Below are 130,734 nucleotides of genomic sequence, written 5' to 3' on the forward strand. Positions count from 1 at the left end.
GTAGCATCGCTGGCCACAAGCACTTGTCCATATGTCGGTAATTAAGTAGACCTTCACAGTAACTGCTTTAGTCAGGGCACAGGTGATGTTATGTGACACGTGCTGATGTAAGGCAGAGATGGCACACCGGGAAAAATAGTGGCAGCTGGGGACAGAGTACTGAGGGACTACCCCTGCCATGAGGTTAGGAAAGCCTGTGTTCACAAGCTTAAAAGGCAATATTCCTAGGGCAAGCTGTCTGTGCCCGTTTAGTGTTTGGGCCTGTGGGTGGATGGATGGGTATTTCCATTTGCATTCCAAGGCTTGGGTTAGGGACAGCTGAACTCTGTGCTGGGACAAAGAATTGGACGTGGTTGCTGATGGTGCTTGCGAATGTGCAATGACAAGGGCAGGAGGCATCTGCACCTGCATCCTGGACAGGGGATTGGCAAGCACGGAGGAAGAGATAGTGGTGTCACCTGTCAACACAGATTGTGGACCCAGGTGGTTGCCCCACTTAGTAAGGTGATTTGATGACATGTGCCTGATCATGCTGGTGATCAGGCCCCTGCGGATCTTGGTACGGCAAGGGTTGCAAATGACCTTTCTTTAAAAAAGTGCCAGACTGAGGGTCATCCTCATCTTTATTTTTGCCTCATCCATAAGACAGCATGATACCAATCTTTATTACGACAACGGTATTGTATCAATGGAGTTTATTTGTGTTCGATGCTTTTTTTTTTACTATTTTAATACTATGCCTTCATCTCTGGGCAGTTATTTTGCACAATCATTTAAAGGAAGTATTGAGCATAAATTCACCCCGGTCATTGGTATTTTGTATTGTGTTATATTACCTCCTTTTACCTGGCTTACACCGGTGATTAGGTTTTTTTTGCCAACCATTATTGCATCTTTCAGATTTATTAAATAAGTTTTGATATTAATAACATTTAGAATTTGAAATTCTAGGTCAAATATGGAATTCTATTATGTTTACAGATGCTTTCTGCGGTCGGGTGAATTTATTGATAGGCAGATGAGGCTAGGCAATTGCTTTATTTAGCATGCCTAGTCGTCCACCATCCTTAACCTCCCTTTGCATCTGCATGCCGTAGCACGTGTGTCCAAATTTAATGGAATAAAGGACCTTTAGCCCTCTAAGGATTTGGTGAGTGCTACTTCTCTGCTTTCTTCAATACTGATCTTGCAAGTCTCACATGTTTGCACCACCCACAAATATCCTAAAGAATTTGTCATTTTTTGATACTACTGAAGTAATTGGTGCCTGATCACTTCCTCTCTACGTGGTCTAGGGATTATGTTATGTCTGCCCAAAAGGGGTCAGAGCAAAAAACCCTTTAATACCATTGGCCGACAGAAAAGGCCATCTAGTGTACAACTGACTTATTATATAGGGCGGGTGAAATAAGTTTTGAACACATCACCAATTTTCTAAATAAATATATTTTTAAAAGGTGTTATTGACATAAAATTCTCACCACATGTTGGTAACAACCCAACCAATCCACACATGCAAATAAATCAAACCATAGATGTTTATAAATTATGTGTAAAAATGAGAAACGACACAGGGAAAAAGTATTGAACACGTTTAATAAAACGTATTTAATACTTCGTACAAAAGCCTTTCTGGGTGATGACCTCTTCAAGACGCCTCCTGTGTAGAGAAACTAGTCGCATGCATTGCCCAGGTGTGATTTTGGTCCATTTTTCCACACAAACACTTTACAAATCCTGAAGGTTCCGTGGACTACTATGAACTCTGATCTTTAGTTCCTTCCATAAATTTTCTATCGTATTCAGGTCAGGTGATTGACTAGGGCATTCTAGCAGCTTTATTTTCTTTCTATGAAACCAGTTGAGAGTTTCCTTGGTTCTGTGTTTGGGATCATTATCTTGCTGAAATATCCACCCGTGTTTCTTCTTCAGCATTCTGGTAGATGACAGATTTTAAATCAATAATGTCTCGGTACATTCGTCAATTCATCCTTCCTGCAATCATATGAAGTTTGCGAGTGCCTTATGCATAAAACAGCCCTACACCACCTGCAAACTTCCCTGTTGGTATGGTGTTTTTGTGTAGATATGCAGTGCCTTTTGGCCTTCAAACATGGTGTGTATTATGGCATCCAAACAGTTAAACTTAGTCTCATCTGATCAGGCTATATTTTCCCAGTATTTCACAGGCTTGTCCAAATGTTGTTGATCAAGCTTTAAACATGCTTGAACACACTTTTTATTTAGCAATGGATTCTTGCATGGTGAGCATGTATACAGGCCAAGGAGTTGGAGTGTATTATTTATAGTGTTCTTAGAAACAATTGTACCTGCTGATTCTAGGTCTTTCTTTAGCTTTCCACCGGTGATCCTTGGCTCTTTGACAACCCTTCTGATAATGCTTTTCACTCCTCTGTCTGAAATTTTGCAGGAAGCCACTGGTTGTGACTGGTTTATGGTGAAATGATGTTCTTTCCACTTCCGGATTATGGCCCCAATAGTGCTCAGTGGAACCTTCAGTAGTTTAGAAATTCTTCCGTAATCAATATTTTGCACAATAAGGTTGCGAAGGTCTGGAGATAGCTCATGAGATGTTTCTTGTGTGGCACCTTGGTAATGAAACATCTTTTTATAGGCCATCAGTTGAGCCAACTGATATTATTTTTCACTAAGTGGCAGGATTGCTTTCAGCTGGTATTATGACTTCTCATGGCTTTTTGCATGTCTCTTTCATTCATGTGTACAATACTTTTTCCCTGTGTCATTTTTCTCATTATTACACAACTTAATTTATGGACATCTATGGTTTGATTCCTTTGCCTGTGTGGACTGAATGGGTTGATACCGACATCTGGTGAAAATTTCATGTCAATAGCACCTTTAGAAATACATTCTCTTAGAAAACTGGTGACGTGTTCAATACTTATTTCACCCGCTGTATATGTATTATAACCTGGTACTTGTATTGTTATTTATGCAATTTATGGATACACCAAAGCTGATAATCAGCGTTCCCCAAAACTTATTGTGAAGGCGCTCTGTCTGCTGAATCACTCTATGCAGTATGTGCAGCAAAGGATCTGGTGCCAAAGCACTATTCGCTACTATTGGCATTGGACATGGGGTAGGAGGACCTACTTTGGCTGCTGGATTGCTCGCTATGCTGTGAATAGCAATGTCTCGACATGTACTACGGGGATAGTTTAATCAACAGATAGCTTATTTGTGCTATGCTTATAAATTCACCGAAGATTGGGCAACCGCTAATGTGGGATAGTCATCTACTCAGCATGTCATCAATGCTGTAGCGTACCACATGTGGTGTCTCCTAATCTATGTGGAATGCAGATCGCAGGAACTAGTGCTTCGCTCCTCAGCTGTATTCAAAATCACCATTTCCCTCTCGTCATGGTCAATGTCTTTCTCAGTACTGTACACATGTGGATTAATAAGAATATGGGAATTTGGAGATATTAGTGGGTGATGTAGGATGTACCATCATGTTCTATGTTGGGAGGGATAAAGTACAATGTGATCTTTAAACCACCTAATTGACATCCCTATCTTCTGTTGAATAGTTCTACTTTATCTTGTCAACGCCTTAGTTCTAGAGCTCCATACTTCTTGATGGGTCATCAATATCTTGCAACTGAACAGCACAAGGCGCAAGTTGGAAGCGGGTATATGGAGCAGACTTATGGGGTGAGCCCACCCCACATCCAGAAGGTGATAGCTATGTGTTACAGCCAGGACTTGCCTCTAAGAATCACAGATATAGCGGAGTAGATTGTTAGCCAGTTAAATGCCCCTGTCAATCTCTGACAGCAGCATGTGACACGTGCTATCATAAGGGTTCTTCATTCCATGCACCCATTGGCGCATCCTTGAAGTGATTCCAGGTCGCTGATGGGTTGCTATGACAGCTAGGGGTCTATTGAATACATCCGTGCTAGTCAGTACGGAGCTCCTTTGAAACCCAGCCTGTGACCGGGCTTCACATTAGACCATAATTTCTGCTATATACAGCGATGCTGCAGCATCGCTGTATGTAGCACAAGCAATTAGACGATAGCAGGTTAAATTCCCCTAATGGGACGATTAAGAACAGTGAAAAATAAACAAAAAATGTTTTAATAAGATGAAAAAAAACAAAAACAAAAAAAAAACAATGTACAAATCATCCTCTTTTTCCTCTCCATTAGAAAATAAATAAAAAAAACACACATTTGGTATCGTCATGTTCAAAAAAGTCAGATCTATCAAAGAATAAAAATAATTAACCCGATTGGTAAACACAATAAATGAAAAAAATTAGAGAATGCCAAAATTAATTTTTTTTTGGTCACCGCAATGTCACAAAAAATGCTGGAACAAACTATCAAAATGTCATCTCTCTCCTAAAATGGTATCACTAAAAACGTTGTCTCGCCCCACAAAAGATAAGTCATTACAAAGCTTCATCAACTGAATAATAAAAATGTTACGGGTCTCGGAAAATGACAAGACCCCCACCCCAAAATTTTTTTTTGCATACTTCAGGTTTTTTTTTTTATTATTATTATTTTAGTGGTGAAAAAAAGCACGTTTGGAATTGTCGCAATTGTACTGATGAACAGAATAATATTGCAAGGTCATTTTTACCATAAAATGTATACTGTAAAAACAATCCCCAAGAGAATGGCAGAATTGCCTTTTTTCCACAAGCACTCACATGTCCACGTGGATAGAAAGACAAGACTTATGGCTCCGGAAGAAAAAAACTAAAACAAAGTGAAGCTGACCCCAGGATGAAGGATTTAAAAATACCTATGAAAGGCATTATGACATTTGCAGAAAACTGGCGTAAAAGACTTTGAAAAGTTGCACAATTTTTGTGCAACGCAAAGTTGCACAAAAATGTTGTAATTTGTAATTTTCACTCCAGTTTGATACCGCTCTGCTAAAAAGGAGGAACCCGGGTGAAGCTGGAGTGAAACTGGGGCTTGGTTGTGCCTGCCTGTCAAATTCAACAAAAGTATTAGCGCTTCTTATACAAGAAATGCTACTCCAGGCCCTGACTGGCATAGCATTTCTAGCAAGATTCATACTACTGAGAAGATGTGTCAAATTCGTTTAGTGGGAGGCGCTGCCTAAAGGGAATCTGTCAGTGACTTTTTGCTATGCAATCTGAAGACAGCATGAGGTAGGGTTAAAGCACAAATCAATGATGTGTCACTTATCACACTGTCTACTTAACCCCTTTCTGGCCTGGGGTGTATTAGTACGCCCCAGGCCATCACCCCCGGTTCAGTGAGGGCTCCGGCGCTGAGCCCGCACTGAACCGGGCACATGTCAGCTGATCTGTACAGCTGACATGTGCCCGCAACAGCCGCGGGTGGAATCCAGTTAACCAGTTAAATGCCGCTGTCAATCTCTGACCGGCATTTAACAGCGCCGAAAGCTCGTCACTTACCCCGCCATTGGTGACCCCGTCACGTGATCGCGGGTCATTGATGGGTGGGCATGACAATTCTGAGTCTGCAGCAGACCCCAGTGGTTGTCATGTAAAGATCGCTATGAGCGCCACCTAGTGGTCGGCGCTCATAGCACAGGAGCATTTCTGCTACATAGAGGTGATCTGCTCATCGCCTCTATGTAGCAGAGGCGATCAGACAGTTGCTGCTTCTAGTCTCCTATGGAGACTATTGAAGCATGCAAAAAGTGTAAAAAACAAGTTTTTAAAAATATTAAAGTTTAAATCACCCCCCTTTTGCCCCATTCAAAATAAAATAATAAAAAGTAAACCCCACATACACATATTTGGTATCGCCGCGTTCAGAATCGCCCGATCTGTCAAAATAAAAAAAGAATTAATCCGATCGGTAAACGGCGTAACGAGAAAAAAATTCCAAACGCCAGAATTAAGTTTTTTTGGTCGACGCAACATTGCAATAAAATGCAATAACGGGCGATCAAAACATCGTATCTACCCCAAAATGGTATCAATAAAAAAGTCAGCCCGGCGCGCAAAAAATAAGCCCTCACTCGGCCCCAGATGCCTAAAAATGGAGACACTACGGGTTTCGGAAAATGGCACCTTTTTTTTTTTTTTAAAGCAAACTTTGGATTTTTTTTCACCACTTAAATAAAAAAGAACCTATACATGTTTGGTGTGTACGAACTCTTAATGACCTGGAGAATAATAATGGCAGGTCAGTTTTAGCATCCAGTGAACGTGGAAAGAAAAAAAAAACAAAACAAAAAAAACAACAACTGGAATTGCACTTTTTTTTGCAATTTCACCACACTTGGAATTTTTTTCCCGTTTTCCAGTACACGATATGGTAAAACTACTAATGGCGTTTAAAAGTACAACTCGTCCCGCAAAAAATAAGACCTCACATTGCCATACTGCCCCTAAAATAAAAACGCTATGGCTCTGGGAACAAGGGGAGCAAAAAACAAAAAAGGAAAATCCCAAAAGTCGCGAAGGGGTTAAAAAGAAAGGTTTCATCACTAAGATATCATTGCTGTGACTAGCTGGCATGTGCCAAGGCCTCTGACTCCGCCCCCTCCTGTGAAAAGCAGTTCACTGTCTATAGACTATGTACACTGAGAGCCTGGTGTGGGCGGGGTTAGCTTTCTCAGCTCTGCTAAGAACGCTGATTGTGTCGGAACTGCTGCACCCAGTACCCTAAGTGATACATCGTTGGATTCAGGGTCTCTTTTCCTATATTATGCTGCTCTTTGATTAAGTACCAAAAACTTACTGACAGATTCCTTTTAATGAATCATACTACAGCAAGCTAGTCATTAAGACTGGTGTGCGCAACACTAGTCTTAGTGAATAGGCCCCAAAGTGTTGCCCTATAAAAATTAATAAAAAGAGGTATTCCAGGGTCAGGCATACCATACAGGCATCAGTACAGGAGCTCAGTAGATAAGGGCCACTATACTGTCTAGCAGTTTGCTTGTAAAGATCTGAGATAATCCACTGTTAACTGCGAACCAGAAAAATATTTGTTAGAGACATATAAAGAGGGGTCCTCTGTGATAAGCGGCTACTGGGAAAGAATTGAGACAAAAGAAACAGGGTTTCGTTAATGTAGTAGTCACAATAACTTTTATCCATCAGCAGGTCGTTGACTGAGTGATCGTTCGCCTGATGCCATCCTTACAGAATCCCCCACTACCACAACTGTTCTATTCAACGTAATTGTTCAGCTTGTGAGCTATGTGCTAAAAGTCAGGGCTGCGCTGTAGAGTCGGGGTGCAGAGGAAGAGAGGGAACAGTCTGAGACCATGTTGATTTCCTTATCGTCCTAAAGGCAGCCCATACAAATGGTTAATATTTAGGCCCTCCTGTCTAGAAAACAGAGCAAATCAATTAAACAGGCAGACCCTATAAAATGGCATCAAGTAGAGACATGTTTTTTTTTTTTTCTTCTAGGACAGTAGCAACTACCATCATTGTTTACTATCCAATCTACATTAGAAGTGTCTCTGAAGTTATGCAGCATTCTGGAGTCTTTCCTTGAGGGGCTAGTTCATGGACGGTATCCCAGGAGTGTTTCCTTGAGGGGCAAGTTAATGGACGGTATCCCAGGAGCGTTTCCTTGCGGGGTCAGTTTATGGACAGTATCCCAGGAGTGTTTCCTTGAGGGGCTAGTTCATGGACGGTATCCCAGGAGTGTTTCCTTGAGGGGCTAGTTAACGGACGGTATCCCAGGCGCGTTTCCTTGCGGGGTCAGTTCATGGACAGTATCTCAGGACTGTTTCCTTGAGGGGCTAGTTCATGGACGGTATCCCAGGAGTGTTTCCTTGAGGGGCTAGTTCATGGACGGTATCCCAGGAGTGTTTCCTTGAGGGGCTAGTTCATGGACGGTATCCCAGGAGTGTTTCCTTGAGGGGCTAGTTCATGGACGGTATCCCAGGAGTGTTTCCTAGTGCAGCTGGTATTTTTAGAAGGCATCCCAGGAGTGTTCCTGGCACAACCTGAGCTTGCAGCACATCCCAGAAGTGTTCCTGGCATGGCTGGACTGTTTAGATTGATTACCTTGCGATGTGGCTCGGTATACAGCTCTGGCATATAAATAATGGACACAGGCGCCATCTTGGTGCAGCCGGACTGTATACTGTGTGCATGCCCACAGCTCATCTTCTGTAGCCAGGTTGCATGCAGTGCGCAGGCCTTCGGCACCATCTTGATGTACGCCCGGTTAGATTGTCCTCGGTGCACAGTATTTCCTGGTTGTTTTCTCATTGATAATTATCTTTATTTATAGATGCTTCTTCTGGTAGTTCTGAAAGAAAATGTAAATCCAGGCACAGATTATACTTACACTGCTCACATCTTTTATCTGAGGATACTGAAGGGGATATGTGTCTTCTATGTAATTCTGCTGAAGAAAGTCTTTTGCAGTCTGAAGCTAGACAGTTCTTCAATCGGTTAAAAAGTCAATTACCGTATCTGAAACACTAGATGAATTTTCTTAGTCTTCAAAGAAATCTAAATCTCACAGGTATAGTGCTGTACCATTGTCTCAGAATTCAATAGTGAAGGTTCAGTCGGTTTCTAAGAGTGGCTTTTTTCAAATCCATCTAATGAAAATAATTCTAAATGATCTTTTTCTGTTCTATAAGGACAAGTTACCTTCTCTCCTTAAAAAATTGAAATGTACGAGACTTTATTTTCCTAAGAAAAATGGGAAAGTTTTTCCAGACCACCCAATGCTGGCTGAGCTCTTATAGGCAGATTGGAAACATAGAAAATAAACTTGATGTAGGTGCAAAAGTACATCTGTATCTATTAGATCCTGTTTTTTCCATAGAGTGGGAGCACCCTCTCAATGTTGATTTGGCAGTGGCACATTTGGTAAAAAGATCTATTTTTCCTGCTGAAGAATCTACTTTTTTTAACAATTCAATGGATACGAAGGTAGACTTACTGATTGAACGAAGCTTTTACTCTTCTGCTATAAATAAATCTGCGATAGACTCCGTTCCAGTAGCCCGGGCGCTGAGGATTTGGCTGAGCCAGCTTTCCAGAGATATCGAAGATGGGAGTCCACAGGAAAGATCTCTTAAGCTCCTTGGATGGGATGGAATCTGCTTCAGATTTTCTCTGTGATTTCCCCTTAGATACCATTGAACTCTCCTCTAAGAACCTTGCTCTCATAATCCAGCCATGAGGGTGTTGAGGCTAAAACATTGGTCAGGAGATATGATGATCAGAAGAAGAAATTCAGAAATAGAAGAATCTCATCCCCCTACTTTTAAAAATATGAACTTCGGAAAGAATAAGCCAACTGAAGTAATGACACCATACCTCCCTTGGGAGCGAGACTATTAAAATGCTCCTCAATTTGGGAAAAGACTACCTCCGATTGCTGGGTCAGGTCTTGCAGTCATGGAAGTCACTCCCTGGAACTAAAGAAATTGCCCCCAAACAGATTCCTACTGAATTCAGAAGCAAAGCCTCATATTTCCCTAATAGAAGATTTAATAAAGAATGGACCTTTAGAACGAGTTTCTCCAGCTCAGAGGTACAAAGGGGTCTATTCAAGAAGCTAGACAGTACCAAAACCTCAGAACAAGTGGCGACTAATAATTGATCTAACTTTTCTCAACAAATTCCTTTGGGAAAAAAAAAACAAAAAAACCCCCCTACAAAATGGATACCATTAGATCTGTGATTAAAAGGGGTGGTCCCCATCCCTATCTATTTATACCATAATCTAAGCGCTTTTCTAATACAGTGGGGAAAAAAGTATTTAGTTAGCCACCAATTGTGCAAGTTCTCCCACTTAAAAAGATGTGAGAGGCCTGTAATTGACATCATAGGTAGACCTCAACTATGAGAGACAAAATGAAAAAACAAATCCTGAAAATCACATTGTCTGATTTGGAAAGAAATGTTTTTTAAATTTTGGTGGAAAATAAGTATTTGGTCACCAACAAAAGTTCAAACGTTTTCTGTAAGTCTTCACAAGGTTGGCACACACTGTTGCTGGTATGTTGGCCCATTCCTCCATGCAGATCTCTAGAGTAGTGATATTTTGGGGCTGTCGCTGGGCAACACGAACGTTCAACTCCCTCCAAAGATTTTCTATAGGGTTTAGATCTGGAGACTGGCTAGGCCACTCCAGGACCTTGAAATACTTCTTACAAAGCCACTCCTTTGTTGCCCTGGCGGTGTGCTTGGGATCATTGTCATGTCTGAAAGACCCAGCCACGTTTTATCTTCAATGGCCTTGCTGATGGAAGGAGGTTTTCACTCAAAATCTCACGATACACGGCCCCATTCATTTTTTCATGTACACAGATCAGTCTTCATGGTCCCTTGGCAGAGAAACAGCCCCAAAGCATGATGTTGCCACCCCCATGCTTCACAGTAGGAATGGTGTTATTTGGATGCAACTCCGCATTCTTTCTCCTCCAAACACTCCGAGTTGTCTTTCTACCAAACAGTTCTACTTTGGTTTCATCTGACCATATAACATTCTCCCAATACTCTTCTGGATCATCCAAATGCTCTCTAGCAAACTTCAAAACGGACCCGGACATGTAATGGCTTAAGCAGGGGGGCACGTCTGCCACTGCAGGATCTGAGTCCCTGGAGGCGTAGTGTGTTACTGATGGTAGCCTGTGTAACGTTGGTCCAAGCTCTCTGCAGGTCATTCACTAGGCCACCCCGTGTGGTTCTGGGATATTTGCTCACTGTTCTTGAGATCATTTTGACCCCACGGGGTGAAATCTTGTGTGGAGCCCCAGATCGAGGGAGATTATCAGTGGTCTTGTATGTCTTCCATTTTCTAATTATTGCTCCCACAGTTGATTTCTTCACACCAAGCTGCTTCCCTATTGCAGATTCTGTCTTCTCAGCCTGGTGCAGGGCTACAATTTTGTTTCTGGTGTCCTTCGACAGCTCTTTGGTCTTCACCATAGTGGAGTTTGGAGTGTGACTGTTTGAGGTTTCGGACAGGTGTCTTTTATACTGATAAGTTCAAACATGTGCCAATACTACAGGTAATGAGTGGAGGACAGAGGAGCCTCTTAAGAAGTTACAGGTCTGTGAGAACCAGAAATCTTGCTTGTTTGTAATTGACCAAATACTTATTTTCCACCAAAATTTGAAAAAAATTTCTTTCAAAATCAGACAATGTGATTTTCAGGATTTGTTTTCTCATTTTGTCTCTCATAGTTGAGGTCTACCTATGATGTCAGTTACAGGCCTCTCTCATCTTTTTAAGTGGGAGAACTTGCACAATTGGTGACTGACTAAATACTTTTTTCCCCACTGTATACTTGCTTTAAAAATTCCATACTAGCAGCACACACATCCAACCCTAATAAATCCATTGCTATATTCAAAACTCATTGTCTCTACTGACGGCATTTTATCAGGTCTGTCTGTTTGATAAGTTGATTAATTTTCTCTAACCGTTTTCATTGGTTCTAGATGGGAGGACCTAAATATTAACCCTTTGTGTGTGCTGCCTTTGAACGCAAAGAAAGAAAAATTCCGGTTAAGCAAATTTTCACCTTCTGACTCCCATAGACCTCAAAATAGAGTGCAGGCAATATTGAGTCACGGACCATGGTGACTGTTCAAACAAAACTCAACATAGAAGCAGCTAATACTGAAGAATTTGTCTAAAATTATGTAAAGGTAATTAAAAATAAATTAGCCTTGGCTTCTACACTTGTAGTAGTGTGTTTGCCTACTTACATTAAATTGCCTACTTACATTAAATGCTCATACATAACGTTAATATTTGGGATTTATTCAAATGGAGGTCAGAAAATATTCATTGTAATTTTGAACAGCCCATAATTTCGTACATTTTCTATTGAGAATCCAGTTTAAACTATTACATATGCAGGCAGAGTACATGAAAAATCAGCAGCCATGGCATTCTGAACACACAATACTGCAGGGACAGGGATCATCTGCATATAGTCTTCTAACTGAATGCGCAATCCATTATATGCATGATTAGCACAACATCCATAGCCATAAATTATACAGATAAATCTACTTTCAACACATGAAATATGGATTGACAGATACATAAAATAAACAAGCAAAATTGGTAATGTTAAATAAAAAGACATAAAATAAGAAAAGAACACTGAGGTGGCAAATACCGCAAGTTAAAGATTAGGAACTGCCCCTTTAATGAGAGGAAAGAACGCATAGGTGTCCATGAACTGGCTTAATGCACATTACGTTTCTGCTAAATATTGGATTAATATGTATATAAAAAAAAAAAAAAAAAGTGCTCGTGGCCAGGTTTTGACATAAACAAACTTATCTCCATTAAATACTAGCTAATGTAAGATGTTAACCAGCTCTGTGCTTTTGCAAAAATGTTACAAATCCATTAGACTTCCTGCTGATGGCTCTCTGCTCCTCTTACCATCTCTAAGTGTTAGAGAAGCAACAGGGAGGGGAAGAGGTTACACGTAGATCAGCACAGTATGGAGAAGAAGGTATCGGCACTCTCGGGGAGAGCAGGGAAAACAGGCAATAGAAAAGAAGGAAAGCACTTAAGAGCAATTTAATGCAGGACTTGAGTTGTGCTGAAGTAAGAGCTACTGAAGATCGCAGCACTGAGGATACACGCAGACCTCACATCCAGCCTATATTACTTCAAGGGACACTCCCACAAGAGAGAAATCTAAAGCATATGTGAAAATTATTTTTTCCACATAAAAGGGGACCATGTCCATTAAGGAAAAGCAGGTAAGGTTCTCAAAGTGGGTTAAAGTATAATGTTGTCCTTTACTGATGTACGGGTAGTATAACTGCATTTTCATGAAATAAAACCTTTTTTTTTTAAATGAAAATGCTTTGTGTAAACCCAGCCTACTCAAGCTATGTTTTGTCACCCCTCCTTTAATACAGATTATATATCCAAATCCAGGACATCCATGTCAAAGCATATATGAAAAGGAGAACTGTGTCTTTGTTGCTGTATTCCAATGAACATTTTTTTAATGTAGTTGTGAGTGTAAAACCACAACACAAGTCAGGATGTATCATGCTTTGTCGCAATGGCAATTTAATAACCTCAAAACGTTTAAATAAAAATGGGATACATGAATGAAAATGTGATATACTGCTATAAATGTACATGTTTGAAAGTTATATATATATATATAAAAAAAAAATCCCCTTCATTCCATTAATGTTGTGTAGAGAAACAAGTCCTGAGCACACAGATCAGGAGAATATAAGATTCACATTTGTAGCCGACACCAACAATACGCAGTCCCTGTGGTATGACCGTGTATCAGCTTTTGTGCAGAATTATAAGGTAACAGGAGTAAACATTAACCGGAATGGCTACAATGGACTGCTTACTCTCCTGCGTGGAACTCAACCCTATGGTCAGCACTCGTAGACCTTAGCACGTCGCCACGTAGTATTGCTATTGAGGGGATGACGGGGGAAATATTGTAAACCATTCTGATCAGACACACAAAGGCTATAGCTGGTTTAAACAGGTTTAGACTTTTACTATATTTGATATTATGTGTATTGTATAGCAGGCCAAAATTGCAACACAAGCAATGCCAGTCTAACATAAGGATAACTGTACAAGCTTTTAACATTGGCATGATTCCTAAACTGTAGCGCCCCCCATCTCTTTAAATAAAAGCACAAAAACATTGGGAAAGATATGCTAGATGTGACTCCAGCTCCTATTTAGAGAGGGATGGAAGAAAAAAAGAGCAATGCATCTGGCATGATCGTCCGTCTGACCACGCATGGTGGACTAATGAGGCAGCGGTTGGTAAGGGCTTGTGCATGATGATGAGCGGCCATGTTTGGAGCGGTATACAGTACGTAATGGTGGCTCTGTTAGCACGTGTAATAGTCATGATATCAGTAGGGACATCAGCATCAGGTCATTCTCTCCATACAGAGAAAAATAAAACACGATTTAGTGAACTATGGTAGTGAATGGAGGAAAAGCTGCCGGCCCCAGTAAAGTCTGTAGAGCAAATGTAATAAATAAAGGTGTCCAAGATTGACCACAGTCATCTCCTGAAATGTGGGCTAAACTGTCCCTCCAGGTGCATCCCTTGTGGAGAAGGAAGAATACTGCTTTGTTACATGTTGAACCCATAGCCAGGAGAAACAGATGGGGGAGGCTGAGTGAACGTTGGTGGCGCTGTATATCCGTAAGCGAAGCCGGGCTGAGGTGGCACCACACCATTAGGGCCTGCAGTAAGCATCAGTTGTTGACCTGCAAAAAAAGATGGATACAGTAAGATCCAGCCGATGTCATCATTAGAGACAAGTCTCCTCACCTTGACATGCTTAACATGTCACTCTCCGCAAGGAGAAAACTTACCCCTTAGATACTGATCTGACGCCTCTCACCCAGCCAAACCAGAACTCACACTTTGCACTGACGAGGGGCAGTACCCCGAAACAGTGTCTGCAAATGGAGTTTCTGGTTCTGGCTTTTATCCTAAGTCATGTGACAAGGCTCGTTAAAGGGTCAGTATTGACTTTTAGGATTGCTACTTCCTGTAGGTGGCACTAGAGTTCTAGTTCTCTTCCTCTCTGAAGAGACAATTTGCATTAGAGACAATGCACAGGATAAGCTGTTTCTAAAGGAATCTAATGTAAAAAATGAGAAGTAATGGGTCAGTAGTTCTTCCAATACAAAGCACAGGGGCAGCATTTTACATCTAGAATTAATATTAGTGAAAAGTACAGTAGAGTACATTTTTTGTAGCTTGAGCGCTAAAATCTTTTAATCATCTTTGCTGGCCTAACAGGATTGTCTCGATAAGATGACACCCCCTGTAACTTTCAGTCCTAAAGGACAGCGTACAGGGTTCTTGTGTCAGGACAACTCCTTTTCAATGGGTGCTACAAGGGTGGAGACCTGCTGAGAAAAATAGGCATCTTCTCTGGCAGTCTTAGATCATCTATGTATGAGACCTGACCTAGAAGGAGAGGGGATTCAAAAGCTGGACACATGGCGATCAGTTGTTCACCAGAGCTGCTATATTTTTTGCGTTCTGGGAAGTAGGCGACTTAGAACAGTATAGGAAAAAAAATCTCACTGCATTATTAGCTATTGTAAGTGGATGCTTAGCTACAAGTCACTATCAAAAATAGGATTGCAGGGGAGTAAGAAAGAACCCCAGGTATTAGGGTTGGCCAAACCAAACCAATCCATGTAAACTTCTCAAGTTCATATAATAATAATAATAAATAAAATATTAATAGAAATAATAGCAGCAGGGGAAAAAAAGAAATACAAGTTGAAATGAACTGTGAAAATTGACTTCACTTAAGAAGTTAACTTGTGATCTTAGGTTTATTCACATTATAATAATTGCAATTTCAATACCTAAATATCAGGTCAGCGCAGCATTGTCAATAGACATCAGGAGAATTTAAAACCGCATGCGTGATCACACACAAAGCAAATATTTGTCATGTTCAAAGGTATATTCACATCTCGTACATCCACAGGATAAGTCAAATGTATGTTACATGGGAATCCCAAAAATAGGACCTGAATCTGTATTGAAAACGGGGTCCTGTGGCGGACTGCTGTCAGTGGGGAGAATTCCCATTTATGTTTATTCAAATTTCGGCCACTTCTTCACTGAAAGCAGCGCACGACAAGTCCCCGATCTTGAGCACTATGCAGGGCCCATTGGTCCCGTGAATGTACCATAAATACACAAGATAGGAGTACCCCTGTAAGATGCTTGTATGTATTCCTAGCTATATCACGAGTGCGCTAATTAGACATTTCCTGTCTAGGTTTGGTAATGATATTTAAATCAATCCAAAGTATCTTATTCCTAATTAAAACTGAATAATTCTGTAACGCTCACCAAATACTATTGGTGTTGGCTCGGTTACTTGTTCCTCTTCCTTCCTCAAACTTTCTGCAGCATGAAGCTTATCCACCTGTTAAAAGAATATAACAAAAATAGTGATTAAACATGACATTTTGTTGTGGATTTGGTGAAACCACTTGTTATGTTAGTTATTCTGAGCCATTTAAATTGTCCTTGTTTGTACATTTTGCTAATGGGAGTTAAATAATTTTGATTAAGACTCTGTGTCACTTCAAAAAAAGCAGTCCTTCCGAACTGGAAATGTCAGGAGTAAATATCCCAAAAGGTCATTTTTCTTTTTTCCTCCCCTTCTTCTAAGAGCCATAACTTTTTTTTTACTTTTACGTTAATATGGCCGTTTGAGGGCTTGTTTTTTGTGGGACGAGTTGTACTTTTGAACGACACCATTGATTTTACCATATCATGTACTGGAAAACGAGAAAAAATTCCAAGTTAAGTGAAATTGCAAAAAAAAAAAAAGTGCAATTCCACAATGTTTTTTTAGTTACCATGTCCACTATATGGTAAAATTGACCTGGCAATATGATTCTCCAGGTCAGTACGAGTACGTAGATACCAAACATGTATAGTTTAGTTTTAATTTAAGTAGTGAAAAAAAATTCTGAAATTTGTATGAAAAGTTTTTGCGTTGGTCACCATTTTCTAAACCTGTAGCGTTTCTATTTTTTGGGATCTGAGGCTGGGTGATGGTTATTTGTTGTGTCTTGAGCTGACGTTTTTATTGATACCATGTTGGGGTAGATACAATGTTTTGATCGGCATTTATTGCATTTTATTAGAATGTTGCGGCTGCCCAAAAAAATTAATTCTGGCATTTTGATAGATCGAGCATGTATGAATGCAGCAATACCAAATATTTTTTTTTTTGTTTTATTTTCAATGGGGCAAAAGGACAGTGATATGAACTTTGTTTTTATTTTTTAACACTTTATTTAGGAGTCCCTTAGGAGATTTGAATCTGCGATCGTCTGTGCTATACATAGCAGGGCTTCAGCAATGACAATTTCTTATGAACGTTGGCCACAAGCCGGCATTTGCAGGAGTATCAGAATGACAGGCACCGGGGTCTTCTGCAGATCCCCGGCTCTCATGACAACCAATTGGTGCCCCCCGATCATTTGACGCGTTTCCGGCTGGCGCGTGTTAATTCCAGCTGTCAGATTTGGGCTCAGCCCAGGAACCCGCATTAAAGTCAGAGATACAGCATATGACGCAAGCATACGTCATATGTCGTCAAGGGGTGAAGATCTGTGTCAGAATTCTATTTCTTCCAGGTGCAGATGCAGATAGGCATGGTCACGGATCTGGATAAGGATTAGTCTTATTCAGGCTAACTCAGTCTTCACCGCCTCCAGTCCTGGCCAGATCCATCAAAATGAGAAAAGCATTTTCAGGAGAAGGGGCATGGGAAAACTAACCAAATTCTTCAAAAGTTACGCCACTTTATGTATCTTATCACTAAAGTACTCCAATCCCTGACTGGAGTAACATTTCTGGAGAGAAGCATGGAGGCACACACCAGTGATAAGATGTGGATAATTCATTGAGTGGCATGTATCGCTCAATGATGATAGGTGCGTCTTTTTCCTGCACACCCATCATTAGGACTGGCATACAAAATGACCATCTTAATGAATCCGGCTCGTAGCCTTTTCTACAAGTATAACTGTTCAACCAAAGAAAAAAGTATTTAAAAGAAATAAAACCACTCACTTTGGTTAAGTACTCTCTCATAACTTGGATGAAATAAGGCATGGCAAAGTCCATGATATTGTGTCTCCAGGCCAACTCTAAGACAATGTCTGAATGCAGCAGGTCATAGCAGGTGAAGAGTGTAGCGGCAAAGCACTCATGTTTTCCCTCCTCAAGAAACCACTGAAGCAGCATCTCCGCCAATTCTGTATCTTTCGACTCTGCAGCGTATAGCATTGCATCCTGCAGAAATACACACACGCATGAAAGAGGAGCTCAGCTCACTTATTCAGTTTAGAGAATAGAGGCAAAGACGCCACAAAGAAATACATATAAGAGATGCCTTAACAGATACCATGAGGATACAGCTGGTGTCACAAATGCTTTTTATATGGCCTTTAGAGCATTCCCATCAATAAAAACAGGCATGTGCCTATGAAGATTGAATACAATAGAGAGGCCCATAAATAAAGAGCTGATCAATGAAGTAGCCCATTATAAACCAATAGAATGGCCATTGCTTAGCTATTTACTAGTCATATAATGCGTAGGAATGATCTTTCTCCTATAATTGCCCACAGCCATGTTACATTTAAAGTGATAAAACATCACATGGTCGTGTTCTAATGGCTGTGGTGAGACGTTAGGTCAATGATGCCATTATTTTACATTATATTCATCATAACTGTAAACTAAATTATCAACCCATCACACAAATAGGGAAGAGCAGGCGGTTTAGTCTATACAAAAACTTCAGTAAAGAGCGGAGAGGTTAGAGGCATGAAGGAAAGGGAGGAGAGGTTAGAGGCATGAAGGAAAGGGAGGAGAGGTTAGAGGCATGAAGGAAAGGGAGGAGAGGTTAGAGGCATGAAGGAAAGGGAGGAGAGGTTAGAGGCATAAAGTAAAGGGAGGAGAGGTTAGAGGCATAAAGGAAAGGGAGGAGAGGTTAGAGGCATGAAGGAAAGGGAGGAGAGGTTAGAGGCATGAAGGAAAGGGAGGAGAGGTTAGAGGCATAAAGGAAAGGGAGGAGAGGTTAGAGGCATGAAGGAAAGGGAGGAGAGGTTAGAGGCATGAAGGAAAGGGAGGAGAGGTTAGAGGCATAAAGGAAAGGGAGGAGAGGTTAGAGGCATAAAGGAAAGGGAGGAGAGGTTAGAGGCATAAAGGAAAGGGAGGAGAGGTTAGAGGCATAAAGGAAAGGGAGGAGAGGTTAGAGGCATGAAGGAAAGGGAGGAGAGGTTAGAGGCATAAAGGAAAGGGAGGAGAGGTTAGAGGCATGAAGGAAAGGGAGGAGAGGTTAGAGGCATAAAGGAAAGGGAGGAGAGGTTAGAGGCATAAAGGAAAGGGAGGAGAGGTTAGAGGCATGAAGGAAAGGGAGGAGAGGTTAGAGGCATGAAGGAAAGGGAGGAGAGGTTAGAGGCATGAAGGAAAGGGAGGAGAGGTTAGAGGCATGAAGGAAAGGGAGGAGAGGTTAGAGGCATGAAGGAAAGGGAGGAGAGGTTAGAGGCATGAAGGAAAGGGAGGAGAGGTTAGAGGCATGAAGGAAAGGGAGGAGAGGTTAGAGGCATGAAGGAAAGGGAGGAGAGGTTAGAGGCATGAAGGAAAGGGAGGAGAGGTTAGAGGCATGAAGGAAAGGGAGGAGAGGTTAGAAACAAAAGAAAGGGAGGAGAGGTTAGAGGCATGAAGGAAAGGGAGGAGAGGTTAGAGGCATGAAGGAAAGGGAGGAGAGGTTAGAGGCATGAAGGAAAGGGAGGAGAGGTTAGAGGCATGAAGGAAAGGGAGGAGAGGTTAGAGGCATGAAGGAAAGGGAGGAGAAGTTAGAGGCATAAAGGAAAGGGAGGAGAGGTTAGAGGCATAAAGGAAAGGGAGGAGAGGTTAGAGGCATGAAGGGAGGAGAGGTTAGAGGCATGAAGGAAAGGGAGGAGAGGTTAGAGGCATGAAGGAAAGGGAGGAGAGGTTAGAGGCATGAAGGAAAGGGAGGAGAGGTTAGAAACATAAAGGAAAGGGAGGAGAGGTTAGAGGCATGAAGGAAAGGGAGGAGAGGCTAGAGGAATGAAGGAAAGGGAGGAGAGGTTAGAGGCATGAAGGAAAGGGAGGAGAGGTTAGAGGCATGAAGGAAAGGGAGGAGAGGTTAGAAATATAAAGGAAAGGGAGGAGAGGTTAGAGGCTTGAAGGAAAGGGAGGAGAGGCTAGAGGAATGAAGGAAAGGGAGGAGTGGTTAGAGGCATAAAAGAAAGGGAGGAGAGGCTAGAGGAATGAAGGAAAGGGACCATCTACTTTGATAAAGTTGTGAGCTGAAAAAAACTAAACCGACTGCCAATCTCAACCTAGGACATCTTCTGTGTACTCAAAGTTTCTGGTCCTCTTCCTCTCTGAAGAGACAATTTGCATACCAGTTGAAAATAAATAGCTGGAAATGAGCATGAGGCACAGTGTTTATGCAGAGTTCAATACCAATGTCCACGAGTCAAATCAGCAAAGTCAATAAAACAGTATACTTCAGATAAGTCATATTTTGGGTTTGGTGGCATTACAAACACCACCCTGCTCTACCTTATACAAGCGGTCCTTCTTACACAGCTCCACACTCTGCTTCCAACGGTTATTCCCCTTGTACAGATAGGCAGCAATCCTGCGAAACTCAATCAGCTCATGCTTCTCCAAGCGTTGTGCTAGGCTGATATTATCAAAGTTATCATACGCATCAATGGATGCCCTTAGGCCCTGTGAATAAACATGGACATGAGTTACAGAAACAGAGCATCTAGAAGAGTAAAAACCCACTCACACAGCCCAATAATCGGGAACGCGTGTTCATGACAATCTTTGCTTCCCGATAATCGGCCTGTCTCTTCTCGGCAGCACAGCATCCTGCCTATTATCTATCTTTTTTTTTACATAAAATGAATCACAAACGTAAAGAAAAACTATGTTACATAATTCCTTATATCACTAGTCACTTCAACTCCCAACCTCATGTTCAGCAGTGATCATTCATTGATAAAAACTTGCTAAAAAAGAATATAAAAACAAAAAAAACCCACTGTGCACCCACAGACACTGATGGCCACAGGCAACCAATCATTGAGCTCAGCCAATGTATGGCACGGGCCGATGAATTCAGCGATCGGCTGCTTTCGAGGCGACTTCACCGCTGCAGCCAAAACACAGACAACCGATCAGCGGCAGTTTTTTTTTTTTTTACTACGATCTGATCAATTTTATAGATGTTTGTATACATTGCATTTATACCAACCATATAATGGATATGCATATATGAAGTACTGAACAGGCTAAAAGACACCATGTGTCTCATTAATTGATTAATCAATTATTGTACAAAAATATCCCCTTATTCCCCGTTATTTTTGCTTTTAATAACATTTTTAAACATTCAATAAAGATATATATTTGATTTTGAATAGTTTTGTCTATGTATCTCTTTGTAGGCTGTTATACTATCTGATCAACACTTTATAGGTTCAGTGTTCTGATTAATTTCATTTTTTTTCTCCAGAAACTGCATCAACCCTCTAGAAACATATTTAAACGGGTTGTACAGAGCCTTTTATATGGACACCCGCTATGTCTCCTAACTCTCAGATAGACATGAACGCTCGGCTTGTGAATAGTGGAGAAAGTGGATGCCAGACAGTTAAGGAGGTAAATAATCATGGAAGAACAAAAGGCTCGGGTGTGAATATTGAAACAGCCCAAACATCATCTCGGAAGGCTCCATACACATTAGATGGTTGATGTATGGCCACCTTTTTTCTATAGTGTATTGGGGCCATAAAGGGGGTTTTCCAGTTTCAGAAAACCTCTATCCTCCAGTTGCAGTTTGTTATAAAAAAGAACAAACAGTGCTTTACTTACCCTTCACAGGTCCAGAGTCGAGTCTCTGCTGCTGCTCCCGTTGTCTTTTATGGTCTGCAGCATTGAAGTCAGTTGACAGCGCTGCAGCCTATAATTGAGCACAGTGACTCTTGCCATCTACATGGGCAGAAACGCTGAGGTCATTTAATAACTGCAGAGGTGACGACGTGATGTCAGCGCTGCAGACAATAGCAGAGCAGCGGCAGAGACCCGGAAAAAGGGAATAAAGTACAGTTTCTCTCTTGTTTTAAAAGGAAACTTCTGGGAATAGGGGTTTTATTATTATTAATTATTTATTTATATAGTTTTATGAAACTCAAAACTCCTTTAAAACTTTTTACAGTATTCTGCATACTGTTTAGATTGGGATAACATGAATAAACTGATTTACCTGGTAATCCTCCTCCTCTGTCAGCAAGTTGTTAAGCGCCTCATTGACAGACTTGTTGTTGTGATTTTGAACAGAGCGCAAGTATGGTTTAACAAGAGGCAACTGGCTCATCTAACAGAAAAAACGTACAAAAAAAACACCGATCAGAGAAGACTCTGAAACACAATGACATTCAACTTGTTTTTACAGAAAAAACATTTCCAAAGCCAAGAAGTAATGAAAAAAGTACATGTAGATGTTAATACATGTCTATATGTAGAATGAAGAACCTATATAAGCAGATTACAAAATATGAAGGAAGGTCTGAGAAAGCCAAGTTGTTAAAATTGATGAACAAGATTCTCAGGTTTTAGTAGTCACCTTAGAAAAGTAGTTGACTGTTCGTGTGTGATCCAAGCGAGGAGACAGGACGAGGAGCAGGTCATTCATTAGAAGAGGTTTGTACTCCACGTAGAACTGGAGCGCTTTGTAATACAATTCCACATTGGCAACCTGCAAGCGTCAAATATAATCATTAAAGACTGCCGTAAAGTAAAGCGAAAATATATCACATTGCACATCATTGATATACCTTGGTGACAATGTCTTTAAATTGTCCTTCTTTCCAAGCAGTGGTCGGATGGCTCATCATGGTAATAATTGCATTATCATACTCTTCATACTTATCATATAGGAAGACTAATTCACCCCAAAGATGGGCCTGTTCTGCTGCACGCAAGACCTGGAAGCATCACAACAAAGGGTAAATATAATAGTAGTATCAGGTAGAACACATAAACCAGTATACCAGGACCAGACCAAGAACGGATTGATTACTGACCTTGGGGATGTTGACTCTGGACCAGAATAATTCTAAATGTTCACGCATCTTCTGAGGTTTAAACTTGGAGTAAAGAATGGCAAGCTCTGTGAACATGCCCATATGAGCACGCTCCAAACCCAGGGCGGCTTCAAGGAGGGCAATGAGCTCTTCAAAATACCCCCGATCCTAGGTGTAAGAAAGGCAGACGACGAAAGTCATTTAGCACTGAGAATGGAAATCTGATCAATAGGCCTACACAGGCCATTAAAATGTGGATGATTGGCAAGCATGCTAGTACATTTAGGCTTTAAATGTTTTTTTTTTTTTTCAATTTTAACCATAAATTGTACAATTTACGTATTCAATACTGTACAACGGCATAGTGTATTGTTTATATTTGATAGGTAAATAATATTAAAGGGTTTGTCCACTACTAGTACAACACCTTCTTGATCTAAATGTTTGGTCCCTGATAAAATAAAATAAAAAAGCTTATACTCCCTTCCCGTGCCGGCGCTTTTCCGGGTCACCCGTGCGGTTGTTGTGACACGTGAGCCAGGTGCCTAATCAACGCTGGCATCAATGTCCCTGCCTCCTGTCAAAGTGAACATGAAGAGGAAGTCTGAGCTGCAGCTGATCTCTGACTTTCTCTTCATGTTCAATTCGTCCGAAGGAGGGGCCAGTGATACCAGTACTGATTGGGCGCCGGGCTCACTTGTCACAACAACCGCACAGAAGCCCCGGGACCACGAGTGCCGACACCACTGGGAAGCGCCGGCACAGGGAGTATAAGCTTATTTTATTAGGGCCAAGCGTAGGGTATGACAAAGAGTTGGCCAAGTAGTGGGCAACTTCTTTAAGTTTTAACTTTTCCCATATTAGATCAAAATGCTTGTTATACAAGAAGGATTTTAATTTTTTACTACTGGTTTATCAAACTACTAAAGCTATGTGGACATATACTGCCACCCCCATCCCCCATATATGGCAAACAGATCAGTTGGAAAAATTAGATGGAATTTTAAAATTGCTCAGAATTCTCCTTCTGGTCTTGTTGAATTCCATATCACCCTGAAGTCCTGTGGCAGATTGTCAAAGCATCTGTATGATCAAATTACATTTTACCCGTCTAGCAGATGAAAAACCATCCTGAAATTTGTTCCAGCAGTCATTTTTTTAACATATTTTTGTTCTTCTGTTTAGATGTCTGAGATTTTGTATTTTTCAGGAGGAGTTTAGTTTTTATATGAATATTTAAAATTTTTAGGGCGTAGTTGAATGGGAAAAAGAAAAGCAATTGTGCCATTAATTTGGGGGAATTTACTGCTGAATTTTCTTGTGTCTGACTGATGACAGTTTTCCCTATGGTCTAAAAAATGATCCACAGCGAATCCTAGAGGAGTCCGTTCTAAGCGTTACTCACCTGGTAGTAAGTGATGAGTTCCTCCAGTTCATCAGCGTGGATCACAATATGCAGGCCACACATTTGTGCAAGGCGAAACTCTGTGCCATCCACGCACGCAAAGCAAACCTAGTAAAGATACCCATGAAACAAATGAAAATTTAACATATACTTTGTAAAACCTGCATAGTAGAGAATAGTGTGGAGTCCATCTTTTCACAAAAGGCAACACAAAGTCCTTACTTCTTTCCATGTGCGGGTGCTATTGGCCTTCCGTGCACTATCCACAGCAGCCTGATACTCCCCAAGATGCACTAAAGTGGATGCCAACCGGGCAAAATTTGACACATTGTTATAAAGAAGCTTGGCAGCATCATACATGCCCTCGTCATAACAGCGATCTCCAACCTAAAAGTCATAGGAAAAGAAATGGTGATGTAAAATATGCATCACTTGGGAGCAATGCGGAGATTACAACCATCACTGGGGTACCTGCTGGATGTGCGCATTATTAGGACCACTGACAAATTCTTCCAGCTCTGATAAGCGATTTGTTTTAGCCAAAGCAAATATAAGTTCAGTCTCAACATAGGACTCTCGAGCCTTTTTTCGTGCCATCTGTAAGAATTTTACTAGGTCCTCCCAGTTACCTGTAAAAACAGAGAAGTCCTCATGTACAGTCAGCCCATGTATCCATGACTAGATAGGGTCATTAGGAATAAAACCGTCCACTTAAATGCAAGTATGTGACGGAGTAAAGCACTCACTGTTCTTGCTTGCCGCCTGCACCACTTCCATGTAAGCAGAGGGGTCATCAGCTTTAATGTAGGAGTCAATTGCTTCCTTTACTAAGTCTTTCTGTAGCTGAGCTCTGCCCAGTTGACTCCACACAGCAGGTTCATTACATTTCTCTGCAAATTCATAAGCACGATCCAGATTTCCGATGTGCTCAATTAAGACCTTTAAAAAAAAGGCGTAGAGAGCCGGTGTATAAAGACATACATCCAAAATTGGCACAATCTCACCCACTTATAAAGCCACTTTAAATTTATGCAACCAAGTATATTCCCTTACATAGTGAACCTGCCCATTAAAGCACTGACAGCAATGCCTTCATCAATGTATACCTAGGAGTCATGTATGTTCCTTACCTGGATGGCAGAGGTATTTACATCAAATTTCCTAAATATAGCAAAGGCCTCCTCAAAGAGTTGGTTGCTGATGGCAATGTTAGCGATGTCCGGTGCATCGTAGTTATCCAAACGGTTGATGTACTCCATTACGCGCGTGCGGTCCGCTTTAATAGCTGTCAGTATAAGCAGGTTTTGCAGATTTCTGAAATAAAATATGAAATTTATAACAGTCTGGCTGTTTAACCCCTTCCCACCTAAGCCAGTTTTCTCCTTCCTGATCAAACTAAATTACACAAATCTGACACACATCTTAACTCTGGTTTTCCGAGACATATTGGCCCTGGTTAATCAACATCGGCAATTTTCTCATCGGTCTTGATGAGGGGCCACGGTGGAGTCAAATGCACCGGACTCATGAAGAGGTGCAATCCTCTTCATGTATTCTTGTGCAAAGTGGCTTCGGAGATAAGCGTCAGTTATTTCAGAGGCAGTTAGTCAGGGCAGGAGTCAGGTAACCAACACTTTGATCACTTACACTCTTTTAACTATGTTTCTGTTAGCTCTCACTTTTTCCTCTATAGTCCTCCACTTTCTAGTAACCCCTCAAATCCCTACACCTAGTAAGAAACTCTTCATCTCTCCCTCCATCCTCCCCATTCATCTCACCTCCTCCTCCAAATTATTCATCAACATTCAATCCTGGATCTCCAAACACAGACAGCCACCTCATGCTCTCTTCTTCCTCCCACCTGCTAACACTTTCTCTGCTCCTCCTCACTGCTGGAGATATCTCTCCAAATCCTGGTCCTCCTCGCCATATCCCCACAGTTACTTCTACCTCCTATCCACGACCTTCCACAAACTGTCGCAACCCTTCTAACCTCATACCCATCCAACTAATCCCCACTTCCTCAGTTGCTCTAACAGGAGCTCTATGGAACGCTAGCTCCGTCTGCAACAAACTTTCCTACATCCACGACCTTTTCATTATTAACAAACTTTCCTTCCTCGCCATCACCGAAACCTGGCTCACCCCCTCTGACACAGCCTCCCCAGCTGCACTTTCATATGGCGGATTCCACCTTTCCCACACCCCCCGCCCCAACGGAAAACATGGCGGAGGCGTAGGTTTTCTCCTGTCAGATACCTGCGCTTTCACCCAAATATCACTGCCACCCTCTGTTACACTCCCCTCTTTTGAGGTGCACTGTGTGCGCATCTATTCCCCCTCTGACCTCCAACTGGCAGTCATTTACCGACCCCCAGGGCTAGCCACCACTTTCTTCGACCACTTCACCACCTGGCTGCTTCACTTCCTTTCCACTGACATCCCCACTATCATAATGGGCGACTTCAACATCCCCATTGACACTTCCCACTCGTCTGTCTCTAAGCTCCTATCCCTCACTTCCTCCTTCGGCCTTGCTCAATGGTCTTCGGCAGCTACTCATAAAGATGGCCACACACTGGACCTCATCTTCACCCGCCTCTGTTCCCTATCTAACCTCTCTAACTCACCCCTCCTTCTCTCTGACCATAACCTCCTCACATTCTCTACCCTCTCCTCTCCAAGTGCACAATCCCCACTCCACAAACTTATACACGCTCGCAGAAACCTCAAACACCTTGACCTACACTCACTCTCTGAATCCCTCCTCCCTCTTACAGACATAAATTCCTTACACAATGCAGATGTTGCTGCCATTTTATATAACACCACAATAGCTGCAGCTCTCGACTCGATCGCCCCTCCCACACATACCAAACCTCGCACAATCAACAGGCAACCCTGGCACACCAAACTTACTAAAGAACAGCGACAGGCCTCCAGGGTTGCGGAGAGGAGATGGAAAAGGTCTCACTCCATCGAGCACTTCATCGCATTCAAACAATCCCTCACTATCTTCAAGTCCGCACTCACTACAGCAAAACAAACCTACTTCTCATCTCTCATATCCTCCCTGTCTCACAACCCTAAACAGCTATTTAACACTTTCAATTCTCTCCTTCGTCCCCCAGCACCTCCTCCCTCTTCTCTCATCTCAGCCGAAGACTTTGCCTCATTCTTCAAGCAGAAGATTGATACCATCAGACAAAGCTTTTGCCTAAAGCCCGCACAACCCCTCCTCATATCTACTCAACCTTCCTCCTCCAAACCCCACTTCTCCACCATTACAGAAGGTCAAGTCTCCTCTTTACTCTCCAAATCACACCTCACCACCTGCGAACTTGACCCAATCCCATCCCACCTCATCCCTAACCTTACCAAAGTCTTCATCCCAACCCTAACCCACCTCTTCAACCTGTCACTAACAACCGGTGTCTTCCCCTCATGTTTCAAACATGCCTCAATCACACCCATCCTCAAAAAGCCCTCCCTTGACCCATCCTCTCCGACTAGCTACTGCCCCATCACTTCTCCCCTTTGCCTCAAAACTACTAGAACAACATGTCCACCTTGAGCTGTCCTCCCACCTCTCCTCCTGTTCCCTCTTCGACCGCCTGCAATCTGGCTTCCGACCGCATCACTCGACTGAAACTGCCCTGACCAAAGTCACCAACGACCTACTAACTGCCAAATCCAAGCGACACTACTCCATCCTCCTCCTTCTGGACCTGTCATCTGCCTTCGACACAGTAGACCATTCCCTCTTACTACAGATTCTCTCATCTCTTGGCATCACGGACTTGGCCCTATCTTGGATCTCCTCATACTTAACAGACAGGACATTCAGCATCTCCCACTCATGCACCACCTCCTCATCTCGTCCCCTATCTGTCGGTGTCCCCCAAGGTTCAGTTCTAGGACCTCTGCTCTTCTCCATCTACACCTTTGGCCTGGGACAGCTCATAGAGTCTCACGGCTTTCAGTATCACCTCTATGCTGATGACACACAGATCTACCTCTCTGGACCCGATATCTCTTCCCTACTAACCAAAATCCCACAATGTCTGTCCGCCATCTCATCCTTCTTCTCTGCCAGATTTCTAAAACTCAGCATGGATAAAACAGAGTTCATCATCTTTCCACCATCTCATTCATATCCCCCATCTGACCTATCCATCAACGTCAATGGCTGTTCACTCTCCCCAGTCCCACAAGCTCGCTGCCTTGGGGTAACCCTGGACTCTGATCTCTCCTTCAAACCACATATCCAAGCCCTTTCCACTTCCTGCCGACTCCAACTCAAAAATATCTCCAGAGTCCGTTCATTCCTCAGCAAAAACACTAGTGCATGCCCTCATCATCTCCCGCCTCGACTACTGCAACCTCCTGCTCTGTGGCCTCCCTTCCAACACTCTTGCGCCCCTCCAATCTATCCTAAACTCTGCTGCTTGACTAATCCACCTGTCCCCCCGCTATTCCCCAGCCTCCCCCCTCTGTCAATCCCTTCACTGGTTCCCCATTGCCCAGAGAATCCAGTTCAAAACCCTAACCACAGCATACAAAGCCATCCACAACCTGTCTCCTCCCTACATCTGTGACCTAGTCTCCCGGTATTTACCTGCACACAACCTCCGATCCTCACAAGATCTCCTTCTCTACTCCCCTCTTATCGCCTCTTCCCACAATCGCATACAAGATTTCTCCCGTGCATCCCCCCTACTCTGGAACTCTCCACCCCAATACATCAGACTCTCGCCTACCATGGAAGCCTTCAAAAGAAACCTGAAGACCTACCTCTTCCGACAAGCCTACAACCTGCAGTAACCACTGCTCCACCACATTACTGCATGACCTCCTCTACCCTCACCTACTGTATCCTCACCCATCCCTTCTAGAATGTGAGCCCTCGCGGGCAGGGTCCTCGCTCCTCCTGTACCAGTCGCTGACTCGTTTTGTTAAGATTATGTAAATGTTTTTGCTATGTATATCCCTATCACATGTAAAGCGCCATGGAATAAATGGCGCTATAATAATAAATAATAATAATAATGTATCAGGATCATCTAATGAGCATCGTGTGCCTCTGTGCGCCACACCAGAAATCTTACACCAGTCATTGACTGGTGTAAGTAATGTCACAGCTCACCATGAATTAGACGAGCCGTGGCGTCATGCACCTGCATTGCCCATTTTGGCATGGCTGGGAGACACCAAAAGTTGCAACATTTTTGTGCAACACAGAGTTGCGCCAAATTTTTGCGACTTTTCAATGCAATTTACACCAGAATTCTTATGAAATTACTTTGATGAGTTGGAGCCATTGTACGTCATGATGTCGGAAAATTTAGGTCAATTTGCTTAGGAAAATGTCTCACACTTGAAAAAAGGTGCAATATTCGAGAAAAAAGGAAAGTGTCATCAGAATTTGGTCAGAGTTTCATCAGATTTTTTTCACTGATGAGAAGGAGAAACTTTTTTTCTTCCAATCTCCGTGGACTTCACACGGTTGGCATCCGAATGCTGACAGATTTTTTTCACTGTATCTGCGACTTTGTAGACCACTGGTCCGAAGAAAAAAATCAGACATATGAACAGCCCAATAGATTATCATAGATATGCGTGCTATCCATGAATAATACAGATAGCACTCGGACGTGAAAACCTGACGTGTGATTGAGCCCAAAGAGGCATAAAACAGGCAATGAGTGCACTTTCAATGATCCTTTCAGCAGACATTAATATGTTGATCTAATGACACATATATGCTAGCCTTGGTCTAAGAACGAGGGCTGTGGAGTCGGTAAGCCAAACCTCCGACTCCATGACTCCGACTCCCTCATACATGGCTCATGTTTAAGTGATAAATTTTCTGTAGCACTGATTCATCTCAGCTAAAAGTCTAGACCCTGAGATCAGGAATAGGACAGACATTTATAGGACATTTCATAACTTTCCAAAATTCTTATGAAAAAATATTCCCCACAAACTGCATTGAATTACTGTACCCAATTTATTATATAGTTTAGTAGTCGGAGTCGGTCCATTTTATACCGACTCAGACTCCACAGCCCTGCTAAGAACAGTTCATTCATCCATCCCTTATTAGCCTTCAAAACACTTGCACCCCCTCTGCCGGCATTGGTTTGTCCTAAATCAATTCTGATTCCAATTGAAACAGACAAGGCTTTCTACAGCCTTTTGGCACACTTTGGCTTCTGTACAAGTGCGGCTGCCAAACAACAGGGACACTATTTTATAAGTTCATTCATGTCAGTGGCATTATAGGACATAATATCCATGCTTGTAAAGTGTTTTATTGTGAATCATTTTGTAGAACTTTTACATGTTTTTTATGCTCTATGTGAAAAAAAAAATCCCATAGCAGAAATGCCAACCGGAAAGACATTCTTCTAATTTCTAATTGCACCATATCATTAGGATAAAATTATTTAGGGCATTATCTTATTATGGTGGTATTGGTGAAACATTGTAATTGATGCAAATTTTAACTGCTTATATGTCCACTTGCTTGCGTTGCGTCACTCCATTGCAGAAATATTCTTATTTGTTTCTTCTGGAGTACAGTACGTGAAATATCTGCTTGTAGTTCAACTGGGCATTTATTCATTTTTCTCTGGGGTGTTTGCTTTAACCCCTCCTAGATGGTATCAAACACTGCTCAGCAGCATCTGAGACTGCTGGATCATCTGCCTAGCTACGATTGACAGCATCTGGGAGGAGTGAAAGTGCACAGAGAAGACTAAAGAAATGCTCACAAAATTTACATTTTTATTTTTTTATTACAGGGCCATATGGCTTTTTTATGGCAGAGGTTAACAGGCCAATGTACCTAGCAGAGCCAAAGATCATTGTTTGATGACCATTAGCACTCCGCGTTCATGGGGTGGGGTGCCAATAAGGTTAAAGAGGAAGCCCATTTCCTTTCAAAATCGTTTAAATGCCTCGGTCGCAACTGATCCCAGTATCTAGAGGGGATTTTTGCAGCCAGGATGTTTGCTGCAACCGTTCCTGGCTGTTGCTGCAGAAGCTCAGGTGTCAGTTAAGCTAAGCTCCCACAATTATCGTGCCGGCACAGCTCCTGAGCCAGCACAATCTCCTGGATGTACTGGTACTTCCATTTGCAAGAACACCTAGGCAAATAGGAAGTACCTGTACATACTATGTTAAGACGGGATTAAATAACACCACACCCGATATCACTCTCTGCTTCTTTAAACACAATTTGGACAGTTGCCTGCAATCATTATTGCAAACAAATCTGGGTTATTCCAACTACAACAGAACAGGGCAGCAGCCTGCAGGTACTCTGTCATGGTCTCTAGCCATAGCATATTAAAAGACTGCTGTGGTACAGTGCTAAAATTAATCACCTGTATTTGGTTTTATACTCAAGTGCCAGTTGAGCAATCTATAATATAACGCTGCAAGGGTGTCTCTGTCTGAAGCCTCAATAGACTGCGCATGCGCGACGCGCAGTCTGGCTCCAGACAGACGCACGCATTCAGCCGTTACAGGTAAGAGGAGTGTGTATGGCGCCGGAGGTCGCAGTATGCGTAGGCACTGAACGCATACCGCGATCTCCGGCGCCATACTTACTTTACCGGAAGGAGCATTGTCGCGGCGCCTCTCTTCGCCGGAGACCGGGGCAGGAGTGAGGCGTCGGATCGGCGCATGCTCATAGCGCTATCCGGCGCCATTTTACTGAAGACACATTTGCAGTGTGTCTTCAGCAAAATGGCGCCGGACAGCGCGGTGCTCCGGCGCCGCATTCCTCCCCCGGCCTCCAGCAGAACAGGACGCAGCAGCGCTGGAGCACAGAGAGGAAAGGTGAGTATAACTGTTTATTTTTTTGTATGTGTGTACAGTGTGAAAGGGATGAGGGGGCCACACATACCAGGATTGTGGGGTGAGGGGGCCACACATACCAGGATTGGGGGTGAGGGGGTAACACGCATACCAGGATTGGGGGGTGAGGGGTAACACACATACCAGGATTGGGGGGAGTGAGGGGTACCACGCATACCAGGATTGGGGGGGTGAGGGGTACCACGCATACCAGGATTGCGGGGTGAGGGGACCACACATACCAAGATTGTGGGGTGAGGGGTACCACGCATACCAGGATTGGGGGGTGAGGGGTACCACGCATACCAGGATTGGGGGGTGAGGGGTACCACGCATACCAGGATTGGGGGGTGAGGGGTACCACGCATACCAGGATTGGGGGGTGAGGGGTACCACGCATACCAGGATTGGGGGGTGAGGGGTACCACGCATACCAGGATTGGGGGGTGAGGGGTACCACGCATACCAGGATTGGGGGGTGAGGGGTACCACGCATACCAGGATTGGGGGGTGAGGGGTACCACGCATACCAGGATTGGGGGGTGAGGGGTACCACGCATACCAGGATTGGGGGGGTGAGGGGTACCACGCATACCAGGATTGGGGGGTGAGGGGTACCACGCATACCAGGATTGGGGGGTGAGGGGTACCACGCATACCAGGATTGGGGGGTGAGGGGTACCACGCATACCAGGATTGGGGGGTGAGGGGTACCACGCATACCAGGATTGGGGGGTGAGGGGTACCACGCATACCAGGATTGGGGGGTGAGGGGTACCACGCATACCAGGATTGGGGGGTGAGGGGTACCACGCATACCAGGATTGGGGGGTGAGGGGTACCACGCATACCAGGATTGGGGGGTGAGGGTACCACGCATACCAGGATGAGGGGTACCACAAATACCAGAATTGGGGGGTGAGGGGTACCACGCATACCAGGATTGGGGGATGAGGGGACCATGTATACCAGGATTGTGCGGTGAGGGGTACCACACCTACCAGGATTGCAGGGTGAGGGGACCATGCATACCAGGATTGGGGGGTGAGGGGACCATGCATACCAGGATTGGGGGGTGAGGGGACCATGCATACCAGGATGAGGGGTATCACACATACCATTATTGGTGGGTGAGGGGACTATGCATACCAGGATTGGGGGGTGAGGGGATCATGCATACCAGGATGAGGGGTACCACAAATACCATTATTGGTGGGTGAGGGGACCATGCATACCAGGATTGGGGGGTGAGGGGATCATGCATACCAGGATGAGGGGTACCACAAATACCAGAATTGGGGGGGTGAGGGGTACCACGCATACCAGGATTGGGGGATGAGGGGACCATGCATACCAGGATTGTGGGGTGAGGGGTACCACACCTGCCAGGATTGCGGGGTGAGGGGACCATGCATACCAGGATTGGGGGGTGAGGGGTGCCATGCATACCAGAATAGGGATGTGAGGGGTGCCATAGATACCAGGATAGGAATGCGGAGTGCCATACATACCAGGATTGGGGATGAGGGGTACCATGCATACCAGGATTGGGGATGAGGGGTACCATGCATACCAGGATTGGGGATGAGGGGTACCATGCATACCAGGATTGGGGATGAGGGGTACCATGTATACCAGGATTGGGGATGAGGGGTACCATGTATACCAGGATAGGGATGAGGGGCCCATGCATACCAGGATAGGGATGAGGGGCATCATGCATACCAGGATAGGGAAGAGGAGTGCCATGCATACCAGGATGTGGGTGAGGGGCCCATGCATACCAGGATAGGGAAGAGGAGTGTCATGCATACCAGGATAGGGAAGAGGAGTGCCATGCATACCAGGATGAGGGATACCATACATACGAGGATAGGGATGAGGGATGGGGTACCACACATACCAGGATTGGGGATGAGGGGTGCCACGCATACCAGGATTGGGGGTGAGGGGTGCCATGCATACCAGGATAGGATGGTGGGTACAGGATCGGGGCAGCACATACCAGCATGGGAGACCATATACCAATAAAAATGCTCGCCACCCGGGCGTAGAACGGGTTCAATAGCTAGTAGTCTATATCAGGGGTCTCAAACTCAGTTAAGTACATGGGCCGCACATAGAAAAAATGTGAATTTGCTGGGCTGCATTCTTTGCAGGATGATATGAAATTTTTAATGATACCATATTGTTTTTTCTATACACCTTTTGGATAATTTTTTTAACATTTTTGGGCTTTTTTACTTTATTCTGTTAAATGGCATTCATTTTATGGGCTATGGTACAGTTTTATAGTTTTTCCAAGTTTACAGTCTTTACAATTTTTATTTCCTTTTTGTGTCCCCTAATTGGCCACATACAATGATTTTTTTAATTTTTTTTTTTTTTTTATATAATTAGCACCATATAATAATTCTGACTAACTTCTTATAGTAATGTGCCCATCCTGGTCCCCTTCTTGTAGTAATGTGCCCATCCCGGTCTCCTCCTTGTAGTAATGGCCCATGCTGGTCCCCATCTTGTAGTAATGGCCCATGCTGGTCCCCATCTTGTAGTAATGGCCCATGCTGGTTCCCACATTGTAGTAATGGCCCATGCTGGTCCCTAATTTGTAGAACATTCAAATGAAAAGAATCACTGACTTCGGCGGCCCTCAGGACCAGGCTGCAATCATTACGGGAGCTCCGGTGCCTTCGGGCCGCACTAAGCAGCCTCAGGGGCTGCGTGTTTGAGACCCCAGGTCTATATCATATTCTAGTTTATCTTCTCCAAACTGACCTGTGCTCACTAAACACAGAGTTGTCCAGTACAATCTTCTCCAGAAGTTCAATGAGCTCATTAGGGAGATCAGCAGTCATGAAAGCCTTCACAGTCACAGACACTTCTTCTGGATCCTGGGTTTCTGATAAAGCAGTCTGGACCACCTTAGAGAGTGGAAATAAGCAAAATAAACACAACCCAAGCACTAATATTCCTGAGAAATAAGAAAAGCGGCCTCATTTAAACTCCTTTAATCCCCCATGATTTCGGTTTACTTCCCTGCAGCTCATCATCTGTTATCTACTGTTGTGAACGCTGCAGCTAATCACCAGACGCAGCAGTGAACTAGACAGGCAGCAGGTGATACTATGCAAGAAAGTAAAAAGACTGTCAAGAGAATTAAATGGGTGAGTAACGGTTATTTTTTTCTTTTGAAAAGCATTCCCTGCCTTTACAAAACAATTGAAAAACTGGAAATCTGACATCGGAACTAAAAATGGTGATTCAAATCAGTGGCAGAGTAATAGCATATTTAGATCTGTAATATTCTCAGTAACCAATCTGACAAGTACAAAGGAGTCTTAATTGGAACGGCTGACTAATGTGTATGGAGTCTTGCCGACAGATGTCAGGGAAGAGAAGGACCCACATGTTCAAAGTCCAATAGTCGACCCTTTTGTTCTATTGAAACAGCTCTTATAGAAAACACGAACGAGCTCAGCTACGCCAAATATTTCTGTGGATGGGGGGACGAGGAGCAATAACTGTTGGCTGAAAGATCATTTGACTGACAACTATGTAATGTGTATGGGGGTCTTAAGTGTTCCTCAAAGCGCTGTACTCTGGAAATCACTGCTAATGTCACAAACTTCACCAAACTGTATGTGCACATGTTAAGTTTTTGCAGCTGAAATTTCTGCACCATTTATGCATCTCTTGGCAGGAAAAATGCTTGTGTTTTTTCTTCTTTTTTTATTTTTACATACGTTTTTGTTGCAGATTTTTCTCCACTCACTAGTATGGGGGAAATCTGCAGCAAAATAGCTGAAAGAATTGACATGCTGCAGATTTAAATCTACTACAAATCTGCAAGGAAAAAATAAGTGACGTGTGCATGAGACTTCAGGAATCTCATTCACTTTACTGTTACTAGGAAATCCTTCAGGTTTTCTGATAAAACGGAGCAGAAAAAACTCGACAAAAGCCAACGTGTGCAGACCCTTAGTATTTTTGACTTTAAAAGGTGGCCATTATAGGATTCCTCCTTAAACCTGTCATGTGCGGCACTGAAGAATTTTCATACAGTAGTTACAAAACCTTATCAGATGATAATAAAGATTCATTAACCTCAACTTCGAGAACTATGTAGCCAAAAGACTACCTTTACACAATTGCATCTTACTTGATCGATCAGCTGTCGCCGGAATGGGTTGTTTTCCTCTAGCACATTGGCCCAGAGATCTGCATCCTTCCTTCGTACTAGGTAACGTGCTTCACTCTTAAAAAGGGAGTTTTCATTGCACACCTACACAAAATAAAACAAATAAAATTATACATTTAGTTTTTGAAAAGGTCTCCTAAATTAATGAGGATCGAAATCTCCTTTTTAGGCAGACCCCAAGCACCCACCTTAATTAGCTCCAAGTCACAAAGGCCCCTCTCATAGGCTACACAAGCAAGGTGAGGGTCCCTCTTTTCACAGTACTTGCCCACCACACAGCTGTCATAGAAAGGGTTTTCCCGCAGGAAACGTTCAGGGTTGTTGTTGCTGTCAATATAGATCTTTGCCAGAGCGTTGTGGGTAGCAGGCTCTTCACATCCTTCATGGATTCTGGATTCCAGCCATGGTAAAAGCAACTTTAACCTGATATGAAGGAGAGGAGGAGATGTGTAAATTACTGCCCAATGCACTGAAAGCGGATTAATAAAATATAGTCCTACTGGAATGGATGCAATTGGAAATTTTTACCAAGAAAGAAGAAATATGAATAGGTTATTTAATAATAACATAATTCTAAAAGTTATTGCTCATATTAATACACAAGTGATAATGAGACAATGTTAAATTGTCTTTCTACTAGACAGAAGACTTTTCAACATCCTGTACCTGTTTCGTTTCTCTACTTCAGCTACAAGCTCATCGGTGGAAAATTGCCCATGTACAATCATGATGAGATTCTTAATTACATCTTCTGAGCAGTCCACATCTAACAAGCCTCCCACAACTGCTGGGATGCGACTGGGATTAACCTGCCCATAGAAAATAACTTACAGTATTAAAGTTGTAATTAAGATACTAGCAGTATTATTGAAGGAGGATGGAAATAAAAGAAAAAAATATATGTGAAGAAAATGTGTAAATAATATGAGTATTACAGAAATGGGAAATATATAATTGCTGAAACACAGGAAACATTGTCCTGTATCGAGCACAAGACAAGAAGCCAAGCTGCTGGCATAATAGAATTAACCATAAGTGATAACTTACTAGTAACAGCTAATTTGTGTTCATTTTTCCCTTGTGAAAACCCCTTTAACTCGGAAAAGCACCATACACTTGCAGTCAAAAGCAAAGGAAACCCAACCCAAAAGAGACTGCAATCTACAACTGAGTGGTTTAAGAATATCCAGAGTCCTGCCTTACCCCAGTAAGATGTATGGGATACAACTCACCTTTTGTACATAGATTTCAATGTACTTCTGGAGGTTGTTTCGGTACAGATATAACACCAGGTCATGGACAAAGTCAAACCGGTCACAGACAATTATCAGGGGAAGCTGGTCTGTAAGTTTGGCCTCCTGGTGAGGAAAATAAATTTTGAAGAAAAAAAAAAAGGTTCAAAGAAGAATATCCTTTTTTCTAGCCAGCATGCAGCATAGGAACCAATATGTGTGAACACAGAACGAGTAGAGGTTTTATCAGCATTCATGCCATCCGTAGTATTACTGTGTTGCAAATGGTTTATCAAATCCTATCCAATTTTAGGTATGTGCAGTAGTAAATGTGAGTGCATATAATGCAAGCCATGAAAAATTGGAGTGAAAATGGGTTAAATCTGCGCTGCCGTCGTTAGAGTGATGAGGAGTCAGGAATCCAGGAATGCGGTTATTTGGGCAACGCATTTCGAAGTGTCACACTTCATGAACACTTTGAAACATGTTGACCAATAAACCGCATTCCTGACTCCTCATCGCTCTTCCGCCGGCAGCGCAGATTTAACCCATTTTCACTCCGATCCAGCTGTGGTTCTGCAGAAGCCTAAGCTTTTTTAGCAGTTGTGATCACACAACCCGACCAGGTGAGCACCATTGCCCACATTCTATTCATTTTAATCCGGATAAGACCCCACTGCGCTCCGAACAATAGTATCTATGACTCTATCCTCAGATTTGCAGATTTGTACAGATGGTCCTCAGCTCTCGTGGGAGATTTCAATATTAACAAACTTAATAAAAACTTTAGATTAAAGAAAATAACAATTCTAATTAAATAAGTTAAAACTAAATTCTAAAACACTGAAAACATGCCACTTGACCTTTCTATTGAAAATGACATTAAAATGCTACATGCTTGACAAAACATAGAAGACCAAGCAGAAAATGTTACTACTGTTACCTCTCAACAAGCTGCAAAATGTGACAAAATCTGTGTTGCTTTAAAACAAACAGCCTTTGCACTTGCCTTGAGAAAGTTCTTGACACGTTCTGGGTTGTAACAATTGCTTTCCCTACATATACGCTCAACCTCTTTTATCTGTCCAGTCTTACAAGCTGCCTGGATATATTTGAAGTGCACATCAGGGTCTTGGCTGAAATTGACAATAGATCCCAGAAAGTAGAAAAGTCCTATATAAAAAAAAAAGAAAAAAAAAAAAGAAAAGAAAACAACACATTGATATCGGTCCCCAGAAGTCAATTAAATGCAGTCACATGATACTGTGATTTCTAACCTGAAAATTCATCATAGTGTAACACCGATACATCACAAAACTATAATTTCATCACCATAGTACAGAGGTCCATGCTGACATAGCAGATAATAAGGAGTCTACTGAAAATAAAGTAGATGAAGGAGAAAGCAGCACTGTCCTTTTAAGTATAGTGTGCTCAAGGAAGGGACTCGTGGGTCCAGACTCCTCGAAGTAGAAACATCAGAACCACAAAAAAGAAAATGGGACTGTAGGTCTTGCTGCAGTGTTAATTATTTTGATCCGGTGAGGAGTCAAAACAGTTATGGTCCAAAGTTTAGACAGAGAGCAGTCTTTGTCAAGGTTCCCGGCTCTTGCTACACACAGATGTCCTTGACAAAGACCGCTCTCTGTCTAAACGCTGGACCAGATCTGTTCTGACTCCTCACTGGATCAAAATAATTGACGCTGCAGCAAGACCTACACAGTCCCATTTTCTTTTTTGTGGAGCTGAGGTTTCTACTTCTGACTACTGAAAAGAAAGGTCTTAAGATTGAAGTGTTGAGTGAATGTGTGTAAAAGGTATGTCACATGAGTTATTGTATGGTTTTGATGCTCAGCAAGTTAGGTTCACATCTGTGCTGGAGGATGTGTGGGGTGTGTCTGTTGCAGAATCCACCAAATATACCGGACATACGGTAATTGTACAGCATGCTGTGCTATTTGTCCAAGAAAACATTGAACAACATGATGGAAACCGGACAAACCCAATTTTGGCCAATGGCGTCCACCAAGTGCAACTGGTTTCCGTGACGTGTACAGATGTTAATTGTATTGCTCTTATGATGGAGCAGAACTGAGAAATGTAAGTGTAAACTGACTTTTTTTTCCTATCTGATGCAAAGACCTAAAAAAAATATTTAAAAATGAGACATTCAATTTGTAGTATCTTTTGAAATTGGAGGTCAAAGAATGCCTGTCGATGTCTCCAAAGATGAGCTGCCACTTATATATGGAAGGAGAAAAGGAGTGGTGACAGAGGAAAAATGGGCAATCAGTATGGAAAACAGGTTTGATATTTATCATTATATGAAACTCTACCTTCATAACTCTTGAAAGACTCAAAAAGTTCAACTAATGACTGAGTGCCCAACTGTTCATGGTACTTGGATGCCACCTGGACACAGAGTTGCAGGTTTTGTCGGATGTTGGCAGACAGCATAGCTCGCAAGCATTCCACCGAATCCTCCACTGACAAGGAGCCAAAGAAATTCACCAGCCACTAAATATAAAGACGGGGTGAAAAAACAACATATATTGTAGGCTGGTAAAGACTTAACTAATGTAATGAGTTATTAATATGCAATTAAAGTACGATGGATTGAAGGGAGAGAAAAAAAAAAAAGACAAAATTAAAAAGTTCACCTCTGGGTTTAGAAGGTGAGTGTGTACTACAGCCCGCTTGATATCGTATAAGTCCGTATAATGCTCCAGAGCTCTCTGCAGCAGTCCGGCTTTCTCACACAGTTGGGCAATGTGGGCCCGGTCATAATGAGTAAACATTTGGTTACCAAGTATTGCATCTGCAACCTATTGGAGGAGGGAAACGGAAAGTTGGAGAAATTGGAGGAGAACACCGAGCGGTTGTAATTTTAGGCGTTCACAACAATCCAAGTGTTATTTATCTCAAAACAACAAAAGAACGCAAAGAATTAATTACCTGCGGAGCATGAATCAGATTCATCTCCAGGAGGCGAGTCTGCAGATGGCCCTCTGCAGGCCTATTGTTTTTCAAAGCATCGAGCAGGAATGAAGTACATTGCTGTACAAGGCTGTTTTCCATAAAGACGTCCACAATCTGAGATTTAGAGAACATCAAATAAAACATTAATGGATGCTGTTCCACAACGCATGTCTTCATAAGCATCAATGGCAGCATGTAAAATACCATAGTAAATGAGAATATTGCATATTTATGCCAATAAAATGTTGCATCCATTGATTTAGCAATAGTAACAACTTTCTCTAGATGGGTACAGTGCATTGCAATTGGTGTAGATGACGGACAGTCAGAAAAAAAAAATCACCACATCAGATCTTCCGCAGCGGTCTCTTGGTATGTTATTAAATGACCAGGTCATGATATATTTTCTACATCCATACATACATCTTTACTTTATGAACTAACTCCAGGTCCATTCCGAACACGGATACGAAACAATGACTCATAATTGGATTGTGTGGGCTTCATGACCTATGTAATTAGTTTATACAGTCCTCTGCAACAATAACGTAATTACAGGTTAATTATTGATAAGTAGGAGTATAATTGGTCAATTAAATGTAAAAATAGGAAAAAAAGAATTAACAAGGGATGCAGCTGGATCACCAGGCCATCCTTCTTCAGCCATGTTTACTTTCGGAAGCGGTAAGGCACAGTTATATATCATAGAAATGAGTTACACGATGGATAACTATGACTAGAATGCACACACTATAGCCGCTGTCCACTTTTACCTGGTTAATATTGGCCAAGGGCTCCTCATCTTGAACAAGCATCTGTGAGAACTGCAGACCCTGATCTGGGCTAATCCTCATAACACTCCGAAGCAAAAAGATCCAATCGGGTGTATAACCAACCTATAGAAAACATACATAATAATATGACTTTCTAAGTATCCTTTAAGTAAATTATAATTCAGCAATGGTTAAAAAAATAAACTTAAAACCTTACTTTTTTGGCATAAAGAACGATCTTCTGGAACTGGCCAGTTTCTGCAAAGCACTGAATAACTTTGTTTGGCACGCTGGCACGCAGGTAAACACTAAGTGCAAGTGTTGGGTCCACAGCCTTAACCAAATCTCCCAGCTCTTCAGAGCACTCCAGCTAAACAGAGAAACATTCAAATCTGATTTTACATTTTTTGACACATACAGTATACTGAAACATCTTGTTTAATCTGGTTCTATTTTCTGATTACCAAATTATTATTATTATTTTTTTACTACTATTGTCTGTACAGTGCCTTGGAAAAGTGTTCATCACCCGTGAACTTTTCCTATATTTTCACGTTAGACCTACAGACTTACATATATTTTATTAGGATTTTATGTGATGTACCAACGCAAAGTATTTGTGAAGTGTAAAGGAAATGATGCATGGTTTTCTAATTATGTAAAAAACATAAATCTGAAAATTGTGATGTGCATTTGTATTCAGCCCCCTCGAGTCTGATACCCCTAAATAAAATCCTGAGTGATCAGTTGCTTCCAGAAGACACATAATTAGCAAATTGAGTCCAACTGTGTGCAATTTGTTCTCAGTAGAACAACAGCAATTCTGTGAAGGCCTCAGAGGTTTGTTTGAGAACATTAGGGATCAAAAGCATCAGGAAAACCACGGAACACAAAAGTCAGGTCAAGGATAAAGTTGTGTAGAAGAGTAGGTTATAAAAAATTATAGCCCAAGCTCTGAACATCTCATGGAGAACTGTTCAACACATCATCGAAAAATGCAAGAGTTATGGCACAACTGCAAACCTACCAAGACATGGCTGTCCACCTAAACTGACATCACAAGCAAGAAGAGCACTAATTAGAGAACCAGCCAAGAGGCCCATGGCCACTCTGGAAAAGCTGCAGAGATCCACAGCTCAGGTGGGAGAATCTGTCCACAGGACAAGTATTGGTCATATATTCAATTTTTGAAAGCAAACCATAAGAAGCCCTGTTTGCAATTTCAGAGGAGACAAAAGAAGAACTTTTTGAGCTAAATGAAAAACCCTATGTGCGGTGGGAAACTAACACAGCACATCACCCCGAAAAAAACATCCCCACAGTCAAACGTAATGGCAGCATCATGCTGTGGGGAGGCTTTTCTTCAGCAGGGACATGGAAGTTAGTCCGAGTTGATGGGAAGATGGATGGAGCTAAATATAGGGCAATCCTGGAGGAAAATCTGTTAGAGGCTGCAAAAGACTTGAGACTGGGCTTAGGTTCAACTTCCAGCAGGACCATGACACTAATCATATTGCCAGAGATACAATCGAATTGTTTCGATTAAAGCATATTCATGTATTTGAATGGCCCAATGTCCAGACCTAAGTCCCATTGAGAATCTCTGGCAAGACTTGAAAATTGCTGTTCACAGACGCCTCGAGCCAATCTTACTAGCTAGAGCTAGTTTGCAAAGAAGAATGGGTAAACATTTCAGCCTCAAGATGTGCAAAACTGGTAGAGACATACCCCAAAAGACACAGCAGTAATTGCAGCAAAAGGTGGTCCTACAAAATATTGAGTGGGGGTGGGGGGTGGGGGGGCTGAATACAAATGCACGTCACAATTTTCAGATTTATGTTTTTAAAATATTTAGAAAACCATGCATCATTTCCTTTACACTACTTGCTACTTTGTGTTGGTAGATCACAAAAAATCCCCAAAAAATAAATTTAAGTTTGTGGGAATAAGAAACGTGGAAAAGTTCACGGGGTATGAATACCTTTTTAAGGCAATGCACATTATGGAGCAATAAATTTTGTTAAGCTTTCAAAGATTTGCTTTACTGCAGCCACCTGGACATGCAGAATGGAAATGTTCATCGACTTCTATGGGAGAGTTCTCTGGGCATGTGCTATGACCTGTGCAGAGGATATTGTGCAGGAAGAGGAAGAAAGTGAGCCATGACCGCAATCTATTGTCAATTTTATACTACTGTAAGATATATATATATATAAAATAATTTCTATTACCTGACCTGTAATCCTGACAGTGATGAGAAATACTGAAAAATGATCTCTAAAGAATATAAAGTGTCAGTCCATCAGCTTATTGTTAGTCTCAGTGGCCAGAGTGAAAACAGCAAGTTGTTTGTTTTTTTTTTTTACATACCAATCATGATATTGAAAAATAAAATTCATTCTTAAAAATATGAAAATTTGATCTAAATGATATATCATTTTTTGATTATACATCATTCTCTTTAGAAGCCAAAATTAGATATTGTATAATGCTACCTTATCTTCTTTCAACCACTTCTCCAAGAGCTGCTTGCGCCCTTGCTGCAAGACCGGCCTGCAGAGTTCTAGAGACTCCATCTTGTTCAGCTGACCCTGATCTAGCAGAATCCCAAAATACTGAAGCAAAGGGGACGCTTGTCCAGGTTGAGCTGGAACACTCTGGAACTTCCTGATGGTGTCTGCAGTACGAAGGATTCCCTGGATGGATATTTAAGATGTTGTGTTAAAAAGTAAAAGGCATATTTTGGAATTTTGTTAGAAAAAATTCTGTTGGAAAATAATTTGCTATGGTACCTTTGGAGCAGATGCAGCCACCTTAGCAGATTCAGAGTAATTTCCTTGAGCAAATAAAGTGTTAAATTTCCGTGCAAAAAGTTCTTCAGCACCAGCTAGGTTGCTTCTGACAGCCATACGAAGTCCCAGGTCTGGGTTCTGTAGGACATTTGTAGCATAGTTCACAATGTTGTCTTCTTCCACACAAACTGATAGTACCTGAACAAAAAGGGGGGGGGGAACACATTAGCCGGCACTGTAGGGCAATACAGGGTCTTGAGATCCCATCCTAACTGCTCAAATGAAGGGGCAGAAACTCTTCGATCATGAGCAGAGGGAAATAGAAACTCTACGAGTCTGTGATCCAGGAGCAGGACACAGATATCCACTGATAAGACCTTCTAACATGTGCCTATAACATGTCCAAAGTTTAGTTAGTCTCTGGGAGTTACATTTTCAGTCTTCAGTGGAGATACCTTTCCGCTTAAAGAGGTTGTCCAACATTTTAACAACATTTTTTTGTAGGCATGAATGGTTTAAAAATAATAAATGGAGGCACATTCTCCGTCAGCACCCCCACGGATCCAGGAGTCTGCACTGACTCCAGAAGTGATGTTTGCTCCAACTAGAAGTTATCAGCCTGTGATTGGTTGCAGCGGTCAGGTGACTTGCACAGGGCATTATGGAACATTTCTCTGATGACGTGTTCATCTAGCCACCTGGCCATAGCAGCCAGTCACAGACTGCAGTGGTCCTGGTAACTTTGGAACGGAGCAAACATTGATTCCAGAAACGGCACAGACCTACAGAGCCACCAGCCCTGAATTTACCGTGCCTCGAATTAGCATCTTAAAACCATTCACCATTACAAAAAAATATGTATTCAAGTGTTGGACAACCCCTTTAAACTTGACTTGCAGTCTTGATGGGGGAAATACTACATCTTTTCAGTTTGCAACATCCTTACCTGTCCTTTCTTATTCACGCCAATGATGCCAGAGGTAGGTTCATGCGGGGCAGTAACAAAGATGGTGTCAGCACTGATACGGTTCATGTATATGCAGGCACCGGACTCAAGATCATACAAGTGGATGTAGCCATATTTTGTGATTAGATAGATCACACCGTGTTTTGCTCCAATCTATACACAAACAAAATGTAAGCACAAAACTGATCAATACATACATTTTATGAGTACTTGGTTCTATAAGACCAATACACAGGGTCGGCGCTGTTCATGCTCGTCTTGATAAAGAAACATGCTGGAGTCAGGCAGTGCCGATGAATCAGGAGTGCCAGATGAGTGGCATGCACCTGTGTGTACCTCACTACAGATCCTACTCCAGTCCCTGCTGGAGTAAGATTTGTGGCTGACGCTCGTCATGAATTTAACGAGTGGTGGTCGCCACAATCCCGTGCCAGCTCCACATACTTTGTTGGCACTGGGCAAAAATGTTGTGAAGACGCCAAGTCACATAATTTTACCGCAGTCACCAGTTGCGCCAAAATAATGCGACTTTTTACTGGAGTAAGAGCTTTGGTGTATCAGGCCAATAATTCTTATATTAAGTGGACTATAAAGGGTAAGCTTTATCAATGTAGAAAAAAATTAATGGCATAAAAAGGCTTGTCCCATCCAAGACATTATTGGTATTTTCTAGCTATATGCGATAAATGTCCCATATCGGAACAATCCTATTATTATTATATTATTATTTTATAATAATATAACATGTAAAAATAAAGTAAGGAACATTGAAAAGATTAGGATTTATTTAATAAGTGTGACAGATTTTAGGCTGTTTATTACTTGTGACAAATATAAACCTGTAATTCCCTTATACCTGCATAGCCACAGGGAAGTCTGTCTGAGCTTCAGGAGGAAAGAAGACGTCTACAGCTTTCTTTGTAAAAGGCTGGTTTCCATTAGCAGGCTGTCCAACCTCTATAATGTGAAGCTGCATGGAAGGAGAGAAAGCCATGTTATATGCACCATTACAATATTTACATTTAGACTGTGAGAAGTTATACGGATATTTCCACGTTAAAAGTTCACACTATAACACTTTCGGATGGGTGTTCTGTTCAATAGGCCCCATCCTGGACAGCACGCCGGCTCAGAGGTTAGCACTGTAGCTTGGCAGCGCTGGGGTCCTGGAATGGACAACATCTGCAAGGAGTTTGTATGTTCTCCCCGTGTTTGCGTGGGTTTCCTCCAGGTTCTCCGGTTTCCTCCCACACGCCAAAGACATACTGACAGGGAATGTAGATTGTAAGCCCCAATGGGGACAGTGATGATGTAGTCTGTAAAGCGCTGTGGAATATTATGATGCTATATAAGCAAAGCATAATCGGTAAAAAAAATAATCCTGTCACGTGACTGTCAATGAAGCGCATTGTGCCCCATGTGATGTTTTGGGGCCATATTGAACGGAAGACTAGACTGGAAGTGACCAAGGAATGAACATAGAAAAGAAGATTGAGGACCAGTAATGACAGGACAGGTATGCAAAGACTCAAGGAAAGGTGCTTTTTTTGTTGTTTTTTTTGCCAGAGCTCCTTGGAAGATTAAATTCTTGTCGAATTTGATTCAAATTGAATTTCAGCCGTCAACTGAAGAAATCTGCCTGAATCAAATTTTGGGAGATTCACTCAGCTCTTGTTATTATCTGTCCATAAGAACTGATAACTAGCACATTGGTGGGGATCTGAGTACTCCCACTGATGCTAAAGATATGGCTGTGAAATGCCCCCTCGCGAATGGAGTGGTGGCTATGCCTCCATGCTACTGCTCACTTATCCTCTATGAGACTGCAGGGGAGAGAGTACAGCGCTCGCCTTTTAAATGACAGTTTAAGAATGAATGGAGCAGTGGCATACACAACAATGTTGGTCCCAGGAGCTGGACCCCCATCAATCAGCAGCTTATCACCTATACTCTAGATACGATGTAACTTTTAAGGTTGGGAATAACCCTTTAAAGGCAAAAAAAAAATTGAATCTAAAGCAGATCCGTCACCTGTCAAAATTAACAATACAAACGACATGCACTGTGGAAAAGATCTAGTAGACATGATGAGAGTGGAGTATTTACTGTGATAATCCATGTCAGAATAGCTGAACAATTCAGATATTAAAATCAGCACTCGCACATCAGGCTGAAAAATGTTCAATATTTTATGCAGCTATTTTGGCATGTATTCTCAAAGAAATTACACCAGGTTCATCAGGTCTAAGATTTATTGAATAATGTAGGTTTAATAAAGTAAGTTTTTATTGTAAAATTTGGTGAGAGACCCCCTTTAAAGGGAAAAAGGAAAAAAAAAACAACAACTTGATAGTTCATCATGCATCACAAATAGTGATGAGCGAGTATGTTCTGTTAACCCTTTCGGTCAGAATGCTCGGGTGCTCGCCGAGTATCTTCAGCATGCTTGGTGTTATGTTTTCGTCACTCAGTGCTCATGATTTGCGACTGCTTGACAGCTTTAATACATGTGAGCATGCTCGTAAATATCGAGTAACGAGCATGCTCGCTCATTACTAATCACAAGAAATTTGATCACTAGCGATCTATACAAAGTGAATCTATTTGGCATAATTCACCAGGCCCGATAGACACCAGTTTACCTTATTTTGTTTCTTGGCAGATTTCATGTTCTCCAGTAATTTGACCAAAAAGTATTGTGTATGCAAATTAATGTACAGCCTATAAAAATGCCTGTGGTGAGACAACCCCTTGGAAGATTATTATTTCAGACACTTACCTTGCCTCCTGCCTGACCACGGACAGCAAAGCAGAAAAGGGTTGAGGGCTTGGAATTTCTTTCAACTTTAAATTCAGCAAAAGCTGCGGCGTGGCCCTCTATCGGCTGCGAGACCTTCCTGTCCACAGAATACAGCTGCATTGCACCCACCACACGGTTTTGCTAGGATAAAGTACAATGCTGAGATTAAAAAGTGAACATACTTAAGAAAACTGTCTATAATCCTCAGGACAAAGTGAATTCTATAAACACGTCAACGTGAGCAGATACCAGAGCGCGCTACAGAAATCAGTGCAAAACATCTCAAAACTGGACGGAAACTGATTTTAAAGGGATTGTTCGGTCTCAGAAGAAAAGTCTGCAGTAGGACACTAACTGCAGACTGTCAAATGATGATAATGTGCAATGCACACACTGTCACGATTCCCCTGTACACAAATCACTTAAATGCATGTATGTGATTTGGGCAGTATCAACACGACTAGTCTCATTTGGTTTCTCTCAGAAGAGGATGGAGACAAAAGCAGGAGTTTAGTCGGCACGTGACCGCAAGCATGAAAATCGCGTAAATGCGGTCACATGGCCACCAGACCAAACGGGAAATAGAGGTGAGTCGTGACTATGTGCACATCACTGTCTTACAGTGACTGCAGACTTTTCTTCTGAGACAGGACAATAACTTTATTGTCTACATAAAAAAAATCTGATCAAAGACAAAGAGGTCTGACTGCTGTTTAATTTGATGAAAGTTTTACATTGGCCAATGATTGGCTATGAACATTCATCTGCCTGATCCGCAGCAAGCGTAAAAGGGCAACAATGTATTTACGTCATAATGAATATTTACTGATTGAAGCCATTTTTGAAGATTTTTTTTAAAAAAAAAAATAGCATAAAAATATAAAGTATAGGGAAGGGTAGTTTAAAGGAATGAAACTAGAAACCTAAACTTACACACAATGTCATCCACAATTACATTGGAGAATAACGATGATCATAGCAGTGGCATGTAAAAGTTTGTGCACCCCTGGTCAAAATTACTTTTATTATGCACAGTTGAAATAATTTCTAAAAGGCCTAAAGTTAAAGATGACACATTTCCTTTTTATTTTAGGCAAAAAATAAATAAATATGATTTTCATCTTTTACATTTTAAAAATTACAAAAAAGGAAAAAATGTGTTGATGCAAAAGTTTGGGCACCTTTGGAGATTTGTGTGCTCAGATAACTGTGATCAAGGTTTCAGACCTTAATTAGCCTGTTAGGGTTAAGGCTTGTTCACCATCATCGTTAGGAAAGGCCAGGTGATGGCTCTTTCCTCAGTTCAAAAAGTAACTAAGAAATGGCAGTTAACAAGAACAGAAGAGGTCAAAATAAGGTCTGGAAGACCAAGCAAAATTTCAATTAGAGCTGCTAGAAGGATTGCTAGAGAGGCAAATCAGAACCCCCGCTTGACTGCAAAAGACATTCAGAAAGATGCATCAGACTCTGGAGTTGTGGTACATTGTTCTACTCTTATGAGACACCTGCACAAATATGGCCTTCATGGTAGTCATCTAAACAAGCCAGATGCATTTTAGAAACTAGTCCTGTGGACTGATGTGGTTAAAACAGAACTCTTTGGCCACAATCATCAAAGGTATGTGTGAAGAAAAAGGGCACAGAATTTCAGAAAAAGAACAATCTCGCCAACCATTAACCCCTTAAGGACCCTGGGAATTTCCGTTTTTTGCTCCCCTTGTTCCCAGAGCCATAGCGTTTTTATTTTTTGGTTAATATGGCCGTGTGAGGGCTTATTTTTTGCGGGACGAGTTGTACTTTTGAACAACATTACTGGTTTTACCATATCGTGCACGGGAAAACGGGAAAAAAATTCCAAGTGCGGTGAAATTGCAAAAAAAAAGTGTAATATCACAAATTTTTTTTTTTTTGCTTTTTTTTTTACCACGTTCACTGAATGCTAAAACTGACTTGCCATTATTATTCTCCAGGTCATTACGAGTTAGTAGACACCAAACATGTATAGGTTCTTTTTTATTTAAGTGGTGGAAAAAAAATCCAAAATGTGGTAAAAAAAAAAAATGCCGCCATTTTCCAAGACCCGTAGCGTCTCTAAAGTGGGGGCTTATTTTTTGCGAGCCGAGCTGAAGTTTTTATTGATACCATGTTGGGGTAGATCCTATGTTTTGATCGCCCGTTATTGCATTTTATTGCAATGTTGCACCGACCAAAAAACGTAATTCTGGCATTTAGAATTTTTTTTCTTGTTACACCGTTTACCGATCAGATTAATTTTTTTTTTTATATTGATAGATCGGGCGATTCTGAACGCATACCAAATATGTGTATGTGTTTTTTTAATTATTATTTTATTCTGAATGGAGCGAAAGGGGGGTGATTTAAACTTTTATATTTTTTTCATTTTTTTTAAAAACTTTTTTTTCACTTTTTGCTTGCTTCTATAGTCTCCATAGGAGACTAGAAGCAGCACTTGTCTGATCGTCTCTACTACATAGAGGTGATCAGTAGATCACCTCTATGTAGTAGAAATGCTCCTGTGCTATGAGCGCCGACCACTTTAGGTGGCGCTCATAGCAAGCAGTACATGACAACCACTGGAGTCTGCTGCAGACCCAGGGTTGTCATGCCCACCCATCGGTGACCCGCGATCACATGACGGGGTCACCGATGGGCAGGGTAAGTGACGCGCTTCCGGCGCGGCGCTGTCAGAGATTGACAGCGGCATTTAACATGTTAACAGCTGCGGGTGGATTGCGATTCCACCTGCGGCTGTTGCGGGCACATGTCAGCTGTAATAATCAGCTGACATGTGCCCGGTTCAGTGCGGGCTCACCGCCGGTGCCCTCACTGAAACGGGGGTTACAGCCTGGTGCGTACTAATACGTCCCAGGTTGTAAAGGGGTTAAGCATGGGGGTGGCTCAATTATGCTTTGTGATTGTGTTGCAGCCAATGGCACGAGGAACATTTCACAGGTAGTGGGAAGAATTGATTCAATGAAATTTCAACAGATTCTTGATGCAAATGTGGCGCTCCTGCGGGTCAAGTCGCCACAGAGGTACTGCATCTCAGCCAGAGGTGTGGTACCCCACTCTCGGGTAAGGAGGGAGCACTACCCGGGACTCATACACCCACATCCAACACCACATCACTCCAGTAGGGAAGGGCGAGATTGCTCCTGAGGGAGAGCACAGTCCCTGTCCCTGTCTGGAGGGGTGAACAAGGTAGAGGAGGTGGGTGGAGGAAGTAGTTTAGGGTAGTACTTAAGGAAGGACTGAAGGTAGAGGGGACCACGTAGAGTGACAGTTGGTGACGTGGGTCACATGACAGGTAGTATAAAAGGAAAGGTAGAAAGATCTAGAAAGGCAGTTAGTCAGTCAGAGCAGTTGGTGACAGGAGTCTGTCACAGGGAGTGAAGAGAGAAGGCCAGAGCAGTGAGAGGCTCCAGAGGCAGAGAAAGGATCTTAGGGGCATGGGAAGTGCGGAGTCCACCAGTGCGCCCGAGTTCACGCCGACTATGAAGGGATCAGGTCACAGTAGGGGACCGGCCCCATACTAGTGGAGGACTGCAAGACTCAGCTAGCAAACCGGAGGTTGCGGTATCTCTAAGTGCCGTAGCCAAAACCACACACATTCGCTGAAAAGGTGGTCATATAGGACCAAGGGGACAGAAAGGACGTCGCCCGACACGGCCTGCGGCCACTGGCTCGGGACACTGTGTGTGAGGCGCAGGGCAGGAGAGCGAGAGCCAGCGCAGAGAGACGACCCGGGAAGATACACAAGAAGGGGGTCCCGATCAAGTGCACCCAAGTTATCTGAGAGTTGGCTGGATCACTTCCCCGGAGGACACAAGACACGGTGGGCTGCTATAACATGGCTACCAGTTGTAACCTGGAGCACCGTAAAAACGGAGTAAAAAAACTTGAAGACTGCACCCCACTGTGTCCTTGACTTAACTGCCGCGTCACCTGCCTTGCACTACACCACCAACATCTAGAAAAAAATTACCTATTTAACTGTCCTGGGGCTTAGCTCTACCCGTGGAGAGCTGAACCATCTCTGCTGCGTCACCAACGGCCCCAGTGGATCTGAACAGCAGCGGCGGCCACCTATTGCCACATACCATTGGGTGGCGTCAAGAAACCTTATCCCCAAAACTTTATTCCCCCTCTTTTCTTTATTTATTGACCGCCCTGGGCCACGGACCGGGTCACTGCCACCGTGACTACCCCAATAGAACCGACTGGCCCGGCTTCCGAGTACCCCACCACCCCAGGGGGCGCGTCACAAACATAACACCATCTGTAAAATAGCTGAATTGAAGAGGTTGGCTTCTACAAATGGATAACGATCCTAAACACACGTCAAAATCCACAATAGACTACCTCAAAAGGCACAAGCTGAAGGTTTTACAATGGCCCTCACAGTCCCCTGATCTGATCATTGAAAATCTGTGGCTAGACCTCAAAATAGCCGTGCATGCAAGACGATCCAGGAATCTCACGGAACTGGAAGAATTTTCCAAGGGAGAATGGATAAAAATACTTCAAACAAGAATTGAAAGACTCTTGGCTGGCTACAAAAAACATTTACAAGCTGTGATACTTGCAAAAGGGGGTGCTATTAGGTACTAACCATGCAGGGTGCTTAAACTTTTGCATTGGACCATTTTCATTTTCTTAATTTTTAAAATGCAATGTGTCATCTTTAACTTTACACCTTTTAGAGATAATTTCATCTTAACGATTCACAATAACAGTAATTTTTACCAGGGGTGCACAAACTTTTACATGCCGCTATATCTCCCTCAGTTGAGTGTGCATGTTTATAGTGAAGTTGGGAGAAATTACTTTCAGCCAAACAAGCATTCAGCTGGCAGTGAACTCATGTGTAGTCTAAAACTATTTTATTGTGAAACATCGCACGTAGATATGCCAGTGTTATACAAGGATAATTCCCTGTGACAATCAGTATGTACATTTCGACCCACCAAAGCCTTTGTCAATAATGTCGCTGTAAATAGATAACAAAAAGGAACTCTATGAGCATGATAACAATAAAATACAATAAAAATAAAATCTGTATAGGTTAAAGGGTATATCATGAAAGATATTACTAGTATGGCGGTCTACCAATCAAAGAGTATATTGTCAGCAAGGTAGATAGTAGTATTATTAAAATATAACTTAATTCAAATCTCTAAAAAAGGCTCAAAAGAACATATACAGACAACTGGTCTAAAAAAGCTTGGTGACCTAAATGGTCTTACAAGTGATCTACTTATCAACAGATATAAGCAATATGGAACAATCTCACCAAGTGGTTGTCCTATACAGGTAAATCCAGATCAGTTCCAGGTAAAGTAGCCATCAGATGCCAGGTCTGGGAGAAAGAAGAGGGGCATTGTCACCAATATACCACAATTTCCCCAAATGATCCCACAAAGAAACTGGAATATAGATGCCACTATAGACTCCCAACGCGTTTCGTCATATGCTTATCAGGGGAGATGGGGTAAATGTCATAGCCACCATTAGGGCTGGGGCTCCAAAATCACCACTCCAAAATAGGAGAAAATACCTGTTGGAGTGGCGATTTTGAAGCCCCAGCCCTAATGGTGGCTATGACATTTACCCCATCTCCCCTGATGAGCATATGACGAAATGCGTCGGGAGTCTATAGTGGCATCTATATACCAATTTCTTTGTGGGATCGTTTGGGGAAATATGTGGTATATTGGTGACAATGCCTCCCACCTCTTTCTCCCAGACCGGGCATCTGATGGCTACTTTACCCAGAACTGATTTGGACTTACCTGTATAGGACAACCACTTGGTGAGATTGTTCCATATTGCTTATATCTATTGATAAGTATATCACCATTTAGGTCACCAAGCATTTTTAGACCGTTTGTCTGTATATGTTCTTATGAGCCTTTTTTAGAGATTTGAATTAAAAGTAATACTTTAATAATATCACTATCTACATTGCTGACAACATATATGATGAAAGAGCCAAAATTCCTATCCAGAGGGCAACTATGTATTTCCAAGTTTATACTATAGTTTAGCAACTTATGCATGGTATCATACGGAAGGTTTAAAGAACCTGTAATGTTCCCAAATGCTATTAATCTGCAGGTTAAAATAATAACACTTTTACTCACCTATGGTGCTGACGCCGTCCCAGCAGTGTCGGTACTAGTTCTCCCGAGGATTGCGTGACATTATGTCACGCAATCCCCGGGAGCACTGCTACCGGGAGATAATGAACTTTATTTCTCCTAGGCACTGCCAGCTTTCAGTCATACAGGCGTGCCAGAAGAAACTGCAGTCACCACTCCGTACACAGTGAGAGGCAGCTGTAAGCTCAACCTGGAACTTATTGACAACTCACTCTGCACGGCGAGCTGTCTAAGTGCAGGGATGTGCTTACACCACTCAAAATGGTGTGAGCAGTGACTTGAAGACGCTTCGAACACGTGTCTATGACTGAAAACCAGCGGCTCCTGGGGTAATAAGGTTAATTAACCATATATCAGCAGGTTATTGCGTTTGGGGACGGACAGGTACAGTTTAAGCATTAAAGGGGATAGCCCCTTCTCAACTGCTATATTCCACCTTATAAAATAAAAGCCTATACTCACCTCTGGTGATGACAGCATGTGAACCCTGCAGCCAGTCAGCGGCTGCTTCATTCTCGTTTCCTTCTAAACAAAACTGACGCCTGGAAGAAGTGAGAGCTTCTGCTGCTCTGCGACTTCCCTCAAATGTCAGTTACATTCTAAGGAAGAGAGCGAAGCAACATTAAAAGGGTTACGCGAGTCCCGGGACAGCCCGTATAGACATCGTTAGAACAGCATCGGCACTGGAGGGGAGTTTAGGCTGTTATTTTATAAAGGGGAATATAGCAATTGAGAAGGGGTGTCCAAGTAGTGGACAATCCCTTTAATAGATCCAATATAGAATCAGTATAACTATACTCGTACAACCATTGGCATATCTATGTGCTGCATTTCACAATAAAATACTTTGTCACTTTGCAATAAACAAGGAGTGTGCAGTGATTCTCTTCCATTATACATGTGGGGCGACACAGCCCACTATGCTGACGACTCCTTATCAATTCAATTGAGGGTAATCCAATTATTCATATCGCTAAAAACTAGTTAAAATCTATCACTAGTAGCCATCAGCAACATATACATGCCCGTTTGGCAAGCTTTAGGAGCAAGAATGAGATAAGTGACTGCTGTTGTCTATTTAATGGAAAGCATTCAGATTAAAAAGTTGAACGCTAACCTACCCGCTCTGAGAATTCCTCATAATATCCATCGATTAGTCACTTTAAAGCATGAGATTATTGACAAAGTAACATGTATAGCCAGCTTATGTCACACTGCTAGAATTTCCCAGGATGAAAGTAAGCAGTTTACATGATGACTATACCTGAGCAGAGATGCCGATCAGGAGAAGCCACTTCTGTTGTTCGTCTGTCCTGTAGTTAATGATCTGACAGCCAGCAAGACTTGCATGGCGATCAAACATTTTCTGGGGCTGAGAGTCTCCTTCCATGCTCCAATGGTAGACAGCCGTCTCAGTCACCAGAGCCACTGTGTTGACAGATATCCACTTCCAAAAGATAACCTCTTCAGACATGGTGTGAGCTTTCATCTTACTCTTCATCTCAATATTAAAGATCTGAAGCGTTTTTCCAGCTAGATTATGGAAAAGCAATAGAAACAATATGATGTAGATTTCATTTCTCCTTTCCCTTTAAAGAAAACAAATTGCTGAGCCATTTAATAACATGAAATGAATAGTAACCATTTGTGCTCATCCACACAGTAAATGAGAACGTCAGTGATAAATGACAATGAGTTATCTTAGAAGGCCAGCACAAGCCAACTGAAAGCGCAGAAAAGCATTTCAATTCCAGACAGTCAGAAGGTCAACTAGACTAATCTTTAAAATATTTCTATGGCGGAAAAGTGCAATGAAACTGTATTACAGCTACAAGTCAAAGACTTATAAATCATATCACAAGCCCAACAATAGAGAATGCGGGGATTGGAAAGTCTACAGTGAAACCTCGCCAAAAGGCCACCTACATCATAAAGGCCCATCTACACTAGAATATTTTGTCACAGACTAGTTCTCCTGTCCTCTATGCATATTTAACATGAAATAAGGAATAAAAATATTGAGCCTTGGGCACCTCTGGTTGGGGAAGTCCAGATAGAATACGAAGTGGATCCAGGAGGATGTCATCTTAACTGAGGCCCAGACATCAAAATGTTCCTGGTTCCTCATTCACTTATACCTATACCATACACTGTCCCCCATTCAGCCCCATTGATGCACAAGGTGAGCCTCTCTGCGGTGAGTTGGTACTAGCCTGGGAATATAAACTCATTTTGAAGTTAATTGCAACAGAAGGTGCCTTCTTTTCTCCCTAGCCCCCAATTGGTATCTGTTCTGAGAAGGCCACCCACCATCCGTCACCAGACAATTTTACTTAAAATTTGGGTGGTATATTTCTGTAGAGAGGCTGCAGACCATACCATCTTGTCTTGTATTTGTTAAAATGTGCTACCCCAAACTAAATGATGATAAGATAGAAGTATTGAAATATATATCCTTTGAGAAATTTGGCCATTTGAAATTATTATTTAATTTTTTTTTTTTTTTTTGAGAATTTCAGTTTCACCAGTGAGTTAATTCCGTCTAATTTACATACAGAAATTTTGGGAAATGCAAACTGTGCAGCCATTGATTGTCTCCTTTTAATCATCTTCCCAGATACTGTAAAACAATGTTCTCGAGAAGCTGGAAAGCTGCCATTCTTAGGCCTTATTCAGATGTCTGTAATTTTTCTGGTATTCAAAAAAATGATTTAAGTTTCAGCAGTGATATTGATCCAATATTCATCAGTGTTTGGTCAGTGTCAGTTTTTACTATCAGTGTTTCATCAGGGATATTAAAAAAATAGAAATAAAATTGTGATTACATTGCAATGTTAATCACGGACAGCACACAGATTGTACACTGATGCCATCCATGTGCTGTATGTGATTTTCACAGACCTACATACTTGTATTGGTAATTTTGATCCGTGACTTAAAACTGGACATGTCACCGTGATTTTTATTTTGCCGTCACATGGTTCCCAAAAAAACATGGACAGGTGTACAGCTCCATAGGTTATAATGGATTCTATCCATGAAAAACAAGTAAAAAGTTAACTCAAAATAAGTGTGAATTATGAAAACGAGTGAAGAGGACATGTAGATCTTTCTACTTAACCACCACATGACAATTTACACTTGCATAAGAATGGTAAAAGTTGGAATCTGATTTGCCACTATGAGCAAATGTGTGAGAACTAGTGTTGAGCGAGTATGTTCTGTCCGAGTATGCTCGGGCCGAGCTTCGAGTATTTACAGCTGCTCGATGATATGGTTGAATCGCTCCCGTGTGCATGATTTGCAACTGTTTGACAGCTTTATTACATGTGAGGAATGTGTAAGAAATAGACATTCCTCTCATGTAGTAAAACTGTCAAACAGTTGCAAATCATGCACACGGGAGCGATTTAACCATATCACCGAGCAGCTATAAATACTCGGAGCTCGGCCCGAGCATACTCGCCGAAAGGGTTAATAGAACATACTCGCTCAACACTAGTGAGAACCTTTATCTGCAGGATCTTGTGGTCCTGGTTTTAGAATAGCAGATTTCTAGTAATTGTGGTTTGTGCTAGAAGAAATCTTTTAGCCCATGTTATATCAGAGATGCATAAAAGTGTTCAAACAAGCCTGGCCAATGCATTTGATCTATTAAGTAATGCAATGAAAATATATTTGGGTTCTAGTAAGAAGACCTTTGGGTTGATTAGATTTAGGCATGCCGCAGCTATTAATGCTTAGTACATATTTCCACCTCACTATATGTTCAGCATATTTAGTCCTTAAGCTACAGCACGTGAAGCTTTATTAGGTCTCATAAGAGAAAAAAATGTGAATAATTCCACTGGCACCTCCCTGCAGGTCTTCTAAACATGAAAGGGCTTTATACTAAGAGCATTCAAAGGAATTTGGCTCCATCCCAGAGAACGGCAGGCTGAAGAGGGATCCCGTAATGGAAGTAATGCAGCAGCATGACCCAGGCCAAACCTCACCTGCTGAGTGACTGCATACAAAAAAATATCACGCATCCCCCACAAAGCGGGACAAAATCATTAACATGGCCAAAGTTAGTGATATATTATTCAGTTATTACAATTTACAGAAACTATATCCAGGGTGTTCTTGTTTCATTTGATCAATGTCCACAGCTCTAGCAAGTCCCCAGAAACGCTTTCTTTAGGTATCTGCAACTAAGACATAACCTAAATACCCAGTTCTCAGACTTTGGCAATTCTTTCATATCCTCATACCCCCCCGACTGGGATTCTAAGGAGTCAGGGACCCAAGGATTGATCTTAATACTCCCATTACTAAGCAGATGCTCCTCATCGCCATTGTTGGTTGAGGCCAAATGGAGGACAGTAATACCCTCCCTATCGGTGAGGCCTTGACCTCCCTGCAATGTTTCACCAGCAATTAACAAGCTAATCCAAATGTATATAGTCCATCAATGCTACCTGGCACCTAACAGGTTATACAACATGGGTAGATCCACAACTGCAGATTGTCATAGGTGTGGGGAAGAGGTGGCAGGTTTTATGCACCCGATGTGGTATTGCCCTCATATTGCAGACTTTTGGAAAGAGGTCATAGCCATCATCAAGGTCATACAATCCCCAGTACTACTCTGCCCTAAGTTGTGTTTCATAGGTATCCTTGATAAGGAGACCTGGCCTCACTACCCTCGCACTCTTCTCAGGGAAAACATTGTTTTTAGCTCTCAAGGATATCACCATGATATGGATGGATAGAAGACCCCAACGAATTTCACACTTGGTAAATACTTTACCTTCCCATGAGAAGGTGGTATATACAAAAAGACTTTGTCCTCAAAAAATTGACAAGGTATGGAAGCCTTGGTTTGATTCGCCTTTGACTCACATTAGGCCCCAGGCGATGAGGAGTATTCTCTCATGGTGAAGTATGTGATATTTGGTGCCTGACACGAGTGTCTTATGTTTTTGGTTATTAGACTCAAGGGCAAGGTTAAATTTGCCAGACAGTATTTATGAGCAATGAGAATTGTTTCTTCTATGATGCAACCTTGTTAAAGTTAAATAATCTTCAATAAAACTAGTTTTAAAAAAAATAAATCTACGGTTACTAAGCAGACACTGGTGAGAATAATTCTCACAAGGGAAATTAATTGAAAATCAGCAATAAATTAGGCATCCGCAACATACATGTAACAAGCTCAGATGGCAGCATTTACACGTGCATTTTTTCTCATCTGTGTGCTGTCCGTTTTATACACTGACCCATAACGTTTAATGGACCAATTAACATTTTTTTATTTTTTTTTTAATAGGTCAGTGAGTTCTTTCCGTTAAACTCAGCGCCTGTCTTACTCTAATCAGTTTTTAAGGTCAGAAGGTGCCTTTCAAGTCTATGAAAACTCCAATATGGATGAAAATCAGAAGACCTCTAGTAAGCAATGGTTTTCCATCCATTTTGTTCTATTTTAAACATATCCATAGCTAAGTGTCAATGGGAAAAAATTACAGACAGCTTACCTTTTTCAGTTTTTAAAACTGGATAAGAAAAAAATACACAGGTAAAAAAACAGATGCAAAACGGATGACACTTAGATGACAGATGGTCCATTTTTGACAGATGTAAAAAAAAATACTACTGTATATCTATTCTATTGTGACGGGTCACACTGATTTTACTGTACTCGGCTGATGAGATGTCGGGTTGTCTATAACGTGTGCGTAAAAATCGGACGGCACACGAATGATCAGTGTACCATGCGTTTTTTTTCCTTGCACCCATTAACTTGCATTGGCGATTCTACTCCAATATACTCAGACAATTACAGCATGCTGCGATTTTTTTCTCAATCCAATCAGAAGGGAAAAAAATGCCAGTCTGTGCATTGCAGTACTCTCGGACGGATTTGTATGGACGTCTAAATGCGACCTAACAGATCCCTGCACTGCCATGATGTCTAGAATTGAACAGCTGCAGGGAGAATATAACTTCATTTTCCCCCTGCAGCCTCTGCTCCAGTAAGCTGTCTACACAGGTTTTAAACAGTGTTTATCTTAAAATTACCTCAGTATTGACAGGTAAACAGCATTTCTCAAGGTGGTAGGTTCCCTTTAACAACCTTATACAAATTTTGAATACTATGTAGCCTATAAAATTTACACACATCATTTTCTCAATAGGATGAAAAGAACACATTCCATTAAGTATATTAGAGCTATCCACCCATACCCAGAGGAGCTCCTCCTTTTCATACCAGCCAGGGATCAGGAAAAAAAACCTAAATGTACTTTCTGGCAAGGTAGAACTAGAAGTTAAAAAGGTCAATCAAATTTTTTTTATTTATTTTTTTTTTAAAAAAAAAGCCATGGATACCTAAGCTATTGCAATGCCCTGCACATGGGTTACGCGATATAGTGAATCAGAAGAACTATACTACATTCTAATTGGAGGTGTTTGCTAATATTATTACACCTACTACATATTGGGATAGGATCTTAGAGATGGGAATACCCCCCTTTAACACTCTCTTGAAGGCTTCTTATAGGCAGATGCTGAAGGATCATATCTCAGGATATTGTACTGAAAGGGATTGTCCGCTATTACACTGATGATATATCCTTTGGCTAAGTCATCAATATCAGATAGATGGGGGTCAGACACCCTGCACCTCCACTGAACAGCTGTTATCAGCACTGGTGGTGACCAGATATAAAAAGTGAAAAAAACGGAACAGTACAACTTAGTCAGTGATAATTGGCCAAATATCACATTCACTGTAGAGATCAGTAAAAATGAACACTTTGCAATTCTCAGGCTGTTAAAGAAAATGATCAATTGAAGAGTTGATATTTTCTTACATAGAATAGTGCCACCTGGTGTTCAGTATGTAGGTCGACCTAATGAGCTGAGCGACTAGTCACACATGTCCAGCCCCTCTCTGCATTGTGATCCTCTGGTCACTGGAGAGCAGCCAATAGAAATAGAAGGCAGGGCAGAAAGCTATTTCTATTGGCTGCAGTGAACAGAGGATCACAAAGCAAAGAATGGACAGAGAGTGGCTGAGCACATGTGAGCAGTATCTTTCAGAACTGGATCAATGGACCATTTTTATTTATTTTTTTATTTTTAAATGGAAAGCTTTATTCATTTAAATACTACTTTTTATGATTCATGCCATAAAATGTGATATGTCATGGCGAGCCAACCCCTTTACACCACTGACTAAATACAGGAAAATGAGAAATATGATCACCTGTGTTGTAAACTATGGCAAGCAGCTCCTGCATTACCCTGTGCATGCTATCTTCTATTAGAGCTCATTCAGACATCCGTACAAATCAGTCCGAGATTGGACCACAATGCACAGACTGACTGCGGCTCTCCCAACCAGAATGCACCAGCCTCATAGAAATATATGAAGCTATCACGCTCAGGTCAGAAGAGCCGCGGTCAGTCTGTGCATTGTGGTCTGATCTCGGACTGATTTGTACGGATGTCTGAATGAGTCCTTAGAAGATCTTTACTTATAAGGAGAGTTTCAGCTGATATGTATGCATTAGGAAATTGCAATAAATGCAACTCTGAAAGAAAAAGGTCTTGTGCACATCCTGACCATGAACAGCCGGTCAGGCTTTATTATAGCAGTAATGAAATAATATAAAACAACGACAGATTTATGAAGTGGTTTAAAAGAAAAATATTCTGTTACACATAGCAACTAATAACCGTGCTGCTTTCATTTCTTGTAGTGCTCTTGAACAGTGAACGAAGCTCTTTAAAGGGAACCTGTCACGTCCTAGCTACTATCTACACTGCCCCTATAGCATTGTTAGTGATGCAGTGTGCTTTTTTTCATTAAAATTGGTGCAGCTATAATGATTTTATAACCTTTAATATACTTAGATCCTACCTGCTCGTTCAGTCATAGCGTGATTCTCATATTCAGTGATGGGCGGGCGCAGCATTCACTGCTAGCGCCACCCATGTATTTGAATATTGCTTCCGGCGAGTGCTATTATTGTGGGGCGCATGCGCATTTCTACATGTCAGGCCGCTGGTCCCGCGTCTGCGCAGTGAGGCTGTGTGATTACCAGCTTCACTATGCACGTGCAGGGAACAAAGCGCGTGCGCAGTGAAGCTGGTAATCATGAAGCCTCACTGCTCAGCGCACTGCGCAGGCTTAGCACTTGCAATACAAGTCAATGGGAAAGTTCAAAAGACAACAGGATGTCTTTTAGAGAGTTTTGCCATCGTTTGTACTTAAAAAAACAAACAAAAAAAAAAACACATTAGCAGTTTCAACAACAACCAAAAAAACTAATGGAAAACCATAGCAAAAAAGACATCACAAAAAAATCAAGGAAATAACCCACAAAGAACCACAAGTAGCTAAGACAGTAGGGAAAAATGCTCAGGAAGCTACAGAAAAAAAAAGGACACAAAAAGGGAAAAAAAATATGCCCGAGTTTCCTGAAGCATTTTCTGCTTGAAGAACTCAGCGGGTTTGTCAAAGTTTAGAATCGGTCGTGTGCAGATACTCTTAAGGCTCTTTCACACGTCTGTGTGTCCGGTATGTGTGGTGACAGTTTCCACAAGTACCGGAGACACTGACATGTAGACCCATTCAAATCTATGGGTCTGCGCACATGTCAGTGTGTTTCCATGGACCGTGTGGTTCACATGCTGACATGTCCGTTTTTTTTGCAGATACACGGTCCGCAAAATATCTCACTCTGAACACACATGGATGACACGCATCGGCACCTGGGAATCAGCGGTACAGTTAGCGCTGTTCCCATGCGCCGGGTGATGAACGCTGCCCTCATCATGGTTCCTGCCAGCGCTGCAATCAGCACCAGCAGGGGACAATGATGAGGATAGTAGTAGTCTTCTCCCACTGTGTCCCGGTGTAAAAATAAGATTAAAATAATAAAATCCATATACTCACCTGTCTGGAGATAGAGGATTACAGCGGGGGATATCTCCAGACAGGTGAGTATATGGATTTTATTATTTTAATATTTTTACACAGGGACACTGTGGGAGCAGACACTGTTACCCTCATCATTGTCCCTGCTGGTGAGGATCGCAGCGCTGGCAGGAACGATGAGGAGGGCAGCGTTCAGCACTCGGCGATTGGGAACAGCGCTAACTGTAGAGATGATTCCCAGGCACCGGTCCGTGTGATCCTGATGCAGCACACGGGTGACACACATGGATATCTCCAGTACCGGAAATATACAGACGTGTGAAACTGGCTTTAGGGTCAGGACTAGTGCAACCATAGGGAAGTGGATAAAGTGAGTTTTTAGTTTAGATGCTTTAATAGTGCTCTACAAAGTCAGTGACTGATACGGCCAATTTTGGAAGCATAGAACCGAGCTCCAGAATAAAAATGTGTCAAGATCCAAGGAGGAAGGGCACAGGGTATGTTGTCAGTTTTAACTAAAAGGTCTCTTTAAGCCCTTTAGTACCAGACTATATAACTTTTTTATTGTTCTGTCGATATAGCTGTATGAGGGCTTTTTTTATATATTTTTTTAAAACCACCCCATATCATGCTCTGAGAACTGGAGAATAAATTTGAATTGAAGTATTATCTATACATACATACATACATACTAATATATATATAAATGTTCGTTTATTCAAAATCTTCAATCTCCAAAAAGTTCTTCACCGATCGCTTTGAAATTTTGACACAACGTTGCATTCGAATACACGCATGTGTTATATACCTACTATGTCTTTGTATACCAGCTGTTGGACGTAAAAGCAACAGCGAGAGGGGGGCGTTAAGAGCTCAGTCCCAGGTTGACTCTCCCCGGCCGCCCGGCATTCTCCCCCCCTTAGTGACATCTCATTCATAAACCCTTCTCCCTCTCCTTCATTCGCCCCAGCCACTACCTGTGCTCTGCTCCTTTTGTGTCCCCCGTGGGTGTTGGGGGGAGGGAGGGGTGGTAGGGTGAATGACGAGACCGTCTGTTTGAGGCCGAAAGACGCTGCTGCTCATCACCACCACCGCCTGAGAGGTGTGTACACGTATGTGTATAATAATGACCTGGCAACATGATTCTGCAAATCAGTGCAATTATGACGATACCAATATCTTATATTATAGTTTTTTTGTTTTACATTTAGCGATTGAAAATATTCTGAAGTTTGTGGGAAATCATTATTATTATTATTTTTTTTTTTGTCGCCATTTTCTGGAGAGCCTTAACTTTTTGTATTGAGCAAGGCTGAGCACGTTTTGTCAGAATGTGTCCGGAAGTATGCAAATTACGTACTTCCGGTCATGTGACTGCAGAGAATAACAGAGAATCCTGACAGTGTGGGGTGTGCATGCTGTAAGGATTCAGAAGTCTGTATACATAGTGTGACTAAGTTTATCAGAAAACCCCTTTAAGCCTCTCTTAGGGAACTTGAACCTGAGATTGTTTGATTGCTAGTATATACTGCAATACCACAGACTGTGGCTGAGCTTCAGTGGAGTATCAAGATGCTAGCAACAGGGACCTTCAGAAGATTCCTGGCTGCCATGGCAATCCACGGCACCCTGTAAATGCGGCTGTCAGTTATTGACAGCGTCATTTAAATAGTTAACCATCAGCAATTGAGTATAGCTGTGATCCCTGCTGTTACAGGCAGATGCTTGCTGTGTATTACAGCTGGCATCTGCCTGTTTGGTGCACGTTCAGCTACTAAACCAGTTCCATACATCTGCACGCTGAATGTGACGTACACATTAACATTATCAGGAAAAATATGCATAGATTGAGGGAACATTTTACATAATACTGATAAGCCAAAACTCACTTCTTCAAGGCCTCTGTATTTCTGGGTGTCAATTTGTGGATGTAAATGCAGACCCCTTTGCAACAATGAACTCAGCTTTCTTATGTCTCATAGATGTTGAAATCTAGAGAAAAGTTGTTCTGAAAGCAAATACACACACACACACACACACACACACACACACACACACAGAGTTTCAACCAAAATGTTCAGCCCTCATTGCAAATTAGATTAGCAAAATTTACAAACTTACTAAAATTTGCAAAAAAAACAACTAAGAATAATTTATATTGCTAAATACAACTGACGTAACACATGGTTTATCCAAATTAAGCACAAAATTTCACATCTATGGACTACTGCAGTTAGGCTATGTGCTCACGTAGCAGATTTGATGCAGAGTGTTTTTGCCTCTCTCTGGCAGAAAAAAAATGCATGCAGATTTACATGCGTTTTTTCTGCCAGAGAGAAGCGTTTTTCCAAGTACTTTTCCAAGCGATTTTGAGCATCACTTGGAAAAGTGCTTGACAAGTTGGTCACACAATATAAATCCATGCAACTGGCATGTATTTATATTGTGTGACCAACTTAGATGCTTTAAAAGCTGCATCTATAGTATAAAAAAAAATTAAAAATAAAAAAAAACCCTGCATACTCACCTCTCCGGGTCTCCTCCCGGCGGCGATCCTCTCTCTTCGGCGTCCCGCGGTGTACTGGCAGCACCTGCGGTGACGTCATTTAGTCAGCTGATGGTCACGCGACCATCACCTGACCACTGACGTCAGCAGTCGCGTGACCATCAGTTGACTAAATGACATCGACACAGGTCCTGCCAGTACACCGCGGGACGACAAGGAGAGAGGACGCCAGCGGGAGCAGACCGGAGAGGGGAGTATACAGGTTTTGTTTATTTTTAACTTTTTTATTTCTTTTTTTCACCGCGTGGTAGCCAGGATGAAGAGGAGTTGTAGTCCTGCATATTCGCGGCCATTGAATTTAATTGAAACGCAGCAAATCCACATATACCTGCGGGTTTGCTGAGTTTCAATGTTCCTCAATGGCCGTGAATTTGCAGCGTAATCGCGGTAGAAATGGTCATGCTGCATTTTGCAACGCAAAGTGAATTCAGCGCGCTAATTAGCGCATCATGTGCACAGCACATCCAAATTCACGTTGCTTTACATGGCAGACGGTTTTACAAGCGTTTTCGCGGCAGCAAAAACGCTACGTGGGCACGTGGCCTTAGGCTACGGTCACACCATCCGTATTTATCAGTATTTGTAAGCCAAAAACCAGGTCAGGAACAATCAGAGGAAAAGTAGAATAGAAACAAAAGCACCAATTCGGCATTTTTCACCCACTCCTGATTTTGACTTACAAATACTAATGTGAAATACTAACCAAATACTGATAGTGTGACCATAGCCTTACTTAGAATAGCACATTTGGCTCTTGTGACCTGCTGAAAACATGATGCATAGCCAGACACCAGCTTCTGGTAGCGTTCCTGAGGAATATTAGCAGATTTCTCATGGACGATGGCATCAAGTTCGCTCTGGGGTTTCCGTGCAGCAAATGCCTTCTTCAAATCCATCAAAAATTTTTTTTTATGGGGTTGAAGTCAGCTGACTATGCTGACCACCCCAAAATTTTCCAGGACTTCTTCTGAAACCAAGCCTTTGTGAACTGTGAGATATGATCATTGTCCTGTTAGAAGGTCCACTCACACCAAAACTTCAATTTCCTCAAAGAGGGAATGATTATTTCACCTAGAATTTCCTGATACTTGATTGAATCCATCTCGCCTTTCACATGCTGCAGGTCTCAGGTACTAGCGCAAAGCAGCCCCAGAGCATTTCAGAGACACCATCATGTTTCACTGTAAGCAGGTTGTTCTTTTCAGCATACACTTCATTTTTCTTCCTCCAGACATACTGCTGATCCATAGGCAGGAAAAGGTCCAGTTTTGTTTCAATGCACCACAACACAGAATCCTAAAACTTATTTATATGGTTCTGAGAATATCATATTCAACTTTTTTGTGCTTGTGGGTCAGTAGGGAAGTACATCTCAAAGTTGAATCATGAAGACCCTTCAGTGTTTTGTGTACCCATTATAGTGCAAACTGAAATCTCAATCCTAGTTACCACCAAATCTTGATGGATGTCTTATGCAGCCACTCAAGGATTTTGGTCCCTGTCCCTCCTCAGGAATGGTGTCAGCAGGTGAAAGTTTCCATTTCTGCCACGTCCAGATAGCAAAGCCATTATTCCTTTAACTTTGAACTTGTGAACTGCATCTCTAGAAACATTTATCACCTTGTTAAATTTGTGTTTCCTTTTCTGTAGAAGGCAATGATCTCTTCTCTTAACCTTTTGGTCTACTGTCTTGACAGTCCAAGAATATTAGTGAACTGGAGGCCATTCTCCATAAGGAATGGGTTAAGATTCCTCAGAAATGCTGCCAGAAGCTGATTGTAGCGCTGGCGTCCCTGCCCTCTGCTAGGCAGGGACGCTGCTCCCCTCACCGCTCTGCTCCGTGCCCGGCGTCCTCTCCCCGCTCTGCTGTCAGCGCGCGCTCCTTCCCGGCGTCCTCCTCCCGCTCTGCTCTCAGCGCGCGCTCCTTCCCGGCCCCTGTGCTTAGGGCGCGCGCGCTCCCCTCCTCTTAAAGGGGCCGCGCGCGCCGTCCTAAGGAGTCCCCGGCCAATGGCCGGAGGACTTCATCATATATAAGGCACCTCCTCCAAAATGGAGGTGCCCGAGCAATGTTGTTTGCACCTGTGTCTCACCTGTGCTTCAGCCCTCAGGTCCCGCTGCCAGTTACCTGCCAGTTTCCTGCCAGTTACCTGCCTGATTCCTGCCTGAATACTTGTTACCTGTCTGCCAGTCTGAGGTCCGACGGTCTGCCTTACTACTCCTGTCAGTCTGTCTAAAGGACCAGCCTGCCCGCTCACCTGGGAGCGCACATCAGCTACCTGCCTGCTTTCCTGAGGTCCGACGGTCTGCCTTACAACTCCGGTCAGTCTGTCTATGGACCAGCTTGCCCGCTCACCTGGGAGCGCTTCTCCGTTACCTGCCTGCTTGCCAGCCCGGAGGCTCCGTTGTCACGTGCTGTGGCCACCAGCTATTCCAGACTCTTGCCCGCTCACCTGGGAGCGCTTCTCCGTTACCTGCCTGCTTGCCTGCCCGGAGGCTCCGTTGTCACGTGCTGTGACCATCAGCTACTTCAGACTCTTGTCCGCTCACCTGGGAGCGCTTCTCCGTTACCTGCCTGCTTGCCAGCCCGGAGGTTCCGCCGTCACGTGCCGTGACCACCTGCTATTCCAGAGACTCTCGCTTGCTCACCTGGGAGCACACATCTACCATCTGCCTGCTAGCCTACCCGGAGGCTCTGCCATCACAGGTCGTACCTACCCTTTACCCAGAGACTGCCCTGATCACTTGCCGTATCTCCCTGTCCGTTCATCCAGAGACTGCCACCCGCTCCCTTACAAGGGCCGCCCCCTTGTATAGTAGCTCAGAGGTTCCGCCTCCCAGACCCGTTACACTGATGTCTGGCTTTGCGTCACATTTGTAGCCGGTTATAACAGCCAAAGGACAAACCACTCATTAGATTAGTTGTTTGTGTAAAATGTATACACATCCATAAAATGCACCAGATGAACCAATGAATGATTCAACAAAACCAAAACTATAAAATAATGTAGCTATCACAGGCAGATTACATAAATGTTGGGTGTAAGTATGTGAATAAACCTTCTGGCAGGAAATCTGGAAAAATTTAAATAATTTAAAAAAAAAAACCACAGGCGTAGACACATGCTCAGATAGTATTGTATGTTTACACATGTCTGTAAATCTCATATGTTCTACATTTGTCATGACAGGAGACTGTGAAACTGATCTCACTACACAAATCATATCTTTTCCAAAATTTGATGCCCTGCCAAGGATATTACTGGGCTCAATTAGATCAACAGCAGGTTGTGGGTTAAGTATCAAGGGAGTAAGCCTGGAAATATTAATAGGGTGGAGCTGGTACAGTCAGAAGAAATGCATGTAGCACTTGGCTGTTTGTGGGAGAAGATTCCAGGAATTCAGCGAGCAATCTGGGATACCTCAGCAGGATAATGTGCCGCATATTTAACTGGCTTTTGGTGTGACTGAAGAACTCGTGATGATACACCGGCTTCACTACTACAATCCAGTCCTTCTAGCACTTACCGCTGTACTTAAAACATGTTGTCTTCTCCAATAATGAAGTTTTATTTAGCATGTGATTTTTTTTTTATGGCAAAATTTTCAGATATTTTCTTTTGAATCCTCTGCCTTGCAGGTGCAAAACATACAATCTGGATATAGCAGACTATCAGGATGAAGATGGGGAAAACAACATACCAACTACCCAAAAAATGAAAATGGTAAAGCTTGAAAAATATATATATAAAAAAAATCAACACATAAAATTAATGTGTAAGGGCTGCGTAAGTTGTAACAGATCCACAATTAGGAACATACAGTGGGGAAAATAAGTATTTGATACACTGTCGATTTTGCAAGTTTTCCCACCTACAAAGAATGGAGAGGTCTGTAATTTTTATCGTAGGTACACTTCACCTGTGAGATCTAAAAATCTAAAAAAGAAAAAACACATTGTATGATTCTTAAATAATTAACTTGCCAGTGACAGACCGATCTCTCCATACATACGCACGCAGGGAGCAGGGGCACTCGAGGGCAGCAGGTGGGGAGAAACCGCTGGGGACTTCACCTGTCTGACTAGTCTCCCATATGGCTCGGTCCCTGCCGCAGTGTTTAAAAGTTAAACATACAGATGCATCTCACTAAATTAGAATATCATCAAAAAGTTACATTTATTTCAGTTCTTCAATACAAAAAATGAAACTCGTATATTATATAGAGTCATTACAAACAAAGTGATCTATTTCAAGTGTTTATTTCTGTTAATGTTGATGATTATGGCTTACAGCCAATGAAAACACAAGTTATCTCAGTAAATTAAAATAATTAACAAAAAACACCTGCAAAGGTTTCCGATACATTTAAAAAGGACCCTTAGTCTGTTTCAGTAGGCTCCACAATCATGGGGAAGATTGCTGACTTGACGGATGTCCAGAAGGCAGTCATTGACACACTCCACAAAGTCCCAGAGTTCCAATTTTCATTTGGAAATCAAGGTCCCAGAGTCTGGAGGAGGACTGGAGAGGCACACAATCCAAGCTGCTTGAGGTCTAGTGTGAAGTCTCCACAATCAGTGATGGTTTGGGGAGCCATGTCATCTGCTGGTGTAGGTCCAATGTGTTTTATCAAGACCAAAGTCAGCGCAACCATCTACCAGGAAATTTTAGAGCACTTCATGCTTCCCTCTGCCGACAAGCTTTTTGGAGATGGAAATTTCATTCTCCAGCAGGACTTGACACCTGCCCACACTGCCAAAAGTGCCAATACCTGGTTTTCATTGGCTGTAAGCAATAATCATCAAGACTAACAGAAATAAACACTTGAAATAGATCACCCTGTTTGTAATGACTCTATATAATATATGAGTTTCACTTTTTGTATTGAAGAACTGAAATTAACTTTTTGATGATATTCTAATTTAGTGAGATGCACCTGTATATGGCTGAAATGATACAACCAGTGTCTTATACATGATGCTTGTGGGTTGCACAGCATGTATCAACTTTCAGGTTCACTTTAAATAAATAGCTGGTGTAAGAACATTTTTATTCCATGAACGTCATGTTACCAATCAGACAACATTTTATGTTATGTAACTTGGGGAGTACAAATGAGAGTACTTTTTTTTAATGTCTTATATGGTACGACAAATAAAAATAAATAAAAAAAAAATTGCCTTCCTTACCATATGTAACTTCATAGATACCCTCTTTGTATGGAGAATTTTTATTTGTAGATTTATTGCCTTATTTAAATTCCTGAAAGCACTTGGATGCACATCTTGCCACATTGTGTAAAACTAGATTTAGTGATTTAATTTCTGGGAATGGAATAAAGCATTGCTGCTCAAAAATTAAGTGCATCACCAAGTGCTGCTACAGTGGATATAAAAATAATCTACACACCCTGTTAAAATGCCAGGTCTTTGTCACCGAAAAAAACATATATAGAAGAATCATTTTTTAACCTTTTCCACTTTTAAAGACACCTATAATTGCCATAAATCCACTAAGCAACTTGGCTCCGCCAAAGGATCAAAGTTTTGGAATGGCCCAACCAGGGCCCAGACCTGAATACAATTGATATTATGAGGGTTGATCTGATGATTACTGTACACAGGAGATTCCCCCGCAATATGACAGATTTGGAGCGCTACTGCAAGGAAGAGTGGGCAAAGACTGACAATCTTAAACATGCCATAATGATCGACTCCTACCCAAAAAAACCTGAATGCGGTCATAAATTCAAAGGGTACTTCAAGCAAAGTATTTTAGTTCATTTTTCGTTTTGCACTTGAAAAGTTTTCAGTTAATTTGTTAACTGGCTTGTACAGATTAGGTGACATTAAGGGTGGAAAAAGTTCTGAAATTATTCTTCTTGATGTTTGTTTTTTTTACATGACAAAAACCTGGCATTTTAACTGGGGAGTACAGTTCTAATATCCACTGTATATAGGAGCTCAACTTAGCCGATGTTCATACCTGATTTTGGACATTGTTTTCCTGTTTCCATTTTAGGAACAGACTAATAGAATTAATATCCAAAACGAATCCGTTCCATAACTAATGCAACTAAAAAAAGTGGGGCACCACTGATTAAGGGGTCTGATTGGATTCCGCTATGTGTTTGTTGTTCAGAAATCACTTTTTCTTTTGTTGTAAAAACTGATAAGAGTCATCTGTGCTCTAATCTCACAGCAATTTCTAATCATGCAGGAGGTTAAGGCCCCGTCACACTTAGCGACGCTGCAGCGATCCCGACAATGATACGACCTGTCAGGGATCGTTGCTGCGTCGCTATGTGGTCGCTGGTGAGCTGCCAAACAGGCAGGCTCACCAACATCGTGGAAAGAATCTTTCCACGATGTCCTGCTCCTGGTTACCAGCCTGCTGAAGCAGGAGCAGGCTGGTAACCATGCTAAACATCGGGTTACTAGGGGCACACGCGCACCTAGTAACCAACTGTTTATCATGCTTACCACTCTGCTACGGTGAGCGGGAGGTTACCGCTCACTTTAGCAGGCTCGTAACCATGATAAACAGCGGGTTACTAGGTGCGCGTGTGCCCCTAGTAACCCGATGTTTAGCATGGTTACCAGCCTGAACGCTGCTCCCGCTGGTCACACACAGCGATGTGTGCTGACCAGCGGGAGGGCAACGACCAAAAAAAGGTCCAGGACATTCTGCAGCGATCAGCGACCTCACAGCAGGGCCCTGATCGCTGCAAAGTGTCACACATAGCGACATTGCTGGTGAGGTCGCTGTTGCGTCACCAAAACCGTGACTCAGCAGCGATCTCGCTATGTGAGACGGGGGCTTTAGACCATGAGATCAGAGTGGTGTCATTACATCTCACACACTGAGAAATATAAGCTATTGTGGGGGCGTGCTCTTTTTCTGCTGTGCTGCTGCTTGCATATGATTGGTGAGCATCATACAGGGAGAAGTAGACGCCTCAAGTGAAAAATATCTAATAACTTTCAACTTTTCAGTGGGTGATAACTCATTAGATGCCAAATACTTTAATTGCTAATATCTCCACATTGGAAAAGCAAAATAAAAAAAGGTTTTCTATTCCAATCTGCAGTTATTAGCACATTCTGTGTCCAGTTCAACATGAAAAATGTTGGTTAAAAGTCCAGCTGCACTTGTTAGTCCAACATTCTCCCTAAGTATCCCTGGTCTGACCTTCCCTGGGTGTGTATTCTGTACTTTCCACCTCTGTGATGCCTCATACTTAGGATTGGCCAGAGTCACAAAGATAAAAATAGTGTCATCCCTCCCACCAAGACGACTCTGTTACCGCCCTTGTGGCGGAGTGGTTGAAGGAAAAAGAAGCGAACGAAGAAATGTATTACAAAATGAAAAAAAACAAACAAAAACAATGGTTGCTCAGCGATTTAGCCTCTAAGGATGTAGCCAGTTAAAAACGTAAAAACTAAGGAAAAGTGGTCTTTTTTTTTTTTTTTTTAAAGTTCTATGGTTTTTAAAACAGTATAACTTTAGTATAGATGAAATTGTACTGACCTGTAGCATCAATTTGTTAACTCATTTTTACAACACAGTGAGCACCATTACAAATGAAACCCAAGGCAGAACTTAAATGTTTTTTTTGGTCAATATATCCCAGACAAGACATGACTTCGGATAAGGCCATGGCTGAGCTCCTAAAACAAAGATTTTTTTTTTTACGTCCCACATCTAAAGGGAATATGTCCGCAGGTTTTTGCTATGTAATCTGAGGACAGTATGAGGTAGGCATTAAAACACTGAACTCAACAATGTGTCACATGTCCAGCTGTGTGCTGTAGTTTGCTTAGACTGAAGGATTAATCACCTGGTGATCATCATTGCTTTGACAATCAGGCATGCAGGAAATTGTCCAAGTCCGCCCCCTTCTGGGATGAGCACCTCACTGTCTATAGCTATGTACACAGGGAGCCTAGTGTGGGCGGGGTTAGCTTTCTCAGCTCTGCTGCATTGCTAAATGTAAAAGCTCTGATTGTGTCAGAACCGCTACACCCAGTAAACTAAGTGATACATCGTTGGATTAAAGCTCTCTTTGCCTACATCAGGCTGGTCTCAGATGAGGTAGCAAAAACCTGCTGGCAGATTTCCTTTAACTGTAAAATGAAACAATAGGTCATCAAAGGAAAAGAAGAGATGTGCAATTTCTGTATTTAGCATTCCTTTTAGAAGTTGTTACCAACAGGTAGCACTTAAAGAGCCATATTATATGTGAATGTAAGATCTATATGCTCCCCAAATGATGGCGGCGTCTATAAGCAAATATAAGAGGTATATAGGTGTGTTTTTCTTTTGTTTTATTCAAAGATTACATGTTTCGTGGGAGCCATTAGGCTTTATGAGTTCATCTTCTATACTTGTGTTCCCCATGAAGCAACATCTTTTAATCCGAGTTGGGATGTTCCTTTGTTTTTCCTCCTAGACATGTATTGACACCTGGGCATTACTCTTCCCCTGTTCAACATGGTGTGTCACTTAATCGGTTGATACACTTAGAACTTACTGGATAATGTTAGCATCTTTAGCAACACCCCCTTTAAAAATGGAAATGGTAACACCCAGTTGTCAACTCTAACAAGATAATTGCAAGTTGTTAGTTTATGAGTAATGCAAGCATATTACTATAATATATATAAGACTTGAGAGCAGATACAGTACGTCCTCCTTAGAAGGAACCTGTCAAATTGAAAATGGAGTCCAATCTGCAAAAAGCATAATCTAGAACAGAAGGAACAGAGCAGATTGATGTATAAATTTGCGGATAAAAAAATTATAAATTTTTGCTTATTGTAGAGTTAGAGGAGCCTAGAGGGCAGTCCCACTTTTAATCCAGGACTAGCCACTGTACTCCAAAGCCCAGAATGAGCAGAAATTAAACTAAAATTAATTACCATTCATACATATTTTTTTGTGGGAAAAGATTCAGTATATCAACCTACTGTAAAACATTACACTGGTATACAGTGATTTTGGTGCCAACGATGTCTGAACGACTTTATATTACGTTTATGGTGCTGATTAAGAATAGGACTTTGGTTTTGCCAGATCGGCTCTGGTTTCTGAGATATTTAATAATTAATTAGTTACAGTAGAATTCTACAGTCATGGCCAAAAGTATTGAGAATGAGACAAATAGTAATTTTTCCAAAGTTTACTGCTTCATTTTTTGTAATGGCAATTTGCATATACTCTTGAATGTCAAAGAGTGATCAGCTTAACAGCAATTACTGTACTTGCAAAGTCAATATTTGCCCAGAAAATGAACTTTAACCCCCAAAACACATTTCAACATCATTGCAGTCCTGCCTTAAAAGGAGCAGCTAACATCGCTTTAGTGATTGATCCATTAACACAGGTGTGGGTGTTGATGAGGACAGGGCTGGCGATCAATCAGTCATGATTAAGTAAGAATGACATCACTGGATTGCACCTCAGTCAACAATCTATCGCATCATCAAGAACTTCAAGGAGAGAGCTTCCATTGTTGTCAAAAAGGCTCCAGGGCACCCAAGAAAGACCAGCAAGCGCCAGGACCGTATCTTAAAACTGTTTCAGCTGCGGGATCGGACTAAAAGCAGTGCCGAGCTTGCTCAGGAATGGCAGCAGGCTGGTGTGAGTGCTTCTGCACGCACTGTGAGGCGGAGACTCTTTGAGCAAGGGCTGGTTTCAAGGAGGGCAGCAAAGAAGCCACTTCTCTCCAGAAAAAACATCAGGGACCAACTGATATTCTGCAAAAGGTACAGGGAGTGGACTGCTGAGGACTGGGGCAAAGTCATTTTCTCTGATGAATCCCCTTTTCGATTGTTTGGGACATCTGGAAAACAGCTTATTCGGAGAAGAAGAGGTGAGCGCTACCACCAGTCTTGTCTCATGCCAACTGTAAAGCATCCTGAAACCATTCATGTGTGGGGTTGCTTCTCAGCCAAGGGAATCGGCTCACTCACAGTCTTGCCTAAAAACACAGCCATGAATAAAGAATGGTACCAGAATGTCCTCCAAGAGCAACTTCTCCCAACCGTCCAAGAGCAGTTTGGCGCCCAACAATGCCTTTTCCAGCATGATGGAGCACCTTGCCATAAAGCAAAGGTGATAACTAAATGGCTCATGGAACAAAACATAGAGATTTTGGGTCCATGGCCTGGAAACTCCCCAGATCTTAATCCCATTGAGAACTTGTGGTCAATCATCAAGAGACGGGTGGACAAACAAAAACCAACAAATTCTGGCAAAATGCAAGCATTGATTATGCAAGAATGGACTGCTATCAGTCAGGATTTGGTCCAAAAGTTGATTGAGAGCATGCCAGGGAGAATTACAGAGGTCTTGAAGAAGAAGGGGCAACGGTGCAAATATTGACTCGCTGCATTAACTCATTCTAACTGTCAATATAACCTATTGGTACTCATAATATGATTGCAATTATATTTCTGTATGTGATATAAACATCAGACAAACACTAATAAAAACCAGAGGCCAGCAGATCATGTGAAAATATAATTTTGGTGTCATTCTCAAAACTTTTGGCCATGACTGTAGCTTCAAAAAGTCGCTTTTATAGCATTGTAAGCCTACAAACTGAAATACAAAATAATTATATGGGATATTTCAGTACACGGTTAAAAAGTCAAAAAGACCCAAATCTATTGCATTTTTGAATTCAGCCACCTCAAAATACCCTAAATCCATTAGAAAAAAAAAAATTGGCATCTGAAATATTTTTTTTTTTTTGTAGACCTGTGTTATTAACTGCAGACTAGGCAGCATTCTTAACAAGACAGTCTCTCTTATAAGGCGTATGATATGGATTAGTGCATGGCCTAGTAAAAGGAAGTGCATTAATGTGGAGTTGCTAAATCAATTTCCTATCAGAACCGATTCAAACATTTGGATCAAAATTTATTATTAACTGAATGCTCTTGCTGCTGATACAAACAACTGAATATCTGACCCATACAACACCCAAGAAGTCTTGTGCAGTTGCCAAAGTAAATGTATGATGCCCAAAGAGTCTCATGCATGGGTCCTGATAATTAAAGGGGTTTGTCCACTACTTTTACATTGATGATCTATCCTTAGGATAGATCTTCAATGTCTCTGCTCGGCCAAGGTCCGACACCCGGTACCCCCGCCGATCCGCTGTTATCGGTGTCGGGGGTCACCGGCTGGAAGTACTCAGTTGCCGAGCTGCTCCATCTACTTGTAGTAGCCGTCGCAGAGTACGACACATCCACCTCCTATTGATTTGAATAGGAGGCTGATGTGCAGTACCCAAGTAGATGGAGCAGCTCGGCAAGCGAGTACTATTGGGCAACGGCGGCCGCCACCGATGCCAGCTGATTGGCGTACCGTGGCCGATCAAACATTGATGACCTATCCTAAGGATAGATTATCAATGTAAAAGTAGCGGACAACCTCTTTAAAAGAAAACCCATTCACTAGACTACTAAAGTGTTGTAATTATGCCTTGGCAACTGCACTGCCCGGCCTGTCACAGATGTCTCGCCATGACCAATATAAGCATTCATGGCACGGCTTGTTGAATATAGCATTAATCGAACATGATGTTATGATCTAATACAATGGAATATTGAATAATGAAATGAGAAAATGTAGTCACATACACCCACAAAGTGCTGGCCAAACCAGATATAAACTAAAGTAAAACAGTGTTCCAGTATACATTGTATCAACGTTACCATACACAAAGACAAAGCCATGAGAGGACAAAGTAAAAACTCACCGTCTGTTTGAGAAGAGCAAGCAGGAGGAAATAAAAAAAACAAAAAACAGAAAGCATAATTAAAAAATGGAAAAGAAAGGGAAGTGAAAAGCAGATTAAGAAGCTAAATTATATAAAGGATACGAGACAACACAATAAAATATGCAATAGAGGAATAAAGCGTAACCAGCAGAACAGTCTGATATCTAGGCATTCACATAGAACATGAAGACCCATAGTGTTTAGTGAAAATATCTATACCTTGCGAGAAAACAAAATGGTTTCGGCTATGGTCACATTAAATAAGCGCTCCCATCTATATTCCTTTTATTAAATGTGTGTATATATGCATGTATTGTAGTGTGAGTATTAATATACTCACCTACCGCTGTTCTCTCCGGGATCCACCGCCGTTCTCGGTGACGTCACCACTCTGCAGACTCTCTGGGTCACACAGAGTTTACAGAACAAGGCTCACAGGGCTTCAATTCTAAAAGAGACTTCCAGCTCGCACCGAGCACAGTGTGAGTCTCAATGGCGGTGAGGTCACTGAGAAGCAGAGCAGAACGAAGCTGGATCGCGGAGAGAGCAGAGATAGGCGAGTATATTAATACACTCACTACATTACATGCATATATCTACACACATCTAATAAAAAAAAATACATAGATGGAGTGCTTCTTTAATATAATACTCTAGACTGAGCACTACGTTGAGATTTCTGTTGGAATCCCCAAAAAAATTTTCGACAAGCACCCCAAAATACGCATTCACTTGAACGGTGCCGACAGTCGCTCTGTACATAGTATGGCCTCCGTCCTGGGGGGATTTGTATTTTCTGGCGGAGAAAGACGAATACCGCCAGGATGAAGACCCTACTGTGCACACCATGACTGTTAGCTCATTTTAGGCAAACGGCTACATAGGGATTCTGTCTGGGTTTGGGTTGTAATATAGTCTTTTGGGGATCCTGACTGAAACCCCGATTAAGTTCTCGGCATAGAGCACTGTATTAATGTGAAACTAGCCTAACTAAACACTGAAAAGGAAAATCTTAGGAAATAAGCAAATTAACACATAAAAACAAGTCTTAGCAAGAAAGGTGTAAATTACCCTGCTTGTCAGGGAAATGCTCACATTGATGTCTGCCATAGCAGACCATTGTACACTAGTAAGAAAACAGCAAGGGCTGACTGACATGTCTGACAGAGGAGCCATCAATGAATAATGGTCTATTCAGTCAATGAAAAGCAAAGTCCCTTCCCTGAAGTAACATTAAAAGCAAGTACTTTCCCCGGACTAAAAACATGGAGATTTGTCAAAATTAGAAAAGAAAAAGCGATCTGTTGCTCATAGCAACCAATCACAGTACAGCTTTCATTTTTCCAGAGCCGCTTATAAAATTAAACTTGTGCTCTGATTGGTTGCTACAAGCAACAAAGACAGTTTACATTTTAGACAGCGCTGAGGCCAATTATCCTCACACAAAAAAAGGACAAAGATGGATAAGAAAATGGAGCATGTCAGCTTGTGGGATTAGACCGATTTCTTATAGAGGCTATGCAGGAATAGAAGAATGTGGTTGCTTTTTTTCAGAAACAGCACCAGGTCCACAGGCTTTTTTTGGCACTGCAGTTCAGCTCCATTAATCAGAATATGGCTGATCTGCAATACCCCGCACATTGGTCCCGATTCATCACAACTAGGAGTATGACACCTGGTCAATTAGGGAGCACACGCTTTGTGGTGTCATGATTTTGATGAGCGGGTGCTGCCGCGCCACTTTGTTGGAGCTGGGCAAAAATGGTGTAAAAACACCAAAAGATGCTACATTTTTGCGTAACCTTGAGTTAAGCTAACACTTTGCAAAGCTTTGAATTGGGGCCATTGTGTTGACAGATTATATATTATATATTTATTTTTTTATTTTTTTTAAAGAAAACAGAATTTTTTTTCTAATCCTGGACCACCCCTTTGTCATTTTTACCCAAACAACCCAGAAATCCCACAGCGAGTTTATCCCTTACACATTTATTGAATATACAGAGAATAATGAAATATTAGGCAAACGATAACAGGTTAACTATTTAAAGAAAATCTTTCGCAAAATCAATTTGTGGATATAAGTCAAGCTGCTTCGTACTCTGTTCAGCCGGACCAGAGGAAAAAGAGTCAAGCACTGCAGCTGTTGTGCGGTTACAAAGCAGCACAATAACCATGCTGACATGCAGAGTAGGGCAGATTTTCCATTAAAGAGTTGTCCACTAATTTTCCATTGATAACCTATCCTTAGTGTCTGATCGGCCTGGGTCCGACACCTGGTCCCCCCGCTGATCAGCTGTTATCGGTGTCGGCAGGAAATACTCACTTGCGGAGCTGCTCCGTCTGCTGACAGTGGGCGAGGCTTGGTGCTACACGTCCAGCTCCTATTCAAATCAATAGCAGGTGATTATGTAGTACCCTCCTGCGGCCACTACCAGAAGACGGAGCAGCTCCGAAACTGAGTATTTTCTGCCGACACCGATAACAGCTGATCAGCGGGGGTACCAGGTGTCGGAACCCAGGCCGATCAGACACTGACAACCTATCCTAACAAAAGGTCATCACTACTTTTTCATTGGACAACCTCTAACTACTAATGTTTTTTTCAGGAAAGCAGCAGTCTTAGGCTATGTTCACATATTGCTTTTTTACAGATTTTTTTCTGCAGCCAAAATCTGATCTGAAAAAAAAAAAAAAAGCTGCAGACAAAACACAGGTTTTGCTGTTTTGTTTTTTTTTTGCTGTCTTTTTCAGGGTCCCAAAACTCAGCTTTGCTTCCACCTTGCAAGCATAAACAATACGTGGTGTTCAGGCCACCAATGCAAAATATATGTGAAACCATAAAACATTTTTGGGAAAAAAGGCAATTTGATCACATTATTTAGTGTAAAAAGTGTTTTATATTCAGGGCTGTGGAGTTGGAGTCGTGGAGTCTGTGTCCATTTTGGTGGAGTCTGAAACAGCCTTGTCTGTTTCAATTGGAATCAGAATTGATTTAGGACAAACCAATGCCGGCAGAGGGGGTGCAAGTGTTTCGAAGGCTAATAAGGGATGGATGAATGAACTGTTCTTAGCTGGGCTGTGGATTCAGAGTCGGTATAAAATGGACCGACTCCTAAAATATATAATAAATTGGGTACAGTAGTTCAATACAGTTTGTGGGGAATATTTTTTCATAACAATTTGGGAAAGTTATGAAATGTCCTATAAATGTCTGTCCTATTCCTGATCTAAGGGTCTAGACTTTTAGCTGAGATGAATCTGTGCTACAGAAAATTTATCATTTAAACATGAGCCATGTATGAGGGAGTTGGAGACATGGAAATTGAGGAGTCAGAGGTTTGGCTTACCGACTCCACAGCCCTGTTTATATCTGAAAACATAATGACTATTCTGAACAAAAAGCTGGATTCATTTAAGGTTATGAGTTCATGAAAAATACACAATAACAAATGTAAAAACAGCAGGGGGGGGGGGGGGGTGAAGATGGGGAGTTTAATTAGTTGAACATTGTTTACCTCACACACAGGCAGGGCATTACGTTGGTTGGGCATTGTTCATTTACACACATTGATAGGTCATTGAGTTTGTCAGGCTTTGATTACTTTAACACAGATCACTAATTTAAACTGTACTAATCCTAACTGCCATGCTCATGGTGAGGATACAAATACATTATGGTTTAAACTTGGGGAAAAAAAGTCACAAAAATAAATATGTTTCACATCCTGCTGTACTTGCATTTTTTTCACCACAAACACTGCTAAAACGGATGGCAATGTTTTTGCTGCTTTTTTTGCACTTACTCATTGCTTTCTATGGGTGAAAAAACGCTGCAAAAACATTGAAAGAATTGACATGCTGTAGATTTAAATCTGTAAGAAAAATAAGCAAAGTATGCATGAGACTTCAGGAATCTCATTCGCTTTGCCGGGACTGGAAAAACCTTCAGATTTTGTGACAAATCTGTGCAAAAAAATTGACAAAACCGCAACGGGGGCAGACATAACTATTTAAAAAAATGAGCAGTCTTGTAGTAAAAGCACTAGTCACCAATGCTCATCTCCCTGCCAGTTCAGAAACAATAGTCTAGTGGTCCAAGTTATTTCTGTTTACTGCACTGAAGCGACCACATTCTATACATACAAAAGTGATTGCTATCACCATGTATGGACCAGAGAGTTGGGGTGAAAAAACACCATACCTCCCAGACCAGCTCAGCTTTGTCCTCTGCTGGTTCCCTAGCATTAACAACCATCGGGGGTGTCACGTGACTGCTGCAGCCAAAACGCATCGGAGGACAGGCTGCAGTGTTCACATTTGACTTGAGCTGAAGAAACAATCAATGTTTTTTGTATCTACAGCAGCAGAAGAATCTCAGGAATTCCGCAATGGAATAAAGTGCTTATCCTTTATTATTACAGTGTAGAATAGAAGTACCTTCAGCCTAGTTTATCGAGCTCTTTACAGCAGTCTCTACATTCACTATGTACTAGTCTAATAATAATGTCTTGGCTTTTAACTGCATTATATTCAGACAGAAACTACACTAAAAGTAGAGCTTTGCAAAGAAAATTATTTTCTTCTTTTTTTTTTTTACTTATAAGCAGATCTTTCTCCTTAACTGTTTCAGTACTTATGGGATCAGTTGTGCGCGTGCATACCCTGCCACTCCATGCTCCAATCGGCTATAGGCATCATTATGGTGTCTGCGCATGGCCGGAAGCTATTTGGTGTCACGTCCCTGCTTCCGGTCATCATGCCATCTGCCTTGATGGCCGCGGGCCGGACGGTTGGAGAGTGCGGATGGATGCACCGACATAGACGAACCTCATTTGTTAGTTTCAATTGTCTAAAGATGAATACAAATGTAGCTGCTGAAGCCATGTATGAGACTCACCTTTCAGAGCAATGACTTTAGACGCTGGGTTCATGATGGCACTTTCAGCAGATATTGGACGTCTCAATGGAGTGTTTGGATCTGCCATATCAATGATAACCACTTGAGCCATTTCTCCAACCTTCTCACGAATACAGATATACTTGTCAGACTCCATAGTCAGAGTGCTGAAGCCAATATTGGCTGGATTGATTCCCAGATTCTGAAGCTGAAATTTAAGATAATAAATACAATAAGCATATGTCTATACATAATACAATGCCCAACTGCGGTATACGGTATAGTGGATACCTAAATAAATGCTAGAGACAATGCAACTAGAAAACTACAGCTGGTGCCTTCATTTTGCCTGGTCATCTCTGAGTAATGCTTTCAATCCCAAGGGTGAATATAATATGACATGACTTGTTAACGCTTGCCACAGAATACTGAAATTTTTGCATATATTTTGAGCTCAAGATCAATTTTGTAACTTGGCCTCATTATAAATATTGCACGGTTACCCTTTTATAGTCTCTGCATGGGTTGTTGATCCTATTAAATTAGTTGTGACACTAAACTTACCTTCATCACTATCTGAATATTCATTTGGGACCGGCATATATTTCTGAATGGTAGTATATACAGTTGAAACCAGAAGTTTACATACACTATATAAAATGACATATCCATGTTTTTCTCAATATCTGACATGAAATCAGAATAAACCTTTCCTGTTTTAGATCAATTAGGATTACCATCATTTTTAATATTTGCCAAATGCCAGAATAATGAGAGAGAGAATGTTTTAAGGCATTTTTATTGCTTACTGCAAAGTCAAAAGTTTACATACACTAAGATTACTATGCCTTTAACCCTTTCACGCCAGAGCCTGTTTTCGCCCTCATGACCGCGCCAATTTTTTCAATTCTGACCGCTGTCACTTTATGAGGTAATAACTCTGAAACGCTTCAACGGATCCCACTGATTCTGAGACTGGTTTTTTTTGTGACATCTTGTACTTCATGATAGTGGTAACATTTATTTGATAAGACTTGTGTTTATTTGTGGAAAAAAAAATCGGAAATTTGGCGAAAATGTAGAAAATTTAGCACTTTTCAAACTTTGAATTTTCATGCCCTTAAATCAGAGAGATATGTCACACAAAATAGTTCATAAATAACATTTCCCACATGTCTACTTTACATCAGCACAATTTTGGAACCAAATTTTTTTTTTAGTAGGAAGGGTTAAAAGTTGACCAGCGATTTCTCATTTTTACAACAAAATCTACAAAACCATTTTTTTTAGGGACCACATCACATTTGAAGTGACTTTGAGGGGCCTTTTTGACAAAAAATACCCAAAAGTAACACCATTCTAAAAACTGCACCCCTCAGGTGCTTCACAGAAGTTTATAATATTGAGTCATAAAAATAAAATGTTCACATTTTTCCCACAAAAATGTTTTTCATCCCCTAATTTTGCATTGTCATAAGGGTAACAGGAGAAATTGCACCATGAAATTTGTTGTTCAATTTCTCCTGAGTACGCAGATACCCCATATGTGGGGGAAAACCACTGCTTTGGAGTACGGCAGGGTTCGGAAGAGAAAGAAGCGCTATGTTGGCTGGGAAAGGTGGCAGACACCATGTCACATTTGAAGAGTCGCTGACATGCCGAAACAGCAGAAACCCCCACAAGTGACCCCATTTTGTAAACTACACCTCTCAAGGAATTCATCTAGGGAAGTAGTGAGTATTTTTTAATTTTTAAATTGATACCATTGGGCAGTGAAGAAAACAATTATATTTTTACCACAAAAAAAAATGTTTTAGCCTCAGAATTTACATTTTCACACAAGGCAATGAGTAAAAATGGTGTTGAAATGGGTCACACAATTTCTTCCAAATGTGGCAATACCCCATATGTGGCTGTACAGTACCACTTAGCTATACAGCGAGATCAGGGAGGGATGGAGAACTATTTGACTCTTGGAGAACAAATTATTGTAGAATAGTTTGCAGACTCCATATACACAGCCCCTAAGTGCTTGAAGAGCAGAATCCCCCCTCAAGTTACCCCATTTTGGAAATTAAACCCCTTTGGGAATTTACCTACAGGTGTAGTGACTATTTTGACCTCATGGGTCTTTTCCAGAAACAAGCAGCAGTGGATGTTGCTGAGTGAAAATTTCAAACTGCTGTTGACGTGACCAGTACGCTGTAGGGTTCAGCACGTTGTGCCCAGCTCATGCTTCTGGAGACATGCACCTGTAAATTAGGCAAGCTCTCATCGCTACAGGAATGCCAAACATGTGGACCCTAAATGTAGTTTAGGCACATTGTGGGGCTCAGAAGGGAGGGAGGCATTTGGGAGCACAAAACTTTCTTTCTTTTGGGGAGCAAGGGCTATTTCGCTTTTCCAGAGCCTTTGTGCTACCAGTAACTTGGAAGTCCCTTATATTTTTAACAGATGACGGACCTGAGTGGGGACTAGCTTTTTTTGAGGACGGAGTTGAAGCTTTTATTGGGAACATTTTACATAACATTTATCCGGCGCTCTAGGCTGAGCACTTACATAGGGATTTTCAACTAAATCTCCAAGTGATGTAATTCAGATGAAACCCCCGAGGGATCCATTCACTATAATGAGGCAGCAGAGTTACTCTGGACTCCGTCTGGCCTCTGTTTAGCGGTGTCCTTTTTTTCCAGAAGTGCACAAAACTGGCCAACCGCACTTTTATTCACGCCTAAAAAAAACTGACACCGTGGGATCACAGGCCAAACGGTATCCACAGTGGCCTATATCTGCCTCAGTACAGTGAATCTTCTGCCGGGGGTCTGTCTGAATCACGTATTTCAGAGATTTACACGGAAACCCCGGTGTAAGCGCTCAGCGCAGAACAACGGATGTGAGCAGAGCCTTACTGCGATCTTTGGGAGACAAAATAAACAAATTAGTAGCAGGTGAAGAATTGGTTTTATGTATTTTTTACGCCGTTCCTCGTGCACTATAAGGCTGTGTGCCCACGATGCGTTTAAGCGTTTCCGCAGCGGCAAAAACACTGCAGAAACACTTAAAAAATGCTTGGTAGAAGGCCTGCCATGTTCCCCAATGATAATCAGCATGTAGTGTGCACATGCTGCGGAAATTTCCGCTGTGGGTTATCATTGCGGAAAAAAACGCAGCACTACCAATTATTTTGCGGAAGCGCTGCGTTTTCGCCGCCATTGACTTGCATTGGAACGCTTGGATTCCGCATCACTGCATCTGTACATGCGGAATCCAAACGTTTCAATGTGCGGATGGTACCCGGGTGTGGAGGACAGGAGACTCCTCCGGACCAGGGTACCATAGAACATGTAAAAAAAAAAAAAAAAAAAGAATAAAATAAAAAATAAATATTATATTTACCTTCTGATGGCCCCCGGTCTCCTTGCCTTCGCTTGCCGGCAGATCGCGGTGGACTGAAGGACCTGATCGGACTTCATTTAGTCATGTGACGGCAGGTTCTTCAGTGTAGTGCACCGCAAGCTGCCGGCAGCCAAGACGGAGCGAAGCAAGACTCCAGGTGCCATCAGAAGGTAAGTATAGATTTATTTTTTTTACCATTCTTTCGGTCACACTATATAAATCCATGCCCTTAGGCAGGGTGCCCACGTAGCGTTTTTCAAGCGTTTATGCTGCGGAATATCCGCAGCGTAAACGCTTGTGAAACGCTAGGTAATCCGCCCCCCATGGTCCCCAAGGGGATTAAGCATGTTCTATGCACATGCTGCGGATTTTTCCGCAGCGTTTATGCTGCGCACAAAAATCCGCAGCATGTCATTTAATTTTGCAGAAGAGCAGCGGAACTCCCGCCATTGACTTGTATTGGGACGCATAGAAACCGCGATAGTACATTTCACAAGCGGCTTCTATGCGTCTCTATGGGCGGATGGTACCCAGTTCTGGAGGAGAGGAGACTCTCATCCAGACCTGGGTACCATTGTACCTGTGAAAAAAAAGAATAAAATAACAAATAAAGTTTATACTCACCTTTCCGAAGGCTTCTCTCTGAATGCCGGCATCGCTGAAGGACCTGCGGTGACGTCACAGTCATGTGACCGCAGGCCCTTCACCGCTCTGTCTCGCGATATACCGGCAGCCGGGAACCAGACAGGAACGAGCGCTGCAGCACACACCGGGGCCTCGGGGGTGAGTATAGCTTTATTTGTTTTAATTTTTACGGTTCACACTGCATAAATCCATGCCGTTTGCATGGATTTATACAGTGTGACCTAGTTGTCAAGCACTTTCCAAGTGATGCTATCGCCTGGAAAGCGCTTGTCAATCTGCATGCGGAAACGCATGTGAATCCGCATGTATTCTGCAGGAAAAACGCATGCACAATCTGCATGCGTTTTTTTCTGCCAGGGAGATGCAGAAATGCTGCAGACATTTTCTGCTTCATTTCTGCATCGTGGGCACATAGCCTTAAAGACGCTTTTTTTTTGCAAAATCTAGTTTTTGCATCGCTATATTTTGAGAGCTATCATTTTTCCATATTTCGTCCGACAGTCATGTGATGGCTTGTTTTTTGCGGGACGAGTTGACGTTTTTATTTGTACCATTTTTTTTGATCGCTTTCTGTTCCGTTTTTTGAGAGGTAAAATTAACAAAAACCAGCAATTCAGGATTTGTTTTTTTGAGGGGTCGGTACGTTTACAGCGATACTACACCTTCTATTGTTTTTTTATGTTTTGGCGCTTTTATACAATAAAACTTTTATAGAAAAAATAATTTTTTTGCATCGCTTTATTCTTGTAGCTATAACTTTTTTATTTTTCCGCTGATGGAGCTGTATGGCAGCTTTTTTTTGCGGGACAAGATGACGTTTTCAGTGGTACCATTTTTATTTCCATTTGGCTTTTTCATCGCATTTTATTCCACTTTTTATTTGGCGATATGATGAAAAAAAGCATAGTTTTTTGCTCCGTTTTTTATTTATTTATTTTTACGGTGTGCAAAAAAGGGGTTAATTAGTGTGATAGTTTTATAGATCGGGTTGCTCTGGACGCGGCGATACCGAATATGTGTACTTTTTTTGTTTTTGCATAAATATACGGATTTATTGGTTTAATAATTTATTTTATTTTACAGGACACTGTACATGGCAGACAAGGACGTGGTCATGTGACCTCCGGCTGCCATGACGCCACCAGGTCCTGTAAGCTATCACAGGGGCCATCAGAAAGGTAAGTGGACAACTCCCTCTCCTCTCACTATCTTCTAAATGCCGCTATCACTATGGATCGCAGCATTTAGAAGATAGCAAAGGGTTAACATCATTGGGACCTGATCCAATCAAGTCCCGATGATGTCCACTGTCAGAGCTACTGCTCTGCACCGCACCCGCAGCGCTTTCAGGACCCTGGGGGTCCTGAGCACTGCGGGACCACCGACCGTTTATAAACGTCGGCACTGCACAGAGCCCAGGTAGCGCCGACGTTTATATACAGAGGTTAAACAATTCTTGACTGCCCATATGACGATATCATGTGTTTGGAAGCTTCTGATAAGTTTTTTGGAAACATCTGACTAATTGGAGACACACCTGTGGATGTATTTTAATGCACACCTGAAACACACTGCTTCTTTGTGTAGCATCATGGGAAATTCTAAAGAAATCAGCCAAGATATCAGTAAGAGAATTGTGGACTTGCACAAGTCTGGCTCATCCTTGGGTACAATTTCAAGATACCTGAAGGTGTCTCGTTCATCTGTACAAATATATGTGTGTATATGCAAGTACAAACAAGATGGGAATGTCCAGCCATCATACCGCTCAGGAAGGAAGGAGACGGGTTCTGTGCCCCAGAGATGAACGGGCTTTGGCCCAACATGTGCATATCAATGCAAGGACAAAAGCAAAAGACCTTGTGAAGATGATGGCGGAAGCTGGTAAGATTGTGTCAATAACCACAGTGAAACGAGTGCTGTATCAACATGGGCTGAAAGGCCACTCTGCCAGGAAGAAGCCATTAATCCAAAAGAAACATAAAAAAATCCAGATTAATGTTTGCAAATGCACACAGGAACAAAGACCTTAATTTTTGGAGACATGTTCTGTGGTCTGATGAAACTAAAATTTTACTTTTTGGGCATAATGACCATCGTTACTTTTGGAGGAAAAAGGGAGAAGCTTGGAAGCCTAAGAACACCATCCCAACTGTGAACCACGGGGGTGGCAGCATAATGTTGTGGGATTGTTATGCTGCAGGAGGGACTGGTGCACTTCACAAAATAGATGGCATCATGAGAAAAGAAATACTGAAGCAACATCTCAAGACATCAGCCAGGTAGTTAAAGCTTGGGCGGAAATGGGTCTTCAAATGGACAATGAACTGAAGCATACTGCCAAAATGGTAAAGTGGTCTAAGATAACAAAGTCAATGTTTTGGAGTGGCCATCACAAAGCCCTGATTCTCAATCCCAAGTCATCCAGTTTAAGGGCAATGATACCAAATACTAAACATTTGACTTTGCAGTAAGTAATAAAAATGCCTTAAACATTCTCTCTCTCTCTCTCTTTATTCTGGCATTTGGCAAATATTAAAAATGATGGTAATCCTAATTCACCTAAAATGGGAAAGGTTTATTCTGATTTCATGTCAGATATTGAGAAAAACATGCAGATGTGTCTTTTTATATAGTGTATGTAAACTTTTGGTTTCAACTGTATATATTACACACATACACACACACACACCGGTATATTATATAAATTCACGTTTTCCGGTTGTGCTCCTGCTTTTTTGAGTACACATATTGGTCTCTGAATTGGTCTGAGATATATTATGTTCTATTTCAGCAGTCATTGGGAAGCAGGCACATCTGTTCCTTCGTATTCGGATTTAGTTGAGGCCACCAATTGAAAATAAAGGGACAGATTCATTAAAGGAAACCTGTCATGTCCGAATAATCCTATTAACCAACAAATATGGAGTTAAAGGGGTTGTCCAGCACTATTAATAATGTGCCAATCTATTTTTATGGTGAAAAGAAGCTTCTTTGTAATTACCTTACGCTGCCGTTACTGCCTGTGAGCAGCGCTACCGTGGGCAGCTCACAGGCATCACGTGACCCCGCGCTGATGTCACGACAAGTGAGGCGTGACATCAGTGACGCGGTCCCCGCAGTGGATGCTGGGCTGTGGGCGGGGTTACCCTGCGAGTCACACCCAGCATCCACTGCGCGCTTTCCCAGTGAATGGGGTGATGGGGAGAGGGAGAGCGCACGGTGGATAATAATAATAATTATAATCTTTTTATTTATATAGCGCCAACATATTCTTCAGCGCTTTACAAGTCAGACAATTTACAGACATTATTATCACTGTCCCCATTGGGGCTCACAATCTACATTCCCTATCGGTATGTGTTTGGAGTGTGGGAGGAAACCGGAGAACCCGGAGGAAACCCACACAAACACAGGGAGAACATACAAACTCCTTGCAGATGTAGTCCTTGGTGGGACCCAGGACCCCAGCGCTGCAAGGTTGCAGTGCTAACCACTGAGCCACCGTGCTGCACCCCCACTGACACCCATCTATACAGTGTATCAGTGCAGCAACAGCTGTCAGTCAATGTGCCAGAGCCGGTGACAGAAGGTGTGCCAGCACGTCTAAATGACAAAGCTGAAGGCTTCCAGGAGGAACAAAGTTCATTCTTTCACGCTTTCAGTGTGGTATTCGGGCAGTTTTAGAAACCGCTCCAGGGTTTCCAAACCGTGAACCTCTTAAAAGATGAGATATAAGCTGAAAAATGATGACAGCAATGCTGTTTTGTCCCATTTTTTGACGCAGTTAAGTAGTGGTTTTTTTTCAGGCAGATTATATGCATAATCCGCCTGAAAACAATGTGGGTGCACATACCCCAAGAGTTAGAAACCCTCCCCACAGAATGAGCTCACTGACAGATTCTCAGTTAACTCATTCTGTAGCAAGAAATAGACAATGCAATACAAAGGCAAACGGTGCAAATTTTTTTAATTAAACACAAAAATACTTTTTTTCAGACAAAAATTAATGCAGAAATGTCCATAGAAATGTCTTCCCAATTCTACAGTATGTGCGTAACGGATTGGCAGGGATGCAGCACCGGCAGGTGATATTAGTCTGTTACGTTCTTCTCTGTACAAAAATGTTCTACTTTACTTTTGAAAGCTCATTCACTAGCACTGTAAAAAGCAGCAGAAAAACACACTGCAAAAAGCCACGTGTGAACATATGCTTTATTACCCAAAGTGACACAGAGGTTTGCCAGCATCTGAATTTCCTTAATTTTTTGTCTTTTCAGTTCTGATGAATATGTGAAGTCAGTGACATACATGACTTACTGCAGAGTGGCCGGTAACCTAGGCAACGAGCTGTACACTATAAAATTAAAAAGGACTCTGTTGAGAACAGAGGATCTGTAATAAGAGGTGAACTACAAAGTTACTTGGTTCTTACAAGCACCTAGCAACTTTAACCACATAAGAGCTAGAGACAACCCCTTTAATACATTTCTTTCAAAATGTTACATTGTGATGTAAAGTTGCAAAAAGGTGTAATAAAGTGCTGGGTGATACTACAAAGTGCATAGTGTTGAATTTCAGAAAATACATGGGTACATCCGTTACAAAGTACTGCTAAAAAAAAAAAAAAAGATAAAAGATATTTGTCCAGTTTTAACCATGAGATAGTAAAAGACTTGAATGCAGGGAATGGGCAAGGTAAATTATAATACGATTTTTTTTTATTATATTTTTAGGTTGCATTTGTGTTAGTCAAAATTGTCTGCAGAGAAAATGCTTACTATTATTATTATAAATGTTAAAGTTGTCAGACTGCTGAGAAATATGGGACATTTATTGTCATATATTTTTACAGTGAAAATCCTGCATAGGTTTTGCACTAAATGTTAATGCAATTTCAGTTCAGAGACTGCAATTCTCATAGTGAGCATTGGGACAGCTTCCAACATGAATCATCCATTGAATAAACTACTAACCTGAGGCTACTTTTAGGCTGAGTTCACACAATGCGTTTTTAATGCGTTTCAGCAGCGTTTTTGCAGTTGCGTAAACGCCGCGGAGACGCATGAAAAACGCATGGTAGAAGGGCAGCAATGTTCCCCAATTGAAATCTGCATGTGCTGTGCCCATGATGCGGATTTTTCCGCAGCGTAAACGCTGCGCTCAAAAATCCGCAGCATGTCAATTAATTTTGCGGAAACGCTGCTCTTTTGCCGCCATTGACTTGCATTAGACCGCATGGAATCCGCATCACTGTATATGTTGATGCGCATTCCATGCGGTCTAATGTGCGGATGGTACCCGGGTGTGGATGAGAGGACTCTCATCCAGACCCAGGTACCATTTAAAAAAAAAAGAATAAAATAAAATATATATTATATATATATATATATATATATATATATATATATATATATATATATATATATATATATATATATATATATATATATATATATATATATATATATATATATATACATACACACACTCACCTTCTGACGGCCCGCGCAGCGCTCCTGCTTGCTTCCCGGCACTTCACGGTTGAATGAAGAAGGACCTTCGCTGACGTCAGAGTCATGTGACGGGTCAAGTGACGCTGACATCGACAGGTCCTTCAGTCTTCACTGCCGGTAGCCGGGACAGAGCGAAGCAGGACACCGGGGGCCATCAGAGGGTAAAGTATATATTTATTTTTTGACATTCTTTCGGTCACACTATATAAATCCATGCCGGTTGCATGGATTTATATAGTGTGACCAAGTTGACAAGCACTTTCCAAGTGATGCTAAAATCGCTTGGAAAGCGCTTGTCAACCCGCATGCGGAAATGAAAGTGAAGACCGCTTCATTTCCGTATGTCCCTGGCAGGAAACAGCATGTACAATCCGCATGCGTTTTTTCCTGCAAGAGATGCAGAAACGCTCAGGAAAAAATCTTGAGCATTTCTGCATCGTGTGCACATACCCTTACAGAGGCAAATGGCTAGAAAAGGCAAGCAAAGCAAGATATCGCCAGTCGTTCCACGGAGAAAGCACTCCAGCCAAAACCCCAGGGAACATTGGTTATTTATTCCTACCTTTTACAAAAGCAGCGTAGCTTTATCACCATTATTTATTTTTATGTCTACCAAAAGCGTGGTCCACATAATGTTAATACTTGTACAAACTGTATAGAGCTCAGTAAATGGTATAAGTTACTAAGCTCAATGCCTCCTATGCCAACATGCTGCCAAGTAATAAAATATATCTCATGTATAGCAGACTGCCATATGGGATTCTGCAGAAAATTTGACCCAAAATATTGGTTTACTTTCTTATAAAAAGTATGTCAAAGTCAAACTTTTAACAGATTACATGCAATTTTAAATTTAGCGCCAAATGATGCAACTACATGAGTCACTGCTGAGTTCTGTTCACAATTGGGACGGGCATTTGGCTAACTTAGCTTTTTTTAATTAACATCTATCAATTACATTTTCAACACTGCTGACGTTGGTGGAAAATATATGAGCTGCAAAGACGGGACCAGTATTCACCTGATATAAGATTAGAATAACACTTCAAGATAAAGAGAAGAAGCGAGGACCCGAGCAATATACGGTTTCTTGTTAAAACTGGAATACTATAGTAAATGATGTGAATAACATGATAAAAAAGAAAGGTCTTAAGCATTTGTCTTATCCTTTTCCTTAAAGCCCTGCTATGTGTAACACTGTCGATCAGAAGATCGCAGTTTCTAGTCTCCCATGGAGACTATTGAAGCAAGTGTAAAGTTAAAAAAAAAAAAAAAAAAAAATTTAAAAATACTAAAATTATTAAAAATTAAAAAAATATATATTCAAATCACCCCCCTTTCGCCACATTCAAAATAAAACAATTAAAGAACACCAAAGTTAAGTTTTTTTGGTTGCAGCAACATTGCATTAAAATGTAATAACAGGCGATCAAAACATCGTATGTACCCCAAAATAGTATCAATAAAAACGTCAGCTAGGCACGGAAAAAATAAGATTTCAAGCAGCCCCAGATCCCAAAAAAGTGGGAGACACTATGGGTCTCAGAAAATGGCACCATTTTTTTTTTCACCACTTAAATAAAAAAGAACCTATACATGTTTGGTATTTACAAACTCGTAATGACCCATAGAATCATAATGGCAGGTGTCTGTTTTAGCATTTAGTGAACATGGTAAAAAAAAAATTTTGGAATTGCACTTTTTTGCAATTTCACCGCACTTCGATTTTTTTTCCCGTTTTTCAGTACACGACATGGTAAAGCCAATGGTATCGTTCAAAAGTACAACTCGTCCTCCCAAAAATAAGCCCTCACATGGCCATATTGATGGAAAAATAAAAAAGTTATGGCTCTGGGAAGACAGGGAGCAAGAAACAAAAACGAAAAAACCCAAGGTGGTAAAGGGGTTGTGAAGAAAAGGCACCAGAAGGGCCCCACAGAATCCTGCGGTTACCGCTTCTTCCGGTAGATCCACACCCTGCCACCCGACTGGTGTCACACTACGCCAGACGAAGCATGTGATACGGAGCTACCCTTTGCACCAACGTGACATTCCGCACCCCCACTCAAGGACGCGTAAGGTACAGTTCTACACCGTCACCGCCTGTCCAGACGGGTACAGAGAGGCACCAGGGAGTGGGACAAGGTGGTCCACCAAGATGCTGCCATGGCCCCATACTCTCTCACACCCCTGACAGGCTGAGAGGCTCTCTCACTACTTCAGTGAAGCAGAGCCATGTCGGCCTGGATAGAGCTGCCACCAGTTTCTATTTGATATAACAGACTTATATCAGGCTAGAAACCAGCCTGGTAGCACCTTCGTTGGACCGGGGATCACAAGAACAGCCCAAGATTAAATTATATATTTAACCGCCATAAGGGCTCACTAAACAATCTACTATATACATCAGGGTTATACATATACAGTGGTCAGAGTTACAAATACAAAAGCATGGTACAACAAGTCTTAGCAGAGCTTAAAGTCAGTTACCAGTAGATGGAAAGCATGGATCGGGGGATAGGCGGCCACATGGGGAAGGTATGTGGGCCCTGCCTGGTTGCTTGACTCCTCCCACACGTCTTGATGTCACCAGCTTCACCAGGAAAAGACAATAGGCTTTAGCTACAGAGACCTTCAAACTCTCTGGGAACTCCCACTACCCCCCCCCCCCCGACTCAAGCCCAAGTCTCCACCCATGTTCCTTCTTAGCTACGAGACTCCAAGAACTAAAGTGGCCCATACCTCCTTACTGGAAGGTCCCAGGGAACCGGTTCTGGTGTTAATGGACCCAGCCGAGCCCCTGCTACGTGTGTAGACCAAACACACTGGTCCTAGGAGGTTCCAAAAGGCTAGGATGTGTATGTCCTCGTCCCTACACGCTAGATTGGGCTGGGATGCAGTCTGGCATTCGCTATCTCCCCCTGAGCTAGAAAATCCATCTTGTGAAGAGCCGGGACATATAGTTCTTCCACAACTCGGTATTGAAATATAGTACCTTAACAAAACAGCACATTAGTGAACAAAGGAAACAATCACTGCAGGGGGCCTGCCTGTCAGCTCAGCTCACAGCTCACAGCTGCAGAGGGACACTCACACTGAAGCCCCCCTCCCTTCTCTCTTACAGCTGGGAGTCGGGTTACACTGTGCCAGGAAACCTGACAACCAGGGCACATGTGATTGTTCTAGAATATTCCTCACAGAGATTAAACCATAATGTCTTGGTGTCCTTACCTGAGCATGGCTGTTAGTATTAGTACAGTTTAATTAAATTAGTGATGCCTTAGGCCACGTGCACACAGAGTATTTGTGAGTTTTTTACCTCAGTATTTGCAAGCCAAAGTCATGAGTGGAACAATCAGAGGAAAAAGTATAATACTGTAGAAACATGTGCACCACTTCAGCATTTTTTACCCACTCCTTTCTTTTGGCTTACAAATATTGGGAGGCAAAAAACTCACCAAATAACAATACCTGACCAACTCAATGACTCTACCAATGTGTCAAAGTAAACAGTGCCTGACCTCCTCAATACACTGTCAGTGTCTTATGTAAACTATGCCTGACCAATCCAACCCCCAGCTGTTTTTACATTTGAAGTTGTGTATATTTTTAGAAACTCATATAAACTTTTTTGTTCAACATTTTTTCAGACATAAAAATCTTTTTCCATTAAATAATTTGATCAAATTACCCTTTTTTCCAAAAATGTTTTACTGGTTTCACATAGGTCTTCCACTGGTGACCTAAGGCTGGAATCACACCAGCGTATAACATCGGATGCGATATGTTAATGACACTCGGCTCCAGCTCTGCTGTGAGCGTGAGCAGAGTGTCAGTGCTCCGATCTTCTCGCATGAGAGAATCACAGCACAGGTGTGGAACAGACGGAGAAAGTAATTTCACATGTTCACATTAGGCATTTTTTCACCACCCATTACTTTCCATGGGTGAAAAAATGCAGGAAAAAAAACACTTAAAGTAGTGACATGCTCTATTGTGTATAAAAAAAAACATGCAAAGCACGAAATACTGATGACACAAAAACCAATGTGTGTGCATGAGATTTCTGAAATCTCAGACTTTGCTGGTACTGTAAAACACAGCTGAAAATTTGCATAAAAAAAGTCTAGTGTGAATATACCCTAAAATAGTTTTATTTTTAATGGGACAAAAGGGGGGGTGATTTGAACTTTTGTATTTCTTAAAAAAAATATATATATAATTTTTAAAAACTTTTTTTCACTTTTTACAGTATTTAATAGTCCCCTTCGGAGACTTGAACCTGTGATTGTCTGATCGTTTGTACTATACATAGGAGTGCATCAGCTATGACTGGCTTTCACAGGATTATCATTATGACAAGCACATATACCATATCTCCCGGGCATGGGAAGACGCAAAATACTAAACAGACATTACAGCAGGGAATTGCAGCCGATTCTTTCTTTGAAGTAAAACATTGTTTAAAAACAGGCAGGGAAAAAATGTTTTACCTCTCAAAAAGTATCAGCTGTGATTCCCCTGCTGTCCTGTCAGTATACTCTTTTCCATCCTCCCCTGTCCAGGAGATGTGGTATGATCAGACCATGTTCCTGTACGGTCAGACACAGCCATTACAGGACACAGCAGGGGCACATTTATAAGATTATATCAGCACAGGAACATTTTATTAAACACATCCAATTGTGGAACTTATTAGTATTCCAAGATCTCCTGATTAAAATGTACTTTGTTCATGGGAAAACCCCTTTAAAGATGATTTCTGTATGATGACTGTCTTCTGTGGTTCTGATTGGATAAGCAGCTTACTGCTGTTTAATATTGTACATGTGGTTAAGCATTTTAATTATGTGGATTGGTTTCTTTGTTTTGTTTTTTTTAACCTGTGCACTTCATCCCTGAGTGTATTGCGATGTAGACTAACCAGTACTCACTAATTGGAACTGGTTTTCCTGTTCTTTTTTGCATACTGAAAATTCAATAAATTCACAGTTTGTTTTTAATCACCTTTTAAATGCATTAATTCATTCTAGTTGGCAATCTTTAGGTTGTCTTTTTGTATCATGTTCTACTATACAGATGTAATGCAAGCGGCAGTAGAATTATCCCACACATCCTTAAATGATAGGTTTGGATAGTTTTTGAATTGCGTTTGCAGAAGCCTTTGTGACATACCATGTCCTTTTTTTTTTTTTTTTTTTAAATCAAATAATTTTTATTTAAACATTTTCAACATGAACAGGTAAGTTGACAATCACATCCTTTCAAATTTCCCCCCAACTCCCACCCCTTCCCGTCGGCTCTTTCGACCTTAAAGGGGAGAGACAGTTTTTAGACATTGCCAATTTCTTCACATTGTAAAACTTGTTTCTCATGCAATATAAGGATTAATTTTATTACGTATCAGATGTGTTGGTCACTTTCTATCTCTCCCTTATTTATTAACATGCACAGTTCATTTAGCTACTTTTTATCCATCAGCTAATTATCAATTAGCTGGAGTCATTACATTTATATTACAGTCAAATCTGATTTATCTAATCAATGCATTCTTGACCATGTTAATGTCATAGGGGCCAGGCCCGGAGAATCCAACCAACGTGCCAGCAATTTTTCAAGTTTAAGAGAGTTCCCCCTTCGCTGGTATACATATCTCTCTAGTCTAAGCATATTGTTGATTTTAGGGATATATTCTTTTATGTTTGGAGGTTCATTGTCTTTCCAGTGCGAAGCGATCAGCTTCCTGGCCTGGTGTAGTAGGATAGCCATCTGATGGGCCTCTTCAGGTGGTAAACCATTTACATATCCCAATAGACACACAATAGGATCATGGGGAATCTCACATTCAAACACCTTGGGCACAACATCTAGAATCGCTCTCCAGAATCCCCTAAGTTTAGGGCAGTTCCACATTACGTGACATATAGGTGTGGTAATCCTGATGCAGATCTAACAGTTTGAGTCGTTTTTGTCACCAAAATTGTGTAAGCGCAAAGGGGTATTATATACTTTATGAATCAGATAGTATTGCAAAAGCTTTTGCCCCTCACTTGTCAACACTAGTGGTATGAACTGTAAAATATGTTCCCATGTGTCTTCCTCTATTGGGTCCAGGTCTTGCTCCCATTTAGTTTTAGGATTACTACCTCGTTTTTTGAGAACCTGTTCCATTAGACATTTATAATGGAGCGAGATTACCCCTCTCGTTGACCCCTTCCCCACCACTGTGTCCAAGAAAGCTGTTCCTCTACCTTGAATAATAGGCTCCCGACTATTTTGTGTCATGAAGGCGTGCCTCAACTGCAGGTATTTATAAAATCCCTTGCTGGAGACCCCAAACTCATTCTGGAACTCCTGGAAGGACTTAAACCTACCATCCATGACTAATTGTACGATCTTAGAAAGTCCCAATCTTTGCCATTGACCAAACCCCTCCAGTCTATCGAATTCTGGATTGTTAGAATTATTCCATATGGGCGAGTATTTTAAGTACCCCACCATGCCCATAATTTTTTTAACTTTAGACCATATTTTATGTATCCCTCTGATTGTTCCTCCCACTAGCTCGTAATGCCTTAATTTTCCTCCTTCCAGAGCCTCCACTAGGTTGCTTTCTCCTAGTACATGCCTAATCATTCTAGCCGATGAGGATGGGAGTTTCGGGCTCTCCCACCCCCTCAAATGCTGTAGTTGTGAGGAAAGATAATACACCAGTGGGTCAGGAACCGCAAGTCCTCCATCCCCCTTTGGTCTCTGCAGGGCCTCAAGTTTTACCTTTGGCACCTTTTTTTTTCCATATTAAGTCTCAAAAAATTATATTAACTTTATAAAAAACTTGTAAAGGAAGCCATATTGGTACAATATGCAGTAGGTATATTAACTGTGGCATGAGGATCATCTTAATTAGATTGGTTCTCCCTATCACCGACAGGGTCAACTTACACCAAGCTGCAATTTTGTTTTGGAATTTACTTAGAAGGGGGTCAATATTTAGAGATACATACTTCTCCATATTCTCGCTTATTTTAATCCCAAGATACTTAAATGAGTGAACAATTTTAAGTTTTCCCACTTCCATCGCTTCATTTGAAAGTTTAGTTCCCACAGTCATAAGCGCTGATTTACCCCAATTAATAGAGAGGCCTGACAAAGAGCCGTAGTTGTTAATAATTGCCATGGCTTCCCTCAATGATTCCGGCCAGTTGTCTAGAAAGAAGTATATCGTCTGCATATAATGCGATTTTTTCTTGACGGTCCCCATAAGGGAACCCCTGAACCTTTGGGGAGAGGCGAATTGCTGCGGCCAATGGCTCTATAGCAATGGCGAACAACAGTGGAGAAAGTGGGCATCCCTGCCTTGTGCCCCTTTGCAAGAAAAACATATCTGATTTAAGGCAGCTAACCTGAATTTTGGCTTGGGGGCAGAATGGAGAAGCTTAATCCAGGAGATAAATTTATTCTCAAATCCCTAGTGTGACAGTGTACTCCACAGAAAGGCCCATTCTATATGGTCAAAGCTTTGGCTGCATCCAAAGATGCTATAGCCCTGTAGCTGTTATTTTGATTAGGAAAGGACCTAGAATTGTTGGGAAGCTGAAGGTTTAAGTACAGTCTATGTATATTAATCGCTGTTGACATGTTTGGCATAAAGCCTGCCTGGTCTTGGTGGATTATGAACGTTATTACTTTGTTAAGCCTATTGGCTAGTAACTTTGCCAGTATCTTAATGTCCATTGTAAGTAACGAAATAGGGCGATAAGATTCTGGGAACAGCAAATCCCTTCCCTCCTTTGGAATGTGACATACTATGTGTAAGGCCACGGTCCCACTATCAGTATTTGGTCAGTATTTTTTCTCAGGAGTGGGAGCCAAAACCAGGTGAGGAACAATCAGAGAAAAGGTATAAATAGAAACAAGTCACCAATTCTGCATTTATCACCCACTCCTGGTTTTGGCTCCCACTCCTGACCGAACACGGATAGTGGGGCCGTGGCCTAAGGGTGCTCAAGACGCCAGAAAGGCGTCAGTCGGTTCACCATGGGGGATACCAGTGTTTTAATGGAAATATAAACAAGGCGTGGGAATATTTTTAATCTATGTGGATGTGTTGTGGACCTTTGTTTTCTTGAATTTTTTGACTGTCCACCTTTAGGAATTTACCAATTGTGATCAGAGGATTTGCTCATCTCCATCATTAGAGCAGGACAGAGGCGGTACATTACAGTGGTGATTCTGCTCCCGATAGTGGGCGATGTACGGGGCAGGGCAAACTCACCTGTGAACAACCTCTAGAAATGAGACACAAATTATGTCTTCCTCTGGAAAAAAAAAATAAATATATATTTTTTTTTCTTTTAATGTTTTTCATTGGAACAAATCTGGTCCAGTGTAATTTATCAGATTAATAAGAACACAACCAATCTTGAAAACAGGACAGGCATAGCACGCTTTCACCTATAACAAGCAACTAATCGCTACAGGGTCCACATTTTACTGTAAACTCTGGGGTCAGACAGCTAGTCCATAGTCTGATGTAACCACTCCGATAACTCACTCGATGTAAAGCAAATATTGCTGTAGGTCGGTTAAAGACTGAGCCGCAGATTTATACTGGTGGAGTACTCATGGTAATTAAGCCTAGGTCATTGTACATTTACATGTAGATGACAACCACATGCCCAAGTGATAAGGCAGCTAAAAGTCAAAGTCTTTTATGAACTTACAGGGAAAAATAGTGTAAATTCAATAAAAATAATCATTTGCCTTATTAAAAACCACCCGAGTTGTTGCTTGCACTAGCAATGGACCTATTAATCTATTGTAATTTAAGAAAATAAATATTAAAATGGCAGCGAATACAAATATCAAGTCTAATCATACTTTTAAAATTATTTTCAAATCTGGGTTTAAGAGTCCAATGGGCGGTCTTTTCCCTCAAAACTATATATTAATCTTCTCAACTTTTCTTGTTCAATGTGGCCGAGGGTGCCGGCTCTTGTAACATGTCTGTTTAGGAACGTGACAAACTAATAACATCTTTATTCACTCTTAGGTTTAAGTGCACACAGTGCGTTTTTAAAAACCGCATTGCATACCTTATCCCATGACTTCCTATGACATTTTGCAAGTTCTGTGCACATGATCAGGAATTTTTCTCACCGGATTTCATGTACGGAAAAAAACGCAAGCATGTCCATTGTTTGTGCGTTTCCACATGCGTTTTTGCCTATACAATGCATTGGAAAAAATGCATGGCAAATCCGCAGGCAAAAAGGCATCAAAAACGCATGTTTTTGCTGCCAAGAGGTGCAGAAACGCTGAAGAAATTTCTGCAAGCAATTCCTGAACGTGCGCACATAGCCTTAGGCCGGTTTCACACGTCCGTATATTTTGGGTTCCAGAAAAAACGGTACCGGAGATATCCATGTCCCATTTGTCTGTGTGTGTGTCACACGCCGCATCAAGAGCACACTTACCGGTGACTGAGAATCAGTGGTACAGTTAGCGCTGTTCCCAAGCGCCGGATGCTGAACGCTGCCCTCATCATAGTCCCCTGTCAGGGCTGAGATCAACACCAGCGGGAAAGTTCTCACGCTCGCCGTGCAGTCAAATGACGTCAGCGCATGCGCGTTGAGAACTTTCCCACGCTCGCAGTGACGTCAATGAGGTGAACTGAGTTCATTTGACATGAACTCCGCTCATCTTTGATGCAGTCACAGCGAGTCACTGAGGAGCGCACACATGCATGCACTCCTCAGTGTCTCGGCAGGCTGGATGGTCGCGTCCAGTTACTATGTAGCCTGCCATCTAGATGTAGCAGAGCTGGAGCTGTCGAGGGACACATGTATTCTGTTCTTCATGTCGGAAAGGTAAGGATGAGGTTGGTTTATTATTTTACTTTTATTACAGGAGACAATGGGATTCAGATGGAATGGGTGTGATGGTAAGTATGGTTTAATTTAGAAGACTAAAAGGTGTCTTTGTTTATTTCAAATAAAATATTTTATTCACGGTGTGGGTGTATTTCTTTCACATTTCACTTGCACTATGGGGTTAGTAATGGAGGGGGGGGGAGTCTTATAGACGCCTCTCCATTACTAACCTATGCTTGATGTCAGCTGGCATTATAAGCCGACATCAACCCCAGCCCTATAACCCCACTTGCCACCACCACAGGGCAATGGGCAGAGAGAGGCTAAGTGCCAGTAGTGGCGCATCCTATGGATGCGCCATTTCTGGGGCGGCTGAGGGCTGGTGTTTCTAGGCTGGGAGGGGGCAAATATTCATGGCCCCATCCTAGGCTATTAATATCAGTCCCCAGCTGTCTGCATAGCCTTTGCTAGCTGTTAAAATAGGGGGACCCCACGTCATATTTTTTTTTGGGGTCCCCCATTTTAATAGCCAGTAAAGGCTAAGTATTCAGCTGGGGGCTGATATTAGTATCCTGGGAAGCTCCGTGGGTATTACCCCCTTCCCAGGCTTCAAACATCTGCCCCAGCCGTCTGCTAGAATATAAAAATACGGGGGAACCCAAGCCAATTTTATTTTTTTTATTTTTTTTTTATAAAATCTATAATTTAACAATAAATGACAAGTACAGTAACCAATACAGTCACTGTACTAATTATGTAAGTGACTGTCCTCTTTCTATCTATCTATGTGTGTAGATCTATTCTTTCTATTCTAAACTGTCAGGTACCGCTGTATTGTAACTGTACGTGGCTGATGAATTGCCGGCTTTTAAAGAGACGGGTGCGTGAAAATCAGATGGCACTCGCATGGTCCGGAGTGCTGTGCGATTTTTTTCTCGCACCCATTGACTTGTATTGGCGAGTCTCATCCAAGAAATGTTGAAAAATTGCAGCATGCTGTGATTTTTTTCTCAGCGCGATTTAAGCTGAGAAAAAAAAAATTGCAGATGAGAGGTCACTCATTCATTAACATTGGTCCGAGTGCAATCCGATTTTCTATCGGATTGCACTCGTCAGTTTTTTGCGCAGAGGAGTATGAGCCCTAAGGCAATGACTAGGCATGCCTGATGGGGTTAAGCTATTTAAAAATTAAATAGGAAAATGTTCCCTTTCATCGTCATCTACAACAACAGAGTCATCGCTCCAACGTCAGCTGATGTTTTTCTCGGACTCACCTCAACATTAAGCTTTTTATGTAGTAAGATTCTTATCTTTACACAGGGACACTGCAGGAGCAGACTCTACTACCCTCATCATTGTCCCTGCTGGTGCTGTACACCGATTCCCAGGCGCCGGCACGTGTCACAGTGATGACACACGGATGTCATCCGTATGTGTTCAGAGTGAGACTTTTGTGGACCATATATCCGCAAAAAAACGGACAAGTCAGTGTGTGGAGCACACAGACACACGGTCCGTGGAAACCATGGCTGTGGAGTTGAAGTTGTGGAGTCGGAGCCCATTTTGGTGGAGTTGGTATAAAATGGACCGACTCCTAAAATATATAATAAATTGGGTACAGTAATTCAATGCAGTTTGTGGGGGAATATTTTTTCATAAACATTTGGGAAAGTTATGAAATGTCCTATAGATGTCCGTCCTATTCCTGATCTAAGGGTCTAGACTTTTAGCTGAGATGAATCTGTGCTACAGTAAATTTATCAATTAAACATGAGCCATGTATGAGGGAGTCTGAGTTGTGGAGTCAGGGTCATGGAAATTGAGGAGTCGGAGGTTTGGCTTACTGACTCCACAGCCCTGCTGACTCAATATCAAGGTATTTGCACACAGGTAAGTAAACGTGGTTATATGTAAACTCTAATTGAGCTGGTAAAGGGAAACGCGTCAAAGCCCAGATGGCGAAACGCGCGTTGGGAGCAGCAGTGTCTGCATGTGGGGTTAGTACATGTTGGTATGTTGATTGGTAAAGTGCATACAAAGAGCCTTGTCTTTAGCATTTACTCTCATATTATGTGCAACTACTTACTTGAGCTTATTCACATAGGCTAGGTAGTTCCCTGATCCGGCACTGTCACTTTACCTTCTAATACGACTTACCTTGAGACATGTTATATCTATGTGAATATAGTTCACTGTGATTTCTTAGCACATTTATTATATTTATTACTCTTTATACACAAGACCATTTTTTAGCAACTTACCACTTGTAATTTGGAAGTACTTATCTATTAATACTTATGTAATTACGATTACATCAAATGCGTTATTTGATATAAATGTGTTATATATGAGTTGCGTATCATATTTTTAGGTTTACTACAGGATAAACACTGTGTAGAAGATGCACGCTTACAGTACTTGCAATTTTTTTTCCATTCATTCGAATCCTGCAAAAACTCTGAATTGCTGAGAATTTGAAAAAAAAAACGCTTTGATGTTTGAAATCTGTAAGGAAAAAATAAGCAATCTCTCATTCACCTTGTCGATACTGTAAAATGCTGCAGGTTTTTTATCTGCAGCAAAAAAAAAAAAAAACCACAACATGTGAACAAGCCAAAATAGACTGGAAAATGCATTAAAAAAACGCAAAAATCCGAGAATGGTTATTGCTTATTTTGGTACATAAAACATGCTGATAATAAAGCTCATGACCACACTGAGCTCGCATCTTGGCATATTACATAAAAGCCTGCTGTAGAAGAGATGTCCAGGCGGCCTAGAAAAGAAGAGGATCAGCTTTTACTGCAGTCATTTCTTACTCACCGGCCGATATGCTGCATCAGGACACGTTCACAGCTTAGAAGCATTTTTACAGATACCGAACATCTGGGATCTACAGCTCTAATATCAAGAATGCACAACAAGCCGGAGCAAGAATGCCTCAGATTACAGAGCAGAATACATACAAATACCACCACCATCAGATTTTATATTTCTCCCATAAAGTCGTCTGACAACTTGCCTGGCCAATAAAATAGAGGTACAGGAGGCTTAATTCAGAGGCACGTGACTTGGCAGTGTGACCATCACATGAAACCAATCTGTCAGGTGAATACATAGTGCAGACACCAGAACTATTTCACCTTCACTGCAACCACATTAGTTAACCACTTCAGGACCACCCATTATATGTATACTTCTGGATTTCCGTCCCATTTTACAGAACGGACATACTTCTATACGTCCAATATTCTGTTGCTCATTGTGTCCTTCATAGGATCTTACTTAACTCTAGTCCTGGTGACACCATCTGGACATAAACTGATTTAGGTCCCAATGATAAGACCACTATATGACAGCCAATGATTGTGCTCGCAGGAAAGATTTGTTTAAAGGGAACCCATCATGTCCCAGAGTGTTATTAACCCATGAAAACTTAGGTTTAATCTGCAGGGCAATAGTGTTCTATAGCCGTACAGCCGCGACACAGAGCCTGGCTACCAGGAAGAAATTAACTTTATTCCTCCCAGCAGCCTCCAGCTTTCAGTCATAGAGGTGTGGCCTCAGTATAGTGTAACCACACCCTGGCACTGACTGACAGCCAGCTCTGTACTGATGCACTGCTGTGCCGCCTGTCAGTCATTGTCGGGGCATGGTTACAGCTGCCACTATGTACTGAGGGTGACTAAAGCAGTGCCTCTATGACTGAGAGCCCAAGGATGCTAGGAGGAATAAAGTCTTTAAATGTTTTTTTTTTTAGTACAGAACAGCTTGGATTCTGCACTTTTTACATGCGTTTCTTTTATGTAGGTTTCTATAGAGAGCCTGAAAAAAACAAACAAAAAAAGCACAGGTCAACAGCGTCTTGTGGGCAGGAGTTTTAATTAAATTATGTCCACTTTGCTTGGACAGTTAAAAACAGCACAAAGGAAGAGAAAAAAAACTCTGGGAACATTGCCTTAGACAGTATTCAGAAACATTGTACTGAAATTCATTTATTTTTAACCCCTTCAAACTTGCATCACTTAAATGAATGAGCTAATGGCACAGTCCAAGACACTTAGCATGCCCTGTTGGATGGCACTGATCGTCCTGTGTAAAGTATGCTCGGCTGGCATGACCAACCTGCACTGTGACAGCGCACGGAAATATCATTTCCGTGTCTGTAAAACTCCTGGAGGGAGCACTCAGACTAACATCACTTCTCCTATGCACAGGGCGGGGGTAAATATTACCGATTTCACCAACTATTTCAGAAAAGAACAGGGAAAAAAAAAAAAAAAAAATTAGAAGTTTGTTTTTTTATGTTTGTACCCATTCATTACTAATAAACATCAAGGAAAAAAAATATATCCATTCCATTTTGAACACATGTCAAAAGATCTAAGGTGTCTCCCAAAGATAATAATCAAAACAAAAATAGAAATCCGCTTTATGACGCAGCATGTCAGTCAGTATGTGAAAATTTGCTCTTGCCCTAAAGACAAAAAAACCACTTGATCATTAAAAGTGTTTCTCCAGGAATTGTATATGTTGTGTAAGTGTATGCCATAAAAAAAATAAAAAAAAAAAAACTATGTAGGTGTAGTAAGAAAATTATTCACTTTTCTATACTGGCCAGTGGTGCATTTTCCATGTAGTTTATGATGCTCAGCAGCTCAGTTTGAAGGGTGACTGCAACGCCCTGAAATTAGGGTGTGTTCCCACGTTCAGGACTTGCTGCGGTTGTGAAGCTGTGTGTTTATGCAGTATCAAACCCGCAGCAGCCAGATATTACAGCATAGTGGATGGGATTTCTAGAAATCCCATGTCCAGTCTGCGTCTCTATGCACCTGCAGAAACTGACCTACGGCTCGTCTTTCAGATCCGCAGCATGTCAATTTCTCTTGCGGGTCCACACGTGGATTTTCCTCATACACTTGCAACTTCCCTATTGCCGTGGGTCCAACCCACCCTCTAAAGAGCCAACTACCCTGTTTACAGTCCCTGACGTATTCCCAGAGTAAACCTTCTCAAGTACATTTTTTGAAAACCTACTCACAATAATGTAGGAAAACAAGATCAATTTATAGTTTAATTGAATAGGAAAAATATTTGGAACAAGCGCTGTTTCCATTGAGCATATATTATAAAAGATGCATAATAGCCTTTGTTAGAAATTCTATAGAAAACTACAGATCCCTCAATAGAAGAATGAAATCCATAATCCTGCGCCCATAACCTGCTGAAATCCATAATCCTGCGCCCATAACCTGCTGCAAGCCATAATCCTGCGCCCATAACCTGCTGCAAGCCATAATCCTGCGCCCATAACCTGCTGAAATCCATAATCCTGCGCCCATAACCTGCTGCAAGCCATAATCCTGCGCCCATAACCTGCTGCAAGCCATAATCCTGCGCCCATAACCTGCTGCAAGCCATAATCCTGCGCCCATAACCTGCTGAAATCCATAATCCTGCGCCCATAACCTGCTGAAATCCATAATCCTGCGCCCATAACCTGCTGCAAGCCATAATCCTGCGCCCATAACCTGCTGAAATCCATAATCCTGCGCCCATAACCTGCTGCAAGCCATAATCCTGCGCCCATAACCTGCTGCAAGCCATAATCCTGCGCCCATAACCTGCTGAAATCCATAATCCTGCGCCCATAACCTGCTGCAAGCCATAATCCTGCGCCCATAACCTGCTGCAAGCCATAATCCTGCGCCCATAACCTGCTGCAAGCCATAATCCTGCGCCCATAACCTGCTGCAAGCCATAATCCTGCGCCCATAACCTGCTGCAAGCATGTACTGAGCTTCCAATTTAAATACTAGAGCAAACAAAGTTTTTTTGTTTTTTTTCCCCTTATGGATCCAACCAGAATGTGGCCTCATTCAAACATCCGTATCTTTTCTCACACGTGAAGGCCATTCTTGAATCAGTGGAGCAGCTGCAATTGAGGAAGGTACTCTGCTGAAATTAAAATGCCAGTTAACGGTTCTCTTTAATGAGAGGATCAGGATGATTAAGCAAATGACACTGATCAAACTCTGATCCATGTGTCAGCATAGCGTGATCAGATTCTCTCGGATAAGAGAATTGTAGCACAGGTGAGGAGAATATGGAGAACAAAATTTCTCCATTTTTTCCATTCTGTGAGTCCGCAGAAATCAGACTGCACTGCACTCAGATGTCATCCGAGAGCAGTCGGATGATTTCCACGTACTCATATACTTGAATGGGTGAGTGGAATCCAATTTCCGCATGAAATCTCAGCGTGCTGCAATTTTTTTTCCACTGACAGATTCGGTCAGTAAAGGAAGAAAAAAAAAAAAAAAAGATCGGGCCTCAGCACTGCCCCAGTGAATAACATTGGTCCAAATGCTATCCAATTAAAAAAAAAAAAAACGTATAGCACTCATCCAACGTATACTATGGGGTGAGTAAGCCCTAAAAAGATACATTTAAACAAAGAATGTTTAGTGCAAATATTTCTATCCAATATATTTGACTTTGTGGTTTCTGTAGCACATCCATGAATTTTTACAAGGTCTATTCAAGTTAATAAATCTAATCAATGGGCTCAGGGGCTTTGCCGCTGTAGATGTTACAAGCCGCTGAGCTCAGATTGGCTGCAGCGGTGATGTGCACTGTCGACGTCACATCACTGATGTAGAAACCAGAGCAGTGTTAGAGAACTGGTGCTGAACCTGGGGAGGGCAAGTACCACTACTTTTTGTTATTTTACAAATATAAAATGTTTGGGAGCACTTTTTTTTTCTTAAGTGGAAAACTCCATTAACAACAGGCAACCTACGATTTTTTTCTAATCCTGTGGGTATGAGAGAAGTAACAACCTGTCAGGCAATTATGGCTTGCCTTAGAGCACACATGTCAAACTCTGGCCACAGGGTGATTATATTTGGCCAGCGACACCAGCATCTCCCTTTCAAATGTATCGGCATCCTGCATGCCGATACAGCTGCAAGCAATGATGAAAGAGGAAGCCGTCCACTCCAGTACAGTGGGAGAAATGATGTCACTAGTCCGCGCCCGCTGTGCTGAGCAGTGCAGAGCTTCACAGCACTAGCTGTCGAGACCGAAGCAGCGGGGAAACGAGGATAGGATTTTTTTTTTATGTGGGGCCCATTATCCTGTATGTTGGCCTATGTGGGGCCATTATACAGCAAGGCAGGGGTGGGAGACTTCAGGCTCGTGGGCCATTTCTCTGGCCCCCGGGGAGATTCCTGGGGACCATAGTGCTTGGGCCAGCAGCTGGGTTTCGCAGGAAGCATTCATTACTGAACGCTGAGGAACGTGAAATGAAAGATTACGTCCTGACACCAGTGCCAGCGTCAGAACGTACTTTGTGGGGGGAATAAACGCACAATTGGTAGGGCCCCCGAAGGATGGTATAACTATCCAAATGGCCCCTGGCAGAAAGAAGGTTCCCCTTCCCTGCTGTAAGGCTCCGTGGGGCCCATCACATTGCATGGAGGGCTCCGTGGGGCCCATCACATTGCATGGAGGGCTCCGTGGGGCCCACCACATTGCATGGAGGGCTCCGTGGGGCCCATTATATTGTGTGAAGGGCTATGTGGGGAACACAATTGGGGCATCATACTGTGTTGGGGTCACCATTCTTTGCCAGGAAGGTTGAGGGGGTTGTACTGTACAGTAGGGTCATAATATCGTGTGTGTGGAGGGTACTTTGGAGGAATTCAATACTGTGTTTGGGAGGGGGGGGTCACTTTTGTTGGCATCATACTTTATTACCTGTATTTAGTAATTCAAGGTTTTTTATCCTTTATTATTGCATATTTAAATTAGGCCATTGAGCCATATGCTTTTTGCTGCCTTTAGATAACATTATTCCAGTATGCCCCATTTATGATTATGTGTTTATTGTATTCTAAGATCTATGAATTAAAATGTACTTTGTTCATGCAATAACCCCTTTAAGTTTGTTTTCGTACTAAACAATTCATCGTTATACTGGATAAGGTAAAACTTCTTCAATTACAGACATTTTGTTTAAATAAGTTGTACACTACTTTATATTACCCCCCCCCCTTCCAATGTATCCCCCTGGGGCACCTAAGACTTTTTGCAAATACCTTACGTTGCTGATAATACAGTACCTGTGAGCGGTGCTATCGGTGGCCGCTCACAGGCATCAAGTGACCCCACGCTGACGTCACGACAAGTAGGTGTGACTCATCACTGGGGTCCCCGCGGTGGCTGCTGGGTTGTGGGCGGGGTTACCCCCAGCGTCACACCCAGCATCCACCGAGCGCTTTCCCAATGAATGGGGAGAGGCAGAGCGCGTGGTGGATGCCGGGTGTGACGCGGGGGGGGGGGGGGGGGAAACCCTGTCCACAGCATGGCATCCACCGTGGAATGCAGAAGGCAGAGACCCCCGGCTGCTGCCAGCACTTGTCGTGACATCAGCGGATGTCAGAGCCGGCTGCAGCCGGGGATCACGTGATGCCTGTGAGCGGCCAGTGATAGCGCCGCTCACAGGCAGTATCTGCAACGTAAGGTAATTACATAAATCCTTAGGAGCCCCGGGGGGATACATTGGAGGGGGGGGGGGGGGTAATATAAAGTAGTGTACAACCCCTTTAATAAAGATCAAAGTTGGCCTGCGACTTCGTCCAAGTTTTTAATTTCGGCCCTGTATTTGAGTTTGACATCCCTGGCTTAGAGGATAAACACCTTTGAACTTTTTTGTTATGTAAATGCATGAATTTTTTTTTAGTATTTTTTTTTTTTTTTTTTTTACTAAGAAGCATTTTTGAAATAGGGTTCTGTTAAACATTTTAAACAATTTGGTTTCTATAGCCTCTGTCTGCTGAAGGAGTTAAAGGGGTAGTCTCATCTGCTGTGGTTCTCTTAATAAGACAGTTTTTATCTTACAAAGTGTACAGCTTGTTTCCAATGAGCTTGACCGCCAGAGCCTGGACAAGTATGCTCAGTAGCTACAGTCCAGGTTGAGGAGTTAACTCCTAAGATCCCAGTCACCTCTCTCCAGTACATTGATTTCTATACCGCATTTATCCATTCACCTCCATCCTCCTCTCTCAATCTCAGCTCCTGACAAGCTGCTGTTAACTTGCAAAATCACCAGCCCACACCACTGGCAGCTTTCAGAGAAGTTCTCCTAATCATGGCTCTCACTTTCCAGAGCAGCACTGTTGCTATCTCTATATGCAAATACAGTGATAGCAGTGTACACACTGAAACAAACCACCAAGTGCTGAATGTGCTACAGTAGAACCATAATGCTCAGCACGAGTTCTGCTACTGACCAGAACTTCCACTCAAGGAGGAAAGTCTGCCCAGCGAGAAACCAGGAAGATGTGTGCTGCTGAGCATGAACACTCAAGTCTACAATACCCCTTCAGCAGTGGATTGGTCATACAGCATGGTTTGTAAGCCTTAAAGATTGCGTATTAATATACTCACCTACCACCGCTCTCCAGTGCCATTCTTCTCCTCTCTAAGTGACATCACCCCTCTGCAGACTCTCCGGGTCATACTGCACTGTGTGTGACCTTGGAGGGACTTTTACAATGTAAGCCTATGAAGTGTCAGTATGAGGATCCATAGACTTTGATTGTAAGGGCTCGCTCTCACTTGCGATTTAATTGGACGAGTGCAATCCGATAAAATAAAAAAATAAAAATCGGACTGCATTCGGACCAATTTAATCCTATGCTGGCGTGCTGCTCAGTTGTGTTCATTTTTCCAGCGCTGGTGAGATTGCAATCAGGCTGCAAAAAAAAAAATCGCAGCATGCTGCATTCTGATCGCGCGCACCCATATAATCTATGGATGCGTGTGAAACATCGCACTGCACTCGGATAACACCAGAGTGCAGTACGATTCCCGCCGATGCCAGCAACAGAGGAGACGGAGAAATTCATTTCTCCATCTCCTCCGCAGCTGTGCTGCGATCCTCTCTGTGAGAGGATCACAGCACTGACATTCGGCTCCCGCTCGCAGCAGAGCAGGAGCCGAATATCATTAGCATATCACATCGGATGTGACTCGCTAGTGGGACCCCAGCCTAACAGAGACTTCCAGCTCACGCATAGAGTGAGCCGGCTAATCACAATTGCAGTGACGTCACTCAGAAGCAAAGAACGGCGCTGGACATCGGAGAGAGCAGCAGCAGGTGACTACATTAATACACACACTTAAAAATATATACACACATGGTAATGCTTCTTGACTTTGGGCCCTGTGACGGGCAGGGGAGGGGGGGGGGGGATATGATAATTAAGCATATAGGTGGGGATTTGGGGGAATAATGAGCACATAGGCAGGGATAGCTTGGCGTCCCCTGTACAAAATAGAATTGATTAAATCGCTTTTCTCTGCAATCAGATCTCTACCATGGGCCATACAGGTATGTATAGATTCTACCATGGGCCATACAGGTATGTATAGATTTACTTTTCTATACCCTGTATGGCCATAGGAGAGGTCTGATAAAGGGAATCTGTCCCCGTTTTGAGTTAACTGTTCATTGGGCTAAGGCTCGATTACGCATTCAGCAGACAGTTACCCCTATATACAGGGACACTTGGTTGGAAGTGGTGTATCTCCAGGAAAGAATTACCTTCTGAAATTCACCAGACCAGATCCTTCTCTCCTCTTCCTCTAACATCATCTATCGGGGGAAGGGTCAGACTGTTGACATAGCCCGCCGATATTAGCAGGTTAGCCATACTTTATTCCTATGTGCATGGGGGTCAGTATTACCACAAGTGAAGGCTATCCCCCCCATCAATAGAATAGGAGATAACTGATTGCTGGAGAGCCAAGCTCAGGGACTCTCAGAGCACCCAAGAACAGGGCTGTGCAAAGTCTCGTCTTAATTGGGGCAGGGGTGAATATGCTGGACTTCCACCCCATTCATTATCATTGGGACTGCCAGAGAAAGCCAAGAACAGCCCTTGGTAACATGATACTTACTGTGCACCGGCTTATATGTAACATGTATGGACCAGCTTAGCATGGACTTCTTTCAGAGAGCACCAAAACAAACACAAAGACAGACGTAAAAAAGAAGAGATGTTCTTTGCTAAACCTAGAACTCTGTTGCTAGTTGTGCAAGCTTGGGTTGACGCTGGTGGTGATCAGGCTGCTAAACATTTGCATTATTTCCATAGCTCTATTCCAAAATAGGAGTCAGAAACCTAAAAACAGTAGACATGCCAGACCCCTTATGTGCCAGTGGCATCCGTCTGCCCCCATTGATTATAATGGGGTCTGCCTGGTTTCCATCAGGGTTTTCTCATTTTACTAGACAAATTAGCACAACGTGCAGCGAATTTTGTTTTGCATCTTTGACCACATCTAACAATGTGAACAGAGCCTTGTTAATACTGCCTGCTCTGAAGCAGTCCTATAGGAAGAGATGGACAAAATATACCATTACAATGGCCATACTGGCCTTTTTTTTTTGTGTCTTGGAAAAAAAAACACCAATAAACAAGATATCCAAAAAGCTGTCACCTGAGTTAAACTACTACTTGTACTAGTTACCTGGCTCCTTTTAAATACTAAGTCCTGATTGTTAGGCTAAGTTCACACTACTGTATTTTCGGTCGGAGTACTGTCTGTGAAAAAAACGGAATTAGTCTTACCGGTAATTATGTTTCCAGGAGTCCACATGACAGCACCGTAGGAAGAGTAATCCCATACCCTGTGTAGTGACAGGAAGCACAAAAGTTAAAAGCCCTCCCACCCCCAACCTCCTCAGTGTTTTTCCAAGAACCACATTGGCTGGGTACAACAAAATTTTATTTTAGACTGCTTAGACATATGTTAGAATCACATACAGTAGCAATATAGGGAGGGAAATAAGGGTGCTGTCATGTGGACTCCTGGAAACATCATTACCGGTAAAACTAATTCCGGTTTTCCAGTACGTCCCCATGACAGCACCGTAGGAGTATACCCAAGAACTCATAGCTTAGGGTGGGATAACTGCCTGAAGTACTTTCCTACCAAAAGATCTCTGCTTTGAGAGAACATCTAGCTTGTAGTGTTTGCAGAAAGTAGTATGTCCTGACCATGTGGCTGCGGTACATATTTGTTCAATGGTAGCCCCTGCCCTAGTTGCCCATAAGGTGGAAATTGCTCTGGTGGAATGGGCTTTGATAGTTTCAGGGGGAGGCTGTCCTTTTGAAAGATATGCTAGATTAATCATGGATGTGACCCATCTAGCTAAGGATGGTCTTGAAGCCTTCCTGCCTCTATTTTTTTCCCCCAAACTGTATAAAAAGGTTAGAGTCTAATCTCCAGTTCCAAGTGGCCTCCAAATAGGCCAACACTGCTCTGCGGACATCGAGATGGTGGAACTCTTCCTCCCTCTGATTCCTAGGGTTTTCGCAGAATGATGGAAGAACTACTTCTTGGTTTAAGGTCATCGATGACACCACCTTCGGAGAGAAACTTGGATCCAGTTCCAGAATGATGCAATCATCCCGAATCTGCATACAAGGCTTGACAACAGATAGAGCCTGGATTTCATCCAAACGTTTAGCTGTGGTGATTGCCACCAAGAAAACTGTTTTCAGAGTCAAGTTCTTTATTCCCAAATTATTAACTGGGCCGAAGGCAGGTTTGCAAAGGATTCTCAGGACAAGATTCAGATCCCACAGAGAGGAAGAAATTCTGTGTAGGCCTAAGTCTCTGGATTGTCTTGACAAATCTGATTATCCAGGGATGCGAGGACAATGATGTGTCGAAGAAAGCACCTAGTTCCGCAATCTGCACCTTCAAGGTACTTGGTCTAAGACCTGCGTCAATCCTGCCTGCAAGAAATCAAGGATAGCAGGGATGTCTGGCTGAGAGGTGTCTACAGTCCTGTGGAAATGACAAAGGTCCTCCAGACTTTTTTATATATGGCCTGGGTTGCAGATTTTCTACTAGCATGCATAGTCTGAATCACTCTGGCGGATAAGTCCTTGTTCTTCAGGATCTCCCCTTCAGAAGCCAAGCTGAGAACTGGAGCTGTTGAAAATTCTGATGAAACAGTGGACCTTGCGTCAGAAGATCTTCCTGAAAAGGAAAAATGATTGGGTCTTCCAACGCTAGATGACGTGGAAGGGAGAACCAACTTCTCCTTGGACAGAACGGGACAGTCGTCCGATCTTCCTGAATTTTTCGCAGCATTCTCAGAATTAGAAGAGCAGGTGGGAAGGCATATGTTAGGCCCTCTCCCCAATATTGTGAGAGTGCGTCCACTGCCAGAGGATGATCTCCTGGGTCAAGAGAGAAGAAAGATGTCGTCTTTGCATTTGTTCTGGATGCAAAAAGGTCTAGGTGCGGCTGACCCCATCTGTGGGTTAATTGCTGGAACACCTCTTCTTTCAGTTCCCATTCTGAAGCCTTCTGAGGTAATTGCCTCCTGATTGTCAGATCCCCGAAGGTGAACTGCTGAAATGGAGCTCACTATCTTCTCTATACCTAAGAATATCCCGTTGGCCAGGGACTGGAGAAGTGGATGTCCTGGTCCGCCCTGATGTCTGATGAAAGAGACTGCCGTGATGTTGTCCGACAAAATTTTTACATGTTTGTCTTTTAAGACTGCCCGGCTTCTCTGTAGGGCTTCCCAGATTGCCTGTAGTTCCCGAAAATTCGATGATCGGGTCTGAATCTCCGTGGACCATGTTCCTTGGAGATAAGAATCTCCCACTCGAGTTCCCCATCCTGAGAGACTTGTGTCCGTGGTCACTAAAAGACAAGGTTCCAGAATTCACTGCACTCCCTTCCGTAGATTCTTCTGGTCGAGCCACCAGTGTAGAGAGTCCTGGGCATTTCTGGACAAAGACATCTTCCTGTCTAGGCAATTCTGATGTCCGTCTGTCACTTCCAGGATGCATTTCTATAGAGGCCTGGAATGGAACTGGCTCCATCTGACGCATGAGATGCATGACGTCATGATTCGCAAAATACTCGTTGCCTTCCGGATTGAAGGTTTCTTCTCTCTTGCCAAAGAACGAATCCTTTGTGGAATTGAGAGCATCTTGTCTTCCGGGAGACAAGATATTCGTATTCGGGAGTCGAGATGGACTCCCAGGAAGATGTGTGATGTACTTGGGACAAAACTGGATTTTTCTTTGTTCACAATCAAACTCAGGCTGGTTAATGTGAGTAGGACAAGTTCCAGATGTTGCGTCATATCTAGAGGAGATCCTGCTACCAACAGGAAATCGTTCAAGTAGGGAATGATGGTAATATCTCTGACGGATACAGGCCACACCTCTGCCATGATCTTTGTAAGGATTCTGGGAGCAGATAACAGGCCAAAGGGAAGTTAGTGCAGAATCTGACTGCCTGATGGTAGTGCAAACCTCAGATATTGCTGACTTGAGGAATGTATTAGCAGGTGGTAGTATGCATCCCTAAGGTCCAGGGTGCACATTACCACATCCATGTTTATTTAGAGGGATGGCTGATCTTACTGATTCCCTGCGGAGTATCTTGTAGAGGACCCACCGGTTTAGGGGTTTCAGGTTGATAATCGTACAGAACTCCCCTGCCTGTTTCTTTATTGAAAACAGGGAGGAGTAATGGCCCTGATGTTATTAGTGTTCTGGAACTGGTACAATAACCCTCTGATGCAGCAGCTTCTCTATGTCAGCCTGCAGACAGGAAAGAGGTAGGAGAACCTCTCGTCAGGCGGAATTTTGAAGGGGATTTTGAGAAAATTCTATCCTGTAACCCTGCGCTATAGTTGTTTGTATTCAGGGATTTTGAGTTACCCGATGCCAACTGTTTCTGAAAAACTTTATTTACGGGAGGGGAACGGTTTACGAAAGGGCTGCTCCTTTTTCTCCTCAGGGAAGCCCTTCTTTTTATCGGACGCTTTTTCTAGAATGTCATCTAGTACAGGTCCGAATATTCTGAGCCCCGAAAATGGAATGGAGCACAGTTTGTTCTTAGAAGCTGTATTTCCAGACCATGTTTTTAACCAAACAGCTCTACGGGCTGAGTTGGAAAGCGCATTATTTCTGGCCGCAAATCTGACAGATTCCGCTGAAGCATCGGCCATAAAATTTGTTGCCATTTTTAATAGGGGCAATGATTGAAGGAGAGATTCCCTCGGGGTGCCATCTCGTAGGTGACTCTCTAGCTCTTCTAGCCAGACTCTCATGGATCTGGCAATAGATGTAGCAGCGATATTAGATTTAATAATTGCTACTGAAGCTTCCCAGGCTTTTTCCAAAAGTCCATCCGCCTTCCTATCCATAGGATCTTTAAGTCCTGACGAGTCTTCAAAGGGGATAGAGGTTTTCTTGACCACCTTAGCCACCAGGATGTCAATTTTAGGAATAGTGTCCCCTGGGTCAAAAGACAGTCAGGCGGAAGACTCGTGGTATAGAGAGTCTCTTCTCCACATCCTCCCATTCCCCCAGTATCATGTCCTCCACATGGGCTTTTAACAGGAAAAACCATGGATCTCTGGGTTCTAAGACCACCAAACATCTCATCCCCTGGGGGCTACAGAGAACAATAGAAGCCTGAACTTCTTCTTTGATTATATTACGCATCTCGTTTAAAAAAGCCCCGTGCTCCTCCTTTAGCATGGAGGTTCTACACTCAGCACATAGACGCTTTGTTTAGGAGTCTGGAAGTCTGATGTTACAATCCAGGCACCTCTTGGATTTTACTGTGGCCTTTTTTTTTTTTTTGGTATCCTTCCATTTCTTAGAAGGAGGTGGTAACTGCCCAGATAGATCCTATAAAAAATATGGAGGGCCTGGTAAGAATAAGCGCCATTAACCATATAAAGGAGGTAATGGTACACTCACATGACTGTGGGGCGATCCAGGGAGGGTATCAGGGTGAGACATCTCTGCCATCTTGCTGTCAGGGGTGCCCAAGCTATAAGCCTGTCTTTGTGCTCCCCAGCCCCCCTTCCTTCTTACCTGGTCGCCCAGTCATTTTCCCTGCTCCCTGGCGTCTGGTCTTCACCGCGGTTTGAATTTCCCGCGCGACCGCCACTGGAAGTCGTCATCCCGAACTTCCGGTTTCAACGCCGGGCGGTTCCGGAGCCAGGAGAAGCCGGACCCGGCCGGAGCAGGATGCCGAGAGCCCCGGCGATGGGGAAGCGGCACCCGGAGGCTCCAGCACACCGGAGGGCTGAGGGACTCCAGACAGGGAGTGTCGGCCCAGGACCCGCTTGGCGGCGGGAAGGAGAGAGCCGTAGCCCCCCCGATGCATCTCTGTCTTCACACAAGTGCTCCTGCACCAGCGCTCCTCCTGTACTCCCTGTCCTGTGTAGGGACAGGAAAAACACTGAGGAGGTTGGGGGTGGGAGGGCTTTTAACCCCAATTTTATTCAATAGTGCTGATAAGATGACAGTTTTTTTCACGGACAATGCGTGAAAGAAAAAATAAATTATAGTCTCTCCTGTATTTTGTATGAGATTTGCCTATTAAAGTCTACGAGAGCACAAAAAGAAAAAAAAAAATAAAATCAGATCCCAAGTGGATCATCTGTACAGCCTCCGATTTTTATGGATACATTGGCGTTATTTAACATTGGAAACTGTATCTGGTCTTGTAAACTTTAATAACTGCTGATGTATAAATATATACAGATGAGAAATCATTCATTTTTGAGGGATGAAAAACAGATAATTCTTTATATGCTCGTGTGACTTTAGCCTCAGGATCATATAGAAAGTCTTTAACATTACTAGAAATGACTAGGATCGCTTTGCGCTACCTCTGAGCTCTCTGGCCGCAAATTTCCTGAGCTTCTGTGCCGCACAGATGACATCACACCAGGCCAGCGTACCAAACGCCACACTGAGAAACCCGGAAGGTCAGGAAATTCACGCAGCTCCTGTACACGGCCAGAGGCTCTGACCTGGACCGTGGTTGTGTGAAGAGACCCAATCATCTCTAGTTAGTGTGACATTATTAAAAGGGAGTGCAAATCTCCTGTTTAGAGACATCCATGACATATGGCAGAAACTACTGCATTTGCCCATCTAAATACCGTATTTTTCGGACTATAAAACGCACTTTATTCCTCCAAAGTTTTGGAGGAAAGTGGGGGGTGCGTCTTAAAGTCCGAACATATGTTCGGCTGTGCGTGGTGGGGGAAAGTGGCAGCGGGGGATGAGCGGGGCACAGGAGACAGCAGTGCCTGCAGCAGCCTACACTGTGCCCGCTACTAAAGAAAATGAATATTCACTGCTCCCCACACACGCAGTCCAGGCGTGGGGAGCAGTGACTATTCTGGAACAGAATCTCGCTGTGTGAGGGCGCATGGCGGTTACTCCACGCGCGGCTCACACGGTGAGAACCCTGAGGAGGCAGAGCGATGGAGTAGAGAGGAGGTGAGTATATTTGTGTTCTGTGCAGCGTGACGGGAACAGGGGGTGCCAAGCATACCAGGATGAGGGGGCCATACATACCAGGAAGAGGGATGAGGGGGGCCATGCATACCAGGATGAGGGGTGCCATACATATAGGGATGAGGCATGAGTGGGACCATACCATACTTACAGGGATGAAGGGTGCCATACATACCAGGATGAGGGGGGCCATACATACAGAGATGAAGAGTGCCATATATATCAGGAAGAGGGATGAAGGGTGCCATACATACCAGGATGAGGGGGGCCATACATACAGAGATGAAGAGTGCCATATATATCAGGAAGAGGGATGAAGGTGCCATACATACCAGGATGGGTGTGAGGGGGGGGCATACATACCAGGAAAAGGGGGCCATGCAGACCAGGATGGTGGATTGGGGTGCCATGCAGACCAGGATGGTGGATTGGGGTGCCATTCAGACCAGGATGGGGATGAGGGCCACGTGTAACAGGAAGGAGGGAACCATACATACCAGAATGGGGGATATTAACAGAATTGGGAATTTTTTTTTCTATTTTCCTCCTCTAAAACCTAGGTGCGTCTTATAGTCCGAAAAATACGGTACATTTTGGAGGCGACTTGTTCCTGGAGATTGCCACATTGGCTACCTCTGCAGAGATGGATGGCAAGGAGGTGATCCTTACAGAAAGGTGACCTTCACCACTATGTGACATGATTGATGACGTTCTGTTAGATGACTTATTACTATTTCTGCTTCCTGAATCTTTATATTCATTTCTAAACCATTTCAGCTGTGATTTTTGCATTTGTTCCAGTTTCTAATGTTCAGTTTCGAAGTGGTCTGAAATATGCACCAATTACTTCGTACATCAAAAACGCTAGGTCAAATCAGTCATCAATTGGAAGTTAAAATCTCCCAATTTGTGTCAATTGGGACAAAAATAAATAAAAATATATGGAACAAAGTTCTCAGGCTGTCTTTGTTCACAATTTCTAATGGAGAGAGATGGCACTCAGACTTCCATTTTATTTTCTAATACTTAGTGCACGGCTATGAGAGGAGCTGGTACCATCTTGTGCATTTGGGGCACGTTCGATCAGCAGGACCATAGCTTGCAATGACATCTAAAAACCAACTAAATGACTTGGACCTCTGCAGTTTTGCAGTTAGCCAGGCATTAGCACAGCAGATCTTCCCGTCAGAAGTCTGCCATTTCCTCCTGACCTTGGGTAAGTTGCTCACAATTACCCTGGAACAGCAGGAGACTGTCATCTGTACTGTCAGAACGTTTCATGAAAGACAAGAGGGTAGAAACGTGGGCACGGCCTCCTCCTAGAAGTGTGGCAGCTTTTAGGGTCTTCCAATTCCTTCACAGCCAACAAACAGTTAAAGAGGAGGGTTGTCCTGACACTTCCAGACCCTCCATTACAGGGAAGGTTGGAGGGGGTCTCACTTCCTGCTCTCTATTCATTTTAGCATTATTTTAATTTTCAGATTAACCTCTTCAGTGCCAACCAGTGCCCACTGATCAGCCGCAGATAAATCATGCAGCAATGACTACAGAGGAGCACTGTACAAGGATGAATGAGCTTTCCGCCACTAATTCCAGAGGGAAGCAGTGAAGGCCGGGAGAGAAGCCGTCTGATGGATGATTACAGCGATATGTGGCTCCCCCATACAACCAGATGCCATCTGTGTCATCGTGGGCAGAGATGATCCATCCAAAGAGTGTAAGCTGTCTCCACTGGTACCCAGGGATGGTGGGGAGGGGACGCCCCTGCACAGAGCTCCCCTCCTCCTCCTCACTGCTGGAAATCAATAACCCTAAGAAGAGGGGGGGGGGGGGGCTGCACATCTGCATTAGCCGCAGCTTACACATAGGGTCAAATTTGGGGGGCACCCAAATCCCAGGGGGCTGCATTACATAACTGCGGACATCATGAAGAGATCAGCATTATATTAGAAGGATTACTGGCAGATGAGCCATGCCAGGCCCAGAGCAGAACTACAGATGGAGCCCATAGTACTACACATCCAGGGGGCACTAACCCCTCCCCTAAAAGGAGGCATCGTTAACCCCTCATTGCTTCCCCTCCTGTGTAACGCACAGCCTCAAGGACATCTGCTGATTCATTTCTCACACAGGTTGTATGGCCGCGCCTGCTCCCCTCCAGCACGCTTCACCATCATCCCCCAAAATCCGCTATTCACCATTGCTGCACCGAGCCCCGCTCATTCCATGACCCTTCTCCTTCCCACACCATGCCTGCTCACCTGAAAGTGCTCCTGGAAGCGAATAGGTAAGATTTGCGCCATGGTGGCAGCTCCGGCCTCGGGCTCCAAGCACAGCTCAAACCGTGTCCTAAGGAGACTCCGCCGGCGGCGCCCGGGACACACTGTATGACTGAGGTTTCACCCGCGCAGGCGCACTGACAAGCCGGCTGCGCAGGCTCAAAGATGGGCGCACGCTCAGGGGTGGGGATGTTACCATGAGAGCGGGGGTCTTCAGGCGCGATGAGGCAATGTCTCCCCCTGGAGGATGCGTGGAGAACATACAATGAGATGTCACCAGTTTCCTACATTCTGCTCTTTATGCTGCAAGTCCCAAGTATCCTTCTTTGGAGGAATTGTCCCTATTTTTCGCCATGTCCCTCTTTGCCAATAAATAGCTGTATACATTGGGCGCATACAATACTTTCCCCATACCAGTGCCGTACACTGATAGGTCGCACCATGGCTCCCACCTTGGTAAAGTTGGCTGTTATATGGTTGCCAACGTATATGAAATTTGTATGGCCCCCGGATGTGACGGGGGTGTCAGCTGCCCCAGACTTCAGCAATTAACTGATCATCCAAATGACTTTCTTAAAGGACTCGTACACACAACCCACAAACTGTACTTTTGGTCCGAGTGTGACCCAACAAAATATCGGATTACACTCGGACCAATGTTAGTCTATGGGGCTGTGCACATGTCCGATCTTTTTCTCAGAGTCCGTCCGAGGAAACAATTGCAGTATGCACGGGTTTGATCCAATATTCAGACTCGGCAATGCAAGTCGATGAGTGCATGGAAATCATCAGACTGCACTCGGATGACATCTGAGTGCAGTTCAATTTCCACAGACTAACAGAATGGAGGAGATGGAGATATTTTTTCACTATCTTCTCATCCGAGAGAATCAGATCACACATAGATCAGAGGTTGATTAGAGCGTTTTTTGCATAATCGACAGGTAAAGAATATACGCTTATGTGGCCCTGACCTTAGGCCGTGGTCACACGGCGATTTTGGCCACAACACAAGGCACGTAGCCAAAGATTACAAGGTGTCGCGGCTACATCGCAGCGCAGTACAGTAGAATGGGGTCGCATTACGACCCTGATAGTACTTTGACCGCGACAAACAAGAAATTGTACCCGGTTGGATTTTTTGCAATATGCATGTCACAGGCGCAATGCGACCCCATTCACTTGTAATGCACTGCGACCTCGAGAATCTTTGGCCACGTGACATGTATGCCGGCCAAAGTCACCATGTAGCCGCAGCCTTAAGAAAGGGTTGTGCAGTTGGGTCAGGAATTCTACAATCACACACAATGCTGGAACATCTCTCGGATTAGGTCTGGTCACACTAATGGGAACCTCTGCGATCCTGTGAGATCTAGTATGGCCCAGGAGCGCCGCTGTGCCGACAAAAGTTGTAAAAGAGGCACAGAGGGCCCGATTCATCATTTGCACTTTTTTTAGTCACTTTTCTTTTTCGTTGTCTTGTAGTATTCATTGATGTTTTTTTGCATCAAATTCTTTAAAATGGAGCACGTTGGGCTCTGTGGGACTACTACTGGGCGCAACAGATTGGTTAAACATTTCTCCTGCTCTCTCGGTGCTTGCCTACATTTTCTTCCTATCTTCCCTCTTGGTGTCTGTTGTCTTCTCCCCTTTAAAATAGACATGGTAAATTTCGTGAGGAGTGTGTTGCTCATCCTGGTGGGTGGTTGAGGATGGGTGGCATTACTTCCTATTATCTAAAAGTGATTTACTCGAATCTTGTGTTATTGATGCAAACAAAATGTTATTTAAAAGTTAAAACTTGTAAAAATCTCTAATAAAAATTACAGTCATAAAAAAATGGAGCATGTTATTTATACATTTTACTTAAAATTGCTCTTTATTTTTGTCTTAACCTTTGTAGAAACTTTTTAGTGCAAAAAGCCATGCTGTCCACAAAAAAAGTTGCAAACTTTCAGGCTTATGTAAAACTCCAGGTGTAGACTGAGATACATGTGCACAAAAAATGGGATGACTTTTTAAAAAGTTGCAATTCTTGAATCAGCCAAAAACATCTGGAAACCCCAAATCCGACCCACATTGACTAATGAAAAAGAAAACAACAATAGGTGAACAAACACATAAAATAGACAAAAAAAAAGCACAAAGTACAAAACAAGGCACAAATAAATTAAAAAAAAAAAACAGTTGAAAAACACTAAAAAAAAGGAGCGAATGCAATAATGATTTGTGCCCATAGTGCTAAACCATCGATGCAGCCCCTTCATTCTCAGGATCACTCGGGGTAACAGTGCAGTCAATGGTATATGCTACTGAGGTACCATTGATGTGTACGATGGGTATAAACCTTTAGCTTTCCTTCATGGTCACTAACTTGTCATCACAAAAATGGAAAAATCCAAAACATTTTGTATAACTTGGTTTATTGGGTGCAGCAGTGTGACATAATCAGAGTTTTTAGATGTAGCAGAGCTCAGATAGCCAACCCCACCCACACCACAGCTTTCTGTGAACATTGTCTATTGACAGTGAGCTGCTTATCACAGGAGGGGGCATGGTCGATCTAACAGGCATGTGAGCTGTAGTCCAGCAGTGATAATCTCCTGGTGATGAAACCTTCATTGTAAGTAAACAACAGTACACAGCCTAATAAGTGACACACCGCTGAAATCTGTGTCTCAACTCCTACCTAATGCTGCCCTCAGATTACATAGCTAAAACCTACTGACAGATTCCATTTAACTAGATTTCAAGAAAAATTCTGCAAAACACTCTAAGTAAATCCATTGTTATAGTAAAAGCAGGGACGGTAGAATGGGTTGAAAAAGTGTTAGGGCTCGTTCACACTGGTGCGTAGCCAGCATATAACTCGAACGAGTCCTATCTGATGTTACATCATATAGCACTTTCTTTAATGTTATACTATGGAGCAGTGACGACTAGCATTTATTTTCTCATGTCGGGTTGGCATGAAAAAAAAAATGTCTGCATTCTGCAATTGGCAGCGAATATCGGACAGCGCACACCCATACAAGTCTATGCAAAACATCGGACTGCACTCAGAAGTCATCCTAGTGCAGTCCGATATACGCCGACTCAGACAATGGAGAAGAAGGAGAAATTAAGTTCTCCATCTTCTCCGCACCTGTGATCTGATTCTTGCATGCAAGAGGATCAGATCACAGTAAAATGACATTCGGATCACTCTCGCGGCAGAGTTTATGTCGAGGGTGATTTGCACATAGCATCCGATGCTACTCACCAGTGTGAGCGAACCCTTAACATAATAAAAATGTGTTGTTGTTGTTTTTTTTATTTATTTATTTTTTTATTATTATTATGCTGGCAAAAAGAATACTATTTTTACTTTTTCATAAAATACTGTTCAAATAAAAATGTTGAGAAGAACCCATTTGTGAACAAACCCCTTGTTGGGGTTCAGTTTCACTGGCCTACAACACGGCCGATGTTTGATTGGATAGCACTTGGTCATATGTTATACTATGGGGCAGGGCAGATCTGCTCTTATTTTCTCATGCATCAGAAAACAATTGCAGCATGGTGCGAGTGGCTCCGATATTTTGATCATGCGCACCCATACCAGTGTATGGGTGCATGTGAAACATTTGACTTCACTCGGATGTCATCCGAGTGCAGTCCGGTGTACGTGCACAGAGACAATGGAGAAATTACGTTGTCCACACCTGTGCTTCGACTCCCTCGTGAGAGGGAATCTGATCACATTCAGATGACACTCATTTCAAACTCTGACAGAGTTTGAGACGAGTGTCATTAGCGTAATTTGCCCTATTTTCTCGCATGAGAGAATCAACACCAGTGTAACCATACCCAAGTTTGCACAGTTGGAGTACGTTAAAACAATAATTGTGCAGGCTGCAGACGATCAGTGGCTGCTAATTGGTCCCAGCGGCCACATGACATTGCTTATGTTAGGAGACCAAAGACATAGGGCTGAGATCAGAGGAGCGGTGCCGGTTCAAAAGCTAAATATAGATTTTTTTTTTATTGATGCTGCTTGGAGCCAATAATAAGGGGCTATCCAGTAGTAGACATGCCCTTACCATGATGGTAAAGTACCTTGATCACAGGAAATCGAAAAGTGGAGAAATAATTTATTAAAGGGAATCCGTCAGCAGGTTTTCATATGTTATGACAGCAGCATGATATAGGGACAGAGACCTCAATTCCAGTTATTTATTACTTAGTTTACTGGGTGCGGCAGTTGTGGTAGAATCACAGTTTTCCCTGCTGCCGATGTAGTAGAGCTCAGTTGTTGAGCTGTGTATAACCTTAACCACACCACAGCTTTATGTGTATATGGTATAGTGACAGAAAACTGCTAATCAGTGCTGAGGGTGTGGTTGGACTAGGTGGAACGAGGCCAGGTGTCCTGTAGTAATAATCTCCTGCTGATAAAACGCTTAGGCTATGTGCCCACGATGCAGAATCGAAGCACAAAATTTCCGCAGCATTTCTGCATGTCCTTGCCAGTAAAAACGCATGTGGATTTTACACGCGTTTTTTAAGCGTTTTTACTTGCGGATTTGCAATGCGTTTTTCAAATGCATTGGAAAATCAAATCCGCATGCGGAAACGCACAAATAATGGACATGCTGCAGATTTTTCCGCAATGAAAATCCGCAGCGGAAATTTCCGCAGCATGTGCACAGCACATGCGGATTATCATTGGGGACCATGGGGCACGTATTACCAAGCGTTTTTAAAGCGTTTCCGCTGCGGAAATTCCGCATCAAAAACGGTAGAAAAACGCATAGTGGGCACGCAGCCTTATTGTATTGAAACAGCAAAACCCAGCCTAGTAAGTGACACATCACAGTAATTAGCGTCTCTGCCTTTACATCATAACAAAAACCTGCTGACAGATTTCCTTCAAACCATACCAAAGGAGCAGGTTATAAAGTCATTTGTAAAGCTACTTTCATAGCCATAAACTTCTAATGAAGAAGACATGAAGTAGTGGCAGCCTTTCCCATGAACGACCAGCCCTCTAAATTTCTCAGTGGGTTCAGCAGCAGTCCCATTTCCATAAGGATCTCCAAAGAAGTTCATGCCTTGTCACCTTTATTGTTCATGGCTTGACAATAAGGCATAGAAAAGAACCAAGAGGTGTGCACTGCACCAGAAAATGCTCCGGGACAACGTCCTTTCATCTATCCGTGAGCTGACGAGCAATAAGGAGGCGCTGAGAAACAGTGATCTGAAGTACAAAAGTCTCCATCTGAAAGGCTGAGAAACAAAAACTAGTTGAGGATTGGCTTGGTCACACTGCGGGCTTGAATGAAACTGAGATGTGACAGGATCTGAAAGAGGCACTTCATACACAGAGCAAAGTTCATTAATGAAAGCAGTCCTGGAAAACCAAAGTTACCCTATAGGTGGTTTACATATACAGTATTTATTGAAAACGTCTACTTTTTACAGTCATTTTCCTGGTTACAATGTGGTTATGTTTGTGACAAGTCTCTTGACTTTTGAGCCTATTAGTTTTTTTTTCATTGGCACAGTTTTTTAATAAGGCCTCATTCAGACGTCTGTTTTTCACACATCTGTTCTATGCAGGTTTTTCACTGATAGCACTCGTATACTCATTATGATCTATGGTGCTATTCTTCTATTCACAAGTCCATATTTTGCAGACCACGTCTCCACAAAAAAAAAAACAATCACACAAACGTCCATTTTCGATCCACGTTTCGGATCAAAATGACCAATACAAGTCTATGCGTGCGTGAAAATCACGGGCAGCACACGGGTGGCTTCAGTGCGTAGTCCATGTTCTGTCCGTGAGAAGCATTGCAAGGGATAGGAGAAGCTTTTCTAATTTTTTATTTTTTCATATATCAAAATCATTACATTGATAGTAAAAATGGACACTGATGAAAAACACTAATGACATTTGGACCGCTTTTTTGCATACATGAAAAATCACTGATATCTGAATGAGCGCTAAGGCTGGTTTTCACAGAGCATTTTTTATTGTGGTTTAGTATTTTTTATTGTGGTTTAGTTAAAAGGATTCTGTCATGTCTGTAAACGCTAATAACTTACAGATATCGGGTAAACGCGTAGGTTAATAGTGTTCTAAAGCCGTGCGGCCGCCGCACTGAGAGCCCGACTACTGGGAGAACAAGAATTGTTTTTCCTCCCAGCAGCCTCCGGCTTTCGTCATAGAGGTGCAGCTTCAGCCACTGCTCAAGTACACAGTGAGCAGTGATTGTACCATGCCCCAGCACTGACTGACAGGTGGCACAGCAGTGCATTAGAGCAGAGCCGGCTGTCAGTCATTGCCGGGGATGTGGTTACAGCCACTAATCACTATATACTGAGCGGTGACCGAAGTCACGCCTCCATGACTGAAAGCTGGAGGCTGCAGGGAGGAATAAAGTAAATTTCGTCCTGGCAGCCGAGCTTTCAGTGCTGCGGCCACACGGCTGTAAAACACTATTGCCCTGCAGATTAACCCCATACCTGCACGTTAATAGCGTTTTTTGACATGACAGATTCCCTTTAAGCACATTAAAAAAACACATGCGTTTTTACCATGAGTTGCCGCGTTTTTGCATTGTGTTTTTCAATGAAAAGAAAAAAGAACAGACTAAAAAAGGGACAATATGCAATAAAACCACCATGAGGAAACCTAGAATTATAAATTATTTAACTTAATTATTTAAAACGTGTCACGTGTGTGCTCAGGTCCCTGCTCCACAGTCATTATAGCTACAATCATACTGTTACCAACGATGAGCTGATGAACAATTCTATACAGGAAAATTGTCCTGATACTTGTATACTTTGCATGTGTGGTAACAAAAAATAAATCTGATGCTGAATAAAAACTGGTCAAAGCCAAGCTTTAACTATTAGATCCGGATCTGAATTTAGTTCTAGTGTATTAGTTCATAACCACAAGTATACAAGTGAAAAATCGAATGTGCCCAAAAATTTGTAAATCTTTGCCAGAAGTGTATCATTTTGGTACTTGTCTGTCAAGGATACGTTGGCATTCTGCAGTCCAAAATGTTTAAGGCACACGTTCAGTATTTGGTCAGTATTTTCCATCAGTATTTGTAAGCCAAAACCAGGAGTGGGTGATAAATACAGAAGTGGTGACGAGTTTCTATTATACTTTTCCTCTGATTCTTCCACTCCTGGTTTTGGCTTACAGATACTGATGGAAAATACTGACCAAATACTGATAGTGTGCACGTGGCCATATAGAATATGTTATAACATCACTGCTATTCAGAACTAGCCAAACATCAATCATGCCTCCACAAGCTAAGGAAGGGTTAAACCGGATTGAGCACTACAGCTATTTGGTAATGGAAGGAAATGAAGGGTGTGGTATGGATGGAGGTTCCTCTCTTCTACAACTTCCCTTTATTCCTATGCATTTTGTAAAAGGTTAATTTAGATTTTAGTGATTCCCCAGTGTATTTAATGGAATGTCTCCAATTTCCTTCTTCCACTAGAAGCCTCCAGAGAAGAAGCCATGTGTAAGCATGAACGCCAGCAGGACGCAGACCCCTAACAAAAAGAGCCTGTGGTGGCCAGCAATGGCAGATGCCTTCACTTGTACAGCTCAGTTGTTTATGTGCATTGCTATCAATACCCTTATGTTTAAAGTGAACATAGAAGTTGATAAATATGTTATGTGTATATACACTGTGTATAAATATTCTACGTCTGCCATTAGAATCATAGGCCCAGATGTCACATAATTGCAGTCAGCTGTTAGATTCTTAAGATCTAGATTTTGAGAGATTTAGGCTGTGTGTCCACGATGCGTTTTTTAAGCATTTCCGCAGCGGCAAAAACGCTGCAGAAACGCTTAAAAAACGCATGGTAGAAGGCCTGCCATGTTCCCCAATGATAATCCGCATGTGCTGTGCACATGCTGCGGAAATTTCCGCTGCTGATTATCATTGCGGAAAAAAACCCAGCACTACCAATTATTTTGCGGAAGTGCTGCGTTTTCGCTGCCATTGACTTGCATTAGATCGTATGGATTACGCATCACTGTATATGTAGATGCGCATTCCATGCGTTCTAATGTGCGGATGGTACCCAGGTCTAGAGAAGAGGAGACTCTCCTCTGGACCTGGGTACCATTGAAAACTGTAAAAAAAGAATAAAATAAAAAAATATTATATATATATATATATATATATATATATATATATATATATATATATATATATATATTATACTTACCTTCTGGTGGCCCGCTGCGCTCCTCCTTGCTTGGCAGCAGTTCGCGATGGAATGAAGGACCTGCGCTGACGCCAGAGTCATGTGACGGGTCACGCGACGCTGACGTTGGCAGGTCCTTCAGTCTACCGCTGCCAGGACGGTGAAGCAAGCCAGCGCGGGCCATCGGAGGGTAAGTATAGATTTATTTTTTGATATTCTCTCGGGTCACAGTATATAAATCCATGCCGTTTGCATGGATTTATATAGTGTGACCAAGTTGACAAGCACTTTCCAAGTGATGCTAAAATCGCTTGGAAAGCGCTTGTCAATCCGCATGCGGAAATGCATGTGAAGAACGCTTCACATCCGCATGTACAATCCGCATGCGTTTTTTTCTGCCAGGGAGATGCAGAAACGCTCAGGAAAAAATCCTGAGCATTTCTGCATCGTGGGCACATAGCCTTAAGATAGCACTATAATGTGCAACGGAAATGTTTGTGCGCCTTGTCTGTGACTTGCTGCGGTGCACCCATCTTACAGTTGAAATTTCACTGTAAAGAAAAAAATGCCAAATCACAGAAAAGTGGTATGCAGCTGTAATTGAAGTTTATAGGGGCAAAGTTGTGTGTGTCTTGCAACTGGTGATCAAAAATTCAACAAGTTTGGATATTTTCCACAGTTGTTTTGCAGTCACTTTAGCTCACGGGTTGCAAGACTAATTTATTAGAAAACAACTGACACCCGGAAGAAACCTAAAACTCGTGTCAGTAGCTATGGAGAGTGCAGACCACTTTTCCGTACTGTGGAAACCGGATGGAGAAACGGGTGAAGGGTAAGGACAGATCTTGTGAATACTACGGAGCTGGACGGAAAATCCCTGGGGCTGAAGGAGCAAGTAAGCGGAGGGATAGTTCAGGCTGAAATGACAAACAACATTCAAATATACTGTGCAATGGACTTAAGCGGAAAAGAAGGTTATGCCCAATACTGCATGTTGTCATCTATGGAACTTGGACTGTTAAGTAAAGTTGAACTGGTTAAGCTGAACCTGGTGTTCGCTGATTTATGTGCGGCTGTTCCTGCATCTGGAAGCATGGAGATAGTGGAGGCCTGCGGCCAAAAACGTGAGTGTTCTGCACCACACACACCGCACATGTAAACTGGGACACATTTTATTTGTAAGGCACCAGGCAGGGTCAGCGTTAGGAGCAGGCAGACTAGGCATTTGCCTAGGACTCCCAGGGGCGCATCACACGTCCGCTATGGCCCGTGAATCAGGGGGGCCCTGTGCCAGCGCCGGCCCCCTTCTCACCCGCATAGCTCATTCAACTATATCGGCATCTTAGAAGTGTGTGTAAAAATCGAACGGCATACAGATG

The 130,734-nt window shown here is 42.4% G+C and overlaps 1 protein-coding gene across 1 annotated transcript; it reads right to left on the minus strand.

Moving 5' to 3' along the window:
- Window positions 1–11,744: 11,744 nt before the first annotated feature.
- Window positions 11,745–121,286, minus strand: LOC141259265 (clathrin heavy chain 1-like). The gene is made up of 32 exons (XM_073674946.1): window positions 121,103–121,286; window positions 82,038–82,245; window positions 55,120–55,388; window positions 47,653–47,814; window positions 45,730–45,843; window positions 44,853–45,026; window positions 43,907–44,104; window positions 43,610–43,810; window positions 41,332–41,484; window positions 41,115–41,237; window positions 40,318–40,455; window positions 40,023–40,187; window positions 39,699–39,879; window positions 38,372–38,535; window positions 37,363–37,488; window positions 36,797–36,939; window positions 36,319–36,553; window positions 36,092–36,214; window positions 34,708–34,853; window positions 25,194–25,377; window positions 24,810–25,002; window positions 24,535–24,692; window positions 24,286–24,450; window positions 24,064–24,171; window positions 22,659–22,826; window positions 22,410–22,559; window positions 22,199–22,330; window positions 21,839–21,949; window positions 20,125–20,295; window positions 17,596–17,817; window positions 15,856–15,931; window positions 11,745–14,237 (listed from the first exon to the last, which is right to left on the minus strand). The coding sequence occupies exons 1-32, from the start codon at window positions 121,142–121,144 to the stop codon at window positions 14,101–14,103; spliced, it is 5,040 nt and encodes a 1,679-aa protein (XP_073531047.1). The 5' UTR covers window positions 121,145–121,286; the 3' UTR covers window positions 11,745–14,100.
- Between the last annotated feature and the right edge of the window lie 9,448 nt (window positions 121,287–130,734).

Source organism: Phyllobates terribilis, unplaced genomic scaffold (assembly GCF_046119375.1).
Source record: "Phyllobates terribilis strain yellow unplaced genomic scaffold, ASM4611937v1 Scaffold_1__5_contigs__length_1240528914, whole genome shotgun sequence".
In the NCBI taxonomy this organism is placed as follows: Eukaryota; Metazoa; Chordata; class Amphibia; order Anura; family Dendrobatidae; genus Phyllobates; species Phyllobates terribilis.

Bases quoted from the DNA above. Each gene is read 5' to 3' on its own strand.
- LOC141259265 (XM_073674946.1), bottom strand. From the start codon at position 121,144: ATGGCGCAAATCTTACCTATTCGCTTCCAGGAGCACTTTCAG. The intron at 41,485-43,609 runs GTAGCATTATAC...TTCTCTGTTTAG, and splicing joins AGTGGTTGAAAGAAGATAAG to CTGGAGTGCTCTGAAGAGCT. The intron at 41,238-41,331 runs GTAAGGTTTTAA...TGTTTTCTATAG, and splicing joins TCGTTCTTTATGCCAAAAAA to GTTGGTTATACACCCGATTG.